General features: G+C 51.6%; 3 protein-coding genes and 2 long non-coding RNA genes across 8 annotated transcripts; 2 read left to right on the forward strand and 3 right to left on the reverse strand.

The window, feature by feature from the left end:
• Positions 1-27,403: 27,403 nt before the first annotated feature.
• On the reverse strand, positions 27,404-29,381 carry LOC132648325 (uncharacterized). Its single transcript, XR_009586697.1, has 2 exons — positions 29,251-29,381; positions 27,404-28,961 (listed from the first exon to the last, which is right to left on the reverse strand). It is a non-coding gene; the product is annotated as an uncharacterized LOC132648325 (long non-coding RNA).
• Positions 29,316-85,334, forward strand: Abcg1 (ATP binding cassette subfamily G member 1). 4 transcript variants are annotated; one of them, XM_060369208.1, is made up of 16 exons: positions 29,378-29,383; positions 29,417-29,478; positions 35,794-36,037; positions 61,381-61,498; positions 63,856-63,988; positions 66,936-66,986; positions 71,992-72,137; positions 73,419-73,542; positions 73,898-74,012; positions 75,683-75,831; positions 75,974-76,075; positions 76,777-76,945; positions 78,187-78,287; positions 78,490-78,648; positions 80,221-80,339; positions 81,367-85,334. In XM_060369208.1, exons 2-16 carry the CDS (start codon positions 29,437-29,439, stop codon positions 81,593-81,595), a joined length of 2,001 nt encoding a protein of 666 aa, XP_060225191.1. In that variant the 5' UTR covers positions 29,378-29,383; positions 29,417-29,436; the 3' UTR covers positions 81,596-85,334. The 4 variants fall into 4 exon arrangements, with proteins under 4 accessions (XP_021508063.1, XP_060225191.1, XP_060225193.1 ...); XM_021652388.2 differs by having other exon boundaries at positions 29,316-29,478; XM_060369210.1 differs by lacking the exons at positions 29,378-29,383; positions 29,417-29,478 and adding an exon at positions 30,039-30,057.
• An 8,024-nt stretch (positions 85,335-93,358) lies between these two features.
• Tff3 (trefoil factor 3) lies at positions 93,359-96,795 on the reverse strand. The gene is made up of 3 exons (XM_060368931.1): positions 96,661-96,795; positions 95,043-95,189; positions 93,359-93,534 (listed from the first exon to the last, which is right to left on the reverse strand). Exons 1-3 carry the CDS (start codon positions 96,740-96,742, stop codon positions 93,521-93,523), a joined length of 243 nt encoding a protein of 80 aa, XP_060224914.1. The 5' UTR covers positions 96,743-96,795; the 3' UTR covers positions 93,359-93,520.
• On the forward strand, positions 93,812-118,420 carry LOC132648214 (uncharacterized). The gene is made up of 3 exons (XR_009586585.1): positions 93,812-94,009; positions 101,192-101,282; positions 118,127-118,420. It is a non-coding gene; the product is annotated as an uncharacterized LOC132648214 (long non-coding RNA).
• LOC110557786 (trefoil factor 2-like) lies at positions 112,248-114,649 on the reverse strand. The gene is made up of 4 exons (XM_060368962.1): positions 114,571-114,649; positions 113,762-113,911; positions 112,958-113,123; positions 112,248-112,380 (listed from the first exon to the last, which is right to left on the reverse strand). Exons 1-4 carry the CDS (start codon positions 114,647-114,649, stop codon positions 112,248-112,250), a joined length of 528 nt encoding a protein of 175 aa, XP_060224945.1.
• Positions 118,421-121,896: the final 3,476 nt, after the last annotated feature.

A 121,896-nucleotide genomic window follows, 5' to 3' on the forward strand; every position in this document is an offset into this window, starting at 1 on the left:
CACTTGCCAGAGGTACCCCAATGTCTGTCTTCGGCTTCTCAGGACCCAGACCCCAAAGATTAAAAAATAGACAGCCTGGACCCAGAGCCTCAAGTCTGTAGAACCTGGTGAGCCCGTAATCCTAATGCCAGTGGCATCACCCCAGCCTCAGTGGACAAAGCAGTGCTTATCACGTGCCAATGTGATTAGGGTCAGCGCCCGGGCCCCGGCAGCCACCATAAATTAAGTTTGGTCATTTGTCCTCAATATGCCAATTAAAGAGACTGATAAGAGTCAAAAGCTGAGAGTTGGGGATTACTTGGTGTGGCCACATTGGGAAGAGCGCGTCTGTCTTTGGGGTGTTCACATGAGGTTGGGGTTTAAATGAAGGGCAGGAGGCTTGTGTAGCTATGTGGTCGAGTTCAAGGTGTGGTCCTGTCCACCACAGACCCATCATTGTCTGGGCTCGAGTCTCTCCTGCAGGTTGTAGGAACTGTGTGAAATCTCTTCCTGGGAGGCGAGACTCTTGCGGGCAAGCTTAGTTCTTTGAGAGCCAGTGCCTCAGTTTGGCAACCTGACTCTCCCTACGGTAGCTCCTCTTTGGCCGGAACGGCTACCATGGGAGATTCTACGGGCACACGCTTCATGCCCCAGCACCCCCGAGAGCTGGTCTGAAGCGTGTAGGATCTGAGAGCTCCCTGCTCCTCTGTCACCTTTACTACATCGAGAACATGTGGTCAGGATGGGTGGCGGGTGAAAACTCTCCATCCCAGAGCTCAGGATGTGGCTGTGAGTGCTGGCCTCCCAGAGAGACAAGACCCAGCTGTGGGGTCCAGACTTGGCCTGTCTCCAGCTCTGGTTTCCCGCCTGGGTGAGAGCATTGTCCCAACCCAGACTAGGCAGGGCTGAACAAAGGGTCAGGCAACCTTAGCTTGGGGTCTCTCGGTCGTGCAGACTATAAGCGGCTGTGAGGAGGGGCCAGGGCTGAGTGGCAGGAGACCTCTTTTGATCATGTTCAGCCTTGCACTTTGCGCTTCTCTGAAAGCATTTATAAATATTCTTTTTAGAGTAGCAGAAATTGCTATCACCCCAGCTAAAGCAAGCGTTTGGTAACCGTGGTAACTCGGCACTAGGCTGAGGCCTCGGGTGGACGGGAGGGAGGTCCGAGCGCTACCTGGATGATGAAGCTGAGGTGAATGGATCAGACTGAAAACCTTTCCAGTCTTTGGGACTGGAAGCCCTGGTCCTCCTCCAGGGAGGCATCTGCCCCCATTTCACGAGCTCTGAATCCCTAGCAATGAGAGTAAACTGTAGGCACTGGTGCCCAGGAGTCCTGAGAGGGGGCAGTCCAGGCTTCCTTCTTCAAGTCTGCCCATGCCCTGCTTGGGTGTCTGCATTTTCAGGTTTGCATCAAGGTTAATCCCAATGACCGAGGGCCCCAATGAAGCTGGGTCTTTTCCCTGGATCTTGCATAAACAGAAACAGGCATAAAAGATAAGCACAGTCGAGAGGGGAAGAGATGAATTCCTCTCCAGAACATTCAGTGGGAGGTCAGTCCCGCACGTACGCCCACAGGCCCCGAATCTGCATCCTCACAGTACAGTTTACCCAGCACCGGCAGAGTTACTAATCGCCTGTGCCCCTTTGTCTTCAGCAGAGCAGGCATGAGGGGCCACTCAGAGAAGCAGGCTGGGTGGCAGACAACAGCCTTATCCAGGTGGGAGGCCGGGTCGGGACCCTTCCCAGCCCCGTGATGGGAGATTCCGGCAAGAACCACAGCGGTGTGGAGAAGCTAAATTACACAGATATGCCCAGGGAGGGCGCTGTGAGAGATCCTGAGCCTCCTGGGAGAGAAAACTCCAGAACATGGTCAACAGCGGGGGGCTTCACATCATCTCTGTGGTCCTATGGGCTGGACCATCCCTAATCCAAACACCTGAAATCCATGATGCTCCCCCATCAAAAGTGTGTGTGTGTGTGTGTGTGTGACACTCCGTGTGGAAAGTTCCGCACCTGACCTCGTTCAGTAGATGCGCTTCAGTGAAGTATAGATTCTTTAAAAACAGTGCATAACTTCCTTTCGGGGTATGTGGGCAAGGGGTACATGGCACATCCGTAAACTTCATCTCTAAACTTGGGTGTTGGACCCTGATATACCAAATTGTAAATATGTAAACATTCCCAAGCCACATTTGGTCTCAAGCCTTAGCAGATAAGGGGCCTTCAGCCCTGAGCAGGGCCTAGTCCACTGGTGCTCCTGGCCATCACAGGCCGCTAGTGGGTCAAGGTTCAGGCTGGGCATGAGAGGAACCATTCAGGAAGGTCCCAGGGCATGGTTCCTCTCCACTCTCTGGGAGTAATCAGTAAAGGACCTAGAGGCCACTGGCAGGGGCACAGTTTTTCCTGGGTCAGCCGGTAGGAGGAGCCCCTTGAAGGCTTCAGGGGTGGGATGCTGCTTTGAACCCTGGCAGTGCTGGCAAATGGCTACCAGGCTTGCTTACTTTTGGAGAGGAGCTATGTCATAAGGCAGGGATGCTCTTAGCAAGACTCTGGGTACATGGCACATCCACTTGATCCCAACCCCTCAGAGCTTTAGCATATAGGGTATCTGTGCATGCATGTGTGCGTGCATTCGACAGAAAGGAGGGGCAAAAAGGGAAGGAAAGAGGGGGTGTGTGTTTATAGATGGAAAAGGGAGACATTTCTGGTTTGATAAACCAGAGTTAGCCTGAGTGTGGACCTGTGTCCTTAAAGTACCGGGGGAACTGTAAGACAGTGCTCTGAGCAAGACTCGAATCCTCTTTGCCGTTTTCAAAATCCAAAGTGGACCCTGGCGGCCACAGGAAATGGATGGATTGTAAAGGCTGCAAAGGACAAGAGCTGGACAAGTTCCTGGGGTCTGGCTCCCAGGAACTCACCTCTAGAGGGCACTGTGGGCAGAGCCTTGAGCTGAGAGGGAGGGTAGTTAAGCCAGGAAAGTCAAGGTGTGGAAATCAAGATCACTGGCGTCAACCCTGTAAAGAGTCATACAAAGTCATTCCTGCAGGACGGCCTGACAGTAACTGCTGCAGAAAAGGGCCAAGCCCCTAAGCCGGCGCAGAGGCCGCCCCAGCCTCACACAGGGACATTTGCTAGTAAAGGCCAGCTGAAGCTTGACCGTAACTGTAGCTCTCTGTAGAAAGTGAGTGCTGTGGAAAGATGCTGCCCTCCCAAATACGGTCTGTGTGCTTCCTGGACTCTCTCTGGTTGTTTTTCCAGAAAATCATCATTGCACACCGGAGGGGGGCTTGTTAAGGAACAAAACACACATTCCTGTCCCCAAAGAATTTGGTGTGGAATAGGAAGTACCAGGGACATAACTCCATCCCACGGGCCCAGATCTAACTCTGGAAGTGTCAGGATCTAACATGCAGGAAGGTATTTCTGGGGGCACTCTGAGAGGTCTACCTTCTGGTCTCAGAGCTTATCCAGGGTTGGCTAGCCGGGGTGGACATAGCTGGCAATCTGGCTAGCTCCCGCCAGTAGCTGCCCCGTTGGTCAGACCTTTCTTCGTCCACACTGACCCAGACACTGCGGATCCCTGAGCCTGCACACCTGTGCTATCGCCCACAGATGCCCCTGCATTTGGGGCAACAGTGGCTTAAGGTTCCTCTCACAAGCTGCTTGTGAGGGCCCCTAGAGCACTGTGACCACAGAAAACAGAAGGGATACCTTCCTCTTTGCAGCCGCCCTCTGTGCCCTCGGCGAGACTGCAGGAGAGCCGGTGATGGGGTTTACCGGAGTTCTGAGAGACAGCAAACTCCTGAGGTCCATGAGAGCACACAAACCCTGTCTTGAAACTTTGGACGACCTCTCCCCCCACCCCCCCAAAATAACCCGGGTGTCCACTCCCAGCAAACCCTCCCTCTTTCCCAGGGTCCTAGCCCCTTGCTGGGGAAGGTGCCCGACCAATTTTCACCCAGAGGCAGCCCCCAGCCCATCACTGTTAGAGTGATGGGCTACATTCATCCTACCCGCCGGATTTGCCTCGAGTGAGGCAGGATAAAAAGGAAACCTGAGACCACACATGGCAATATCTCCCCATAACCAACTTCTCCCCCAGTCTGTCCTGCCAGCCACAGCCTTAAACTATAGATTTTTCTGGACATCGAGGTTCATACCTTTAACCCAGAGAACCCTGTGGATCACTGCCTCGGCAGGAAACTAAAAGGGGAAGGAGGAAGTCTGCCCAGATGGGCTGTGGGGGGAGGAAAAGGGAGGGTGTGTGTGTGGGGGTGGGTGGGTGCTATGCACTGGGCCTCATTTTTATCTTCCCTGCTCTCCCAGCTGTTTTGTGAAGACAAATTGCCCCCACCTGGGTCCGGCCCCTGGGTCCCTGTGGCAGCTGTGGCTTCCGTGCCATCCACACCCACCCTCAGTACAGATGGCTGTGAGCTGAAGTCAGGCATGGAAGGCAGTGAGGGCAGTACACACTGGTTGCAGTCACTGGTGAGTTCTCAGGATCCACAGTCCCATCGCAGCTGAGGATGGAGGGGGTCCACTCGACTGCTCTGTGCGGCCGCCACACCCTAAGATGGCTTTCAGCTCATCGCTGGAGGACAAAGGCCAATGCGCAAACACCAGCTCCCCTGGCCCAGGGCCATGAGCTAGAGATGGCAGCAGCTCTCTGTGAACAATACCCAGTGGCAGATTCTGGGGACACTCAGCTGCCAATGCGACATTGGGAAGTGGCCCTCGACCTCCCAAACACTGGCTTTGAGGACTCAGCTCCTTGCGCCCTGTGCCCTGTGCCCTGTGCCCTGTGCCTTCTGTGGCTCATTGGTACCACGAGCCTTCTTCTTACAGTGCCATTTATTCTTCACGACCACCTGATGAGGTCACTTTGCTGTCCCCATTCCCAGGGCCTTGATAGGTGAGTGTGGCAGAGCCGGTCCAGGCCCTCAGGTTATCACAGAGCTCTGTCAGGTCATGGGTTGGGAGAGCCCTCACTCACATGGAATGTGGAGGGAGTCGGGATGCTGCAGCCAGGAACCACAAGTGCCGGGGAGGGGTTGGAAGTGACATACCATTGTCTTCAGCCTCCCAAGATCAGTAGTTTCTGGGCCTTGCTGGGCCACGGTCAGGGCATAGAGTGCTATACTCCCTGGAGGCCGAGGCTCTGTATCCTGGTGTCTCTTCACAATTTTCACTCTGCAACATTCCCTCTCCAGTTCCAGTGGCTGCCACTCGGAACTGGTGCGCATGTGGACAAGTTGAGGCAACTGAATGACTCAGAAGGCAAAGCTGGGCAGGGGCTGGCTGGGAAGGCAGTGGTGTGTGAAAGCTTCAAGAACTAGATCCCTACAGAAACAGTCTGTCTCTCTCTCTGTGTGTGTTTGTGTGTGTGTGTGTGTGTGTTTGTATACTGTTCTGGTCTACCTCTCATAAACATTTCTTTTTCATGTGTATCTGTCTGTCTGATACACGAGTGCAGCACCTGTAGAGGCCAGAAAGCGGTATCAGGTCCCCTGAGCAGGAGTTACAGGAAGTTGTTAGCTGCCCATCATGGATGCTGAGAACCAAACTCAGGTCCTCTGGAAGAGCAGCAAGTGTTCTTGACCTTTGGGCCATCTCTCCAGTCGCCCCTCCTCCCCACTCTTCTGCTAAACAGAATATGCGTAATTTATAAACAAAAAATAGATACTCTCGTAGTAAATTTGTGTTGCCAATTAAACTACCCAGAATCATTGCAAGGACTTTCTGTGTGTCAGACTCTTGCATTTCCAATTCTACTATGATTTGACAATTGTTCGCAACGCTGTAGAACTGCAAGGCCGAATTGGCACAGCGGGGAGGAATAACTATTGCAGGCTGGTTGGTCCGCAGAGGCTAATGCTTCTCTCTTGAGTACAGAGGAAATTCTTAGTCATTTCTCTCTGCTTAGTCTGCCAGTCACTGAGGCAGGAATATTTAAATTGCCAACTCTAATTGCTTTCAAACTTTCAAAATTGTACCTGTATCCTTTGAACATGAAGCGTTCCTCACAGTCTCAGGTGTCAAAGAATGTTTTGTCTTCGGGATGGTGGCGCTGTTTTAGGACAGTCTATAAACAATAGGAGGTAGGATCTAGCTGGGGAAATGAGCCCTCAGCCCTTTCTCCACTCTTTATGCTTCCCGCCCAAAGTGTGCTGAGAAGCCTCTTCCTCCCCACTCAACCCACTGTGACATTCTGCCTCACCGTCTGCTAAGAACAACAGAAACAAGAGCTGTGGGCTGAAGCCTGTGAGACCGTGAGCCAAAGTAAAACTTTTCTCCATTAAGTTTCTTCTGTCAGGTATTTGGTCATAACAGTGGTAAAGCTAGCACAGAAAGTTGGTACCAGGAGTGCGGTTTCCCCTTTAAAGTTCCCCCCTCCCACCCACGGCCCATGGAACGGTACTGGCCATCTCAGGGTGGATTTTCCCGTCTCAACCAACTTGTCTAGATAACACCTCATAGGCCCAATGAGAGACCTGTTTCCGTGGTGGCTCTTAGTCTCGTTAGGTTGGCAGATGAGATGAACCACCATCCCTTCTTCGTGTATACCTCAGGTGGGCACCTTTTGGACCAAACTGCTTGTTTTTCAAGCATTTCTTCTGCCTCTGCCAATTCTCACTGTAAACCCGGCTAAAAAGTGGTCATTAAAGCCCATGGCAAAAGGTTCCTACCACGTTTCTGACACCACTCATTAGTCCATTGCTTTAAAGCTCAGTCTTACTCCAAGTCCCAGCACATGGACAAAATGTAGACGAATTCTGTGTGTTGTACCAAAAAAAGGCTGTAGTTTTATCCCCAGCTGCCTTTGTCACAACCTGAAACTTTAAGAACGTGGCTATCCTGTCTGCCCTTCTGAGCTCCCGCTAGGTTCTGCTTTCTCCCTGCCCTGTGCTTTCTCCATCCTTTCACACCCAAGGTCATGTTTGCTGTGCTTTGCTGAGCTTGCCCAGATCAGAGCACCAGCATCATTTCCTGGGGCTCAATGTTCTATATCAGTTACTTCTGTGTTGCTGGGACCAAAAATGCATGAGAGAACAGCATCCAGGGAGGAGGAATTCATTTCAGCTTCCGGTTTTAGATGGTTCATTCCATATTTTCTTGGATCACTCACACTTGGGCAGGACATCACAATGACAAGGATGTGTGATAGAAATTGCACTTCCAGCCAGCAAGATGGCTTAGGAGATGAAGGCACTTGCCATCAAGCCTGGCAGCCAAGTTTAATCTTTTGGACCCACAAGTTGGAAGAAGATAACCAACTCCCACAAACTGTCCTCTGTCCACTATACATGTGTGCACACACACAAATAAATAGACATAATAATAATTATTATTATTATTTTAATCTTCCAAAAGTGTGGAGGGAGTTGCAGCAGGCAAGAAAGAGAAAAGGGAATGAGTAGGGACCAGATACCCCAAGTCCTCATCACCAGTGACCTTTTCCCAGCTGGGTCCCACCTCCTGAAGCTCCCCAAACAATATCACCTGCTAGGGACAGAGGTTTTAACATACAAGTCTGTCATGGACTGCAGACACTTTAATACCTGTCAAGACTGTTCCCGTTGCGTGCTTAAATCATATCACACGGTTATGTCCCCTTAACCACCTTCTCCACCCCTAGCTTCATGCCGGCACCTCCTCTTACATCTTCCAGCTTTTTCTTTGTGCATTTTTGTTGGGGATGGGGAGGGAAGCCAGGGTCTTACTATATAGATGTGGTCAGCCTTGAACCAGCTGTGTAGACCAGGTTGGCCTTGAACTTGCAGAGATCCACCGGCCTCTGCCTTCTGAGTGCTGAGACTACAGGTGTGAGCCAGTTCCTTTAGGCAGGGCTTGAAGCTATATTTTGGGGGTATTTGGGGTTGATGTGGCATTGACTTCACCTCTGTCGCTCCGCAGGGCCCTCTTCCCGTCAGGGCGGACTGGGTAAACACAGAGCCATCTTTTCAGTCCTTTTCAATGCTCTGCCTTTGAAATGTAGCACCCAACCCCAGAGATCCTTTTTGGGTGTGAATGATTTGTTGTCCTAATCTCACTGTTCGTCTCCCTCTTTGTGTTGGTCAGTTGAGTGGGGAGTAGTTCTTTCATTGAGGCAAAGCGTACGGAACATGATTTAAACCAAGTTTCGCTCTCTGCTCTCGGGTCGCAAGCTGTTCCTCTCTGCACCTCAGGGGTTGTTGATTCTCAGTGCCCTGTCCTATGGCCTAGGAAGCTCGTGCCCAGCCACCTGCGGGTGACACTCCACCTCCTCACCTGGGCAGGGTGAGAGCCTTACAGCCTCACCTGTTGCTCCGTGGTCCCCACCCTTCTTTTATATAGTTGTTTGTGTCCATTTCACTTATGCACAGCAATCGCACAGCGCTCTGGCATTGGTTTGAAGCAGGCCTTTCAAAATCACCACTGGAACTGACAGCTATTTGTAAGCGGCCCTGTCATGGCCGCCGAGCAGCGAGACGCCAAGGTGAATACACGGCTTCTTCTCTTGCCGCTGGGGCGCACGGTTTGTACTTTGATGGTGACATTGTTTTAATGTTGTTTTTATTTGTTTGTCATTCTTCTGCATCGGACAATGAGGTCCTTGAGAGACAATGCGGCGTCTGTTCATCATGGAACCCAGCACAATGCCTGGCATTGGGCAGGAGTTCAGCAAATGTTGGGCCATCGCTCATTTCCTGCCTGCCAACTGACTTTCAGGGTGACAGAGTGATGAGACCAAAGAAACACAAACACTAAACATGGGTTTGGACGTGTCCCAGCAGACACACTGGATAATGACACGTAGGTACATCTCTTCCCCTGTCGCCGCCGTCGCCGTCGCCATCAGCCTCCCATGCAAGACTCGGCCAGAGGGAGGCCAGCAGGGGCCAACATAGCAGCCTCCAGTAACCTGACTGTAAAATGTCCCCTAACTGCAGCAGGGCCTCTGGCAGTGCCGGCTTTGGCCTCCTTCCAGACACTTCAGCGCATAATGAGTCCAGAACCCTTGGGTGTGTTTGCATTAGCATGAATGTGACTGTGGGTGAGGCTCAGGGAAGGGGACTGACCGGATCCCATCTGGCCCACGTTTTAGCTGCCCTGGAAGCTGCCCTGGAAAGTGACTCAGAGCCTCAGTGCTCGCTCCTGATCTCATCGGGGAAACTGAGGCAGCTTAGTGTCTTCACCTACCCCATACAAAGGATTTTCTGGAACTCAGTGGAAATGCTGCCTGCTTAACGACCGACATGGTTAGGTTTCATGCCTTAGTACATGCCTTGGTCCTGGGCTGGTCCATGTAGGGGGCCTGAAGTAGCTGGGTGGCTCTGGGCTGGACACGGCCAAGGCTGCTTACAATAGGCAACAGTGTTCTCAGCATCTCCGAAACACAAGGATGTGGAAATATTTCTCTTCTAGCATTTGGAATCCAGAACAATTCCAGCATTATGGCTTTCACCATGCTTGGCTGACCTTTCTCTCGTTTTTCTAAGCCTTGAAATGTCGAGATGGCTAGAAAAAAATGTTCACAATGTGCTTTACTGGACGTTATTACATAAATAAATTAAAAACCAGAAATAATATTTCCCCCATCTGGATAGTTCTAGAAGAGAACTCATTTCAAAGTGGGGCCTTTAGGCGCGTACACAGTCTTGCTTAAAGGGGCTGCACTTTCGTATGTAACATTGTGAGTAAATTTGTTTTACTCAGTGTGTGGGTTGGGATGAGGTGGGGTCCACCTCTCGCTGCTGTGGTAGAAGTCCCATGTAGCTCCGTGCCCCGAACAAGAAGACAGTGTCAGCATGACCACCCATTTGCTCTAGATCTTTCTTCCTTCCCATGTGCTATAAGTTTCCCACATTCTGCATCACAGAGTCTTCATTTAAACACAGGATGCTGCCGCTACAGAGGTGCAGCCACCCATCCTGGCCCCCACAGGTCCATCACATAGATGCCATCTCTCTCAGTGACATCCCTCTGAGACACCCCCCCCCCGTGGCCAGTGATTTGAGTGGGGAGGAGAAAAGGCTGCCTTGGGAAGGGGCCACCCCCGGCCCCTGGAATCAGATGAGGGACTGGACAGCTATGGTGAAGGTCACTGGCTGGATTTGTGGCTGGAAATTCCCAGTGTCCATCATCTGAGAGAGGACCTGGCTGAGCCTGAATGAGCCTGGGAGCTGATAAAAGGGCCCGTCTAGGTCTGTCTGGGCCACACCTCTGTGGAGAGCTATGATGTAGTGGCTTGGAGAGGGACCTCTGGTTTGCAGGTTGTGGATAACTAGAAGTCCAAAAGACACTCAAAGGAAGATGGCTGGACCTTTTCCTTGTGAGGTACTTTATGGCTCCAGGACATTCTAGATTACCACCTAAGACTCCTCAAGGCCTCTGCCATGGGAAGCTGCATGAAGTCTTCTTTGCCTAAAGAAGCAATCACCCTCAGAACTGGGAGCCTTCTAGGAGTGTTCAGCTTGATTCTGAACAGTTCGGAAGTGACTCTGAGAAACTGAGGCAAGTGTTGTCTGAGACGTCTTATTAACTCTCCCAGAGTGATCGGGTACCATTTGAGCAAATGACTACCCTGGGGATGTCCTAGCACCCGGGGAAACTGATTTCATCTCATAAATAACACCCTGGAATGCGGCGGATAGGGGAGAAAGTGCCAGAGCACATGCATGCTTGAGAAAATTACAGGTAAACACAGCAGTCTCTCTGTATCTCCAAAATGTGGATCACTCCGTCTCTCTCGGTCTTTTGAGTGGCCTGAATTAACAGCTAGTTCTCTTTCTATCAGGAGAGCTAGTAGCTACAATGTGCCTAAAATGGTTCCTAAACCCTGCCATGGTAACACTCCTGAACAGTTTCCCCATACAGACCTTTCAAGGGCAGGCGGGGGCTTAGCTCATACAAAGGGAGCCCAGAGGCCCCTTGGTAACCGGCAAGGTGTTTAAACTTCATCTCTCCTCCCCTATTCCTGCTGTCCTGTCTCTCAAAGCTGTTCTCAAGACAGGCTGGAGAGGAGGTTGGCAGAGCCCCAATAACCTGTATCTGGATTAACCGAATCCCTAGTTGCAGTTTTTCCCATTGCTTCCTGGTCCGAAGCCTTGAAGGTCCCTGATTGGCTCAACCCAGATTACATGAGCAAAAGCAGCCCACTGATGTGGCTGGTAGCAGGAATGCTCTTATCTGTGAGGTCCAGACTGGCGGATCAGCGAGCCAGGCCTCCTACCTTGGTGAGGGGCCCTCCATGACAAAGGACTGGTTCTCCTCAGAAAGGCAAGAGAGTGGGCTAGGTGGGCAGGTGACTGCGACAGACACTCCCTGCCTTGTTAGTTTATCGTTTAAACTGTCAAGTATGGATGAGTCCACAAACAGCTCATGTTACACCACTGGATCCTTTCCAGGGCCAGGTGAGGCCTCAGGGTGGAAAATCTACAGCCTGGGATGTGTTCCGAAGCTTCACTGCCTGCCTGCCACAGGCAATGTTGAGTCCGACTCTTCACTTTAAGCCCCATATGTCCTGGCACTACGCTTCAAATCTGATTTCAAGGATCCCGAGAGACCCGGAGAGGTCATCTCCCATGGCCTCTCAGCCACAGCTTCTTCAGCTTCTTAGCTGTGGCTCACGTAACTGAATTGGGGAGTCGTGGGGAAAAAAAAAAGTTGGCAGTAGAAAAAATGTTCCTAGGTGCTCAATGAAAAAAAAAAAAATTCAGTCAAGTGAATGATGAATCCGAGGTGTTTCTGGCAGGGTTCACTGGTGTCGCCTGGCACACTTTAGCCCTGGTCCTGGACAGGGTGTATACTCATGTCTCCATCCATGCAAAGCGGACGAACACTGCCTGAGACACACCGGCTCAGATTTCATACAAGCTGGCTGGGAAGTGAGGTGTTTTTAGTGCACACACTAAGTTTTCTGCTCTTTCAGATACATGGTTTCATTAAGGACAACGGTCTTACTTTTCAGTCATGCCTCGATACGTAAGGATCAAGTCACCGCATCGGGGTTGTGTGCTTTAAAAACACACGGTGTGTTCTGTTTTTTTTTAAATGGATGTTTGGCTTTCTGACTTGACTGATTTTAAAGGTTATTGTGACAATCAGTCTTCAATAACAAAAGGATGGGATTAAGAACCCTGCCATGGAAACTCACTCTTGAGTGTGCCTGTGAGTGTGTTTCCAGAAAGGTCTAACTGAGCAGAGAACAGTTTTCCCTGGGTGTGGATGGCACCATCCCATGGCCCAGAGTCCTAGACAGAATGGAAGGAAGAAGTGAGCTGGGCACTAGCATCCATCACTCTCTGCCTTCTGACTGTGAATGCAACGTGGCCAGCATGCTGCCTTCTGCCCCTCCCTCCACACGGTCAGTTCTGAGAGGACCAGACAGATTCCTTTTGTCTCTAGACTCCATCTCAACCCTCAGATACCCCCTAGCTCCAGGAAATGCCTCTGAAAGGTTCTGGGTAAACCTGAGCCAGCTAGCTACAAGTGCAACCATATAAGGCTGAATGGCCCAGAGAATGTTGCTTGAGATGGCCCGCCGCCTGGCCCTGACCAATCAGCTTATGCCTCTCATGTAACTGCTCCTTAGCGCCCAGTCAGAATAGAGGTGACCTCATCACTCCTGGAAATCCCCAGTTCCAAAGGCCTGCACGCCTTTGTCTCACTGTCACCATTTTGTACGAATGATCGGTCAACCCCTGCATGCTGGCTTTTTCTGCAGAATAAACACTCTTTGTTTTTACGTACTATTTGAGTCCGGGGTCTACCTTCAGCGTTTCTCAGACCCTTACACATGCCAGTGTGGCCTGTGCCCTCAAGCTGTGCTCTCAAGTAAACCCCTTCCTTCCTTGAGTGGCTCTTGTCAGGTATTCTGTTATAGCAATAAGCAAAGGAACTAATGCAGAAAATTGAACCGGGGAGTGGGTCCTTTGTGTTGGTGAAACTAATCACGTGGTTCTGAGGCTTTTGGAAGAGTTTGGAGATGTAAGCCAGAGTCTCTCTAGAATAATCTGACCAGTGGGTGACCCGGACAGAGGACTGAGTTTCAATAGTCTGGACTCCCCGAAAGTGCCTGCAGGTGCAATTGTCCACACCGAAAGTTCAACATCCGAAAACGTGAAGAGCCCGTTCTTGTCTGCTTCCCGGTGCTACCTCACCAGGTCGTAAACTCCTACTCTCAGGTGTCCTTAGGGACCACAGCTCCTTGATCTTTAGGGTGATGCCGCACCAGAACACATTCAGGTTATGCCTTGTGTTTTCCTGGAACCTCTAAGTGGTTAACACTTGATTCAAGACGCAAGCGTGCAATATCCAGCACTACTGTATCTTCTCACCTCTTGGCGGGATTCAGAATTGCTGAGCCCTCCTCAGTAGGGATGATCATGTACCACTCTCTGGCTGACAAAGGTCACGCGTGTCTAGAGAAACTGTCATCCAGGTCTGTTGGGGGTTGGTCTGATGCTTGTATTTTGATGCTGATTACTGGCCCTCAAGATCTGGTCACTGCCTCTCTTTGTTGTATAAACCTGCCTAAGGTTCCCAAGCTTTGGGGATAGGAGAATCACGGACCAAGACAGGACAGACAGGAAGAGAGGAAAGAGGATGCCACGATGGGTTAGTGTGGAGGAAGAACCACTTGGGCCAGGAGAAAGGACTCAGAGAATGTAAAAAGAAACACCAGGAATAAGCAAGTATTTGGAAGATTGTGGATGGAAGGTAGCCCAGACAGGAATGGTTATGGCGTATGTTATGGGATTCAGGCTGGGAGGTTATTGAAGTAGCGTAGGTGGAAATATCTGCTCAGCCCAAGATGTTATGAGGCAATTATAAAATCTAACAGGTGTCTGTGTCTTATTGATTGTGATAGTAGGTTAGATAATAGCGCTGAAGGAGTAATTATAGGGCAACTAATAACCATTATTTATCCCAACACCTTTTTATTGCCAACAACACAGGTCTACCCAGGAACTCGCAGGGAAGTCAGATGGAGGCCAGGTACCTTTCTTCATCCAGCTGCTCAAAATGACCCCAGTTTCCATGCTTCTTCTCATCCACAGTCCTGCTTCTCAGGAGCACGGTGCATGTTTGCAGGATCGGTGAGGAACTCCCAGAGTGGTCCCTGGCAGATGGAAAGATCAGATTGTCTTCTTAGAAACGTGGGTTTTCTCCAGCAGAAGTCCTGAATTCTTTTTAGAAAATAGGCCGTTTGTAAGTGGTGAAAGTGTTCTCGGAAGCAGGCTCGCACGGCTGAGATAACTGTTTCGTGCTAACATCCAGCTGAAAATACACCCACTGGGTTTTTCTGTACTTGCATTGGCGACACCCCTCGTAATGAAACCCTCAAACGGCTGACATCCGATGGCTAGATCTCCTATTTTAATTAAGTAGAAGTTGCAGGTTTCTTTTTCCAAGTCATGAGAAAAAAATCATTAGACTGAACAAATCTAGAGTTGTTGAAAGGTCTGAATGCTCCCGGAGGTGCATCCTGCTGCACGATCAGCCCTTGATTTTGAGAGGTGGGGTGGCTTCACAGAGCCCAGCTGCGGCTGAACCCTGCCACGTCTGACCTTGTGCCCGTGACTTCTACACGTTGGCCATGGCAGTCTGCCTGATGGACCACCTGCCCTTGGCCTTCAATAGGACCACCTGTGTGGGAAGGTGGCCTGCGTGGTGGCTGCCCCACTTTAAGTACCACCGAGCCCGGCAGAACTGCTGTTCGTCTCTGTGCATTGAGTACGTGCTTGGTGTAGTGACATGTGAGCAAGGGTCCTGAGACCTTGTGTGTTATCCAAAAGCCAATGCATTACAGGCTCGGTCACAGCTTAGATATTTCAAGATGGTTGATCCCAGGGTGAGCAATCTTAGGTCACTGGGGTACATCCTTGAAGGGAGATGACATGACGCGTTCCTATCCTTCTCTGCGGGGTCCCCAGGAGGCAAAGGGTCCCTCGTTTGTGCCTGGCACACTTTGCTGCTTCTCCACTGACCGAGCAACAGTGGCTGTGTTAGGGTTTCTATTGCTGTGAAGAGACGCCACAACCACGACAACTCTTATACAGGACAGCATTTTCCTTTCTGCAGTCAGACATGGCGCTGGAGAAGGAGCTGAGAGTTCTACAGCTCCTCAGGCAGCAGGAAGAGACAGGGAGCCACTGGCCTGTCGAGCATCTGAGGCCTCAAAGCCCGCCCCAAGTGACACATTTTCTCCATCAAGGTCACACCTCCTACTAGTGCCACTCCCTAGTGACCATGTATTCAAACACAGGAGTGTATGGGGTGGTTCCTCTTCAAGCCTCCACAGACTGAAACCTCTGAGACCCTGAGACAAAATAAAGTGGTTTTTTCCTCATCCCTTTAAACTGGATTGTCTCAGATACTTTGTTACAAGAATGGGGCAATGTGAATGAGTGCAATGTGACAGTGCTGTTGTAATTCCCAGCTTTCTACTCACTGGAAACTCCCAGCATCCTCTTGAGCATTTGTTGGAGGTATGGGTTCCATATGTGAGTTTCCTCTTCCTGGCCTGTGTGCTATACATTCCGTACAAGGCTGAAGGATTTGCTCTTGAGTTGCAGCATTTCTTTGTGTGATCTAGACATTGAGCCTTGGTGGTTGAGCAGCCAACACAGCCTAACGTTGAGCCGACTCGGACTCCATCTTTGCTCCATGCCACCATCTTGCAGTATTGTAAGCCTTCGAAATAATTAGGCTGTGTGCAAGGTTGTCTGTAAAACCCGTCTGAAAACCTGCCTGAGACCCCTGGTAAGACTGTGGAGTTTTGACCACCAGAGCACACTCTTCAAGCTGAGCTACCTCTGCCGCTCAGCTCTGAAGTCACACCCATGTTTTGAGGTGTTTGGTGAAGCACGGCCCTGGCCTTCTGCGCTTGCATGGCTTTAGATTGGCTTCGGCTGCTGTGATGGAGCCCCACAGGCATTTGTATGCTCTGCTTCTGTAGTCTGGAAGGCCAAGGCCAGGGGGTAACAGCAGGCCCAGGTTCTGGTGACATCACTTCCTGACCCATCAGGTTAACTCTTTGCTGTGTCCTCATAACATGGAGAAGAGGGAATGAACAACATTTCTGATGTCTTTTCATCTGGAATATGCACTATCTCGTGAGCACACGGCAGGAAGAGATAAGATTATGGTGGATAAATAAGTAGGGTTCACAGTCTCTGCACACGCTCTGTGTAGCAGAGAGTCTCTGGAGACAGGAAATTGAATTTCCCGCACATGATCTCAGCTATCGGCTAGCACCTGACTACAGGCACAGGAAACAAGACTTTCTCCTCAGAGTGTAACTGATTTTTAAAGTGATGTTATTTTTACCTCGTGTGTGTGTGGGGGGGCTGCAGACGTAGCTTGCTTCCATGAGCACTGTGTCTTCAGGCTGAGAGTGACCTGGCAGTCTGGTTACAGGTCCTGGTTATAGACAAGCCTCTCAAGTTGCCTCAGCTTCCTGCTGCCTTGACTCCCCTTCCGAGACACAGACTGTGTAACCTGGAACTGTGAGCTACAGTGAGCCTCTCCTCCCTGAAATTGCTCTTGTTTAAGTCTCCCTACAGCAACAGGAAAGGAGGCTAAGAGTGTGTAGAGAGTGTGTGTCTCCCCAAATTTGTATGTTGGGATCCTAATTCCCAATGTGTTAGCTTTGGATGAGGGCCTCCGTGACAGGACTGGCACTCATATAGGAAGACAAAGAGACAAGCCAATCTCGGCACAGACCTGAAGGCTGAATTCATATTCTCCCAACCTCCTGAGGCCAGAGGAGGCAAAGGATGGCTGCTGCCAGGGCATACTCCTTCCCCTGCCGAGCCCGCTCCACACCATGGCTGCTTCGCCATGAAAGCAGCCAGGGCCTGCCCTGGATTTCGTGGGTCAGAAGAGCCCCAGAGGGTGGCCGTTTCTCCTCCTCAGGAAGAGAAGGGGGCTACCAGGAGCCTGAGTGACAAGGCCGGATGAGAAGCCAGTGCTCTCTGCTTGAGATCACATGACCTCCATTAAGCCAACCAGCAGCTGGCAGATAGAAGGGCGCTCTCCTAGGCTAAGTCTGAAACCTTCCCCTGGGCATCTGGGCCTGTGGCTGCCACTGAGGGCTCAGAGAGGAGCCCAGACAAGGCCAGTGGGAAGGGCTGGGGCCAGGCAGCCTCTTCCATCTCCCATTCATCTATCTGAGCACTGCCTGCCCACCTTCCTTCGGAAACACGCCCTGAGCGGCATTTCCTCACATGTGCTGAACTCACTGACTTGACTTAAAGGTTCCTTTTATGTAGAAAAGCACGAAATCCGGGTGTGCTGGCCTGAATCACGGAACACAGGATGTAGGAGCCAGACAGCCAGGAGTTCAAAGTTACTTTCGGCTACATAGCAGTTTGGGGACTGGCCTTCAACTCCTGTGGAATACACAAGACTCTAAAACAAACAAACAAACAAACAAACAAATGTAGAACTGAAACATTCTGGTGACAATGTTTCTAAAACGTATACTATCTCATGAGTACAAGGCAGGAAGAGATAAAATCATGGGGAATAAATAAGTGGGGTTTGCAGTCTCTGCACACACTCTAGCACACTCTGGAGACTGGAATCAGGAAATTGAATTTCCGGCACGTGATCTCAGCTATCGGCTAGCACCTGACTGCAGGCACAGGGAGCAAGACCCTTCTCCTCAGGGTATAACTTTTTTTTTTTTAAGTGATTTTATTTTACCTTCTCTGCCTATATGTACATGCCCGGTGTCTGCTGAAGCTAGAGAAGGGCATTAGCTTCCCTAGAATGCTCACTTGGTTGTGAGCCACCATGTGGGTGCTGGAAATCAAAGCTGGGTCCTCTGGAAGAGCAGCCTTAACCACTGAGCCACCTCTCCAGCCGTAACTACTTTTTGACCCCCTGATGCTGTGTAGATGTCGTTTGACAGAAGAACTCTGAGAAGGGCGCCAGTGTCTGCCTGTACATAAGAGCACACCTTTCGGGGGGTTGGGGGAGAGGGACGTTGTCCTAAATCCATAAGAGGTCCTGCCTTCTCCAGTGAGACTCAAAAAGGCCAGCAAATACCCAGCATCCTGCCCTGTCCTCTCCCGAGGCAGATGTCACTAACTGATCAGGGTGGTGAGTCCTGCTGAGTGAGGATTTGGGTCAAATGACAGCCCTACTAATTGATGAGATTAGGCATGTAAGACGAGCCCTCTTTGTCTCCTGGTCCCCTGTGTTGGTCCATTGTGCTGGCTGGCCAGTGGCTCCTTCTCCGTTCACTTCACTCTCTCTGGAGTGGAGGGGTCTTAAAACCTGCACAGCACCCATGCCTGCTCCTTGAGGAATCAGAGTACTCACAGAAGTTCAGCTGCTATGAGTGCTTGTTCTGAGACCAGGCTCTTCTCACTCATTCTTCCCCATATCACTTCCCTGGCCCTGGGACCATCTTCATTCCTGGGATGCCCTCTGGGTATTGCTATCCCACTGGCCATACACCAAACACTACCCGAAGCTTACAGATCCTAGAAGATTAGGCCTCAGCAGCTGGAGCCTTGTGCTAGAGTGGAGAAGGAGCCTGGACCTCTCCTCCAGGAGCATGGATTTGGTATCTTTTTCCCACAGATGCAGCTCTCCACCCTGACTCCACAGCTCAGGGCCACAGAGAGTCACAGTGACACACTCTGCAAATGGAACACAACAGGGCTTTTATGGGCTGGCCTGGGAACCTCACCCCCACCCGATGGGAAAGTGTGTGCTGCATTCTAAACAAAAACGCCCACGGAAGCACCAGCAGGCCTGCAGAGGGACGGCTGGCGCTCTCGTCCAGATGCGAAGCATCGCCCATGGGCCGAGGAGCTGACGGTGCCCGCCTGCATGGACCGCAGAACCCGGCAGGGTTCTGGAGTCTGAGTGGTGAGAGATCGAGGGGCACCACGTTCTCATGACAGCGACCCGGGGCTCTTCCTCCAGTGTTCCGGCACATCCTGTAAAGATTCCAAAGTTCAGCTTGAAGTCTAAGTTTCCATGATCCCCAAAGTGAAAAACCTTTGGAATCTGGTACCTTGGTGGCAGGGTGAATTTTAGTGGCGTTTGATGAGGACAGAGGAGCCAACAGCCCTGCAGATCTGCTCAGCCGAAACAGAACGGCCTGCCACACCTCGCTAGCGGAGTTCTCCTGTGCATGGTCATCCCTCAGCCTCTTTGGGGTGGGTTCCAGGTACCCCTGTGACACAGCTGTTCGAGTCTCCTATGTAAACTGCATATGGCATTTGCAGAGAGCCCACACACATCCTCGGTAGGCCGTTAGTCACCTCTAGGCTCCCTACCACACTGAACGTGCAAATGCCGGGTTAGGGTCTTTCTGTACATCTTGCTTTGGGAGTAAGAAAAAAATAAGTCCCTGTGTTCAGTACCCAGTCATCATTTTGTCGTCGGTGTCTTTGTGTGTCTATGTGACTGGGGCAGAATGCCTGGCCAGCTCCAGAGCAGGGTGGCTGGAGAGCAACAGCCTGACAGCGTGGTCTGTGAAGGGCAGACGGAAGGAGGCATGCGTGGCCACGCTGGAGCCGCACAGAGGCTACTCGGAGGCGATGGAGTGCTGGTGTGTAGCCAGGGGCCGCGGCTGTGGCAGTTAGCGTCCAGGCCTGCTTTGTGCCGCTGTAATAGAGTACCCGAGACTGGATAAGCTTCAAATGCGGAGCTGTGTTATTTCACCGTTCTAGAGGTGGGAATCTAAGACCAAGGTGCGGCATTCAGGAAGTTCTTGGGTTTCCAGTGGAGAGAGAAGGAGGGAAGGGGCCAGGCCCACCCTTTCACCAGAAGGCCACGCCTCATGTAGAAAGGCAGAGCTCACACCTCTGCCTCCTCCTCGTGGCCCCACCTGTCACCTGCTAACATGGGGGATGAATTCTAAATCACTGCATGGGGGACCCGTTTGCCCTATTGCATTAGCCTGGAAAGGCTTCAGGAATGGTAACCAGCAGCAGGCCCGCCTCATGGCCCCTCAACACAGTGCTCACTGATTCTGTTTCAGAGCGACATCCCTGACTGGCTGTCATTTTCCCACCTGCTCCCTCCCTGGGAACAGCTATCCCACAGCGCGGGTGTCATTTCGCACCTTCCTCGGCTTGAGATCGGGAACAGTGTGGTGAAACGGAAAGCGTTTGCACCGCATCAGGCTGAAAGCTGTACCGCACGGAGACCGAGGGACTCCGGGCCCTTTCCCGGGAGCAGGAGTTCTCACACAGTCTCAACCGCTCGCTGAGCATGCCTATGTGGGGTTGTCGGCAGTGACCACACAACCCCTAAAGGATTTCTTCCCTAGGGCACGTGCAATAGCTCCATTTGATTAAATCCTCACTGAATGAAGCTAGCCTGATCTACACAGAGAGTCCCGGGCCAACCAGGGCTACACAGTGAGACTCTGTCTCAAGAAAATGAAATAAAACAAACAAACAAACAAACAAACCACACAAAAGCTACCAAGGCCAATTCAGGTCAGCTTTTTTCCTTCTTTTTTTTTTTTTTTTAATAAAGAACATTTTACTCTCATTATGTAACTGGGTGAGTTGGTGAGCTTCTTTGTAGAAAGGGCAACTCGAGGGAAGTGGTGGAAATGAGCCATTGGCACACTCTCAGCATTGCCCTATATGGGCTCCCGATCTGGCTGCGGAGAGGACCAGCATCCCCTGACTCCGAGTCACAGGCCACTGACCTCGGTGCAGTGGGTAGTTGCATCTGCCCTCTGGCTTCCTGGTATTTGGTAACAGCTCTGAGAAATGACGCCCAGAGAGAGACAAAACCATTGCAAACAGCAACATGAAATGGGTGAGAGGCAACTCGGCCACGGGTGTTCCCAGAAGACAGTGCGGTGCAGAGACTGGAGCCGGCAGCCAGAGACTTAGAGACAACGCTGACGGGCTTAAGAGGAAAAGGCTGGGTGGGATGGTGCACAGAGTGTTTCAGTGAGAAGGGGGTTTGAAAGTAACACTGAAGGCACATTCTGAACCTTGGTTAGAAAGGGTTCTTCAGTCCCCACAGGGGTCGCAACCCACAGGTTGGGAACCACCTGTTTGTAGTGTGTCTTTAAAAACTGTCCGCCATGTTCACAATGCACAGCCCCAAGTCTAACTGACAGTGTGACCGCAAGGCACAGGTGGGTCTCACCCTGTGTGGCCCTGGAGATGTGAGTTGAGTTTTGCTTGCCTCAGAACTGACCCAGAGTAACCTCGGCCCTGCCTGCCTGTGCAGAGGCAGCTCCATGAGGCAATTCCCTCGCAACACATGACTGCATCAGGCTCATTTTAAAACTGTTCTCCACGAAGCAGAAAACAGAAGCTGAGCCCTCGTGGGCGGTTTGGGGTTTGTTTTGCATGTCTGCAACAGTGAAAAGTGAAGTCCTGACCCACCTAAAAGGGAGGGCCCCCTTCCTCTGGTGACTTGCAGAGTCCTAGAATGGGTAGCAGAGGTTATTTGCAACCATGCAGCCTAATGAGATGTGTCTACGCCTAAGATAACATGATTTTTTTATTTTTTTTTTTTGAGACAGGGTTACTCTGTGTAGCCTTGGCTGTACTGGGCTTGCTCTGTAGACCAGGCTGGCCTCGAACTCACAGAGAGCCACCTGCCTCTGCCTCCCTGAGAGCTAGGATTACAGGTGTATGCCACTGTAGCCAGACTTTATTTTTATTATTATTAAATTTCTTTTTAAATGTTTGGGGAGCCACTAACGAGATGCGGCCAAGGAAAGTGTAAGTCGTGGCTCCCAGTTTAGGCAGCAAAGAACCATGGAAATTTTAACTTTCGACGCAAAGATCTATGACTTCAGTGAGTCAGTCAACAAACACAGTGAGGGGTCCCCGGGAGGAAAGCATGGACAGACTTCAGCGTCCCAGTGAGAACAAACTGAAGAAAATAAAGACGAAAGGAGGCCCCTGGGGACTTGGTCTGTGGGGTGAGGATGTTGTACTTAGTGGTGGTGTGGATGGGTCTAATCCAGTTAGAGGTCTAAGGGTCCCTGCCCCAGGGGCGTTGGCATCTGCAGGGTGCTGGTGTGGCCTTTTGGATTGCTCCTTCCCTGGAAGGTCCCAGCAGCAGGTGGAGTACCTTTCCAGAGAAATCTTCAGGGACAGGCACTGCGTTTCGCATCTCCAGCGACCTCTAGACAGTTCAGGAGGAGACTAACGTGTCCTCTGCAGTTATGGTCTTCTTACCAGTTGGGTGGTGTAGCTTTCAGTACTGACCAGGAGCCTACCTATTCTGGTCCTGGCTCACCTGATACTTTCCTTTCCCTACCTTCCAACGGCTCCTCCACCCCATGTGATGGCTACTCTCCCCAGCCTGGGGGCGAGTCTCCCTCACTGTCCTGTGACTTTTCAGACGTGATTTTTTTTTTTTTTTGAGGCTACTTAGGTCCATACTGAAGGCTTAAGAGCAGTAAAAACCAGCCACCCAGCCTTTGCTCGAGTTTCTTCAACAGTGACTCCTCGCATGGTTGTGATGTAATGTCACAAACGGGATATTGTCCTTGACAACCGCCTAGAGACAGACAGACGGCATCACCCTAAAGGGATTCCTCCTTGTCACCCTTTTGTAGTCACATCCTCTCCCTCTCTACCTGAGCAGCTCCTTCTTAAGCACCCCCACTGACGTAAGCCCACCTGTACGGCACCTTCATTTCAAGACTGTTCAGCATGAAGCCTTGGGGTCCCTTTTTCTCTGGAGATGCGTTCAGTCTGCCTCTTGTTTCCAGACTGCTTGCTGCAGAGCATTCTTTGCCCCTAGCTGAACCAAAAGCCTAACTTTTCACTATGAGCAACAGTGAGGCTGTTTTCAGTTTCTGGTTATCACAGACGCACCTGCTTTAAGTACAGGGCTCTGTGCAGATAGGACTTTCCATGTCCCCGTAGTGCAGTTACTGAGTTGGATGGTAATTATGTGAGCTTTTAAAGAGACGGCCAGGTTTTTCCAGAGTGGCCGCGCTTGTTCACAGGTCCAGCAATGCCCGGGCGATGGGGTTTTCATGCCTTCACACCGTGGTAGTTGTCCTTGGAATGCCAATGTTTTCTGTTTCGGCATTGGGGTAGGTATGGACTGTTGTCTCATGTTTTTTGTTTGTTTGTGGTTTTTGTTTTGTTTTGATTTGTCATTGGTTTTTTTTGTAGTTGTTTTTTTGGTTTTTTGTTTGTTTGGTTTTGGTTTTTGGTTTTCTCTGTCTAGCTTTGGCTGTCCTGGAACTCACTCTGCAGTCCAGTCTGGCCTCCCTCTGTCTCCTGAGTTCTGGGATTAAACACCTGCCCCGCCAACACCACCTGGCCGTCTCATTATGTTTTCAAGAGCATCCCTGTAGTGGCTAATGAGCTCGGACATCTTCTAGCCTCATCGCTATCTGCTGCCTTCTGTAAAAAATGTCTGCTGGTGCATTTTGCTTATTTTGGAATATGAATGACTATTTACTGCCAAACTTTGAGGATTTTTTTTTTTTTTTTTTTTAATTCTCAACCCCAGCCCTTCATTGTCCGTGAAGTTTGCAGAATTTTCTGCTGCTGTTCCGGGCGTCCTGTTCTCACCTTTTTAACAGAGCCTTCCTCAGAGTAAACAGTTGTCAACTTGATAGGCCAGGCTATCAGCTCATTTCCTGGCTCATTCTCTTTGTGAATTTTAAGGTCTGGCCCTGGAACCCAAATTTTATTTTTCTCTTGTTTTTCTTAAACATTTTACTATTTGACTTTCAAGCAGAATTTAAGTCACTATTATGTGGGGCCTCAAACTATGCTTGTGAGGCTCACCCCTAAGCCTTATAGTTTTGTCTGAGCAACTGTAAATGCTGTGGCATTTTTTTCTGTCAGTGTCCGTCCGTGTGTTTGCTACTAGAATATAAAAATAGATTTTTCTTTTTTTTTTTTTCTTTTTTTTTTTTCTCTTATGTTTGGCTCACAATTTGACTTCACCTCCAGAAGCCATCACTCCAGGGGCGTTTTCTGAATTCCTATGCAGACATGCACTATATTTGAAAGTACAGGTGCAATCTATATGCCCTTTATTTCACTTTCTTGATTTGTCACACTGGCTGCTATTCCTAGTACTACTGAGCAGGCGTGGCAAAAGCTGGGAGGAGGGATTGAGGCAGATAGGATCAAGGTACACTGCATGAAGGTATGAAATTGTCAAAGAATAAACAAGAGATGGGTTTAAATAGTTCAGACGTCACTGTGAAACAGTGAGACAGACACTGAATTTCTATTGTGACATTTTAGTTACCCACCATTGCCTGTTCTCTGAAGACACATAATGATGGGGGTTGGGGGGAGGATGGTAGGAGTACTTTCATATTACATTCTTTATCCACACACACATGTTATCAGCAGCTTGGCGCACACATACACCGCTGAGGACTGGCTTGCTCTTAGTTAACTCTCCAGTCTGGAGAGACCGTGGTTGAAACCAGCAGACACTAACTAGACCCTAGCTTTCCACAGAGTGCCTGAGTTCAGATGTGCAAAGGAGCTAAGGAAGAGCACGGGGAATGATAACACAATGGGCACAGAACGTGCTTGGGTCAGAAATGGTTGCCAGCCGACCACGTGACCAGCACGGGGAGGGAGCTAGAGCTCCAAAGTGGCTGACCGCCCTGGTCCCCTCCCTTTAAAACCTGCAGGCCAGAGACTAGAACAGGACACATTTTTAGGGTGTCAACACGACCTTCCCAGGTCACTAGCTCTCTAAAGCACAACTTAAAGATTCAGTGTCTGTCTCTGCCCATTGGTATTTGTGCTGGTAAGGCCCTGGGAACTGTGGTGGTTTTCTTCTTGTTAAATTAACCCTTTGGAGGAAAAGTGGCCATGAGTATGTCTTTCATGGCAGTGTGTCACTGTAACTGTTCTACCTCATTATTAGCCACTGTTGTTTCTTTTTCACCAAGCCTAATTTATAAATCACGCTTCACCTGAAGTGGCGGGTGGGAAAAAAGCAGCTAGAGAGGGTCCACATTTTCGGGCATCCAGGAGTTCTTGCAAAGAGTCCCCTGGGGAGATATGCCCCCCTTCACTTGTTCTCAGCTCCGCCTTGCTCTTAGAGCAAGTAAGAGGGCCATTGTATCGGGCCACTGTATCCAGCTGAAGCCTCCTGCTGGGGACCAGCCTAGTCTCTGGAGCTCTGACGACCTCCTGGCCTTGCAGATCTATGGGACCCCAGCAATGCTGGAGTGGTGGGATGCTATCTGGGTGTTCATGGAGTTAGGTAGGGCTATTCCTCTCAATGCTTTTCAAGCAATGGCCTTTTACAGGGGACCGGAGGTTCTAATTATATATATGGGGAGGTGGCCTCCAGGAAGTTTCCAGGGTCTGTTTGTTCTAGTCTTCCCTAGACTTCCTCTCAGAAGGTCGTCTCATTGCCAGTTGGTGCTTCCTCTTCCTTCCTTTGAAGATTCCAGGTTTTGGGTCTTTTCCTGCCGCTCCAGGCTCTGGGCTAGCGAGACTGGAAACAAGTTCTCAGCATCATGCAGCTTGCTTCTTTCTTGGTCTGAAAAGTATGTACATGTGTTTTTTCATTTCCCAAGATGCCACTATTTAATCTCACCTTTCCATCTCTGCCTTCTAGGCTCTTGCCATGTGTCCAATGCCTGTTCTCTGTTCTCCACAGTTCACATCCTTTACCTTCTGGCTGTCTATCTGTGCCAGGGACATTAGGGTTCTTCTGGATATTTGTGAGGTACCGTAGAGAGTAGGAGTGAAGGGGGGCATGACCATGACCAGCCCTCTTTCTGCTCAGGCTTGAGGCATTGAGGAAGCCTTCTAATCCAGCATGGGTAATAAATACTGCCATAGGCAGTGATAACGTACTCAGGGGGGCAGGGACCAGTCCATGGTGGCCAGCATGTATCCAAAATCACACATGCCCAAAGGCGTGTGTCTCTGTGGATGGGCAGTGTCCACACTGGCAGAAATGCGTCTACACAGAGAAGTATGTCAGCACTGAGAGGCACGTGTCTACATCAATGGGTATGTGTCTACACTGGCAGCCACATAGCCACAGTGACCGACAGAACTTACACCGGCGGGAGAGTAGCCACCTGAGTGAAGGAAGCAGAGAGACTGGGGGTAAAATCCTGCCTGGCACACTGTAGCCCAGATGGAATCTTTCCCTCGCTGGCACTGTCCCATGTCGGGAACCCGGATATGGATAAACATGCCTGCACCTGCGGGTAGCTGGATATCCAGGAAAGATGACCAGTGTAGCTAACTCTAAGGGTGCTGTGCATTCATGGACTACGAGGATGCTACATGGGGGAGAGGCAGCCTCAGAGATCAAATCGCCAGGATGGATGTCTGGAGGGTAGACGTGAAAGGATGGGAAGGGCAAAGATGAGAGACCCACATCCGTAGCTTGCCTCCGGCTAAAGCACACACACGGGTCAGTGCCCACCTTAACTTGTGATGCCCCTTAGAGCGTTAGGTTCCTTGGGGGGAGTCAGAGCTATGCATTTGGCTTCCAAGACCTCCCTTCCCCTCGAGGGTGGGATTCTGTGTGGTCCACCTGTGTCCCCAGTGCTGAGAACAGCTCTGGCACCCCGAGCATCTGGATCTGCTGAGGCCAAGGCGGAATCTTGGTCTGGAAGAGCTGCTCGTATTGGCACAGCTCTACCATCAAAAAGAGGAAAGTGGGCCTGGGAGTTCTCCCCCATCCATTCGGAGCAGCATGGCTGGCCCCCAGCAAAGCCAACTCACACTGAAACCCATTGGCACCTAACTGCAAAGACGGCTATAGTCATGGAAGGTAACTCATCTGAACTCTCCTTAAAGAAAGACAAGAGAACTGGCTATAGCAGCTTCCCACACCATCTAGATTTGAGACTGGGCTATCCTGGCCATTTTTTTCTGTCTTGGTCAGACACACTGAATAGCACTCCATAGTGGATTCAGCATTTCACAAAGGAGTCTGAGAAACTGGCACACATCCAGAGAAGAGGGGGAAGGAAGCATGCACGTCCTGTGAAGCTTTGCTGGAGAACTGGGGGTGTGGAGACTGGATAAAGGCACAGGGGCCTGGACAGACGGTTCATAGCTTGGTTGCCTCACTGGGGTCTGCAATGACAGACAAGAGCCAACTTGTAGCCTTGGGACTGAGAACAATCAGGATGACAGGAGGCAGACACAGGGATGCTTTGCTACTGGTGGCATCTGTGGTCAGCCCTCTGTGGCTGAGTGTTCTGCATCTGTACAGTCAAGGAACCCTGGATGAAAAGTGTTGAAACATGCACCAACATTGGATACTACGTGCCTTCCCCTCCCCCCTGCCCCACTTGATGCTTGTTCTTCTTTAAAATAAGCTTGTTGAGTTTTTTCCATTCATAATCCTTTTTTTTTTTTCCCTGAGACATTTTTACACTACTCTGGTTGTATAATTTTATAAAATAGGTATACAAATCAAACAGTTACGGGCAATAAATCACAGCTTCATTACAAAACAATTCATTATATGCATCATCTTACCATTTATTAAAGAGGAAAGCAAATCTGTATACAAATGAGATAAGTGTGTTTTTAACTTAATCCAATCCCAAGGTATACAAATTTGATACCCACCTGTGGCCCTAGGGTCATTTCAGTGGCTGTGACAAAAATACCCTTGCTAAAAATCAACTCAAGGGAGGTTGGGGTGTATCTCAGTGGTCGAATGCATGAGGCCCAGAGTTCGGTTCCCACAATATAAAAACAAAACATAACTCAGAGGGGAAAGGGTCTGTTTCAGCTCACAAGTCCAGGTTACAGCCTTTCACAGCAGAAAAGCCAAGGCAGCAAGAACTTAAATTCCTTCGCCCCATCACATCCACAGTCAAGACCAGAGAGAAAATGAATGCATAATGCATGGGTATGTTTAGTGACCTGGCTGGCTTTCTCTATCCTTTTATCTCTTCCTGGGAGGTCTGTGTTGGTGATCTTTTTCTAGAATGCCCAGGCTGTGCCAGCATTTCTTGACACCAGACAGGGACATCAATCAGGCCCTCAGGCATGGAAGTCCACCCCTATCGCTTCCAAACTCAGCCAGGTCCACTTTCTACGATTCTAGGGAAAACCTTGGCCAAGGTCAAGGATCTGAGGGTGTGGCCCCATTTGCTTTCCCCCTTCTAGGAGAGCACGGGCCAAGTGTTGGAGCCGGTGGCTCTATTGTGCTGAGGGTGACAGAAAATAGCTTCAGCTTTAGCTGAAAAGCTTTAGCTTTTCATTGTTGGGAACAGGCAAAGGACACTTATTCTAAGTACGACCATTTCATTTCAGACTCCATTTAATCCTAGGGAGAAACTAAACTCAAGGTCCCAGGCCCCAAGGGAGCTGGGGACTTCCCAACAGCCGAACAGCTTCTGTTGTAAGGAGACAGTTGTCTGAGTCCAGACATCTCAGGGACTACTTGTAAGGAGACAATTGTCTGCGTCCAGCCTTTTCAAGGACAACTTCTCCATCTTGCTGGCACAACCCCAGGCCTAGGAACCTACTCCTATCCTGACTGATGGAAATTCCATTGCTCAACCCCTTATGTCAAAATACGATTGGACAGTGCTGCAGCCCACCCTGCACCCCCTTGCCTTATAGTTTCATCCTTTAAATATTCCTGCCGAACAACGTCCCTTCAGGGTTTTGGGGTCGTAGCTCAGTTCCCGTGTCTGTCCTGTGTGGATCAAGCATCGGCTTGATTACAATAAATTTTTGTCACCTGCATTGACCTGGTGTTTGAGTTATGTTGCGTTTAAGTGGATCCCACAACAACACCTGAGGGGATTAAATCCGGAAAAGGCCCACTTGTATCTGATAGAGGGCTTCAGTCGATGTGGGGTTCAAGAACATGGCTGCGTAAGACACTGGAAACACCCCTGAGGCTTATTTGGGGATGGAGTGGTGTTGATGGAGGCCTAGGTGCTCCCCGTATGAACGCCCCGGTGCTGCCTCAATATAAGGGTCACCTCACACTGGAGCTGTGGGGAGGGACCCGCAGCAGTCTTCTCTTCCCTTTTTGTCCCCTGGGGCTTCCTCCTGGAAGATATATGCATAACAAAGGCAGATGAAAGAGCCCTTTGGCTTCTTCCCCACCCCTTTGCTCTGCTCAAGCTACCTCTGGAGGTTTCCTGAACCAGGACCCTCTGGTTTGCAGGGCTCCCCCACTGGCTCGTCTAGGGTTGGGCTGGCGCAGCCCCTGTGGGGTCCTTGTACTGGGCTTCCCCGGGTGGTGGGGCCTCAGGAGCTAAGAGACCTAGCAGAAGGCTACCAATCCACAGCATCCCCCAGCCGCTCTTCAACAGGAGCAAAACAAGAGCACGCGCACCTGTCGGCGCCCCGCCCCCTCCGCGCGGGCCAATCGGGGGCCGGGGCGGAGCCGGGGCGCAGTCGGAACCGAGAGGAGCGCCGCGGTGAAGCCGGAGCTAGCGCAGCCTCGTTCCTGCAAACTCGTCCCCGCCGCCCGCAGCCTCGTCCCCGCCGCCGCCGCCGCTGCCGCCGCCGCCCCCGGGGCATGGCCTGTCTGATGGCCGCTTTCTCGGTCGGCACCGCCATGGTGAGTCGCACGTCCTTTGCACTCGGGGCCGGCTTTTATCTTCTGGGGAAACTGGAAACACAAAGCCCGGCACCCTGGTCCTCACCCCCCCCCCCCCCACCTAGGAGCGCGTCCTCCCGACGCTGACCCGGGGCATCCTGGAGAGGTGCCCAGCTCTGCTCGCCTCCGCCCCGGCCACCTGGAGCCTCGGGATGCTCCTGCGCTGGCTTAGGGCTCTGGGAAGATGAAGGGACGGACACGGGGCAGCGAGCAGCCCCACAAGTGGACAGATGGATGGCCTTGACTCGTCCGTCTCCTGAGTGAGGGGCTCGGGATGTGGGAGCGCACGGGGCGGGGGCCGCTGCAGGCCCAGCCGGAGGGAAGGGAGGGTCGGGTCTCCCTGGGGAGCTCTGCGGGGCAGGCGGGCGGCGGAGACTTCTTGCGCCACCCTCCGGAGCGCTGGGCACAGTGGTGGTGGTGGGGGGACGACAAAAAGAGAACCTGCGCCCCACGAAAAGGAGCCCCAGGGACAGCTGCTCTTGGAGGAGGCAGCGGAGTCCCAGGGGAGACAGAGGAGGACGAGCCCAGAACCTTCCCAGGGTGAGGACCGCGTGTGGGCATTCATCCCCCTGCCCCCCTCCCAGGTACCAATCTTTGGGTAAAACCTGGTTGCTGCCGAATTAATTGCTAGACAAGCGCTGTTCCCAGAGGTGGGCCACCGTCCCCTCTTGCACGGTCACTCAATGCTCCAGGAAAAAAAAAGGGGGGGGAATGCAACAAAACCACAGCCCCCCACCCGTCTGGTCTCACCCTTGGCCCTACCGGCCCCGCCTAACACGCGGATGTTGCAGTTCATATCCTCTCGGGCTGTGAAGTGCAAACAGCATGCCCTCCGTATTCCCACCCCGACCGTCCCTTTCTCTCCTAGCTGTGTTACTAGCCTGCCTGCTCCTTCCCATACGCTGGGAGCCCACATCGCACAGTCCCTCCCCTTTATCTCATTTTTAGCATCCTGTAGTTGAAGTCAGCAAGGCTCAGCAGGATTTGACCGACAGTTACCTCTTGCCTTGAGCTGTAGAGGAAAAAAAAAAAAGCACTCGGCTTTGTGCGCATGCTCTGCTCTGACAACTGCATCCTTGATTCCAAACAGGTTACTGTAGAACTCGCTTTGAGCCCAGCCCGGCCGACTCATTACGTAATGATTTCGTTGTAAACCGATAGAATGGAGCGAAGACGCTCTGGAGTGGTGGTTGGCAGGGGGAGGGGTGAGCTGGGCCGGAAGACCCCCAAGCTGCTTTCCATCCGTGGTGTGTGCTCAGTGTCTGACGGTTCAGTCAAAGAAAACAGGAATCGCTTCTCCTCAAGATACTAGCTTTTGTGGGAGTTGATTGCTTGGGTAACACTGAAAAATTGGCTCTTGGGCACTGATCTATCGACGTGAGGATTATGCTGGCAACGGAAAATTAAGATAATTGATGATCTTTGCAAATAGAGGAAGTTTGGTGGGTTCTCACAACACGTGCCGCCATTTAGAACTTGCTTGAACGTGTGGATAAATGAACCAAAATGCTGTAGGACACAGGTTTTTACACATTATAGTTTGATACAGCCAATGCTGTGAGGTTTCTGATATCATAAAGGCTGAGCTTTATTTTTATTATTTTTTAAATTCTCTAGGAACCCTATTGATATATTTGAAAAGAATTTTCTTCTAGAAACCTGGCACTTTTGTTTTAATTTTTAAATGTCTGTCTGTCTGTCTGTCTGTCTGTGGTTATCATACCACCCAGGGTCCACAGATCTTGCCTGATCTCGGAAGCCCAGCAAGATCAGCCTGGTTGGGACCTGCTTGGGAAGTGACCACAGCTAGGAATTCCAGGTGCTACAGGCACAAAACAAAGACGAGGTTAATTTTTTAAAAAAAATGTTCTTAGTTGTGACAAGACCTCAAGATTTGCTTTTTGGTCTCTCCTACCACGGGGTCGTGCTGGTGCCGGCTGAGCGAGTTACAAGTCTGGGGGAGAACCCCGGAGGGTGGCCAGAGCATCCAGGAGTCTTCCCAAGAGACGGTAGCTCTTAGCCGGAGCTTGGCAGCATTGTGAGTGGTCACTCAAGTGCAGCCTGCCTTTTACGCTTAGCTCGGGGTGTGACATCGGGACACTTTTCCTGTGGGGAATTGCTGGGGGTTGGCATGCCCAGGGTATCCAGAAAGGTTCTGGTGTCTGAAGGCATCCCAGTGAAGGGGTCTCCCGGCGGCCTGGGTGACGCTTGCCGGCTGCGTGTGCCCTTCCCACAGCCCCCCACTGCTCCGGTGTCTCCAGATGCCCACCTCTCACACAGAACTCACTCCACACTCTGCCACTGTGCCAGGGAAGCATTCTCTCAAACGGCCCCCAGCCAGGGTCCCCCACTGCACAAAGCCCCCAGGAATGATGAACTTCCTGCCTTTACCATCTGTCCTACCAGCAAAAAAAAAAAAAAAAAAAAAAACACATTCCGTGAAGAAAGGGCACAGTGTCCAGACAGGAAGGTAGGGAAGCAGACCGGCCCGGGGGGGGGGGGGGGGGGAGGGCAGGAGGGAATGGGTGTTTGTTTTATTTTTAATGAGCTCAGGAGGCTGAGGCAGAGCTCCCTGTAACCTACATTGCCAGCTAGAAGCTCTCATTGGAGGATGTGTTTCCAGAGAGCTGGTCTATTTTGGAGTGACAGGCCACTGCCTCATCACATAGGTCTCCATGATTTTATTAATTGGGTGAGGCCACTGGACACCAGTGGAGGAAGGGTGGGGCCTGCTCTCCGTGCCGAGGGTGGGATGGGGCAGGGCGGCTTCTTGGGTTCCTGTTTTCCTGTTTGCTTGGCACCTACGACTCTCAGCGCCTGTGGTGTATGCAGTGAACTAAGCAATGGTCAAATGGCCGAGTCGGAGGGGAGGCCAGCTCAGGCCTGAAAGCCTCAGGGAGCTGGGCCCCTCCTGGCCACCTCCTGACTGAGGGTGACCTCGCTGCTTTCCTGTGCTCTTTCAGGCTGGAGTTGGGAGCCTCCCTCCCAGTGCTGTGCAAATGCTGGGAGCACGGGCTTCGGGCTGGAGTCTAGGAAGGAGCCTGAATCTTAGTCACTGTTGTTTACAGACTTGCCTAGCATGGATGCACACGTGGCCTTGTTCTTGAACACTTCACGTCTTAAGTGGCTGACTCTGGCTTCTCCCTCCCTCCCTCCCTCCCTCCCTCCCTCCCTCCCTCCCTCCCTGCCTCCCTCCGCAGTTTTAATCACCCAGGGGCTGATTAAGCTCTCCCATCCCCAGTTCTGTAGGTGACTGATATAGTCTCTTCAGAGCCTGGAGCTCCAGGCTCGGGTTCTCTTTCTGGGTCCCCAGTAATCTCCAAAAATCTCATTCTAAAGTTTGCCTCTTTAGCCCCATCAATGCCAAGTACCCTGCTCCAAGTCCTCCTCTCCAACTCTGCACCCTAGCCCATATTCCATTCCGGTTGATTCTGCTGTGGGTCTAGGTCTCCATTTTCCACACCCATTGTTCACAGAGGCCCCCTCTGCAGGGCACATGGTCCACAGAGCTCTGCCCCTGCCTCAGTTTACTAATCTCAGACTAGACCGTTTCTGCAGGCAGACTTTGTTGGTAGGGTCTAGTCTGAATCAAATAATCTCTGCCTCCGGCCTTTGCCTAATCCTGTTGTGACAGCTGCTTTCTTCCCTGGGCTCAGTCTTGAACCTGAGCTCGCTGGGGTCGGAGTCTGTGTCTAGCAAGCTGGCTGGCTTTATCTAGTGTCCCATCTGTTAAGGGAATGAACCTGAAGGTGTGCCTAAATAGGTTTGGAAGAAGGTCAGGGTGCAGGCCTGATTCATGTCTACCAGTGGGTGGATGGGGTGATGGCTGTGAAGCCCCTTACTCTTGTGAGTTTCGAAAGGGAAGGAGGCTAAACCTTCTCGGCTTCCCTGGGGTTGGACTCTTACAGTGGCATCCTGCAGAGAGGAAGGGATTACCCTCAGCTGTTGGAACCTGAGGGGTAGAGTTCATGGGGCCGTGATGGAGAAGGGCTGCCCACCTCTCCCGGTTAGAGCCAAGCTTGGGGTACTTCCAAGCTTACATGGCAAGAAGGAGGGGTAGGAGGAACCTGTCCTCAGCATGCAAACACTCCATCCTGCCCCTAAAGCCAGCACCTGGCATTTCTCAGGCCCCTTCATGGCCCTTGTGGTTATAAACACGCCATGGTAGTTATAGCCAGAAAGGACATCCTTTGCCTGATGGGTCCATTATGAGTTGCGTGGGTGCATTCCTACAGAGCCACTGAGCTATGACAAGTGCTCACCTGTTCAAGAGGCCTATCGGAGAAGGCACCTGATGGGTGGACACCAAGGCTTCCTTTGAGTGCTCTCCTTTGGGTCCTCTGGGTCTCAAAATCTTGAGCACAGGCCTCATCCTGGGCACATATGACTCTGCTTTCCTTGGCACTGGAAAGAGCATCCATGCTTCATGCCCGCTGCCCCTAGGCGGGTTTCAAGGATTGCCTCTGCACCTTTATTTTTCATTTACTCAGTAGGAGTGTCAGAGAGAGTTAGGAGGTGCTCATGAGGGTGGTGGGTGTGAGTTTGTGGTTCGAACATCTTCTTCCTAAGTGCAAAGCTCCATTTCCCATCAGTAAGAGACTCTGAATTCCTGGGCCTACCTCTTCCGTGCCCTATTTGTGTAACGTATCCAGCCCCCCAAGCTTACCACTAGGCTCTGAACCCCCAAATACCATGATGGCACTAATACCAGCTCTTCCGTGATTCAGTTGCATGCTTTCAGTGGGTGGGTGGGTAGGAGATCTTGCTAGGCTTATAGAGATTTTTGTTGGTGGGCTGTTTATCCTGGAGATGGGGTTTTGTGTAGCCAAGGCTGACCTCAGCCTCACTTTGTAGCTGAAGATGACTTTGAACTTCCAACTATCCTCCGTCCACTTCCCAAGTGCTAGGGTTACTGCTGTGCGACGGCGCATAGTGCTTCCACAGTGCTCAGGAGCAAAGCCAGGATTTGGGCATGCTAGGCAAGCATCCTACGACCAGAGTCACCGCCCCAGCCCTTCGGGAGACTTCCTGTGGGCAATCCACTATAGTTCTCATTTCATCTTTTTAAGAAAAATAATAATAAATAATAAGCAACATTAGAGAAATAGTTAACACGCCAACAGAAGAACGAACACCACGCGTGTCCTCTCTAGAGCAGAAGACAACAGCAGTGCCTCGCCAGACCAGCGGCCTTGCTGACCAGAAGTGGTGAGGGGTGGGCCCTCTCCCATACCTTCTCAGCAGCCTGGCTGAGCCTGCAGAAGGCCCACGCTTTTGGACACTTTCCCTAGTCTGCAGGAGACAGCTAGAAACACTTTAGTACAACTTGTCCCCTTAGGGCCCTGCTGCGTTTGGAGGTTCCTGAAGCTTATCGATCAAGCTGGGGTTGCCAAGCCATTAGAAAAGCAAACCCCTTGCTTTGCATAAATACTCCTGGGTCTTGGCCCACCCTCTCCGTGAGCCCTCCGTTCCCTGCGAAAGGCTTAAAAGCCAGAGCTGTGTCTGACTTAGTGCTGGAGGCTTTTCTGTAGCCCCACCTATGTTAGCTCTAGGGTGCCTTTGTAATACAGGAAGCACTTCCCTGTATCTTAATGGCTCAAGGTTAGACCTCACTCTCACTCAGCCCCCTCCCCCCAATTATGATACCCTGCACAGATTCCTCAAGTCGTCCTTGGTACCTAGGTTTCCTTGCCTGTGTAACGGAGGAAATAATGCAGACTGCTGCAACCTTCCAATAGAGTGGAGTTACAAGGGATCTAGAAAATGTGACAGTAAAGTGTGGTCCGCCCCCACAGGCTATCCCAGACAGGTCAGGAGGAGGCACAGGAAACACATGACCAGAGCTCATTTTAAATAGGCCGGTTTGTTCATCATTCCTTGGAGCCTCGTGTTCCTTCCCTGAGGTTTTTCTGAGCAGACTGGAAAGAGGTGACTTTCCATGCTAGCCCACCTCTTCTTTATAGGGGGAAGCAAATCACATATTAAAATGTTATGGTTAGATTTTGTAATTCTAAAGGAAGACAGCAGATGCGTTTGGCATCTTATGTTAGGTGCCTTTTTCACAAGAAGCAAAAGGGATAGTTAGCTGGGACAGTTCTGGCAGGTTGCCTCTCTCTCCTCCCGGGGAGGGTGTGGGGGTGCAAAGGTATACTCAGAGTTTAAAAAGTATCTCTACGGATAATTGATGACCCTGAACCCAGCTGGCGAGCCTCTTGATGTTCTTTCCCTCCAGAGAGCACATAACACATCCTATTGTCTCTTCGCCCTGCTTTCTAGAATGCCAGCAGCTACTCCGTAACGATGACGGAGCCCAAGTCCGTGTGCGTGTCGGTGGACGAGGCTGTGTCCAGCAACGTGGACGACGTTGAGACAGACCTGCTGAACGGGCACCTGAAGAAGGTGGACAACAACTTCACAGACGCCCAGCGCTTCTCCTCCCTGCCTCGCAGGGCAGCCGTGAACATCGAATTCAAGGACCTTTCCTACTCCGTCCCCGAAGGACCCTGGTGGAGGAAGAAAGGTACGGGGTGGAGGCACCGCCTTGGTGGTTGGGTTTTGGGGAGTCATGAAGGAAGCCACAGGTTGTTCGGGGAAAGGCTTGGTCTGCTGTGTGGAAGGTCGAGATGTCTTGTCTTCCAACACAGCCTTGCCCTCTCGCTAATTTTATTTTGCCAATCCACAACTGACTTCTTTCCTGTGAAATACACAAGTCGGATTAGACAATCTCGGAGTTCACAGTGGCTCTCCATTTAGGGGGTGTTGGTACAGGTTGAGTGTCCCCCGTGGAAAATGCTTGGGACCAGAAATGCTTCTGACTGCATATATGTTTTGAATTTGGGAAGTATGTACATACCTTGGGGACAGGACTCATGATATTCGTGTGTCTCTTGGACAACTTATGACATACACGCCCAAAGAGAATTTTATGCGTTTTTCTTGTGCGTCTATATTCTGACTGTGGGTCGTCACATTCAGTCACATGGAAAGTTCCATTGGTAGTGCTCAGGAAAAAATGAGAATTTTAAGTGTCTTGGATTTCCAGTATCGAGGACTGGATAAAGAACTTCACCGAGCTCGCCCCCAGCATCAGAGTTTTCTTGGTATGAGCATGAGGGTCCTCCCTAGTGGTCAGTCATTTTACGCCCACCTTTTAAGGTGGAATAGTTCTCCAGCCACCCAGAGAAAGTGTGTGTTGGCTCCCAAGTGTCAGCTGCCCAAGAGCACTCCAGGGTCTGGCCTGGCCTTCCTGGGAACCAACTGTTTTTGAGGTCTTGGGAGAACTCTTCAGTGTGTGGCTCTGGTGTCCTATAGAGGAAAACCAGCCGGTCATAAAATGAGCTGTGTCCGTTAAGATGGCAGGATGGGGCAGAGGAGGCCCCTGGAGCACCAGATAATGAGGGGCCTTGCCACATGCCCAAGGAGCTTGGGACTGACCGCCCCAGCCGCTCGGCCGCCTTCCCTGGTTCTCAGTTTGCTGAGGTCAGAGTCCACGCGCCCTTCGGTGTGTAGCGGTTCTTGATTCTCAGTTTAGTCTGCTGTCTGTAGAAGTGGGGTAGCCGGGGAACAGACCAGGCAGTCCCTGGAGTCTCCTGAGTCACCGCATGCAAATTGAAAACCTGAAAGAAACTTGGGACATCCAAAATGAATCAGGCATCACTGAAAGAGTTTTTTTTTTGGTGTGGGGGGAGGGGTTCGCTACCCTTACCTTAAATATTGGCACAACCTTTCTTTCTTAAGAGGACTAAGTTACACTCTTTTTTTTTTTTTTTTAAGTTTTTCACCTTCTCTTTTCCTTGTTTTTCTGTCCCTTGAAGCTGAGCCCATGAGGTCGCTGGCAGGGGTAATCTGGTGTTGGTGGTAAACAAAATTTTGGAAACTTGAGAAGCCAGGACCTCTGAGCTCGGTGGTTGTTCGGCGATTGTGTCTGGGTTTGCACAGCCAGGAGTAGGCCCTGTCCCCTCTCAAAGGCTGATTGTAGGACACTGTTATCTGATACTCATTTCCAGATGCCAGCCTGCTTTGTTTAAGAAAGAAACTGCGCCAGGCTCAGCCATGGGCCCGTTCTGTGGAGCCCGCTAGAATTGCAGGATAGGAGATATACAGATTTTATGGGAAAATGCACCAAATGGGGCTCGTTGGTTAGTGTAGAGAAACCGTGGCAGGCCTGTGAGGCACACAGTGCTCTCTGCATGGGTGTTGTGTGTGGTCTTGGAGGTGTCGCAATGAGGTTTGAAAACCCATGCTGTAGGTGAAGACGGCTTGCCGTGTGGGGGTTCGGATGTTTGAAGCCGTCTGTGTTGGTTGCTAGCTCGTCTTGTCGCAACAAAAATTCCTGGTAGGAAGAACTTAAGGGGGGAAAGGGTTTGTTTTGGCGCAGAGGTCCAGGGTACAGCCCGTCATGGCAGAAAAGTCACGACGGCAGGCAGCTGGGTAGTTGCATCCATACCCAGGAAGCAGAGAGAGAGATAAATGCCGGCTCAGCTAGCTTTTCCCCCTCTTTATTCGGTCCAGGACCCCAGCCCGTGGAGATGCTGCCACCACATTTAAGGTTGGTCTTTCCACCTCAGGTAACCTAGTCTAGCCAATAGGTACTTCTCACAGAAGCGCCCAGATCCATGACCATTCCAGATCCCATCAAGACGGCACTCCAGACGAACCATCAAACCGTGGCAGCATCTTGAGTTGAAACCCAGCACATACATGTGGGCCCAGGAGGGGCAGCCTTCCAGGTACTGTAAACAGGGCCCGTTCACCATCCGGGTCAACCGGCAAGTGATGGTTCTTAACAAGCCTGAGACACAAGCATCCGTTCTCAGCACCCTCGCGGAGTTCAGCAAGGTGCCTGCCTGCCCTGTGGTAACCTCTGTGGGTTCAGGGATATGGACGGTCAGCTAGGTGCCTGCCTGCCCTGTGGTAACCTCTGTGGGTTCAGGCATACGGACGTTCAGCAAGGTGGCTGCTTGCCCTGTAGTAACCTCTGTGGGTTCAGGCATGGGAGGAGCCAAGCGTGAGCCCTGCGGGACTTGCCCATGAGTCAGAGGGATGACAGGCATGCTCAGTCTGGGGCGTCCCTGTTGCTGGTTTCTCAGCTGGCGAGGCACGGCTTGCGGTCCAAACTTCCAGCTCTGCTTTTCCTCCTTGGCGGCAGCCTCTGCGAGGAGCCCTCTACCCTGTGTGCCTTGCCCCTCCCTGCTTGCTAGACCTACAACTCAGAGTCTTAAATGCTCTAAGCACTCTGAGGCAGAGAGCGGTTGGGGGGGCGGGGCTTGTTCCTGCCTGACACGCTGGTGATGGTTGCCAACTCGATGAAGCCCAACGTGATGGCCGGGCCTTGCCCCGTTCTGAGCCACACGGGTCATCTTTATGCAGCCTGCAGGGAAACAGAGCTCTCTCCTCCTGGAGGCTCGGGTGCCCTGGGAAATAGTCCATTAGCCTACAGGTCATATGCAGGAAAGTCTAGTCACTTGTCCCACCAGCTTTGAGCTGCCGACACACCTATAACTTCCCGCTTTTCACCAGCATGCTCTTCGGTGCTACATCCTGGTGACTGTAAACCTAGGGGGCTCAATTTCCTCAACACACAGGAAGCAGGCAATCAATAAAGTGTACATTTCGCCCCGGGACCAGGCATCAGGCTGGCTGATATGCTATGCACGCCTCTCAGATTCCTTGCCTTTTCCCCACATGACCCCCTTCCTGCCTCTGCTCCTGAGTGTCCCTAAATTCTGCTTCCTTTGTCCCCACCCCCCACCCCATGTGGGATCTTTAGCCCTTTTGCCCCTCCGATGGCTAGTGACCCTCAAGAGCTCCAGCAGCGACTGGAGCAGTGAGGTCATATCCTGGCTCCTCTTTCCCTTTCTCCCTCTCCGCCATAGTGATTTTGTGAACTGCCATCCTCTCTGTGTGGCTCCAAGGTGACCTTCAGCGCAGAAGCCACTTCTCATATGCTGCCACCTGATTAGTTTTGCTGTCTGTACATCGAGTTGATTGGTTGTTGGCTTCTAAGACTCACCCCAATGTGCTGTACTCCAGAGATGGCTGCCACAGCACTGCCGGAGGGGAGCCTCTCGACTTGTAGGAGTGAGGGGCTCTGGGGGCATCTAGCCTGTGGGTGGGAAGGGCAGCAGGAGTCTGGGAGCACGGGCAATTTGCCCAAAGTCAAAGCTAGAGAGGGGACCCGGCTGTTCTCTTCTGTTATCCAGGTAGATGCGGGACCACCCTGTGGAACCCCATGGACAAGGCTGCATTCCATTATTTCTCCCAGAATGTGGTGCTGCCACACTGGGCCTTCTGAAGACAGTGACACTATCAATACAATATCATCTTAAAGGGAGCAGGCAGCGTGTGAGGATGTAAAATTCCTCCTGCAGGGAGGAAGGGGATTTGGGAAGGGACGCTGGTGTTCCTCTTAGCTTTAGGAGAGGCCATTCTGTCTCTCTAACATATAGGAACCAAGCATTGACAGTTGCGCTTAACCAAATGTGTATTTTCAATTGTACTTAAGTTTTCATCTCATGATTAATGGTGTCTTTGGAGGAAAAACTAGATCATGTAATAGATTCCTGGTAGGGAACATAATTGTGAAAGGAGCCAGTCTCAGGGGGGAAACAATGTACCCCAAGGACATCTCACCGGCTTCTGATCTGCTAATTACCCTCCCTCAAGGAACCCGCTCACGTAGTGTGAGCTGATGGGACAAATGACTCGGAACAACCTCGCCTTTGGTGCCTGCCGTCACACTGGCTGTTGCGGCAGGAGGGGACTGATGGAACAGTCCCCCCCCCAACACTCAGGCTGGCGAGAGTCTGGAAGGCAGCCTGTGCTTCTTTCCTGTATGGTGGCATTGCCAAGAGTGCCCCTAAAGAGAATATGCGTGGCAGGACTGAGAGGGTGAGGGTCGTGGGATCTCACGCCACCCGGCGTTTTCCTTTTCCATTAGAGTGCGGTTGGCTAATGTCACGGAATGGCTGGGGTACTCTGTATACGGCCCCTCTGCCACCCCCCCCAAACAAAACAAAACATCTGGGTGGTTCCCGGTATAGCTGGCTGCCTTAGCTTGGCTCATGAAGCTGCTTCAGGAGGGGTTCTGACCCCTTTACCCATGTCAAGGTCATGGCCGTAGCAAAGACCGATTTGAAACCACGTCTGTGGCATTTCAAACCAAGATTACTTACCTGCAAAGAACCTCATGAGTGGGGAGGGGGTTGGGGGAGGTTCAACCTGGACCACCACAGTACAGATAGAGTTATTTGTGGTTGTCCTGGTTCCTATCTCATGGTCCTGCTTGGAGGTAACCTTTGATACGGCTGTCTGAAGGGCTTTGCAATTCCCTCCTCCTCCGGAAAGATGTGTCTGTCCTGTGTCCTTGCCAGTGAAGGAAGCTGATGGCAGGGAGCGAGTCTCCCTGGCCAGTGACATGGCTGTTAGGAATTAAACACACCTGCAGACCTCACCTAGTGGTGACGTTCAGGTTGGGAACAAATGTGATCAAGCCCGAGGCTTCAGCACATTTCCTTTACTGTCCTTTAGCCAGACCAGTCCGGGCCTCCACGTGTCACACTCCACGGACAGAGCAGAGAATACACCACAGCCTATGCTGAAACCCAGCCCTCCCAAGTTTCAGCCCTGCCAAACCAACCAGGAAGGGGTTAAGCAGTCTGGGTGGCTCTAAGCCCGATTACATGTATTGGTTTGCTTCTCGGTTATAAAAGGCCTTTGAACGCCCTTCTCAAATGGAGGTTTGCTTTCTCTTAATTTCCATCACTGCTTCACAAGGCTTGTCATTGCAGGCTGGCTAAAATGCGTGGAATGTGCCATTAATAAACCCCTTTCAGGAATTCCATTAGGAGACTTGGACTTCAACCAGATGCCCCAGATAGGGAATGGGAAGGGGAACCCAGCCCTGAAAAGAGGAGCCCCAGGACGGTGATGGGTCGCTCAGGTTTTAAGGAAGAGTCACAGTCCTTTAGCATGGAAGAATTCCATTGGGCTCCTGGTCTGTGCTTGTGCTGGGCTTTCTTTTGGGCCCAAGCAGAACTTTTGCTTTTAACACACTGTTTATTTTATTTAGGGTCCCTTTCAGGCAGTGGCTAGCCCCAGGCCCTTGCAGGGACATCTTGTTGTGTGTGGCTTAAGCGTTTTTGAAGTGTGTACCCCAACGGCCATCTGTTGCCTCGGTGAACTCGTAGGTCAGTTCTTGCTCTTCAGTATTTAGTGACTCCCGGGGGCAGATGGTAGGCCATCTGCTCGGGGTCCTGAGAGCAGCAACCTTGCTGATAAGGAACTTCGTTGGCGGTCCAAAAATAGAATTTGAGGAACTGTTGACAGTGGACGACTCTCAAGATAGACTCCAAAGCGGTGAGGCCTTTTACTTGCTGGTTTTATAGTCTCGGCATCCAGGGTCTCGTGTCTCCCCTTTTCTGGAGGGCACACCTCTGCCCTTTAGCATCCCACCTCCCCCCCCCACACACACACGAGGAGCATCTGGCCATCTTCATCTAAGGTGTGGAGTCAGAGGTTGCGTTTCCAAAGCATTGTGTGGTCAGGGCTGATACCTCTGGACATGGGTGAGGTACCGATGACATTGGCTCTGGGTTCTTATGTTCCTGGGCACCGTGTCTGGCGGTGTCTTTATCAGGGCATGTGACCTCATTATCACTTTCCCAAGACTGTCCCTATTCTTGAGCCATCTGGCCTCCGCAGGATGGCTTTGCAGGCCTGTGCACTGCAGCCCGATGGTGTTGGTTGTCACTATTTAATTTCCCAAGGACATTCTTGCCATGCTTGCCCTGTGTCCCGGGTACCTGCCTGCTTGTGTTTAGCGCCTCAGCGCGGGCTGGCATCCAGAAACCTCCGCCTTTCTGAGAAGAAAGACCTTTTTAAACCGGAGCCCACTCTCCTGGTTCAAGAAATAACCACAGCTGACAGCTCGCTGAACGTAAAACCGATCCTTTTGTTTGTAAACGGGCAGGAAAATAGAGTCTAGTAACTGCACACCTGCTCCCTTTGAGCTCAGTTCTAGTATCAACAGATTCGCTTATTTAAGGAAAAGAGGTAACCACGTGGGTCAGATTAAATACAGTTAAGACTACACTACACCGTCAAGGTGATGGTCACAAGGCACGTTCTTCATGAGACAAATGCCGATAAAATCCCCACCGTGTAGAGGAGAGGGCAACTTCAAGTCATCTATATCTAACGCTGGAGTTCGGCTCCTGTGCAAAAGGCTGTGAAAGGGCTTTCCAGAGTCAAGGCTGGTTGACCTGTCTGCTGGTTCCATCCCGCAGGACCCCTAAGCCAATAGTTTCACCGTCTACTGATCCAGCTGTGCTGTGTGTCCTTAGCCACCTCTGTGTAGTGGGGTAAATGGCATTTGGTGTCAAAAGTAAGATACACCAAAAGGCCCTTCGAGGCCAAGCCAAGACCTGAATTTAGAATCTAGATTTTGGCTCTCACAGGAGCCGTGGACCTGCCCTGGTCTGAACCCCCATGTGTGGGGGCACCCTCCCTCCCTGCAAGTCAGCCTGTGTGATCACTTCAGTCACTAGGAACTGAGACTCCAGGGCAGCGTGGGTGTGCTTACCCAAGGCTCATCTTAGAAAATGCTCGCAAGCTAAACTCAATGTTTGGATAAGACTCCCGAGTTGTCCCGGTCCCGCTTCTGCAGCTCTGTGGAACAGGTCATCTCGGTCTTGAGATGGCCTCACAGATACGACGGTATAAGGGACTGGCCGGAGACTAAAGTGCATCAGGGTGGGCAGCCTTGATAGCATGGGGGCATGAGGCTGCTGAAGAAACGAGGTCTCCGTTTTGCTTTGCGCTCACACAGCACAGTGGCACTTGTGGGTAGCAGGGCAGAGCCAGAGCCAGAAGGTTGGATCTCTGATCCTGGTAAGGGGAGAGCTCAGGGGAGGAACAGCGTGAGTCACTTCTGTCATGTGGCAACTAACTGGTGGCTCTTCACCGCAGTTGCCTGGGCCAGGCATCCTGGCATGGATTGTGGGAGGTCTCAGTCTTACGCCTCCTCGCCCACTTTTGAGGGAGTTGCGCTTATTTTCAATTAAAAATAGCTGCTGTTTACTGTTTTCTTTCCCACATTGTCTCATTACCCCAGAGCTTAACTCCCTGCCTCAGAATGTTTCAGGAGGCCCAGACTCACAGAAGATGACCTGTGTCAGGTTGTGTTCTTGCTCAGGAGATAAACACTGCAGGTGTCCACTTGAAGACCTTTTGCCTCTTCTAAATGGAGGTCCTGGGGACAAAAATCTTTCAGGCTTGCTTGGGCAGGAGGCGCCTTTGGCCCCTGTCCAGAGTCCAGAACCCCACCATTGCCTGCTGGGCACATTGGACCTCTGCTCACTCTCTAAGATGGAGCTATACGTGTTTACCCTGAGAGAGAGAGAGAGAGAGAGAGAGAGAGAGAGAGAGAACACGTGAATATGAACATTATGAATATGAATGAGAGAATAGTTCATTCCAGCCAACTGTCATCTACATGGCCCAGAATTGGAGGCACTGGCCAAGCGACAGCCCCATCGCGGGTTTTTATTGCTGAGAACACCCCTCCTCTCCTGGGATTCTGCGCACATCCTACAGAAGGCCAGGATACACTGGTTCCATGACTCCCAGGTAACCCTGGCTGCAGGCTCGGTGGAGGCTGCCGGTAGGATTTTCAAGCTCTCAGGAAACTGAATTCTCAATGACTGGGAAGGAGGCACAGCAAGGAGCTGCCTCCTCTGGAGTGCAGGTGCGGGCGGGGCAGGTGAATGGCGCTGCGCAGGCGCAGTGTGTGCCTGCCTGCCTGCCTGCCGCCGCTGCCGCCGCCTGCGCTGGGGTTACTGTCGGTCAATGCTCGCTAGTAACCTCCAGCCGGCGGCAACGGGGAGCTGCGCGATTGGCTGCTCGTGCCGGGCGCTGTTGCTAAGAGAAGGATGTTGCTGCTCTAGGGGGCTCAAGTGGTCCTGTGCTCCGCCTTCCTGCAAAGTGCAAAGCCCCTGGTCACATACTCCACCCCAGGTCGAAAAGGCACCCAGAACTGAGAGCTCTTCCAACAGGAAGACGCGGAAGCAGGACGTGTTACTGGATGAATCTACCCAGGGTTGTTTCCTGTTTCAGCTTCACTGGGGGACATGTGGCGGGGTGGGGATAGCACAGCAGATACCGGAATGCTGCAGCCCTTTCTGTGTGCCTTTTGATCAGACCGTGGGGGGTGGGAGGAGACGGGAAGCTGCTTCCAAACTGTTGTTTAAGGCTTATAGCTCCAGGTCAACACTGTCTTCCGAGAGACACTGCTGGTCTCGGAAATGGTCTTATTTGCTTCAAGTTCAGAACAAGGGAAGGGAAGCTCTTCATGACCAGCCCTGGAAAAGGACCAGGGCAGGTTCCCAAACCTTGGAATTTCCCTTTGAGGCCCGTGTGTGTGTGTGTGGGGGGGGGGCGGGGGGGGGGGCTCTACTAAGCCAACTGGAATCCAGAGGGCTTCCCTGCCCTAGCTGAGTCACTTCCATCCTGGGCACGGCAGGGAATGAACAATAGCTGAACCCCAGGAGTAGCATCAGTGGCTGTGTCTGTGTGCTCACAGATGTCAGGAAAGCACGATTTCTCCCATTTGGGTAACTGGAAGGCCCAGGTCAGTGTGGAACAGGAGGTAGCATGGCATGCCGGCCCTGGAGACCAGGGCCTTCTTGAGACGCTGCCCTGATAGTTCCTTTGGGCTTAATTTAGCCACCTTTGTGAAGCGCTGAGCACAGTCGTACATACGATCCGATCAACCTCTAGGGCCCCTTCCCTAATGCAAGGAGCCCCCTCGGGACGGGTGACTTCCCCGGCTCGTGTTTTCACGGCTTGCTTCTCTACCTCGTTTTGTGTTCGTTGTGTTAACATTTTGCCAGAGCAAAGTGTAAATTCTCTGAGCTGACAGCAGACTGAAGCAAGCTAGAGATTGGTGGTGGAGATTACCAGTGACACAGTGAACCCCTTCTGTTTCCGGGGGCTAGGGGAAGGGTGGCTGTCAGGGAGGTGGGCGGAAACCTCTCCCCGAAAGAAGGAAGTGTGCGTTTGTGATAGCTGAACTTCAGGAGTTGCATCTTCGTAACATCTGTCTGCAGAAGACACGGACACATGTGTTGTTAACGTCTCCGGATGCCCAGCAACCCCATCTGGAAGTGTCCTTAGCTCTGTCTTGTGAGGGTAGAGGTGCTGGTGCTTAGGGCCTTGAACTACACAGGACTCTGAGCTCTGTTCCCGGAGTAGACCCAGGGAGCTTCCTGGAGAACTTGAGCCCTTCCCTACAGCCACCAGACTTTTAAAAGTGGTCCCCAAGACACTGGAATTTCCCCAGGAATCTCAGGCTGGGAGAAGGAAAAGCCAAAGAGGAACTTGTCTCTCTCCCCTCCACTCCCAGGGCTAGATTTCCCACAGACCACCTGACAGGAGAGCCCAGAGCCCAGGCAATGATGGGTCCATGGTGGGTAGGCAGACATTTTGACCCAGACTGCTCTTCCCTCTACTTTAACCTGAGCCTCAAATCAGTGCCCTGAAGGTGGACTTGGGGGAGGGGGTCGTTTACTGCACCTCTTTATTTGTTTTCCCAATGTGACTCCATTACATTTTCCCCCCAGTGTTTACTATTATTTTGTCTCCTTAATCAGCACATTGGGGGCAGGTGGCTGAGCATTTTTCAGGACCACCTCGGATGGGTGCCTGGCCTCAACAACTCCCGTCGTGTTCCTCTCAGAGATTCACTGCCACTTTCCTAAGACTTACTTACACTTGTGTCCTCCTGGTGACAAAACCAGAACTGAATCAGCCTTCATCTCAGAGCTGTTGATAAACGTGTCTTACCTAGGACCCGGCACTGCCCCGCACAGGACAGGTCATAGCTATGTCACACCTGAGAGGCCCTCTGAGAACTTTCAGGTCATTCGGATGATGAGTTTTTGCATCTTGGAGACTATTTATATTTGGCTGGGTGGAAATTTCCACCATTGAAACAGAGCTGGGTAGGCAACAGTACACTGCAGGACCTGCCTCCCGAGAGAGGTTAATGTAGGTCATCCTGGGAGGATGTGAGACTGTCAGGGCCCGTGTATTTTTGTCTTGTGGCTGGATCTTCATGAGTGAACATGAGAAAGCTGTACCCACTGCTCTGACCGGCAGCCACAATGGGGGCAGCGCCAGAGCTGGCAGAGAAGCAGCCTCAACGCCCGAGGCCAGGTCGTGCGCGTGCATGAGTGTTGCTCTTGGGTTTGTGTTTATTTACAGTAAGTGCCATAATCTTACATAGTTACAGAAAATGTATTTCTCTTTCTCCAAAAGTAAAAAAGGCTAAAATAAACTAAGCTACCCTCCGAGCTTAGTCTGAATTCCATTTCACTGTCTCTTTTCTTAATAAAATGATTCCAAGTCTTAACACCATTCTGGTCAAGGAAATGGCCAAAGTAAGGACTCAAGTTCTTGTGAGCGTAGGCGTAAAACTCACACCTCGCCTCAGCAACAGGACACTGTGTGAGTCTTTAACCTCTCTGTAAAGTTGGGAGTCATAACAGCAACATTACTAGGTCAAAGAGCTTGCCACCCAGGAAATGTTTGTGTCACACAGGCAGAACTGAATAAACAGCATTGTGGGTGACATCAGAGACTAATGATAATAATGAACCAATAAAGTGGATTAAAAGCCCTTTCATCATCCTGAAAGAAAGTGTGCTGTGATAACCAGGTTTTACAAGTCAGCAAGCATGGCTGTTGGCAGATCCCGGCTCAGCCTTTCCAGGGCTGTGTGTTCTCAAAGCCCTCCTGTGTCTGTTCTCTGAGACTCACTACTGCCTTGGGACAAAGAGATGTGTCCAAGGCCTGATCAGGGGCACAGGTCTGTGTGTGGTAGAGCCTTAAATAATCTGGGCTGCTACCTCACAAGGCCTGGAGAGATGCCTACCCTGATCCTACCTCCACACGTCTGCATGTAATATGGACTTCAAGAGTGGCCTCCCTTGTTGGCACAGAACAGCCTCCAGCCTGGCCAGCCCCCCATGTAGCTCCCACAGGCAGAGGTTCATGGCACTCAGATAAAGAACCTTGGCTAAATGGTATCTTCAGAGTCAAGGAACAGGACATGAGCTGTTCTAGAAGGCTCCTCTGGCGATTTGGCTGTGTCTGATGATGTTCAGGCTTCCATCGCCTCCTCCCTCAAATTAGACCCTGAGAAGGGGTGTGTGGCGATGGCACCTCATCAGCTCTGCACCAGGTCTTGGCAGTTGCTGGTGCCCTCTCCTGGTGCTGAGAGCCCTGTGTGTGCTCATCACGGGCTGTGAGGGGAGCTGGGTTATGTAGGAGAGGCAGCGGAGAATGGTGGTGCAGTGTTGGCTCAGGCTAGGATGCCAGCCAGGCTGTAAGGCACCATTTTCATCCTATCAAAGAAGAGACCACAGCGTGAAGTCCTGAGACCCTGTTAACGACAGGCAAAGCCCAGCATGACTTGACTCCCAAGTTTCTCCTGTTGGACCCTGGAGGTCATATCTAACAGTCAGTGGCCACCAAGGGTCACGGCTACCCAGTGACCTTGAACGCTCATGTGCTTGCTGCCTATGGACAGTGGCTCTCGGAGAGGAGGAAGCAGTGAACCCGGAGACAAGTTTGGCGAGCTTGGGATGTTTCAAGGGGTGGAGGGCCCCAGCAGGTCTTCCCAGGTGACACCTGCAAAGCCATGATTCGGGACAACAAACAACCAAGACCAGAACATTCCACACTTACTCACACTTGGCCAGAGTGACCTTCAGCTCCGCCCACAGCACTGAGGGTGCAGGGGCTCAGGTATAAGAGGGCATCAGGCTGTGGGCAGGCTCAGGAGGAATTTGGCTGGTGTGGGTGTCCACAGCCATTAGCCCAGCACTCTTTAGGCCTGCCAAGGAGTATATGGATTTCTGAAAACCTTAAATTCGTAGGTATGTGGTGAGAGCATTGCGCACGGATAGAACAACTGCCCCTCGGGGTGGGGATGGAGCACCAGGCTTACCTACCAGCTCCCATCACCCATGGATCAAGACATTGAGGTACAATAGATCCCTTCTGGCCCTCAGGACATCAGCGAAGCGGGGCGGTGGTGGACCAGGGCATGTTCCGTGGGGAGGACAGACCCAGACGCCCGTGTATTCCCTGGGAAATTGGTGCCATAGCACCATGCTTGCTCCATGCACCTGCCTAGGAGAAGAAGCCGAAGCACCTCTCAGGCACCTGTGTCCAACCTTTTGGCATCGTCACCTGTAGAGTTCCTGCATGAGTTTTCCACAATCAAGTCATAAAACTTCCCCAAAAGTTTAGAACGCTCTAGCTCTAACTAAGCTTACAGTTTTGTGTTGGGCTGTCTGCAAAGCTATCCTGGGCTGCACGAGGCCGTGGACTGAGGCTAGGCCCGTCTAGATAGAACTTGACCCTGGAATGACATGCTGAAGCTAACTAAGCAGCATGGATGGTAATAGATGGAGAGTGTGACTTCTCCCTTTGGGGAGGATTCGTGGCTCCCGGGGGCTCATTCACTTGGCTTCACAGTCCCACACCCATAGCCCTTCAGAGTGGACAGGACGGGGGCAGTGACCCACAAAGCTGTGCGTGTCTTTGGCTGGTGTGGTCTCGAGGGCTTGGAACGCAGTTGACTCTGTGCTATTCCAGTGCTTCTGAGTTATGGAACACTTGGTAGTGGGAATTCCCACCTCTCTGGAGTCAGTTGTGGATCCCTGTAGGTGGGAAGCTGCGTCTGGAGAACTGCTCGTGCAGATCAGTGAAGAGTGCATGGCCGCTTGGGAGCTACGCTCCTTCCTTAGAAAAGCAGGACCAGGAAGTGTTCCTGTTCATCATTTCCCGAGAATTGGGGTGTTGGGGGGAATGACGATGGTGACAACGACAGAGTCTTGCTCACAGTGGTCCAGGCAGCCCCTGAATGTTAGCTGAATGTTAGCGGCTCATCCTGCCCTGGAAAGCACTGGGAGATGAGAGGGAATTACAGAAGCTGCCCTCCCAGGGAGGGAGGGGAGGGAGGGCCCAATGTTCTCTCCACTGTGAACCCAAGTCGCTGCTCAGCTCCTTTCCTTCCCCGGGGGTCTGGGCTGAGGAGATTTCCCCCAGGGCATCTTCTAGGGACAGCAGACTTGGGTGCTGAGTGTGGGACCAAGATGCCTGGGTTCAGCAGTTCCTGGTAATATTATTTAAGCGAGTGCAGATTTTTTTTTTCTGTCTCTCTGACCCCAGGGACGCATTCTAACTAGCCCCCTTGTGGCCTTGAATAAGCTGCTACGCTGTCCTTTAGTGGGTGGGCGGGTGAGATGGAGTCCCATGTACTGGTTTGGGAGGCATGTTGCTGAAACCCCAGAGGAGGTGCCTCTGATCTCCTTGCCTGCCTGCCAGTCAGCACTGAGGACCGCCAGAGAGGATGTCCCGTGAGTAGTGAAGATTTATCTGTCCCAGAATCCCAAGGCCCTGTCCTGTCGGAGGGGGAAGGAGGGAAGTCTAAAGAAGGACCATTCTGGCTGGGAGTTTTTTTGTGTTCATCTGTAAACCCTCTTTATCTTTGGCTGGAAGAAAGCTCACCCTCTGTCACTGGAAGTGACAAGCCCGTTTGCAGGGCCTCAGGCGTCCCCAGGGTGGGAATGTGTCATGGGGTGCAGGCAGGGGCTGGCAGGCATTGATTACATGGCATCGGGATCTCGCTGGTTTCAGCCCAGTCCCACTGAGCCCCACTGAGCCAGCTGCTCAGAACTTGATTACATATAACATAGCAGGATAGACTACAGAAGACATGCCCATAGTCCTCTGTGGGCCAGATAAGCAATGGGCAGAGCTGGGGTGGCCAGTGGCAGAGCGCATCTCTAGGAGGCACAGGCCCTGAGTTCAGTGCCTAGCACAGAAGAAAAATAAAACCCAGACTAAAACCTGCAGATAGTGCAGCCAGCGCTGTGCCAGTAAAAATGCTGCAGCATAGCCCCGGAGGCTTGGTTTTCTAAGTCTCCTGCAGCCTGATTTCCATATTGTCTAACTTTGCAGTTCTCACTCCTGGGCAGCAAACTTCAGTTTTTCCTCATTTAAGTATCGGCAGATTCTAATGTATAAGGATCATAATCCCCGAAACTTTAAAGATTGCACCTGGAGCCTGAATATGGCCACACTGGTCCTAGTGTGCAGGGGGAAGGGACAGTGGAGGCTTCTTCCTACTCCTGCTGATGGAGGGCTAGGGTGGTTTCCAAACAACTCATGTCCCTACCAAGACAAGCATGGAAAACACCCACCTGAGGCTCTGGGGTGACCTTTGCATTGGGGAAGCTTTTCCACATGCAGAACCAGCAGAGGGGCCTGATGGAGGTGGCAGGGGGGTGACCTGCCAGAGTCAGATTCAGAGGGGTGGGGGAGAAACAGCGGTGTGAGCATCCCGTGTCTGGCAACGACAGTCCTCAGTCACTGGCCCAGAGCTGTCCTCAAGGCCCCAAACAGGTGCCAGGTATCTGGAGGGAAGGTGACAGTTTGATGGATCCTGTGTACCTTGGTGCAACCCCAGGCCCCCTGGGGAATCTGTGTTCTGTACCAGGGAGTGGGCGAAATGAAAGAAATGCCTGCATCACAGAACCTCTGAGCGATAACAGATTAACTAACCAACGGAGGGAAAAAACAAAGCAAAACAAAAACAAAAAACAGTTTGCTTAGCAAACTCTGTGAACAGACTCACCTATCGGTCCATAAGGTGACAGATGGATTGAGGGGTGCAGTTACGCAGATGCTTAAGGACCTGGAGAGCAGTCTCCTCAGTTAAATCTACAAGGAAACAACAGGGGGAAAGGAGAGTCCTAACCCCTTGTGCTCCAGAGGCTGCCTCAAGGAAGCCTCCTGGGCCAACCTGGCCTTCTGTGTGTGGGTGGCTGGCTCGTGGTACTTGCAATGAGACACAGGCCAGGTAGCTTCCCTGGCCAACTGTGAGGACAGGAGGAAGACAGGGCAGGGAACAGCAGAAACAAGACTGAAGCTGGCACGTCATTCGTGAGAAGGGAACTTGCAGGCTCAGAGCCTGGATATGCACGTGGGAGCCCCACCAGAGCCAGAGGACGGAGCAGAGATGAGGACAGGAAGGTCATTGTTCCATCCTAGCAACCTAGCATCTCACATGCATTTCTCTAGCTATTCCTGACACCTACCCTTTCTGGAGACTGTCTTCGCAGGGAAATGTGGCGGAGGTATGAGGATGGAAGGGCCAGGATGAAGCTGGTTCAACAATAATACACAACCCCATCTGCCTCTTCTTGAGATGGCTTCAAAGTTGGTGAAGATCTGTGTCCCCTGGGCAGCTGTGGATGGCTGATGCAAAGAGGAAGTGGAAGGGGACACTACTCCCGAGTTTATGTCAACGTGGTGGCGGCATGGCCGGGGAGGTAGTTCTTTCACATTCTAAAGGCAGGGACTCTGGCTTTGTGAATCAACCATGCAGACACTTCAGAGAACGGAATCGGAGGACTCCTACAGAGGGTGTTTGTGGGAAGCAGCATCAGTCTTCAGTGGGTCTAGAATAGCTCCAAAAGGAATTATTCTTGAGGCGTTTCAATTCTGAGAGACACTGACTGGCAGAGCGGCTAGGCTGCTCTGGTAATTTACTTGTTAATAAATATTTCATAAAACAATCTCAGTCCATGTGCACAAACAATAACCAGAACAGCTCTGCTCCGGGGCAGAGAGAGAAGGCGGAGGAGAGAGAGGGAGAGCGAGGTTGATTCACAGTAACAGTTTCAATTCACTGAAGCAAGGGACTGAAAAACAGCTCCCTGAGCATTTCGCCTGCTTTATAATTTTGCCCTGAAGATAGTGAGAAATGTCATCTTAAGGTACAGTGACACACGTGTGTCTATGCCTGCTCGGCCATGTTTATGTTGTGAACATTTCTTGACACTAGGAAAAGCCCTTGTCCATCATGCCTGTTTTGTAGGTTACAAATTGCTGTGACCTCAGCGTCAGGAGCATAGGTGGACACATTCGTGTCTTTCCACAATGTCGGAATCTATGACTGTCATAAGTTACAAGTAACATTACCCTTTGGCCTTTAAGTTCATCAAGTGCTGCAGAAGTCTGCTATGCGGTACTTATGACCTTTGGTGAAGACGTCCACATAGCAGGTGCAGAAATGTTGAGGCACAGCATATCACACGCTGGACCCGGATGGCAGGCGGCCTCCAGCATCAGCCGGAAGTGGGCCGTGCGTCCCAGGCAGGAGAAATGGTGCCACCACCAGGGGACAGGCAGATGGGGCTCTTTGTTGTGGTGACTCTCCTGGTTTGAGGTCCACGATGAGTGACCTGACAATGTCCAACAAACACTGCAGGTGATGAATTGCCACAGTCTGAGGTCAACACCGCCCGTGTTGACCACCACGCATCAACACTAGAAAGAAGGGTTAGTTAGCAAGCCGCAGATACGCTCACCATGGGATAGTATGGAATTTTGTGAAGAAGTAAAACCTAGTCTCTTGAACAACAACAACAAAAAGTACCAAGGGAGAAAACCACCCGTAGGACAGACTATACTGCAGCATTTATATACATTCCAGAAACGTGCAAACATGTCTCAAACTCTTTAAGGATGAATATAGTCGGCAGTTAAAAGAGGAAAAAAAAACAAACAGGAGAATAAAAAAATTCAGTAAAAGTGATGTGTGGGACAGGGTTGGAGCCTGCTGTCAGGAAAGGTTGAAGCCTACGAGGAGGCTACATATGTGTCTCAGACAGGCTGGTTGTTGCGTGAGTTTTCCTGGAGAGACATGATCAAACATTATTCACCTTGTGTTCTAGTTCTCTTCCTGTGGCTGTGGTAAAACACCTCCCCCCCCCCAAAAAAAAAAGCAGCTTAAGAGAGGAAAGTGTTGTTTGGCTTACACTTCCAGGTCATAGAACACTGCTTGGTTGATTGTTTTCAGGTTCATCCTCCTGCCTAGGGAATGGAACCACCCACAGTGGTCGGGACCTTCCAGCGTCAATCAGCCAGTCAGTTCCCGCAGATACACTCACGGACCAGTCTGATGCGGGCGGTCCCTCAACTGGGCCTCCCTTCTCAGATGGCTCTGGGTTGTGTCAGGTTGACAGACAGCTAAAGCTAAGATGCTTCAGATAGGGCACCAACAAACAGAACAAACCCATGACTGCACACGAGTCTGGCTTGGTGAAACTGTGGGTTTGTTGGGGTTAGTGATAGGAATATATGTGAAGGACAAGAGCATCGTTGAATGTTCACCCATCCTGTGTGGCCAGTCACAGAAGCTGCCTCTCTGAAGCTTCCTACACAACTTAGGGACAGCTCCACCTAAGAGTCCAGATCCCTCCCTCCCCCAGCAGGCGCTCACTGCTTTTATAACCTCAGGGAGAGGCCTCTGGAGTCCTGAAAGTTTCTCAGGAATTCTTTAACTTTCTGGCCATTTCCCCCGAGACCCTGCTGCAGCCTTCCCTCAGCAGCAAGTGCATTCAGCTGGCCCCTCCTCGTGTCTCACAGAGGTGACCAACTTGCCGTAGAAGGCAGATCATGGGCTTTGCTTCTCTGTGATGCTAAGTTCTGGCTTTCCTGTGTACTTGGTGAGTACCTGGGGAGACTCATTTCAGCATTTTTCCTCTCTGGGGTCAGTGTACTGACCGTGTCCCTGTAGCAAAAAAAAAGAATTAAATGCGGTGATGCATTTGTGCACAAGTGACCCTCTAGGCAGTGGAGGCTAAAGGAGACTTTGTAGGTCTGAGACAGGAGAGGAACTAAAGATGGAGAGCTGGTGGCTTCTGGTCAGACACGTTAATGGCACCTGAGATAAACTTCACTGCCCTGCCAACTTGGGGTAAAGTCTGTTGAAGTCACTTTTCTAGGACCAGCATAAACCTTGATACCTATTGACCTGCCGTGTGTGTGTGTGTGTGTGTGTGTGTGTGTGTGTGTGTGTGTGAACACAGAGGCCAGAGATTAACTTTGAGTGTCTTTCCTCATAGGCCACCCACTTTCTTTGTAAGACATCCTATGTCTTTCACTGGCCTGCTTGCCCACTGGCTGGCTGCCTGGCTCTCCAGGTATCTGTCTCGAGATTTCCCCAGAGCTCAATTTGTAATGACACACCACTGCACTTTTGTTTTTGGTGGGGGTTTTAGGGCTCGAACTCAGGTCTCCACACGTGCATGCAAACCTCTTAATGGCTTTGCTGGCTCCCTAGCCCCTGTGTGTTACAGTGCTTTCCTGAGATGCCCAAGTGTCTTGCTGGACTCACTTTTCTTTCTGCCTGAGAGGAGGCTCAGGCTCCCAGGTCTGGCAGCCACGGTGTTCACTCTAGCTCACTGGATCATGAAAAAATGGTCTAAAGATGGCTCAGGGGCATCCCAGGGAGAACTGGCCGAGAGCAGCCTGAGGAGAGCTCTTCAGCCCAGCTATGACTCTCCCTGCAGCCGCTCATTAGCTGTTACAGCTCAGTGCTTGGGTAACACTGTTAGTGCAAACCTTCATCAGTGTCACTTTCATGGTTCTGCAAACATGACCATCTTTAGGCACTGTCCCCAAGCTTTGGACACTACCAGCTATTTTTGTCTTCCTTGCGATTATGCCTTTTCCTACTGTGTAACTGAAGGCCAGCCCAGGAATGAGCATGAATGAGCCCAGGGTTGGATCAAGAATAGACATAGGGTGTGTGAAAAACTTGATGACAGAGGTAACTCAGATATGTTTTCAGCCATAAGAGGAGGGATGGGGACATAAGGCAATAGTGAGTCCCAACACAAGCTGTCCTTCCTTCCTTTCCTCTTTCCTCTCTCCCCTCCTCTCCTCTCCTCCCCTCCCCTCCTCTCCCCTCCCCTCCCCTCCTCCTTTCTTTTTTTTTCTTCCTTTCTTTCTTTCTTTCAGGCCACCTTGAGTGCTTTGACTTACCCAACCCCAAACACAGCTCCCCGACCTTACTCTTGCCTTTTTCTGGGGGTGGGATGTTAGGTTATGACCTGGCTGATCAATGTGGCTTACTATTACTAGGTTGACACTCTAGGGAGAGTGAGGTGGACACAAAGGGGGTAGATGGGTGTAGTGGCCCCTTGGCCGGGAGGAAATGGTCTGCTGTGGGTGAAGGTGCGGATGATGACAGGAATCTGTGGGGCCCAGACATACATAAGGTACTTTATAATCCTCCCACTTACTTGCCAGGCACTAAGTAGGTACCCTTGTCTCCAAGTTAAGAGGAGAAAGCGTGGCCCATAGCGACACATGGGGCTGTCCCAGGTCTCATGGTGTGTAAGCAAGGTTGGGAGCATGGCCAGTCACCCTGTCAAATCCATGTGCTTCTTGGGGGGCAGAAGACTGGTTCTAAGAATGGGGCAGGCTGGGTTGAGTTAGCCAAGACATGTTTGGGAGACTGTGACCAGATGGACAGCTGAGGGAATATGAGGCTATGAGAAGACAGACAGAAGGGCTCTGTCATGGAAGGTAGGCCCAGAGCCACAGGCTGAAGAGGTAAAGTTGGTCCTGTGGAAGAATAGGATTCCATTAAGAGGAAGTGGGAGATGCTGAGTCCACCGTGGAGCCTGAGCTCCTCCAGTGGCCACACAGAGCCCCCAGGGTGAGCAGGCCTTCGGAGGGGACGCTCCTGCTATCTCAGAAGGTTCTCACTGTGTAGGTAGGCCTCACTTGGAACAGCAGGGGAAGGGTGGCCCAGGCGGTAACCCCCATCCTGACGCAGGTTGTTGAAACCAGGAAGCTGCCCCTCAAGCTGTCCCCATCACAGGCACGGCTCACGCACAGCTCACCTGGGTGGCTCCAGCCGCCCGTGGCTGCTGAGAGGAGAGCAGTAGGCAGCGAGGCTGACAGTTTCTTCTGGGAAAACCTCACTGTGTAAATTCTCAGGGAGCACGATGAGGCCCAGTGTTGCTTCAGCTGTAATTGTGCTTCAGTGGAGCATGGTTCTGGTGTCCCTCAACTCTGACATGTGTCCCAACATAAACCTTTATCCATGGCCTAAGTACATGGATGCACAAGGACCTAACTGGTGTGGTGGCTGCAGGTCGGAGGTCATCCTAATCCTGCCTGGCCTTCCTTCCTAGCCCCTTCCTCTGCATTTTGAAGTTCGGAACTTGGGTTCAATTTCACTGGTTTATTTGTAGCATAGGTCTTGAACCTACTTCTTCACACATACAAGACAAGCACTCTTCCACCCAGCCACCTCCCCAGCCCCATTCCTTTCTTTTGACTATTTTCTGTTTTGAGTCAGGGCCTCCCTAAGATGGTCCATGCAAGGCCTCGAACTTACTGCCCTCCTTCCTCAACATCCTGAGCAGTTGGGACTTCAGATGTGCACTACTGAGCCCGGCTTCGCCATCCAGAGTTTAACCCTACCTTGGTGTCAGATCTGGGGAAAGCGCCCTCTCCAGATGTTATCGCAAGGCAAGTGTAGCAGGACAGGACAGGGAAGCCGGGGTGGAGGGGTGGGGTAGGGCAGGTGTTGCCATGGAGACTCGGGCCAGCAGCCAGCACCACTCTCCAGGGTACCCTCCATGCCCTGGCATGTCACGTCAGATCCTACAGGAGCCTCAACATGCAGAGGGTAAGGTATGTATGTGCATGTTCACGATGCTGGCCTTGCACCAACAGCTGGCGAGAGACCGTCTATTCTGAGGGCATACGTGTGGCCTGACTTCTTGACTCAAGGGAGGGCTTTCCCGGCAGGAGGCCTTGCAGTGTGGAAAGGGTTGTTTGGCAGAACATGTGGAGCTGGGGACAGAGCAGAAGCCCAGGCCCAGGCCAGCACATCCTCTGGCTACCTGGAGAGCTGGGAGTTAGAAAAATGGGTGTGGAGGCCAGCAACAGCTGGATAGCCCTCCAGTTAAAGTTGATGAGGCATTTCAAGGTCTTCTAGAGACCTCATCGGTGCTGTGGTATCATTTGGTCCATGAGAACTATTTTTTTTCGAATTGTTCTAACCAGGCCTAGAAGCTTGGACAGAGACCACCTTCGCTTTCAGAAGCTTACAACTTCCCTATAATAGAAAGCTGCAGGGAGATGCAAATGGCTGAGGCGTGGGCGGGGCTTTATCCGTGCTGGGGCAGGCAGGTCCTGATCCCAGGACCCAGCCTGTCTGTACACAGTCCGTGTGCTTTAGGTATTTGTAGGTCTATGATGGATGAGCGTGTATACACTGGTGGAGGAGAGGCTGCGCCCACCGTGTGTTTGGGACAGGCTGCAGTGTGAGCGAGTGCACACAGTATGTCCATGTACAGACAAAGAATGTCACCGTGCGTGCGCTGGCGGTGTGTGCGCTTGAAAGTAGGGCTGGCTTGCCGGGAGCTGACAGGAAGAGGGCCCCAGGCGGCTGGAAATGCTGCTAGCTTTCAGGTTTGCCTGCTTCTTTCTTCTCCACCTGAGGCTGGGGTATTTAGATTGGGAGAAATCCTGAGCCTCCCAAGGCTCCGCTGATGGCCCCTGTTTCATTTGCATTGGTTTTGTTTGTTTGCTTGTTTTAGTCGGGGCTCTGCCACTCTTCTTCCTAGGGAGGGCGTGGTCCTGCTTTCCCTGCCGTATTCAGGTTCTCCCGGCTCCAACCCCTAAGGCCCAGGGGTCCACACACTTGCCTCCTAGCAGATGACCTCAGACTGTCTGGCTCCACAGGGAGTCTGGCTGGGGCTTACTGTCCTGCCCTTGGGAGTGTTTGTCATCTGGCAAGCACCCACTTTACTTCCTAAACCTATCTCTCCTCTCCGCCAGTCCCAGGAAGGAGTGGGTGGAGCCGAGTGGCCTTTGCTGTGAGGTAGCCTCGCCTGGAGGCAGTATAGACATTTCTTACTCTCTGAGGCTCCTGCAAGTCCTCCTGGTCTCTACAGCCTCTCCCTTACCCCCCTTAAAACAGTAAAGTGCTCCTCCCTGCTTTCCCCCTCTGGGGGTGCTGAGGTCATAGAAACAGGTTTCTTTCCACGTGGGGTCAGCTTAATCCCAGTACACAATGGTTCCCCGCCTGCAAAGGTGCTAATAGCATATTAGGTGTTCGGCTCCCTTCCCTTCCTGGTGGGGGTGGTGGTGGTGGTGGGGAGGGAGGAGTTCTAGCTGCCCCTCATTCGGTGACCCCTGCCCGATAGACCCCAGCAGACTGTGGTTACCTGCTGTGGTGGTGATGACAGGTTCTCATGGCTACCGACCAACCTTAGGGCGGAAGCTGGGGATAGGATTTCCCCCAGACTGACAGCCCCCAAGGCTTCCCGGGACCGATTCTAGCGCCTTGAAAATGACCGGCGCAGGCTCAAGCAGCTGGATCAGAACTCTCTCATCTCGGGAGTGATGCTTGACTGGGGCTAGTGCACTACATGTACCCCGGAAACAGACAGGACCCTTAATCCATGTGGACATGAGTGCTCAGGCCTTTACTTGACATGAAGAGAAGCCTTTGACATTCAATGCCGCAGCGTGGCCTTTGACTGAAACAGTAAGGGAATAACACATCCAGCATGTTCTATGACTGGACTGGCCTCTCAGCTGGCCTCTGAGAACTGCATCTGCTCACAGGGGACCGAGTCAGGGGAAGAGCCGCTGCTGAGGCCTGCAGGCTTCTCTAGCCAGGCAGGGAAAGATGCAGGGGGGTCCTAGGTTTGTGGACCACCTCTGGCTAGTTAGGGAGTGATTTCCCGTCCAAAGAGGAAAGGGTTGGGCTAGGAGGAGTGGCTCAGCAGTCAGAAGGCTTCATACAAGTTTGAAGAACAAGGATTGAAGCCTCAGAAGCCATGTAAATGCTGGGCGGGCATGGTTGGCCCACCCGTAATTTAGCGTAGGGAGGCCAAGAGAGGGAATCCTGAGTGTAAGCTAGCTAGACCAAGACCAGCCATGCCTGTGATCTCTGGGTTTGACTGACAGACCCTGCCTCAATAAGGCGGAAGAGTGATGGGGAATGATTCCCAGCCCCTACGTCTGGTCTCTACGCACATGCACGCATGCTTATACACATGCACTTAAGAGTGGATAAAACAGGAAAAAAAAGAAAAAGAGGAAAGGATTGATTGATCCACAAGCAAACGAATGTATGTAGGTTTGACTTCTAGGAAAAGAAACTCTGGTCCTGCCCTAGCTGCGTACAAGCAGGACTCTAAAGCAGCGGCCTGCCGGGTCAGGGGAAGTGTGAGGGGCCTTCTAGCCATATGCTCGTACACACTCCGTCTGTTAATGAGGGGCTGAGAGCTAAGCTGTGCCCCTCCCCCCATGAGCTATGCATAGGGAACTTGCACCACATTTGGCTTCCATTCAGCGGGTGGTCATCTCAGGGACCCCTCTCCAGCTTTGAGGAGCTTCCTGTTCACAGAGGGGCTCAGCAGGGGGTGAGAATCCATCTCGGAGTGGAAGCAGCTGAAGGCACAATTTGCTCGACAGTAACTCCAACTCCAGCCTAGATAAGTATAGTAATGAGCAGGCACCCGGGCATTTAGCACTCCCTTGGTGATGTCACTCGGGGCCCCTGGAGGACCACATTTATCCCCGAGTGGCAGAACTCTTGTCTGACGAACCTGTAGGGTAGGGAGCTTGGGTTTGTTCAGAAAGAGTGTCTTCTGTCTGTCCATCCACTGAAGGCAGACATAGCCAGCAGCCCTCCCCGCAAGTCCCCAGCCTTCTCCTTCTCTCCAGTGCCATCATGCAGTGAACCATTTCCTCCGAAGCTTAGAGCTTCCCTCCTTGGTACCCTTCCCTTTGTTCCTGGGTCCCTCTTCCCACTGGGGTGATGCTCATCCCTCTGGGATGACAGCTGACAGCCCTCCTCCTCTGCTTAATGATTCAGCCTCAGAGCCACAGGCTTCCTGGCTCTAGTTTCCGCTTCTCTCTGCCTCGCTTAAACAAGGCCCGAGAGACTCCTTGTCCAAATAAGGCGGCTCCTGGTGACAGGTTGGAATGGCCCAATGCCCCACCTGTGAAGGACTGTGGGACAGTGGAGAATGTTCTCTTGGGCTCGAGCTTTCTCAGACCTGCGTGCAGGTTTGGGCGCTTGCTGGAGACTGGGGAAAGCCGCGGGGAGAACAGGCAAGGTCCCCACATGTCCCTGGCTTCTGAGGTCTCTTCAGACATTATACACAGGCCCTAAAATGTAATGCTTGCCTGTCCCGCTAGCGCGGGTTCTTATCTGACAGCGTAGTCTGAGTTGGCATCTTTATCTCTGAACCAGTTGCTCCCATTTATCATTTATAGCACATTTCCACAGTCTGCTTGAAAATTGTAGTGCGCTGCCTTGTTTCGGCTGTGTGAAGACTCCCCTCCACCCCGCCCCCCTTTTCTAAAGATCCAAGCAGAAGACACTCGGCAGACATTCCCTAGACATTCGATGTGACTGTGTGACAATAGGCCCTTTCAATTATTCATAGAGGAATTAACAATGCATTGATTATATTATTTAATCATAAAGCAACTGTTTATAAACCTTGTATCAATTACTTGTATTTATGTACATCTATAAGGAGTAAGTAAAAAAAAAAAAAAACACTTGCGAATGAAATGTTGAGCTAATTGCCTGTTAGTACAGACACGTGTGTACCATATTGAGAAGAGGAAATGACCCATGGTCCAGTGCTAAATAGGCTCTGTCCACCTGTCCTGCTTTTAAGATGGGAATGGTGGAGCATCCCGGATGCCTGGACAAGTGCTCTAAAAACCTTAAGCAATACGCATGTGCTGTGATCATGGCTGTAAGGTGTGAGGTCACTGTGGGAAACAGGCAGTACATAAAACAGACACAAGGTCTGCTTCTAGACTAGACTGTCGCTGTAAGTCTTTTCAGCTGCACCATGGGACACTGTGCCTTTGGCTCCAGCAGTTCAGCACTGGGGTCAAGCAAAGCATGCAACCGTTAGAAAATGAATCCCAATCTGCATCTTGCAGGATACAAGACCCTTTTGAAAGGGATCTCTGGGAAATTCAACAGTGGAGAGCTGGTGGCCATCATGGGTCCTTCTGGAGCTGGGAAGTCCACACTCATGAACATTCTGGCGGGATACAGGTGAGCAGATGCCAGCAGAGAGAGCTGTGGGGGGAGTGGAGCTGCTTTACTGCTGTCAACGAGAGCATTCTGTCATCTGCTTGTTACCAGAAGCTTGGCTCACATGGGCTCCTGGGATAATGTATGTGTGCATGCGTGCCTGTGTGTGTATGTGCGTGCATGCTTGCATGCCTTTGTGTGTGTGTGTGCGTGTTGCATGTTTGCGTCCAGAACTTGAGAATCCATGATGGAAACAGCACAGAGATGCAATTTGAAAGCCTTCACAAGGCATGGGGAAGAGACCACAGGCAGATGGACAAGGCAACTTCCTACTCAGCTCCTCCCTTAGTGCACTCCCTGGACAGGAAAATGTATTAAGGTCAAGATCTGGGGAAACAGTGGTCAATAGGACAGCATGCTGGGAAGTTAGACAGAAGAGAATGAGGAGCTGTCATGTCCAAGGCTTGTGGTTCAGGACCTCAGATATCACCGTTGCCAAGGTTGTGCCAAGGTCTCTCGTCTGTGTGTGATTCTAAAGTGCCTAAGAAAGGCTTTTTAAAACCCTGTTCTCACAGGGTTCATGGGATAACTTGATAACAAGGAGTGGCAGCAGCAGTAATCCACAGTTAACCGTGGTCAGAAAGAATTAAAATCCCATTCTAAACTATTCAAACCTGACTTGCACACATTTTTAAAAAAGAAACATGATGAAATCTGATACCACCATTTTTCCACCCAGGACATGGATCCGGTGTCTCCACTCTGTATGCCTGTTAGCTGTCCAAGCAATCAGATTGGCTAGAGGGATACAGTTTTTACAGTTTTGTTCAAGGGACCCTTCTTTTCCTTAATAACATCCCCAAAGTACAAGGATGGGAATGTTGACAATTTTATTACAACACCTTATAGTTGTTCTCTTCTATTAGTTGTTATAACTAATCTCTTGCCATGTTTAATTTATACATTCAACTTAAGAGAGGAAAGGTCTGTTTGGGTTCACAGTCTCAGAGAGCACAGTCATGGGAAAGATGGCATGGGAGCTGAAGCAGCCAGGTTTGTGGAAACTGGAGGGCCTCCACAGGTGAGGGCTTCTCGCTTCCTGGCGCTGCCCGGGAAGCAGATGGAATGGAGCCAGAGGCAGAGCCAGGCTTTAGCCTTTAGAGGCCCGTCCTCACATTGACACACCTCCACCACCCAGCCTCCACAGCTTCCCGTATCAGCACCACAGTTTGGGGACTAAAAGTTCAAGCACAGATGCAAGCCAGAACATGATATAGTTCCTCAGAAAAATAATGGGCGCCTATAAAACTAATGATTTTAATTACTGGAGTAGGGGCGGGAGGAAAGGTAAATCTCACCATTCTTAGAGCTCTGAATTGCCTCTTAATATCAAGAGGTTATGATTTTCAAAACTGTCACCATAAGTTCCTGTTCATTACGTTCACATTTAAAGACTAAAGCCAAATTCTCAACTCCCGGAGTCAAGACACGGAGGGGGAGCAGAGTGTGGTATTTTCTTGAGGCTGGCTGTTCTTCAGATTACTACAGCAGTTCCTAGAAGACCAAGGGTGCTTGTGTATCCCAGAGATGCAGAGGCATCCCTGCCAGGCTGGGTATCCAGAGGAAGCCAGCAGAGCTGCCCATCGCTTGGGAGGAAAGTGGGACCCACTACAAGGCCCTCGGCCTGGGAAGCTGGAACCCAGAATGATTCTATTAGTCCCCACAGGTTCCTTACTGCTACTGTTCTCTGTGGCCTGGGGAGGGAGAGCTACAAAGATGTGTCAAAGAGCTACAAAGAGGAAAGGAAGATGGAGAGCCTCTGGAAGCCAGCTCTCCTGGTGCTTACAAGCACCTAAGAGGCTCCCAATATCCTCACCTGCAGTCAAAAGGTCCTCACCTTGCACCTGGGCCAGTCACGGGGCAGAACTGTCATGGCCGTCTACTGTCTCTGAGCCACCTGAGCCTGAGGCACTTGCTTGCTACCCTTGTGGTCCTGGTGAAGTTGCTGTAGTCTGGGCAGCAGATAGAGCCACCAGTGATGTATGTCTTTGCCCCCCGGTTGTACTGAGGGCCATCCCCAGGTATCTCTGTGCAGCAGGCAGAGAAAAGAAGCCGTTTCCATCTGGCACGATAAACATACCGTCTGGAGAGGCCTGGTGTGTGGCTTGTCTCCCCGCTGATCACTGGCTCCCACAAGGGTACCAATGTGATGCTGTGGGTCATTGGTCCCTTTGCCTCACCCTGTTGTCGTGGTGAATGGTTCTGCTGGGAAGAGCTGGGAGGGAGGCCCCCCTCTCTTGTTTGCTTCTCCAGCACGCCTAAAAGGCGGGATGCTGAAGGAGCTGGGCTCATGGCCACCTTTCTCCTTGTCCTTGCAGGGAGACGGGCATGAAGGGGGCGGTCCTCATCAACGGCATGCCCCGGGACCTGCGCTGCTTCCGGAAGGTCTCATGCTACATCATGCAGGATGATATGCTGCTGCCTCACCTCACTGTTCAGGAGGCCATGATGGTGAGCCGCCCCTGCCCTTGGCAGCTACACAGATGTGCTGCACAGAGCCACAAACAGTCCCCTCGTCTCTTAGCAGAGTTGCAGCCCTAGTCTTGCTGCTTGCACAGCTGGTGAAACCAAATCCCTGAGACGAGGAGTTTCAATAGGTCTCGGAAAAGTCACAACCAAGTGTCTGAGATTACTGATCACTAACTTGAATGACTGTTCCCATGGTAACCACCTTCCTATCTTCCCCATGGGCTAAGCAATTTCCCCTCTGCTTACTTGGGATTTAAAGGGTGACAGAACACCATAACCAAAAGCAGTGGGGGAGGAAAGAGTTTATTTCATCTTTCAACTGTAGTCCATCATCCAGGGAATTTGGGGCAGGAACTCAAGGCAGGAACTAAGACAGGTCCATGAAGGACTGCTGCTTCCTGGCTTGCTTTTCATGGCTTTCTCAGCCTCTTTTCTGACAGCACCCAGGACCGCCACCGTCCCAGGGATGGCACTTGCCCACCAATCTGACGGGACTTTTCTCAATTGAGGTTCCCTCTTTCCAGATGACTCTAGTGTACTTCAAGCTGACATAGCCTAGTAGCTATGTCACTGTCCTTGAATCAACCTGTCTTTGGTAGAGTGTTAGTTCTCTTCTGTCTGCCAGGTAAAAAGACAGAGTCAGCCATTGCTGGGTACCCACAAAGTCTAGGCTATGCAGTCTCTAGAGAGCAGGGGTGAACAGTGCCTCCAGGAATTAAGAGCGTGAGGCAGGGCTACAGGTCTGCCCAAGCCACGCGGGGACCCTGAAGCGGAGCTCTGTCTCCAGGGTCTCTGTGTTTCCTTGCTTAACTCTTCCTCTTTCCATGACGTTTCCTTTAGCCCCTGCCTCACCTATGGGACTATTTCAGTGTTGCTGTCATAGTGGTGGATGGGTGTCACAGGAAGGTAGGAGGTATGGGGGAACCTGGGCCTTGGGGCTCATCAGCGCCGCCCTTACAGGTCTGCCCTGGTTCTTTCCACTCCCCCTGCATCTTCTCACCGTATCTTCCCATGAGACTCCAGTGCATAAGTCCAGGAGGAGTTTAAAAATACACCTTCCCCTCTGGGGCCATACAAGTGTCCAGATGGTGCCCGTGTCGTAGGTTTCCAGAACAGACAGGCTGTGCTCTTTGCACAGACCGTGTCCTCACCAATGCAGGAACTCTGGGCTTCTAGGACCATATGTATGTATGTCAAGGACAGCCCATGTGATCTCACTGTCAGTAGAAGAAGCCTCTAGAATATGTCTCATTAAAGGGTGATTTAAAAACCATCACCCAGTCCCGGTTGGTAGACTCGGCTTGACTTTGTGCCTAGCTGGCACTGTTTCTTGGCTCTCTCAGGGTCACTGTAGGATTGGCCTCCCCTGGCCCTAAAGAGGACATTGTCAGAAACTGAGCTTCGGTAGGCGATGGGATGATTATGTTGGCGGCCTTACGTGGAACAGTCTTGCCCTCGTGTTCGTGACTTGAATTGGGCAGAGTCCAGGCAGCGGCCACTACTCAGTACTCTGAGTGACTCCAGGGGACTCTTAGATCAATAAAGAAAAGTGGGTTAATGTTTTTTAGATCTGAGATCTCCTCCACTTGCTTTGTGGGAAAAGGGAAAGGGAGGGCCTGGTAGGGTGGCTTTCATTCTTTTGCCCTGGTACTGGGTAAGGGGTCACCCATCCATCACCCAGTCTCCATGAACAGTGGTTCCAGGGAGATCTGCATGCTTACCTGGCCTCCAGTGGGGCTTTGGTGGGCTCAGAGGATTCAAAAAGGATTTGCACACAGACCCGGCCAGGAAGCCTACTGAGAAGGTTTCCCTCACCTCAAGGCTCATTCTTCACGTGCTTGTATTTGTCTGCTCCTATGAGTCCCCGAGTGAGCTCTGTGTGTTGGGTGACCCGACTGTAGCACTTACTGAGTCACTAGTGGACCATTGTAGTTGCAGGTGTAGGAACCATGGCTTTGGCTCTCCAGCTCCATCACTGTTCTCTTCTGTGTCTGCTCCAGGGCTTGCTGTGAAATGCTTCTGTTCTCAGAATCACATAACGGTGAGGTCCTCAGTTGAGGGCTTTCACAGCACCTTTTGGAAATGTTTCTCTCTAACATTTTACCCTTTGAGGCCCTGTCTCCCCTGGGCCCACTTCCTGGCCACTGGCTCCTGACCTACAGCAGTTATACATTTTTAGGCCCTTCTTTTGCCTCAGGTCCATCCTGACACATCCTTGTGACACTGAGTGTCATGAGACAGGCAGCTGGCCTTGTAGAGGTGGTACAGGCCCACCTTTGTTCCACCCTGAGGCCCAAGGCCTCTTCACCTGCCTCCCAGTGTCTGATCGGCAAGTTCACTAATTAATGAAATAGATTTTAAACTTGTTTTTTGTGCTGATGAGGAAACTGAGGCCCAGGTGTGCCCAAGAACCCAGAGTCTGGTGTATACTATAAACAGGGCTGAACCTGGGCTAGCTGATTCTGTCTCACAGTTTCACCAGGCCAGGCTGGGGACCCCACACTGTACTAGTAATAAACAGGATCTGAGTAAGCGAACCAGGAAGTTCATCCTGCCGCCCCACACCTGCCACCCTCACAGGGTGACAGCTTCAAGTCAGCAATGCTTTATCACCTGATTTGTGTGCTACTGGTCCCCACCTAGTCTGTAGTCAAACCATGCTGCCTAGGCGATCCTTGTCTCTGTGCTGTATACATCCAAGTGATCTCATGGGGATACCAGAGATAGCCAGAAACATAGCAGACCCATAGAGCTCTCCCAGGACCCACACCTCTGTCAGGCTGTGGGCATGGGAAACTGGGGCCTCTCTGGTCTCATGAATCCATTAAGCAGCTAGAAGAGTTGATGGGACCCTGGACCACGGTGTGGCCCTGGACTTTGTTTGGGTCCTGTGGGGCTCAGCCTCCTCACTGTCGTCTCTTGCCCACAGGTGTCCGCGCATCTGAAGTTGCAGGAGAAGGATGAAGGCAGACGGGAGATGGTGAGTGTGCCGCTCCAAGCCACACGTGGCCCAGAGCGTGATGGAAGCACATGTGAGGGGTGGGGGAGGAGGGGGCCTGTTCCTCCCTGCTGGATTTTTTTTTTTCTGTTGATTTTCTTTGCCTCCCCTTGAGTGTGTCTGTGTGGGTGGGTGGGCTCATCAGCAAGTGTGGGGCAGGGTGCAGTGGCTGGAGTCCAGGAGAGGTGGCTCTGGGGCTAGACTGGCATTTAGATCTAGCAATCCGAAGCCTTAGCACCCCCATAGGGACAAGATGCAAACCTTAGGGCCTGGCCAAGGGCTCTGCCCCCTCGGCTGCTTAATACATTTTAGATTAAACTTTTTTTTCCTTTTTTATGAAACACTGACAATGGAGATGGTTAGTCATTGGTTTAAAAATAACTTCCCTCCACCCACATACCTTTGCAGGGAGAAATTGGGCTCTTACGTGTTATTAACCAGGCTTTTACAAAGAAAATAAAGATCATTCCCAGCCTATCTGAGGCTTTCCTCCTCCCTTTTTTTAATCAGTTTTCCCGGCTCCCTAAACCCTCAAGGAGCAGGGAAGGAAACAAGTAAGCAGGTGCCCCAGGAGGTCCTGGTGGGGTGGGATGGAGTAGGAGTGCTGGTTGGTAGTGACGGGCCACCTAAGGAAAGCTAAGCTTGCCTCTGCCTCACTGTCCCTAGTGCTACTGGGTTGCTCCACAGAAGATAATTGTAGCAGAAGGTCCCCTTACAGGATGTTATCTGTGCCTCTGACACCTTCTGGGGTCAGAGGACGGTGCAGTTGGCTGGCAGAGTGTGACACGCATCACATGGCAGGGCAGCGTTAAAACACTTACCCCCGGAAGTATTTGTTGCCATCCTGTGCGCACACCCTCCCCTCACTGCCTAGAATGGCTCAGATGATGTAGACTTAAGGTGGGCGGCTGTGGAAAGGCAGCGCCCGACAGCCTTGAGTGATAGCCTTCCCCTTTCTCACAGGACCCTCACACTCTTGGGGTTCTCTGTCGTGGTAGTGGGGTGTGCAGTGTGGAGAGGCAGAACTCATTTCTGAGATGAAAACAGTTCCCCGGAACTACTCAAAAATGTTTCCCATGGAAGTCTCTTATTCTGAGAACAAGAGAAAGAAAATGAACCATTTGCGCCCAGCCCAGGGAAGACGTGGACAGTTTAGGGGCCAAATATGGGCAGTTGAATGGGGCTTGTAACCTTGGTCATATAGGATGAGCCTCAAGGGCCTCCGTGGTCTCCAGTCCTCTCTGAATAATGTGACTTAGAAAGACACCACCAACCATCTCTCAACAGACTCCCATCCTCATCCCTCCCTCCACTGCCCCTGAGAGTGAAGACAAGAACAGACAAGGCCTAGGGGATGACCCTCACCTCCCCGGGAAGATAAGCTGCAATTCTAACTCCGGGGCTTCAGAATTAACAGGCTGCTGTTTGCAGAGGGCGTTGGGATGGTCCTGATCCAATCTCACTGTGTCCTTACAAGAAGAGGGGGTCAGGACATAAGCTCACTCAGAAGGATTACCCAAGAAGACACCACCTGCAAACCGTCCGAAGAGGCGCCATCTGAAGACGGGTCAGGAGGGACCGGGGGAAACAATACCACCCACACCTTGAGTTTGACCAGCCAGCTCTCAGACTCCGAGGTGGCCATGTCCAGTGTCTGTGTCTTTAGTTTGGGACGATTTGTCATGGCAGCCTGAGCTGACTTAAGGTAAACCACAATTGAGATGACAAAAAGAAAGCTCTAGAAAGGAAGAAGAGGAGAGAGGAACACGATGTGCCAAGGTGAGCCTGAGGTGACCAACACCAATGGAAAGGCTCCTTCACCCTTCATCTGAGGCCAGCACCAGCACCCGCTGACCCTTCCTTCCATCTTTCACTGGGTAGGAGGAAGGCCAGAAATGAGAAGCAAGTCCAGATGGAGCGCTGTCCTTCAGAGCACCCCTGTGGCTCTTGGTGACAGATCAGAAGACTGTAGTCACCCTGGGACCACTTCCTATCCCTGGTCCCTCCCATCCACCAGCCTCTTGGGCTCCACAAGGGCCCAAAGCCATCCAACCTCTGCGATGCCTCACTAGTGCCTGACAGTTGCCACCAAGCAAAGCAATGATGGCAATGCCGATTGTCCTTCCTGGTGTGGGAGACACTGCGCCTCTCCGGAGGGGAAGGAGCTTTGTCTCTTGGGCTCAAACCAAAGACCCAAGGTCAGGGCTGACCACAGACTCTCATGGTGTGGAGATGAGCAGGCCGGAGGGGGAAGGTCCTATAGAGAAGTAGAGCTGACCACACAGGCGGCCTCTTTAACCCTAGCTTCCCTGAGCCTTGCTGGATAACTTGGCCTATGTCACCCGTGCACGAGACCCCACAGCCTTTTCAGGCGGCGTCAGCCGAATAAGACAGTGTCTTTCAAGTCTTCAAGTTGATAAGGTCAATGTGAGTGTAGGGTGGGAGATGGTGGGTTTCTCCACAGCTGTGGCTCTGTGGTTAGCCTTTCCCCGTGCATCTGGGGAAGTAGACTTCACAGCACTGGGGCCTCTGAGCAAGTGACTGACCACCGTGAGGCAGGCGTTTGGCCTTGCACGCCATCTTTGCAGCCTCTGATGCTGTTTGGCACTGTCAGAGTCTGTCTTCTAGCTTCAGCCCTGCTTGTGGGTGCTGGTTAGGAGCCCACTCTGCTGCTAGAGTGAAAGATAAAATTTTTTGAAGAGGCCTGGAGTCTTCTGGAAAGTCATAGCTGGGCCTCAGTCTGACAGGACTGTCACATGTCATGTGTCCATCATTCTATCCTAAGAAATGTCCCTGCGAGAGCCACCCCTAAACCCCTTCTCCAATCATAGCTCGTGTTGAGCGTCACAGCAAGCCACCCACATAGGTCTGAGACACTGGTGTGTCCTGCGTGTGTTTGTTGTCAGGATTCCCACTTGCTATGGCTCTCTTCTCAGATATATACAGTTCCCGCCTCTTCCAAGAGCCCGTAACAGCCATCTCAAGGACAGATTTGTATCTGGACACCTCTCTGACTCATTTCCCATCAGCACCTGCAGTACTTCCGTGTGTAGGATGTGGAAGAACAATGGAATGGCATGTGCTAGCATATCATGGAGTATGCTGGTCATAGCCTGTCTCGTTTCCCAGAAAAGGCACTTTGGCCCTGAGGAGTCCTCTGGTAGAGCTGCTTCCTCCAGAGGGAGGTCACTATGGTCCTGTCTTGTACTGCTTAGACCATCTCTAGAGGATGAGGCTCCAGGAGACTTGAAGCATAAGTGACCATGCGGAGTTTTGTTTTGTTTGCTTATTTAGGAAGACATATAAAGGAGCCTGTTGGTTTTTTTCCTTCCAACTACTTTTAAACCAAAACCAATCTATATAGATAGTATCACTTCTGAGACAAGGCTGGAGAGGACCAGGCCTGATGGTTGTAGAAACACATCACATGGGCAGAAGGGCAGCCACCGATTGGTGGCCTCTGTTTCCATCCCTTGTCATGAAAGTGAAGCAAGGGGGGAGGTGCACTGTGTGTATGGAGCATCCCTCAGAGGATCAACCACAGCCACCCTGCAGAATCAGCCAGCTGTCTGGAAGAGCCTGAAGCCTTGCGCAGACACTGTGGCAAGAAGCAAAAAAAAAAAAAAAGAAAATGCCAAAAGGAAATGCCTGTCCACCATGGCCCTGCCTCTCTGGCCCTTCCCAGACAGCCACGCTGAAGCTGTTCCCAGACTGACATCCATCTCTCAGAGGCACAATGTTCCAGGAGACAGCGGTGCTGGGTTGACATCATCAGCAAGAAGAAGCAGACAGGACTTGATCCCGGGGCCCTGGCCCCACACTGCACCTGCTCCAGGCCCCACCAGCACTGGATTCCGAGTGGTTCGGCCACCAGAGTTTCACTTTGTACCGACCACGCGTAAATAAGTGAGAAGTCCGGAGTGGAAAGTTTGTTCTTTGTGAGTTCTCCTCCTGTTGGATGACCTCATCTCCCCAGAGAAGCCACTGGCCAAGGTCCTCCTGGTATGGCCACCAGGGGCTGGCTGACTCAGAGCTGTCCCACTTCTGGGTGAACTCTAGAGGGAATCACTGAGCCTCCAGAAGAGGACCCTGGCAGAGATGTGGCAGCTGGCTCCGCCCCTGCCTCCCAAGAGCCTGCTGACCTTTTTGTTCCCTCAGCCAACACCAGGTCACCATCCTGGGCCAACCAAAGGACTATTCATATGACCAGCACGGATAGGGGTGGCCACTTGGTCAGTTAGAGCACAGTTTGCTGCCTCGAGCCATCTATCTGTAGATGTGCCTTTCTCAAAGCACCCCACAGGTACCTCGGGAACGAGGGAGAGATGGACGATGGACATGATGAAGGGCTGTTTCCGAGCCCCTACATTCAGTACCCATGTCCCAAGCACACACAGTGGCCTCCTGACAGGGCTGGCTCAGGGTGTGTGTTAGGGAGCATGCAGAGGAATTACCCACATGCTTCACGTGAGACGAGAAACATGGAGGATAGCTGTTGGGGATACTTACTGTGTGACACGTGTTCCAACAAGGTGCTTTACTGCACTTGATGGTCAGTGATTCTCGGTGCTGGTCACAGGCCCGATCGTCTACCCACGAATGTATCCACTAAGTCCACCCATTGATCAAATCTATATAGGAGGACATGTCTTCATGCCAGCCATTAGGCTCAGCTTAGAAGCGAAAGGTGCTATGAGGTCACGGAGGCCGAGTGAAGACTCCAGCCCTTGGCTTGACCTCCCGGCACTGCTTCTTGCCTCTTGACAGTTCTGTCTGTCTCCCCAGGAAGGACCACAGGTTTAGAGACTGCACCTGCCTCTCACTTGGGATGGCCCGGGACGGCCCCGCACTGTGGGCATCTGTGTATGGACTAGCGAGGTTGCCCCAGGCAGGACAGGGCATCCCACGGAGCTCGGCATGTGTTCCTGATAGTCATGAGGCTGGAAGGTTGTCTCCTAATAGGGACTCTGCTTCTTGTTGCCCACAGGTCAAGGAGATCCTGACAGCACTGGGCTTGCTGCCCTGTGCCAACACGCGCACGGGGAGCCTATCGGGTGGCCAGCGGAAACGCCTGGCCATTGCTCTGGAACTGGTCAACAACCCTCCTGTCATGTTTTTTGATGAGCCCACCAGGTAAGCCTGTGACTGGTGTCTGGACCAGTGACCAGAAAGAGACAGGGAAGAGTCACTTACGGAGTCTGTTCTGAGGTTCCTAGAGGTGGCCCTACCATCCTGGTATGGCCTTGGAGGAGCTGCCATCTGTGGGATGGCAGGACAAAGCCACCGGCTCAGAGGCCTGTGTGTGCTTGGGACATGGGTACTGAATGTAGGGGCTCGGAAACAGCCCTTCATCGTGTTCATCTCTCCCTCGTTCCCGAGGTACCTGTGGGGTGCTTTGAGAAAGGGGCCTGATATCTTACGTCTTTAGCGCCCCCTCCCATCTGTCCTGGACACACCTGCGTACACTCGGGGAGATGCGGGTCTCCAGTCCTGGCCCCCAAACACACGGGTCACCAGTCAGTCAGCCTACCTTTCCCCCAGCATGTTGTATTCGGGCCTTTCCAGCGAAGTAGGCTGGCTGTACAGGGCTGGCCCCGGCTGACTTCACCCAGACCTTTTCATCTCCTTCCCACTGTGTGCTCATCTCGTGGATGCCCACTGAACTTGAGAGCCATCTGCGGCATCACAGGGAGGGTCACATCCGCCTCAGCCCAGCCAAGCGCCTAGCCCGCAGCGGGTGGTTCTTAGGAGGGCCTGAGAGACAAACTCAAGGAACCTTTAATATTGCCTCTCATAGGCTCACTGCTGTGGGGGAAAGCCAGTGCCTGGGGCTGCCCTCTGTGACTCATTCTCATTGTTGGGAGCTACGCAGTAGAAGCAAGGCAGGCCTGGGAGTATTCAAGCAGGAGAGGAGAGAACTTGCAGAGTGCCACAGCCTGGCAAACCCCTGCAAGCCTCAGGACATCGCCTCCTCACAGGAGGTGTCAGTATAGCCAATGAAACATCAGAAGGCGCAGAGCTGCAGCCCCACCCCCCTCTCTAACAGCCCCCCCGAGTGGGCGAAAGGGTGTGGCATTGTGACTACTGACTGCCAGGCCTCACCGCTTACTTTGGAGGCCAGCTATTTACCCAGACAGCTCTGCTGTCCCTTGCCCGGGCAGGCGGGCATTCCTCCCCACCCCTCACCCCCCACCCCCGTTCCACAGCCAGCGCACAGTTCCACAGCTGGGCTCCTGCATCTTTGTCAAGAGTGGCATACAGCACACACAGCCCCCATGGAAGTGTCCGGCTGGGAAGAGCCTGACCTTGGGGGTGTAGCTACAGGTCCTGTGACAGGCCCTCCCTCAGTGGTGACGTGGGACATTGGACTTGTCCTTCCTATTCTCAGCATCTCGTGGTGTCTTTGACTTGCAGTGGCCTGGACAGCGCCTCCTGCTTCCAGGTGGTGTCCCTGATGAAAGGGCTGGCCCAGGGCGGCCGCTCCATCGTCTGCACCATCCACCAACCCAGCGCCAAGCTCTTTGAGCTCTTTGACCAGGTACATGGGCCTCCACACCCCCCATCCCCTGTCCAGGTCCTTGACCTAAATCTCCACCCCAGATTCCTACCCCAGACCCAATCCCAAGATCCCTGACAGGACTGAGATAGCCTGAAAAAAACTAGACCCTGGATCCTTACTTTTCAGGGTGATTAGCTGTTTGACTGATTAATGACTGACTGGTTGAATAACTAGTTGACTAGCTGACTGACAGGCTGGCTATCGATGGGCAGGCAGGCTGAATGAATGAATGAATGAACGACCAACTGATTGAAGGATCGACTGAGCGGGACCCTCCCTTGCTTCACAGAGGTGAAGGCTGCGGTTGATCCCTTTCTCTCTTCCTTTCTCTCAGCTTTATGTGCTGAGTCAAGGGCAGTGCGTGTACCGGGGGAAGGTCTCGAATCTCGTGCCGTATCTGAGGGATCTGGGTCTGAACTGCCCTACCTACCACAACCCTGCCGACTTCGGTGAGTAGAGCCCGCCCGGCTGGAAGGAGAGGGAAATCTTCCCAGTCTTGTGCGTTCCGCTTTGGGCTGATGCCCAGGTCGGGAGTTGCTGACCAATGGGGCAGGGCTGGGGTGGTACCTGGGGGACCTCCAGGCAGGCAGGCAGGCAGGCAGGCAGGCGGTCATGTCTTCCAGGAGGGCTTGTCCAATGACCCCGTCATTGCATGGCCTCACCCTCTGTCTCAGCCCTGTAGCTAGACTCAGGACCACTAGACTGGTCACCAGACTCAGGGCCAACCCTACATCCATGACTGCTTCCTAGAAACACCTTGCTCTTCAGGGCCCCTCAACGGTCCCAGCTGGACAACCCCCCTTTGCGGCTCTTCTCCCACAGCTGTATTTCTTTCAGACATCTGGCCACACAGACCCCAGGGTTCCTTACGTTGCTTCCCAAATTGTGTTCCGGAGCCCTTGGCCCTGGGAATGTTCCTCACCCTCAAAAAGCAGACTGCCATGAGGTGGGGAGGGGAGGAGGTGGGTGAGGGAAAGCACCACTTCAGGGGAGGAAGCGGGCATATTAAACGCCAAGGGAAAGACCTTGTTTGTAGTCGACTTACTCCCTTGCAAGCGAGAGCAAGAGAGTGGTGCTAGGCACTGCTGAGCAGGGGAAAGGGAAGAGGAAGCCCAGAGAGGAGGACAAGCAGGAGGGAGGAGAAACATGCCTCGTGGAGAGAGGACAGGGTGGCCGCTGTATCTGGCGAGATGAGCTTCCCCGGGGGCCTCTCTCCTCGGATGGTCCTCTGGAGGGAAGGTGGGGACTGTGGCCCTTGGGAGTGATGCCAATTGGCCAAGGAGTTCAGAGATGGACCGGGCCGTGCTGGAGGGCTCTCTGGGTGCCGAGAGGGATGCTTTTTCTAGATGTATCCTGGCTTAAGCTTGATGTACTACTTGGAGAAGGAGTTTCCAGTTTGCCAGGGAGTACAGGGGAGGGAGGGTTCTTTGGGCAGCTACCGCATGGCTTTGAGATGAGGGCTGGGCTATCCAGGGAGGTGGTGGGGGAAGGAACAGGACTCAGAGGTGTGTAGACAGCGACACACCGTCGTCACCATGGAGTGAGTGGGGACCAGTCAGCAACCACAGAAGTAGTCTAAGCAGAGGGAATTTGGACGGGTCCAAGGAGGGACCAGAGGAAGCAATTGAGGAAAACCAGGAGAGGCGCTGTTTGCTGGGAGGGAGTGGCCCGTGGTCTCCGGCCTCCGAGCAGTGGACCCCGTGTGCTGTGGGTTACCAGCCCCTGTGGGCTGGTAACCCATTCATTCATTGTCCCGCCTACTCAGCCCTTGAGCAAGGAACGCTGCTTCCTCCTGCTGATGTCACCGGGGGTCCAGAACAGACATTCAGCGTGCGCTCTGCAGATGGTCATGGCGTAGATGCGCGCACATTGTCTGTCTGCCTTTCTGGTCTCCTGACACCACGACACACTGACACCCTGGGGGTTGTGTCAACCAGCATCCCGCTGCCGTGGCTCTCAGGGAGCACCTTAACTCATCTGAAAGCATTCTCATCACCGTATAGGCTTTGCTGTTACAACGTGACAGAGGCCCTCAGTTCCCATCAGCCCTGCGCTGCTGCTCCGCGGGACGGCCCCCCTCCCCCACCCCGTCTCACTTCACCTTCTGTGTCTTCCACAGTCATGGAAGTGGCGTCAGGAGAGTACGGTGACCAGAACAGCCGCCTGGTGAGGGCCGTGAGGGAGGGCATGTGCGACTCTGACTATAAGAGAGACCTCGGGGGCGACACAGACGTGAACCCGTTTCTTTGGCACCGGCCTGCTGAAGAGGTAAACCAGGTGGAGGGATTGGAGTGGTCCCGCAGGGTGGCTCCCGTGCCAGACAGGCCTGCCACATACGGGCCTTTCCTGAGCCGGTGGGGGGGGGGGCGGGCATGTGGCTCACTCGGCCTTTGCACCCGTGTGTCCTCAGGACTCCGCCTCCATGGAAGGCTGTCACAGCTTCTCGGCCAGCTGCCTCACCCAGTTCTGCATCCTCTTCAAGAGGACCTTCCTCAGCATCATGCGGGACTCGGTAAGGGTGTCCTTTCCTCATGCGGCCTCTCACCCCCCCCCCCCCCGACTCCGAGCGAGCACACTCAAAAGTTGATGTTTCTTGGTTTGCGTCAGTCAGCTGTCAGCGCTGTGTTGCGGTATCTGTCTTGTCATTCCAAACCCCAAGCCAGAAGGCTGCAGTATGGACCTGCAGAACAGTGCTAGAGGAAGGCATCACGCAGAGAGTGAGGCAGGGGATGGAGGAGATTTGAAAGCACCATAGGTCCACTGGGAACTAGGCCAGTGTAGCCTCAGGGCCCTAAGCTGGAAGACCTGTAACTTAACATATAGGCTCATGCTCACAGCAACCCAAGCCACACAGCTCAGCAGTGAGGGTCTCTGGGAGAGTCATCTCCCACCATTGCTTTGTCTCCTCTAGAGGGAGACCAACCTTGATGGCCAGATTCAAACAGAAGCAGCAAAGCCTAGTAATTCTGTTTCGCGGTACATGAGCCCAGTGTGTGTGTGTGTGTGTGTGTGTGTGTGTGTGTGTGTGTGTGTATGTGTGTATGTGTGTGTAAATGCATGCACTTGATAAGGGCTCTGATTATTTCCCGGGAGGAAAGGGAAGTTTGCTCTTATAATCTGCTGTCACAGGAGTCAGAATCCCAATGCCTCCAGCGGCCTCGGCCTATTCTTCCACTCCTATGCCCTGGGTGAGAGACCTGTGTCTTCCCTCAGGTCCTGACACACCTGCGAATCACCTCGCACATCGGCATCGGCCTCCTCATCGGCCTGCTGTACCTGGGGATCGGGAACGAAGCCAAGAAGGTCCTGAGCAACTCTGGCTTCCTGTTCTTCTCCATGCTGTTCCTCATGTTTGCTGCCCTCATGCCCACCGTTCTGACCTGTGAGTGCCCTCTCCCCCTGAGCTGGCACTCCCACCCAGGCTTAGGGCCGAGGCCTGCCCAGACCAGGTGTGGCTTCTACTGGCAAGCAATGTCTTGACGCTTCCAATTCAACCTTTATATGTTGACAAAACAGGTTGTGCTGTATTTACTATTGGATAAGAGACTATTACATAGTGGGTTGGGGAGATGCCTCAGTGGTTATCAGAGGACATACTGCCCTTCCCCAGGCCCCAGATGTGTTTTCTCATATCCATGTTGAATGGCTCACAGCCACGTGTAACTTCAGTTGTAGGGGATCCAATGCCTTAGGTCTCTGTGGACACTTACACATATGCAGCACACACATACACACACACACACACAGAGAACACACAAAGATGCTGTGTTTAGTACAGAGTGGTCACATCTCAATGAAAGGCAACTAGGCATGGTGGAAGGCCATGGAGGGAATTTCCCCCAAAGTTTGATATTCCAGAGACCCTCAATTTGGCTATGCTCACCTGACCAGTGGAGTTCCGGAGAGCCCGGGATGGCCAGCTCTGGCCACCCCCAGGCTGCTGGGTGCAAAGCAGAAATGTAGTGGTCAGAATGCTGATGAACCCACCGGGGACAGGGCTGGTCAGAATGGTCTCAGTAGCCACCATAGGACACTCAGCGTCCTAGGGGACATGGCCCACGCTGGCTCTTCATGGGACCGCTTAGGTTGGTTTTCTTTTTTTTGCTGCTGTAATAAAACATCACAGCTAAAAGCAACTTAGGGAAAAAAAAACATTTTTTTTTGGCGTATAGTTCTAGAGCCCGCATTCGTAATGATGGGGAAGGTGCAGGGTACCCGGAAGGAGCAGGAAGCCAGCCAGTCACATTTCATCTGCACACATGAAGCAGAGAGTGAAAACAGGAAATGGATCGAGGCTGTAGACCCTTAAAGCCCACCCTCCAAATGACACACTTCCTCCAGCGAGGCTCCACCTCCTAGAGGTTCCATAACTTCCCCAAACAGCACAACCAACTGCGAGCCAAGTGTTCACCGACCTGAGCCTGTGGGGGAGATTTTTCATTCAGACCACCACGTAACTCTGTAGATTAGAGAAACAGTCCAGTGACGGGGGTTGGGGGAGGGAGGGGCCCACACTGTGATACAGGTCAGAACCCCAAGGGCTCAGCCCAAGGCCATCCAATATGCATATCCGACTCCTTGGCTGTGCCCACCCAACCAGTCTCCTCTCTGTCCTTGTCCTAGTTCCCCTGGAGATGAGCGTCTTCCTCCGGGAGCACCTCAACTACTGGTACAGCCTGAAGGCCTACTACCTGGCCAAGACCATGGCTGACGTCCCCTTCCAGGTAGGTGAGCCGCCAGCGATTTGCAAGAGGGAGCAGACGCTCCTCACACCCTACGGAGCCGGGTGGGACCCGTTTCCCCAAGCGTCCCGCTGCGCTGAGAAGCGAGGCAGGATTTGGCGGGAACTGTGGGGCCTGCTAGGGGGATAACGGTCCACAGGTGGGACCAGCAGAGCGCCCAGGGACACGGGTTCTGTCCCCGCAGATCATGTTCCCCGTGGCCTACTGCAGCATTGTCTACTGGATGACGTCGCAGCCGTCGGACGCCGTGCGCTTCGTGCTGTTTGCTGCCCTGGGCACCATGACGTCTCTGGTGGCCCAGTCCCTAGGCCTGCTGATTGGAGCCGCCTCCACATCCCTGCAGGTACCGGTGGCGTCCTACGGGGCTCCGGGTGATTGCCCCCATCCCCTTAATTCTGTCATGGACTCCCGGGTGTCTTCACCAAGTTGTTCTCGAAGGACAGGACAGCGTTGCTGTGGGTGATCAGAGGTTATCCTCACGGGAGGCACCTGCAGAGTGGCTGTGCGCATGCACATACCCAGACATGAGTGTCCCCCCCCCACTAGGCTTTCTAAATGTCAGCTCACGTAGTGCCATGCACACCCCCAGGACCTCGTTTTACAGGTAGGAACAGAGATGCCTCGAATGGCTGGCATCACAGCTGGCATAGAGGCCGGGCGCCCCACACCTCTAGTTGTGCCTCAGTAGGTCCACTTGGCCACGTTTTGGTCACCCCCTCTTCCCCTCACTCAGAGCCTCACATCACCCCTCTCCATCTCTTTGAGCCTGGTTCCATCTCCAACTCCCCGTTGCCTCCCAGTCCTTGCAAACCAAAGCCACCTGAGTCTCCTGAGCTCCCATGTCATGTTGCAAGGGCTCCTGGGTGCCTCACACTTTCCAGTCCACCTCTAGTGTCCCCAACAATGGTTTCCTGGCCTCCAGGCTCCAAGTTCCTCACTCAGAGGTATAAGCACCCATGGGGTCTGCCTCATAGCATAGTCACGAGAGCCAAAGACAACACCCCAGAGAAGGGGCCGGGGCATACCAGCCCCAAATCAGGCCTGTGGAAGAGCATCTGTCACTCCCCTGTTGGCCTCCCACCTCAGTGTGGCCCATGCACCCTGCCTGTCGCACCCAGACATCAGAACCGTGTAGTTTTCATAAATGGCTTTATCCCCTAAGGTGACCCCCCCACCTCACCTTCTCATCCTCAACCCCTACCCCCAGAACTTTGGACCCCAGAGGGCTTATCTGGCTGGGTGCTGGGTGTCCATTAAGCTCATATACATACAATATGCGTACCACATTGTATGTGTGTGACATTGTATGTGTGTGCGCATCATAGCCACACCTGGGCTCTTCCCCTCGAGCCCAGTCAGTGGGAGCTGCTGCTTGCCAGCCTTGCCACGTGTTGCCCTCAGCTCTCAGGGACAGCAGGACCCCAGAGGAAGGACCGTCCCCCGTCTCGGCACAGGAGATACAAGGTCAACACAAGGTCCCACGGGGTCCTTGAAACCTGTCTCTGGCATTTGGTGTCACAGCAGGTGACAGCATCTTTGCCTCTAGGTGGGACCTCCAGAGAGATGGCCCTACCCAATGATCCATTCCAGGGACGGCGATAAATGATCACTGAGACTCCTCAGAGGCCATTCCCAGAAAGCGTTGTCCTCTGTCCTCAGGAAATAGTGTTTATTTTGTTCTGTCCCCTTCCTCAACTGGAGTTTCAGGGTCCCCCTTCAGTAGATTAACATCTGCCCCTGCCAGGGGACATTTCCTGGCCACCATCCTGGTCTTAGCCAGTGCAGGAAGACTCTGGCCCTTCAACACTCCTCACTTCCAGCCACTGGAGTGTCCTCGGGGGTCACCTGGGTGGGTAGGCTGTCCCCTGCCCCCTCCCGTGAGTGCTGTTCCCATTCCCCCTCTGTCTCCGTCCAGGTGGCAACGTTCGTGGGGCCTGTGACAGCCATCCCTGTCCTGCTCTTCTCGGGATTCTTCGTCAGCTTCGACACGATCCCAGCCTACCTTCAGTGGATGTCCTATATCTCCTACGTCAGGTACTTGCGGGCAGTGGCGGCGGGAGGGGCAGGCCCCGGAACTGAGTGGTCATGGAAGAAGGGACTCCCACAACCCTCTGCTTGGCCACCCACTGAATCTTCACCCCGACTCCGAGGATCTTTAGTTTTTCCTTAGTTTTGTGCCTCACCTCTCCAGCACACACACATGCACATAGACTCATACCCTGAAGATGCTATGGCGGTGCCCTCACGTGCTGGCTGTTTCCAAGCGTGTGTCCACATTTTATGTAGAAAGTCTACAACGTGATTTGGATTATAAAACTTAAACGAGACACCACGAGCCCTCTCTGAAATATCCCAGTGCCTTCCTTCTAATAGGAACTCCCTGGCGATTTGGGTTCCAGGGTCTACCAGGATTCTGAATTCTCTCTGGGTTTCCCTGGGGCAGTCAGTGTTCCTCCTTGGTACTTGGCCTGTGTCCTCACCCCCTCACCCCCAGCTGCAGCTGTTTCCCTGTGTCACAAAGGTCTGCGTTGGGAACAAGTGCTGCCTTCCTGGAGTGTCAGCTTTAGACCCCACTACATTGTTTAGGAGAAAAGGCAGACACAAAGCCCTTGTACAGGGTTTCAGCTACCTGTGTGCTTGCCAGTTCTGGGAAACCAGAGACCAGTGCCTTTCTTCTGAAGATGGGTGCTTTTGTTCTGCAAAACAAGGCTGGACCAAAACGGGGCTTTATTTAAACGCTCTGGTGCCAGGATATCCAACCCGTAACCTAACAGTGAAAAGGTGTGCAGGCTCCAAAGGAAGCCAGATAGGTTTTATTTTATTTACTAATTTATTTATTGCCCCAGTGGACTAGGCACAGTTCATGCCATTTTGCACATTCTCTGGTGGCCCTGGAAGAAACAGGATTGGAAACAGAGGCAGGAGGCCGCTAGAATATTGACTTAGGGGGATGCTGTGATGTCAGGAAGAAGTGCAGACTTGTGGGGGGTGGTCACCAAGCATGGAGAGCCAGTGACCTTCAACAAGGAGTGCCCTTCACACCTGGTGCTCCTCTCCCTAGGTACGGCTTTGAGGGCGTCATCCTCTCCATCTATGGCTTGGACCGGGAGGACCTCCACTGCGACATTGCCGAGACGTGCCACTTCCAGAAGTCAGAGGCCATCCTGCGGGAGCTGGACGTGGAGAACGCGAAGCTGTACCTGGACTTCATCGTCCTGGGCATCTTCTTCATCTCCCTGAGGCTCATTGCCTACTTTGTCCTGAGGTACAAAATCCGGGCTGAGAGGTAAAACCCCTCGCAAGGCCAGCAGCGAGGCAAAGCAGACATTGTGACCGAGGGCACTGCACCTGCTCCTGGTGACAAAGACTCTCCTGACCCAACCTGGAGGCCACGCGGGTCGATGGCGACCGGCGTTGAGCGCCTCCGCCCGGCGGGTTGGAACTGTTCCTTTTCTAACTAGGAAGATGTAGGGCGGTTGGGGTTCTTTTTTTACACGAGGGATTGAAAACGCAAGTGGCACAGAATGTCATCCTCCGGTCCAGCTGGGGACGAGAAGCTCCCTCAGTCGAAGCTCCTTCCTGGAGCCCGGGACACGTTGACCTGGATGAGGAGTGTCAGCCGCCTTGGTCCCCCGGAGAGGTGGATGTCGTCACGGGGCAAAGTCCACCCACGGTGGAACTCCGTCCTTTAACGGTTTCGTCTTTCTAAAGCTCTTCTCACTTATGAGGAAGTCACTTTCCGAGCCAAAGTCGATAAATTTCATTCATTTTGAGAGATTGTATCTTTTTAGTACCTTTTGAGGACTTATTCAGGGTAAAAGGTGTGCTTTGCTTAGGAATAGAGGAGACCCACGTGGCCACCCAGTGGGGCCTCACAGACACCACCACAGACGGCAAGGGAGACCACCACGCCGGCTGCACCGGGCCAGCAAGGACTAAGCGATGCCGACAGGGCTGAGGGGAAGTTGGCAGGCTCCTCCCAGACTTTTCTTTTTTTTCCCCCGCATGCTTCTCATTTTAAGCGAAATAGATGGTTTCTTCCTAGTTTTCCGGCCACTTTAATTTTGCCCAGGAGATACTAGAGTCCACCTTCTCAGTTTTTTTGTTTGTTTGTTTTTAAGAGCATTTTCCCGTTCTTCATGAGTCACATTAACTACCTCCACTAAACCTGGGAAGCCGGCCTGGGGACACAACGGGTGTACCCCTCAAACTGCGGGGGTGGGCAATGGGGCATCAGTGATGGACAGGCTGGCTAGGTGGAAGGGGAGGTGCCATGGATGCCCCCATTAAAACGCAGCTGCTTGCTTCTCCAGAGCACCTAGTATCAGTCTCCCACAAAAGCCTCTATTTTTGTGGGTTAGGTCAGTTTACCCCTGTGAGCCTCAGTTTCCACACCTGTAAGTAAATTGCACTAGCTCATGTTCTGACAGGTCCCGAGATTTCTCGGTCGTGGCCTTGAAGCTTTCCTATCTTACCTGTAGAGAATGATTAAGGGTCCGAATTTTACTTAACGCATGGATGTGCTTTGAGAAGATACCTAGAGATTCTTCTTATTTTTTTCACTCCTAGATCTTTTATAGAGAACACGATTGAAATGCATATTACGATGTAATTTTCAGTTTGCTCGTTCTATACAAACATGGCATTGCCTTCTAGGTTCAGCTTTTAACCAGGGACACGATTCGCCTTTATAAAAAGTCTTCATTAAAAAAAAAAAAAAAAGGAAAAGTCTTGATTTAATTCCAAGGTGTTAGGCGTGGCACCCAGAGAGGAACTGGCCGTTGATAGCTGGTGAAATGTGGTCTGGAAGGAATGGGACTTGGGTGGCCAGATCTCCGACTCACGCTTGGCAACATTGGTGCCAAGGAAACCATTCCTTCTTATGGGTTAGTGTGAGGGGTGACGCATAGCAGGATCTACCAGAGGCTATATTTCTCTGTGGAGACAGCTGTGCTGTCAGTCATAGGCATTGTGGTCCAGGTTTCAAATCTGGAAGAGTGCCTCAGCCTCCGGAGGAGTTCTTTCCTGGCGGAGTCTGAGCTCAGGATACAAGAGCTGGCGGGCAGGGTGACGTGGGCAGTTGGTAAAGTATATTGAGCAGAGCAGGTAAGGGGTCAGAAGTCACCTGCAGGACAGCATTGCTCATTTGTTTGCACACTCCAGGAAGGCTGACAGCCAAACTAGGCGACTCTCCATCCTTGTCCCTCATCCAGTGTCCACAGGTGTCCTGGTGTGTGGCTCCCCTCGTCACCATCCGTAGCTGGGGCTCCAGAGATAGTGTCTGGATTTCTGGATCATTTCCTGTTCTTTCCGTGATAAGGGAGCATCCACCGATTTCCTGTTTGTCTCCGTCATGGTAGGGAGTACCCGGAAGTGTCCACCTTTCCTGATACTGACGTTAAAGTCAGACTCTTTTGCAATTGGGTTCCATGTGACTCTAAGGACCCAGGCCTTCCTTTCATCTCTAGCTGAGCTCCTTCTATTGCAAGGAAGGAATCTATCAGGTTAAAGCCTACACCACTGCCTCATGTTATCAAGAGTAAAATGAAAGTCCTTATGTGTAAAAAAAAAAAAAAGAGGTCCAAAGACAGAAAAAGACAGAGTTTTCATCAGGAAGTGAGACCTGTGGGGCCTACTAGCCCTAAGCTTGGAAGAGGCTGGGTCTGATATCCTCTGTCCAGCCCCGTCCTTTGTTCTTCCATCCCAGCATCTCCTGCCTCCTCCTCTACCCTCTGTCTAGAGAGAGTTAATGTCTTAGGAGCAGGGGAGTGGCACTTCCAGGGAGGAGGATGAGCTGAGTGAGCATTGCACACAGTAGGTGATAGAATCTCCCTTCCTCACCTGGAGGTCGGGAGGAGCAAGCACCATTAGGACTAGAAAAATGGGACATAACAGCTTTCATCTTAGAAACCCAAAGAAAGGTTGTTTATCAGCCGAGGCCGGGGATAGACAGTATCCGCAGAACCTCTGCGTGTGTCTGTGAGAACAGAAGAGACTGGAGGTGAACGCCTCCCCTTGGGAATGTCTGGGACCCTGCGGCCCCTTCTGTTTCTCCTTCCTGTATTCATCCATCAAACCTTCACTGAGCTGGTTTCCCCCTGTTGCTCCAGGCCCCGGGGGCAACAGCTTTGCTCTCCTTATCTATGTAGCATGGAGGCAGGGAGGGGCTGGCTTGGTGCTGAGGGTCATCAGAGCCCGGAGTCCCTGCCCTCTGGTTTTTCAGGGCAGCTGCTTTGCTCTCCTTATCTATGTAGCATGGAGGCGGGGAGGGGCTGGCTTGGTGCTGAGGGTCATCAGAGCCCGGAGTCCCTGCCCTCTGGTTTTTCCAGTCGTCCTTGTCCAAGCAAACAGATCGAGAACGCTTAGACAGACGCAGAGCACAGCGCTGGCACAGAGGCTGTCTACTCAGTCAGTCATTCTGCCGCCAAAGAGAAGGCCAAGCAGAGAGGCCAACCTGTTCTTTGTCCCCTGAGGGATTTACATCCCAGTGCCTATGATGAGTGTCACTAGCCCACCCCAGGGCCGACTCCACCCGTGTCTTACTGGAGGTGGTCCCGTTCTTTTCTGTCTGAGCTTCCTGCGGTAATGCTAGCGGACCACACCTCAGGTCAGAGACCCCGGTGCCCAAGCATTCGTGTCTTGAGTGTCTATACATGAATTTGCACATACACTCATGTCCGCTCCCCTAGGTGCACATGTGTAGGCTGCTCCCGCTCGTGTCTCATAGCGTTGTTCTGTGTCTCTCCCTTTGTATCCGTGGCACACCAGCCTCCAGACTCCTTTCCTATCACCTTTGCCCCGAGGAGGAAAGACAAAAACTCCTCTATGCCTGTGGCACAGGAGATGAAAAAGTCCGGTAGAAAATCCACCGAGGCTGTTGAGCAACACCAGCTAAATAAGGATGTGACAGAAAAGAATGTGATGGAACCCAGCAGGGAGCTCAAGGAGCAGACTGTGTCAATATAGAGTTAGCTACTTGGAAGAAACAAAACTACTAATAAAATATTTTATATGAAATTTTTACGCGCATTGGGCGTCAAATGTGTTAAGTGATTTGTGTGCGTGTTTGCTGAGTCAAATCCATGCCTCCACTGCCTGAAGATGCTTGTATCTGCCTGGTAAAGAATTCTGATCGGGTGTAGGGTCTGACCCACTGTGGAATGAGCCTGCTCTCTCCAGCGTCTTCTGTGCAACTGTCTTTGGGTTGTGTTCCCCTAGAAACCTTACCCAGGTCCTCTGCTGTGATCAGGTGACCCTGAGCTCCAGCAGCATCAGCTGAGGCTTGAGCTACTGGAACATGAAGGCCGCTACCACCACAACCCAAGGCACAGCCGAGACAGCCCTGCCCATTGCTCCTCTCTGTGCCCTAGCAGCTGCAATAGGGGTTTCCCGCCCAGGACGAGCCGCAAGAACTTACTCCTGAAGAGTAGCAGGGGCCTAGGGCCAGGGTTGCAAACTACACCTTGTTCTGAGCTCTAGGACACAGCAGAGACCCTGACAGGTCAAAAGGGGATGTGCCAGTGGCTCCTGCAGAGCCCTGCAACATGGGAGGAAGGCTGGCAAGAGAGCACGGTGAGTGTGGTCCTGGCATGGGTGTGCTGTCCTGTTCACCATGAGTGTGGCCCTGGCGTGGGTGTGCTCTCCTGTTCACCATGAGTGTGGCCCTGGCATGGGTGTGCCTTTGTGTTGATGTGCTCTTGTCCTTATCTCCCTGTGTCCTCTTGCTAACAAGGCCACCTGCCCCCCGAGGTCACCTGACGACGCAGCGATGAGCCTTCTGTGGCAGTCCTCCTGAAATTAACCATCTGCAGAGGAAGGTCTTTTTTTTTTTTTTTTTTTTTCAGAGGAAGGTCTTAACGGTGGCCCGGTGAGGCTGCCTTCTTTACAAACCCGTTTGCGTCCAGAACGAGGGAAGAAATAGGAGCCGGGCACCCCCACTGCAGCGGTGGTGCCCTCATCTGAGGGAATACGCTCAGGACTCTCGGGCAGTGCCCCAATCTCAGCTCCGCTGCAGATGCCCTCAGGACAGTCGTTTCTAAGTTAGAGACGGCAAGAGATTAACAGCGTTTGCTGCCCATAATTAGAGTGTTCGTGACAATACGCCACGATGAAAGGAGGGCAAATGGAGTCTTTCAAAGGAGCTTCGGTATTTTCTGACCCTGGTTGACCACAGATAACTGAAACCGGCCAGGTTGGACAGAGGTACCTATGATTCCAGGAGGAGATGACACACGTGGTTGCTGACACTTCGGCACCCTGGTGGCCTTTCGGCGCCCTGCCCCTTCTTGCTTTCATCCTGGGGAAAGTGGAGGATTTGTCTTGGGCCCGTCTTCCCATTGTCGCCGTGCCAACATGGGCCTCCCTCCTGCAGGTATGAGCAGCGTGCTAAGAAGGAAGCCTGTTCTATGCATAGATTGCACAGTCAATTCCAAGGGACCCAGATGCCTTTCTATCCTCAAGACTCTGCCCTGGCACCACAGGGAGACAACAGCCCAACCATAGGCCTTCCCAGCCTTGGTCATCACTGGGTGCAGCCCTAGGCCCTTCCAGCCCTGACGATCACTGCAGAGCAGAGTGCTCAGGGAAGGAAGCAGAAAGGCCCCCTTGTTTGACACAAATGAAGAGCTACGTGAGCCTGTACCCTGCTCTGTAAGACTTCAGGTGCCAGGGAGGCACGGGCACAGGCTGGGGCTCTAGAACTCAGAGTTGTGACAGTCTAAGATGCTGTAAGGACATTCCCACCACTCTGCCTTTCAGCTCCCCAGGTATGGCTCCCGGATAATGTCCCCGGGACTCAGAACAGCCGTTCCACCCTGCGATCTTGCAAAGGCCGTGAGTGCAGCTAGGGTTTCTACGGCTGTGATGAAACACTATGACCAAGGCAACTTGGGAAGGAAAGCATGCTTTGGTTTACACACTTCCTAAGCAGGGCGGGAAGCTGGAGGCAGGAGCTGATGCAGAGGCCATGGAGGGGTGCTGCTTACTGGCTTGCTCCCCACGGCTTGCTCAGCCGGCTTTCCTATAGAACCCAGGATCACCAGCCCAGGGTTGGGAGCACCTGAAATGGGCTGGGCTGGGCCCTCCCCCCATCAGTCACTAATTAAGAAAATGCCTTATGGGCTTGCCTGCAGCCCGATCTCACGATTTTAGCTTGTGTCAGGCTGACATAAAACTATCCACCACGAGTCCATATACAGAATGGCAAACTTTGGTGTTACCCCCCAGTGCCTTCAGTCTTTCTCTCTCTCTCTCTCTCTCTCTCTCTCAAAGCAACAGTACTGTTCTCCCCTGCCTGCCAGCACTGGAGGGACAAAACAGAATCATCAATCAGTTGGGATGCTGTGGGCCTGCATCTAGGTGTGGAATGACCTGTGTTCAGTTAGGGGTCATGTCTATTTTATGTTCACTGAGTCTGGGCTCCAGAAACCCGTAAGCCTGGGAGGTCCTTCTTCACAGTGGGAGGCAGAGATGCTGAGAATAGCCAGGGAGCACCTAGCTATGGGGTGGGCCTCGCTGGTGACCGGCTGGGGCCAGTACTTGGTTCTCCGTGAGCAATCCTTGCTCCCAAGCAGCCAGCATGGCACCCCTATTGACTCTCCACCTCCCTGTCCCTTGCCCCGAGTATACACAGCAGCTCTGAAAGCTCCCAGCAAACTTCTTTGAATGGAAGTTTGGGGGCAGGGGGACTGGCACACAGGCTCACCCGTCTCTGGGCTATCACCAACACAGTGTTCCTCCCCTTGGGGACCTGAGTGCCATATCCTTTGCCTGATGGCTTTGAAAGGCAAATGCATGTGGGTGCCCAAGGGTGCCCTCTAGTGGTCACTGGGGCTGCACACTCAGAGTGTGTGGAACAGATCTGTCCTCTGGAAGAGAACAGGAGAGACAGATTAGGGGCTTAGGGGCAGGGTTAGGAGAAGGGTTCGGAAGGTGGAGCCACAGATTGGAAAGGCTGCAGGGGCAGGCCAACATGGCAGGAAAAAGCAGCTGGTAATCTCTGTGCCCAGAGAGAAGGCTGGACATAGAACGGGGTCAGCCTGGAAGGGGACCAGCTTTGTCAGAAGCAACGGGGCAGACCAAGGGCTTATATCCCTGGCAACACACTCAAATCTCAGCTGCCGAAGTGGGAACTTGACAGAGAGGTGAGGTGAGGGTGTGCGTGTGTGCATGCTTGTTCATTGATAAGCCACACCGTTCGTCCTTTGAGTCAGGGTCTCGCTCTGTAGCCCTGCCCAGCCTGTAACGCACTGCCTTGACCAGGCTGGATTTGAACTTGCAGTGCTCTTCCTGCCTCTGCTCCCAAGTGCCCCTATGGTATAAGATCATTTATTAAGTACTCAGAGAGAGAGAGAGAGAGAGAGAGAGAGAGGGAGAGAGGAGAGAACCCTCCTCCCCTCCACATTACACATAGTCAAGTCTGCATAGAAACTTTTGAAAAAATACATAAACTCCCATTAGGTGTGACAGGTTAAACTATCTAATGCAATATGTATTGGCATGTCCACACCCCAGAGGATGTAACGTGGGGTCAGGGGGCCAGAGCCCCTGCACAAAATCACCTGCACAAAAGCAGGCCACCTGTGAGGACAGGAGCCCTGGCAGGCTGAATGGGCAGTGAACATCACCACACTGGGATGGACACCATTCTACCCAGTTCCTTTCTAGGTAAACCCAGGACACTGTAAGCCAGGAAAGAAAAGCAACCTGTGCTGGCTTTGTTTTTCTTGTTGTTGTTCTTTGCTTTGTTTTGTTTTTCCCAACTTGACGCAGAGTTGAATGGTCTGGGAAGAGGGAGCCTCAACTGAGAAAATGCCTCCCCTATATTGGCCCGTGAGCAAATCAGGGGGGTATTTTGTTGATTACTGATGATGGGTGAGGGCCACCCCTGGGCAGGTGGTCCTGGGTTATATAAGAAAACAAGCTGAGACAGCCACAGAGACCGAGCCATTAAGCAGCGGTTTTCCATGGCCTCTGCCTCACTTTCTGTGTCTGGCTTCCTGCCTTGAGTTTCCTCAGTGATAGACTGTAATATATAAACCAAATCGATCAACACACACCTCCCTTGAGTGGGTTTTGGTCTTGGTGTTTATCACTGCAACAGAAAGCAAAACTAGGATAAAACCTAGGTCAGGATGCAGCACAGGACAGGGCCTGGGTTCAAATCATAACATATTTGAAGCCATCATGAGCAGACAGGACTCTGGATAGTCACAGACAGAGGCGGGAAGAATCTATGGTGACACTGGGCACATCTGCCATCTCTGACCTTGTATCTGTTCAAAGCCAGCCTTATCCCCACAGTCGTGTTGACACTTAGAAATAAATGCACCCCAAATTTCTGAACCCACGGGGCAATACAGTTAGACTGTCTATGAGCCCCAACCCACCCCAAGACCCAGACAGGGAATAGAAAATGGGCTTGGCTGGGAGATACTTTTCTTTGGCCCACGTGAATTCCATATGGAGATACCCAGCAGGTACCGCTGGGCTTACCAAACCCCAGCCAGGAAGATCTCAGCACTCAATACTGGCTCAAATGACAGTGTCAGGGAGAATTAACAATTGTAGGAAGCCACAGTTGCCCGGTGGCGGGGTGGGGGTGGAGAGGGGAGTGGCGCTCAAGGAAATGGCTGGCTCACGACTGGGTGCTGGGAACTTTAGGAAGCTGGAAAGCAGATGAAAGTTAGAGAACGCCAGGTTGAGGAGTGGCCGTCACTCCCAGCTGCCACGAGAGGGCGCCATGAGGCTGCGTGAGTTTTCCTCAAAGGTCTGATTACGTCCTGGTGGGCTCACAGCTGGCTTCTCTCAGGCATCGGGGAAAATGCCCCCAGAAATTCTCGTGTGAGCGCCATGGCTGCTGGCATGTTGCCAGATTGCTTTCAGCTGTGCCCGCCCCACCCTACCCGAGGCCCCTGAGGAAGAGGTTCCCATGGTCAGGCAGGGCCAGGCAGGGCCAGGCAGAAATAGGTGGGCAGGTGCTACAAGCAAAGGGCAATGTGGGGGCCAGGCCTGCTGCACCCCCAGGAAAACAAAGAATGCAACTGCCTCAAGGAGAGGGGATGGTCCCCACAGAGCGACAGTGATCTCAGGGCTTGACTAAGGACTAGAAAGTGACAGAGTCTGGTTTTCTTTATAAGGTTCAAACAGGGAGGTTGTCAGGAGAGACGACCGATGGAGGGTTCACACAGTCCAGGTTAGCATGGCTAAGCTCTGTATGAGAGACCGTTACAAACAGCCACTCTGGAATCGGGTTTTGCATTTTATTTTAATAATACAGACATGGACTTTACGCTTTGGAGGGGGTGGTACGTGCCCTCCAAAATAAACCAGATCTGACCTCCAGTGTGGGTGAGAAGTCAGAACCTGCCTGGTCCTCCCAGCCTGGAGGACTCTGTGGTGTTGGCCCTGGCCGGGACTTCTCCATCAGTCTCCATCCATTCCCCACAGCAGGAATGGCTGACTCCCTTGTGGGGGCCGCTGTGACCATGTTTTCTTATTCTCTAGGGGCCTCTTTAGTCTGGTTTCTTGACTCTGAGAAGACACCTCAGAAGCTTCCCACCATGCTTGGGTTTATAGACCAGTTCTCCAATCGGCAGGCTTAGCTTGTGTCCCTTCCTTCACTGGGCAGAGCAGGGACTAGGGCAAAGGAGGCCTGGCACTCTCCCACCACCCATGACAGCATGCAGGGGGCACCAGAGACCTCGCTGATCTAAAAATATCTTCAGAGCGCATTTATTATTGAAAGTTGGGCTGGGGATGCCGCTTGGTAGTTAAGAGTGAGGCTGAGGCGAACCTAAGTGTTCCTCCTAAGGTTGGCAGGCAGACAGGTTGAAGGAGCCCTTTGGATTCTAAACAAGGACATGGTGACAGCTTCCCTCTAAGTCGGGGCTTTGTGCCTACAGAAAGACTTCCTGTTGTATCCTGTTGTATGTGAGCTAGGGCAGTGACATCTTATTTCTGATGTGACAAAGCTTTAAGGGTTATAGCTGGCCTTTGCTACTTTGTGCGTTCTTTTCTTCCCCTCTCTTTATCCCCCCCGCCCCAGTTTCGCCCCCTAACACTAGATAGGAGAGGAACAAGGATAGAGAGGAAAGAAAGAGAGGGGGGAAAAGAGATCTCTGAATCTAATTTCTTTCCTTTTGTCTCTTCTTTGACCATGGTTATGAGCAAACTGCAGCCCATCTCCTAAACAGCCAATAACCACCCACGCTGCCTCTCGGGGCTCTCAAATTTTTGTACCCTCTAAAAAGTTCCCGGAATTCCAAACATCACACACAGTTGTAGAAACTATCTGCAGCTGGCAAAACCACGCTTTGCTGGAGCACGAGGCAAATCACAGCCAGCTGCTGCGAACAGCCCTAAGCAGCCCCACACCCTCACACCTGGGATTAAAATGAAAGCACTCTTAGTGGTTCCGTGCTTGTTTTTTAAGAAACGAAAACCCCAGATTCCTCAGAACTGTCACTACAAAGGTGAGAGCCCCATGCCTGGCGTCACTAAGCAGGGTGGGGGCCAGGGTGAATTGTGGGCTAAAGTTCTCGCCTTGCATGAAAATGTACAGAAAACTCAGGCGTCAAAACAGATTTAAAAATCAAAAGTAATGCAGGGCTATGCAGTGAATAAAATGTCAAAAATCCTGCACTTAGATTACAGCACCCCACTTCCACACTGTAATCTTGATCCTGGCTCTAATAAATCTTTATTTATAAAAGCAAGTAGGAGCGAAGGAGGCAGGGGCTTCGCCTACCATACAGGCTCCAACCTCTGTCTCTGGATTTTACTCTGATGGTCCTATAAGGCATGGGTTCCAACAGTTTCTCCCTGTGTGTCCTGGGTGTCATGGACACTGGGACAATCAGTCAGGCTGGCATGCTCTAAATGTGACTTGCCAAAAATCACACTGAATCATCATTTCTGGTGCAGTGGTGTTCAAGGGGAATGAGGTCTCTTCCAGGAAGAAGAAACCCGGAAACCATAGCACAGTGAGAAACCATGTTTTCTGGCCCCTGTGCTGTGTAAATGGGCCATACAGTAGCAGGTGATACGGCCTCGCCTGTGGGAGCAGAGCTAGGGACCAGCCATGCTGGGGCCTCCAGCCCAAACCTTCCCATAGCGGGTGCCGAGAAAAACCACACCAGGAAATGAGAAGAAGGGGACCAAACAGCCAGAGCCTGTGGACATGGGAAGGGATCTGAGATGCAGTTTACTCTCTGTGTCCATAAAAAAGAAAGAGAGAGAGAGGAAGAGAAAGAAAGGAAGAAAGGAAGAAAGAAAGAAAGAAAGAAAGAAAGAAAGAAAGAAAGAAAGAAAGAAAGAAAAGAAAAAGAAAAGGAAAGATTTAACAAGCTATCTCCGTGGCAGGTGTTAAATATGACTGCAGATTACTATAAACCAGGCCAGTATGTAAGATGCATTAAGAAAGACACAGATGTGTAAATCTTGCAGGAGAGGTGTTTTGTTCCTTGTGTCTCCTCTTACAGAGGAAGTATGCCAGGAAAGGATCTACCCGCCTGCTCACCTGGTTAGCTCTAACTCAATGTGACACAGCCTAGAGGCACCTGGGAAAGCATTCTCGGCTGAGGGCCTGCCCAGACCAGATTGGCCTATTGGAATGTCTGAGGGTGAGGGTGTGTGTGGGGGGTTGTCTTGGTTGGTAATGGATGTAGAAGGGCCCAGGCCACTGTGGGCGGCACCATCCCTAGGTTGACGGGTCCTGGCCTTTATAAGCGAGTCAACTGAGAGTGAGCCCAGGACTGTGCCGGCTTCAAGTTCCTGCTGAGACTTTCCTCAGTGCCAGGACTGTGACCTGGAAGTAGAAGCCAGATAAACCCTCTTCTCCTAAGTTGACTTTGGTCAGAGTGTTTCATCCCGGCAGTAGCAGGGAACTAGAATACTTGCTCTGAGGGCTCCTGGCTGGAGGCTTTTGCTCCCAGTGTGTTGCAGCAGCAACTCCGGATCACTTCTCCAGAGGCCTGGGACACCTTCCCCTCGGTGAAGCGTGACCCTTCACCCTCCCCACCCCGAAAGCGGAATGCAGAAATAAACGCAAGAACGGAGGTCTCAGCAATCAAGGTGGCCTTGTGCTGACTGTGGGGTCTTTATTCTTCAGAACTCCGGGGTCTCATATTGGCCAGCGGCCGAGAGAGCAGAGGTGCTGCCCTCGCTCACCACCGTCTGCAAGAGTCCAGGGTGCAGGGCCCAGAGCCTGGAGGGTCTCAAAATGTGCATTCTGGGAAGAAAAGAAAGGGTCAAGGTGAGTGGGGCTGCCTGGCTCCCCAAGGTCAGGATGGGTTCCAAGGTTCCTGTCTGCCTTCATCCCCTCCCCCCTCCCGGCCACAAGGGAAATGTGAGCCCCCTCCTCCCACCACACAAGCCTGGGAGAGACACTCTGCATTCTCGCTGGTGTCACAAAACCACATAACCAGACCTGCAGTAGTCCTGGCAGAAGGTTCATGAGATGGTAACTGGAAGGGAGCCAAGAGGCACGTGACCTGCCAATTGTGGGGCCGTCACCCAGCTCCGGCCACTGCTCCCGACCATACCTAGTCCTCTCTCCCGGCTTTGCTGAGGGAAGGGAGCCCGCAGCTGGCCTCCCTCCATTCAGCTGGGGCTCAGCTGTCTGTGACCCTGGCCAAAGGGCACATCTGGCTCCCTTGAGAGCCGGCCCAGGAAGACGTCATGTAGAGATGCAGCCTTCTTAGAAGGTGAGCCAGCATGTGGACATGACAGATGGCTCACGGTGGGCGGCTGCCCTAAGATGGCGCTGGGCTGGGACCTGGGTAAAATAGGATTGGCAAGCCACCCACGTGCCGGGCCATCTGTTGTTCGCACATGATCCCACCCAGGGATTCTCAGGGTATTTGCCCTGCAATTCCCTCCATGGGTGTGTGTGTGAAAGAGGCGGGGGGCGGGGGGGAGAAAGCAACAGGGCACCAACACAGTCACCTGGTCTGCTGTGAGCACGTCATGAGTGACAGGGAACTATGGATGACTAGTTTGCTAAAAAACAGGCTCAAAATCAGCCCAGATCCACAGCTACACAGTTTCTCTCTCTCTGTCTGCCTATCTCTGTCTCCTTTCTGTCGCTGTCTCTCTTCTCTCTGTGTGTGTATCTTTGTCTCTGTATGTGTCTGTTTGTCTCTTTTTTTTTCTCTCCCTCTGTCTCTCTCTCTCTCTCGGAGTCTCTCTCTGGGTCTATCTTTCTCCCCTTTTTCTCTTTGTCTCTCTCTTTTTTCTCTCTTTCTGTTTCACACCAGCTCCTACCATGTCATTGTGTGTCTATGTGTGCCTGTGCATGCAGGCATGCCTGCATGTATGTGTTAGAGGAAGCGTGGGTAGAGGTCAGCTCTGGTGTTGTTCTTCGGGAGCTGTTTGCTTTGATGTGAGTGTGTACATATTCATTTATTTACTTTGTGTGCATATGTGAAGGGGGCATGCCAGTGCACACGAGGGGGTCAGAGGACAACTTGGCATAGTCCATTCTCTTCTGCCACCTTGAATTCATGTCATCAGGCTAGGTAGCAAGCACCTTTATCTGCTGAGCCATCTCCCTGGCCCTCGGAACACATCTTTATATGTTCTGGAAAGGGCCAGCCACTGGCCGCCAGCTGCCCTGGGTGTAAAGGCCCTGATATGAGGTCTCCACCAAGGAATAGTGACAGCGCTGTTGTCCTGCTGAGGCCCATCCACATGGAAGGGCAGGGAAGGGCCACCCTGGGTACCACTGTCTGGTCTTACCTTTCTCCAGCAGAGGTTTGAAGCACCAGGGCACATTTGGGATGCTTGAGTCAAAGCAGCAGCCACGATTGTTGCACTGTTCCTTTGTGACAGAGGGGTAGCCACAGTCCACCCTGACTTTTGCTGGGACCTGACATTGGCTTGGAGCTGTCCAAATGAAACACAGTCAGACTACTAGTTTGGGGTTACTTTCTTGCTTCCTGTGGCACCCCTTCAATCCTTCCCCCAAGTTCAAAGATAATGATGCTTTTGCCCCACGTGGGATGTCTAAGGAAAAACGGTAAGGTCCAGGCTAGCCTTGAACTTGCTCTTCACTCATCAGTTTGGAGGGATAGCTGTGGTTTGCATCCACTGCTGAATGCTAACCCAGGGAAGTTGGCTCTTTCCCTGATGCCCCTCACTTGGCTCATTCATTCCACCCGGTCAGGAGGTTGAAAACCGGTTAAGACACCCAGCAGCTGGCAAGATCCCTGGGAAACCAGGGGCCCCTGAAGCTTGAAACAAGGTTCCCTTCCATGTGTGATCTGTAAGAACTGCCCCCTCCATGGTGAAGAGTGTCTCAAGAGATACCATGCCATGAGGAAAACCCCCACGTTACTATTCTAATGCCTCTGGGTTGGCTCCCACCACCTGGTGGTAAGCCCGTCCTGTCCCTGGGCCCTGTGCTCTCTCTCACTCCACCTCCAGCATCCCTGGGTTGAGAAGATGGTGTGCTTCTCCATATGTGCCCCTAAAAGCTTGCTTCCTTCCATCAGCTAACTGATTCCCCTTAGGAAAGTGGAAACGCAGTGAAGGATCTTCTACATCTTTCCTGCTGCAGCAGGTCCATCACGCCTTCCTTCCTGACCCAGGGGGCCTAAGGGACCTCTCGAAACTTCAACCCAGCTCCAGCTCCCAGACGCTCCTATGTAACTGACACACTCAGGGCAGCAGGGTTTCACAGCTCCCAGCAGACCTGTCTTCGCTCTGGTTAGGGATGACCTGGTGAACACCTCTGAGCCCGGCCACTTTCCACCTGGCACCCTGACTCAGTGGCCAAGTGAAACTGGGTTTCTATAAACTGTCTGGAGCTATTGCCTTCTCTCTTGACTGTTTCTTTCTCTCTTTCTTTCTTTCTTTCTTTCTTTCTTTCTTTCTTTCTTTCTTTCTTTCTTTCTTTTTTCCTTCCTTCCTTCCTTCCTTCCTTCCTTCCTTCCTTCCTTCCTTCCTTTCTTTCTTTCTTGTTTGTTTTGGTACCTTGCCAGGATAGTCAGTGTGCTCAGAAATCTCTGGCAAAGAAAGAAGTGAGATGGGGTAAGCCCCAGCCATCCCCTCCTACCCCAGTCTTGGTTCCAAGCCTACTATGGACTCTGAGGTGGAGAGCTGTCCCAAGCATGTTGACCTGCTCTGAGCCTCCATTAACTTGTCTGTGAAATGGGTCAGAAAGAGCCTCTCTGTAGGACTGCTGCCAGAATCCGTGTGCCCAATAAGCGGCCATTAATTATTAAATCAGGGTAAGAAGGTAGGCAGTTTCACCAGCTCTCAAGCTCACAGACGCTCTGTTAACCAGTTCATCTTGTGCCGCTCCTCATGCTGAGAGGTCCTAGCCTAGCACCAAGGGAACCAGATAGGTACTTACACAGGCCAATGTACTCCGCAGCTACCCCAGAAGACCCAGCTACCAGGACCAGCAGCATTAGCAAGAGGGCTCTGGTCTCCATGGCAGCAGGAAGGTTCAGTATCACCACCCAGGATGTGCAGGGGCACAAGGAGGGCCCTTTTATATCCATATGTCACCTGGGTTCTGTGGACTCTGGACTCTTCTCCTGTGAAATTCCGGAAGACTCCTCCCTCCTCCTAGTGGTGGTGGGGAGGGTGGGGAGGACGACAGGGAAGGAGTGAGGACAGCCATGGCAGATTCCAGGCTCAAAGCAGGATCTGTCAATCAGTGTACCAACCTAGACTGGAAGGCGGTGGGAGGCGGCAGGGCGAGGTCGCGGGCTGGGCGGTCACAGGCCAAGCAGGGACCGTTTAGTCTTGCGGTCTCAACCACCTCACCGAGAGCGATGAAGAAAATCTTGGGCCACTTAATCCACCACCAACATCTGAAACAGAAGTGAGAGCTAGGCTGGGTGCCTGTGTCTCCCTCTTAAAAGTGGGGACTCTAGCTCCGCACTTTCCCCCAGAAAAGCTCCTTTTTATCGTCAGCTCTGCTTTAATGAATACCTAAAATACATTTACTCAAGGTACTCTTAGTAAAAATAGTATACATTTAATTTTTAAAATCAAATAATATAAAGTCTCCCCGCTTCTCTCTAGAGACAACTGTTTTCAGCACCTTTGGTCTCTAGATCCAAGCAGATTAAAAAAAAATTACTTACTTCATTGTGTGTGTGTGTGTGTGTGTGTGTGTGTGTGTGTGTGTGTGTGTATGTACGTGTATGCATACCTGCATGTATATCTGTGTACCATATGTATGCAGGAACAGGAAGAAACACGCAGAGGTCAGAGGAGACATCAGATCTTCTAGAACTGGAGTTACAGACAGTTGTGAGACACTGTGTAGGTGCTGGGAACTCGAACTTGGGTCCTTTGGAAGAGCAGCCAGTGCCTTTAACCACTGAGCTACCTCTCCAGTCCCTCCTGAGCACATTTTAACCCAAGCAGATACAGTCTCTTGATCCTTGTCCAGTCTGCCTGGCCTTACTTTCACTAAATGGTCTACGTTGGAAAACCAGTCTTCCGTAGCCTGATTGGATGAGGCTGGGCTAAGCAGACCTGGCTTCTGAAGGGGGAAATTGTGACCTGATGGAGTCCATGATAGCATTGCTCCAGCAGCCGAGGCTAGCCATCACTTCAGCGTGCCCCGCCTCCCAGAAGATGGCTGGTGAGGAGCAGTGACTGGCCTTCCTTGCCTGGTCCTCACTGTCCAGCATTGTAGCATCCATAGGCTTTCACGGGGACCACCTGAAGACCCTCTGACACATTTGATACATCATCCCACACAATAGCTACATCAAACTTGGCTTCCAGGCTGGGCAAGTATGAGAATGGGTACCCAAAGGGGTGACAAGGTGTCAGTCTTCACTGACTGGCCAGTGCAAGCCAGGTTTGTGTGCAGGGTCTGACGGACGAGTCCAAGCCTGTAGGCTGACCCTGGCGTCAGAGATACAGCATGGGGAGAGCATCACCAGTGTAAACATAGCCTGGGTCATAAACCAGACAGTTAGCAGATACCCAGACCTCATGACCCCCAGCAGGACCCTTAACCTAGGAGGTCACAGCCTGGAACTGCAACCTATGTAAGAATTGTCAGGATGAGATGAAATCTGATTGCATCTTGAGGCATGGCTAGGAGTTCCCTAGATGGGTGAGGGTCAGGAGGGCATTGCGGTGGTACTGCCTGTTCCATGAGACTTCTCAGCATCCCATAGAAATAGAGTCCCTTGAGGCAGGTGAAGGCTGGGCGCGGCGCCACCTCTCCCTTTTCTCAAGTGTCCACTCTGGGTTATCTGAGCCAGTAGTTAGGTGGAGAAAGAAGGCAAAAGCCAGGCAATGTCGCCAGAATTCCTGCCGGCCACCTGTCACCCGTCCTGCAGCTGCGCTAGGCGTGGTCCCCCTCCCTGTGAACTCTCTTGCCTCACAGCCCCTCCTGAGTCATCGGAGCCTAGAGATGGATGTTGGAGGAAGCAAACACGATGGCTGGTTCAGGGATGACCCTGTCTTTCCTGGGACAAACGCAGATGTGATATACTAACTGGAGAAGGTGATTTCCACTTAGGGCTGAGTCATCTGCCTTCAGGCCTAAGACAGTGCCCACCCACCCCTGGCAGGAGGACACAGGACAGGCCCTGGCTCCGGCTGCCCCTGAGGACTCTTCTCATGATTCCTTGCTCCAGAATGTCTGTAGGTGGGCAGGGCTGTGGCATGGAATCTCCTCCCGGGAACACCTTAGGGAACAGAGATAAGTCTGAAACAGAGCAGCTGACAGCTGTGCAGCAGGGGCACCCACCACACACACACACACACACACACACACACACACACACACACACACACACACACACACAGCACAGCACAGCCCCACCCTTTCCCTACAGGTTCATGGCTCTTACCACACAGTGACAGCAGCCACCGCCTCAGAAGAGTCAGTCTGTGGCCTTGCAGTGACCTTGAATCTTCAAGGGAGCCAGAAGCCCTTTTGCACCCGACCAGGGGGCACAGAGATTCCTCAGATGTTCACCAAAGCGAAGCTGAAGGTGTGGGTTCAAAGCCCCAGACAGATGGAACTGGAAACCCCCAGCGGCCAGGGCTGCCCACTGGCAACCCAGGTGAACCGCAGAAGTCTCTCTAGGGTACCAGACTTCCTCTCTATGAACCAGATGGTGTCATGGGATTTTTCTAAGGTTCTATGTCCATCCGTGTCCACAGCATGTGACCTTGTTTAGAAATAGGGTTCTTGTGGATGTAATTCAGTAAACAGCAACACCACCAAACAGGAGTAAGGGAGTTCAGCTGATAGGCATCCCTTTTAAAAAGAGGAAAAGGAACTCAGAGATAGAGGGAGGACAACGTGAACAGAGACATGGGAGAAGATGGCCACGTACCAATTGGACAGAGGCAGGAGGGACAAGTTCACAAACCGAGGTGTGCCATCAGCAGGCACCACAAGTGAAGAGCTTGCCGGAAAGGTCCCTACTCTGGAGCCTGGTATGGTGGTGCATGCCTTTAATCTCAGCACTTGAGAGGCAGAGGCAGGTGGAGCTGTATGAGTTCGAGGCCAGCCTGGTCTACATAGTGAGTTCCAGAACAGCCAGAGCAATATAGCGAGACCCTGTCTTAACAAAATGAAACAAAACAAATTCTCCTGCCCAGGGTCCATGCAGGGAACAGCATTATGCCAGCACCTCAATCTTGGGCTTTTGGGCTTCTAGGATGGAGAGCCGAGTCTCTGTCAGGTGAATCATCTCTCATGGTCTTTTCTACAGTAGCTGGGAAGGAGTGGTTGTCATTATGAGCATCAGTTGTCAGTCTGACAGACCTGGGAAGAGTGAACCTCAGCTGAAGAATTACCTCCATAGGATTGTGACATGCCTGTGAGGCACTTTCTTGACTGAAAGTCAATGTAGGATGGCCCATTCCACTGTGGGTGATGCTATCCCCTAGGCAGGTGGGCCTGGGCCACCTAAGTAGAACAAACCAGTAGTAAGCCTCCATTCCTTTGTGGTCTCTCCTGCCTGTGAGTTCCTCCCTTGAGTTCTGCCTGCCTTGGCTTGACAAGCTGAAAAGGAACAAGCGACCCAGTCAATTAAACCCATAGACGAGAGGCCACCAGGGATGAGCCTTGGAGGGCAACAGATGCTCTTTCTTGTCCTTCCTGCCTGACTCAGAGGCTGAAGTGGACTCAGAGCCACTGGCTGTGGCAACTCCTTCCAAGCCAATGTAGAATGCACTGTGAGAGATGGTTCACTGGACAGAGACTTGGCTCTCCAACCTTGAGGCCCAGGAGTCCAAGATGAAGGTGTTGGCAGAGCGTAGGGGCCCGAGGTCCTCTCTCCCTGGTAAGCCCCAGGGAGAGCAGGAAAGTTAAACACGTAGGTTTGGTCCTTCAAAGGAAGGAGACGTTCACCTGTTCTCCCGCTCAAAAATCTGGGCAAGGGTATCATTTACAACCTGGTGATCTGTGCTATCTGTAAGGTGAGGTCTACCGGAACTCCCCAAACTATTGAGTTTGCCTATCCCAGACTCTTCCGTCCAGGTCTTGAGCATTGCTGCTCAGTCAAAACAACCCATCCTTCTGAGAGACGCCACTTGCACTGTCAACAGCCTAAGTGACTTCTGTGCTAGACTAGTCTGACCCCTCCAAGTTATCACAGTTATCTTGGTCCTTCCCCCTAGACCTACATCCTTAGCACTGACTCTCAGCCAACAGAAACCATCTTTCTGAAAGATGCCCATATGTACTTTGTAAAGCGTTTCGGTGTAAACACGCCTTAAGCTTTGTTGTACACACAGGGTCGAGTTCATTGTCATCAGGAAGCCTCCCCCCACCCCCCCACCCCCCCGCCAAGAGTGTGCTGTGCTCAAAAGAAACTGCCTGGTGTCATACTCTTGAAGTTTGAGCCAGCACCAGTGAAGTAATCAACACTGAACTGGATCTCTGTTTTCAGCTCCTGCGAATCGTTTCTCTGCTGGCCGTAAGCAATGGCAGCCCCCACCCCCACCCCCGGAGCTGACACCCAACATGAGGGGCTCAAGAAGGTAAGAAAAATGTTATTTACAAAGAAGGAGAGTGCAGAAATCAACTGCGCGAGAGTGTGGAATTAACATGGCTGCTTTTCAGTCCTTTGAGACAAAGCATTTTGTACAGTTATTGAGATGTTTGTTAAAATCCAGAGAGGCAAACTATTCAGAGCAGCAGCTCTGCAACTCTATATTCATAGGAAGTAATGCAAAGAGGGCCACGAAGGGGAAAGGAAATCTCTGTCAGTTACTTTGCAAGCTGAGAATACAGCAGTGTATTGCATGGAACCTTTTAGGAGGAGGAGGAGGAAGAGAGAAAGAGAGAGATTTTTTTTTTAAACGTTAGACACATCTTGGCAGGTCTTAGCAGGATGGACCATATGCACTCCAAGGCCACTCTGGCTTCCAAGCTGTCTGGTAATGTTTAACTTGGGGATCGGATTTGATTTTTATCTGCTCCACATGAGCAAATTGGTACAACTTTCCAAAAAAAGGAAAGAAAGAAAGAAAGAAAGAAAGAAAGAAAGAAAGAAAGAAAGAAAAGAAAGAGAGAGAGAAAAAAGAAAGAAAATAAAAAGGCCTACTTGGCTGTCAGTCATAGCAGAACACAGCATTATGGGTATGTACCATATACATTTTTTCATAAAAAATGTTATATTTAGTAACTTATTGTGTGGTCTGTGTGTGTATGGATACATGCACACATGTCACATGTGGTGGTCAGCAAATAACTTGAGGAGTTGGTTCTTTCCTTCTGTCAATGCCTCTCACAACGCTTTTTTGTTTGTTTGTTTGGTTGGTTGGTTGGTTGGTTGGTTTGGTTTGGTTTGGTTTTGGTTTTGGTTTTTCGTGACAGGGTTTCTGTGTGTAGCCCTGGCTGTCCTGGACTGGCTTTGAAGACCAGGCTGGCCTTGAACTCACAGGGATCCACGTGCCTCTGCCTCCCTGAGAGCTAGGATTAGAGGCGTGCGCCCCCACACCAGGCCCACAACATCTCTTGATGATAGTAAGTAAGGATGATAGCTGGTCGTGAGTTCACTGCACTATGAGCTTTACTGTTGCTTTGGATGCTGTCTTGGTTAGGATGTCTGTTGTGGTTGATGAAACATCATGGCCTAAAAGCAGCTTGGGGAGGAAAAGGTTTATTTCCCTCACAGTTCCGTGTGGCAGTTTATCATTAAAAGCACCGAGGGCAGGAGATCGTGCAGGGCAGGAACCCCGAGATGGGCAGGTACTGATGCAGAGGCCACGGAGGGGTGCTGCTTACTACCTGCTCCCTATGGCTTGCTCAGCCTGCTTTCTTAAAGGACCCAGGGGAGGGGTGACATAATCCACAATGGGCTGGGCCCTCCCCCACCAATCACTAATTAAGAAAATGCCTTACAGTGGCAAACACCTGTAATCCCAGCAGTTGGGAAGCAGAAGCAGGGAGATCTCTGGGTTAGAGGCCAGCCTGCTCTACAGAGTTCCAGGACAGCCAGGGTTACCCAGAGAAACCCTGTCTCAGAAACAAACAAACAAACAAAAAGAAAAAGCCTTAAAGCTGGATCTTTCTAAGTTCTTTTTTTCCCCACAATTTATTCATTGTATATCCTGATTGAAGCCCCCTCCCTCAACTCCTCCCGGTCCCACCCTCTGTCCCCCTTCCCTGCTATCCCCTTCCCCTGGTCCACTGAAAAGGGGAGTTCTCCTCCTCTGCCATCTTCTCATAGCTTATCAAGTCTCATCAGGACTGCCTGGATCCTCTTCCTCTGTGGCCTGGCATCACCAGGGTCAAGTGGTCAAAGAGCAGTCAACCGAGTTCATGACAGAGGCAGCCCCTGATCCGCTTGTTTTTTTCTCAGTTGAAGCTCCCTCCTCTCCGATGACTTTAGCTTGTGTCAAACTGACATAAAACTAGCCAGCACAGGTGTATTCCTCCCACGAGTTAGAGTGGGTTTGCTGTAATGTGCCTCGCTTATTCACTTCATGTGTGCTGTGTCCACGGAACCGGGAGAACACAGGGATTGAATGTACCATCTAGAGCATGTACAGGGGTGTCCTGATGTTTGCGTGATGTTTGTACAGCAAATGCCTTAGCAAGCAGTGCAGAAGTAGGAGATGGGGATTGCCTTCAATCCTGTGCCTCTACACAACAAGCGCACCCTGGAGTGTCGCCCATGCCAGGAGCCATCTCGGTGGGTCCCACCGAGCCAAGGAAGGTGGCTGTTCTGAGTTCCAGGAAACTGCCACTCACTGTCCCAAGAGCCAGCGGGGGGATTGCTGAGCGCTTGTCACCACAGGAAGACAGATGTCAACAATGCACCTTGTGAAATGCAGCAGGAGAGCAGGCAGTGGGGGAGAGTCCCTCACGCGTCACAAAATCCACCACCTCTGCCACCAGAATCTCGCCCATCAGTGGTGGGCAGCTCTGCGACTCGATAGACAGCATTTGACCAGCTTGGGGGAGGTCAAATGCGGTTTGCCAATGCTTCACAGCTACAGGACAGATGGTTCAGATGCACCAAGCCCTCGGGAGCCCCCAGAGCCTCATGTCTGGCAGCTCTGACGGAGCCATCAGGACAGGCTTGCTGGCTTCCTCCGATGGGGGCTACAAACACTTTGCTGTCTGATGCTTACTTGACGAGCAGACAACGACCTGAGGTCTCTTCCCACTCGCTGCCGTGTCCGTGTCTCCAAGGACGCTGTCTCTCCTGCCACTCAATCCCTGGTGTGCAGCCCTACCACAGAACTGAAGCGAACTGTGAGGCCTGTGCTCACTCTATCCCCATCACAAGTGCACCTGCACAGCCCCTATGCCCTAACAGCCTCATTTTCCACACCTGCACACCTAGGTCCATCACGGATTAGCCACACTCCCTGCGCCCTCGTTTTTAAAGGCCAATTTGTTTTTAAAGGTCTTGGGGAGTTTCTGCCAGAGAGTTAATAATTGCCGAGTTCCTTCAGGCAGAAACACTATTGAACGAAGAACAAACAGTCAATATTTATTAGCCATCACGGTATGCAGAGCCTCCAACCAGGTGCTTCAGAAGATACGAAGGGAACCATGTGGCCGCAGTTGATAAAATGCTAGCTGTGGAGGGGAATCGCGAATCCCGACCCCAGGCAGCGATGCCACCCATCAGGTCACTGCCCTCTGGCAACTCGGTGTATCAGGAAAGAGCGAGTGGACGATTTGTTCATTTCACTCGCGTGTGCAGTGGGTTGGAAGGAGAGACTAGTGCTACGTGACCTTGAGACCAGCATATGACTTCATCTGCTGGAGGCCAAGGTGGCTCTGAGCAGAAGTGGTGTGATGGAGGGACAAGGAAAGGAAGGTGACAGGAGGTGCTGCTAAGGCAGTGGACGTGGGGTGATCCAGGCTGCTAAGACTCAGGGCTATGTGCTGGAAGAGCCCCGGGCTGGAGGCTCCCAGCTCAAGGACCAAGACGCAGATGACAGTTAGAACCTGGGTCTCTCACCTTTGTCTACAGGGGAAGGCACTCTTCCTGTAAGCCCCCCTGTGCGGCCCCTGGGCTTGGTGAAGGTAACTGGCGAAGCTGGGCTTTCTCTGCAATTTCATTAACCATTAGAGTGTCGGGAATTAGACGTGACTAGTCACTGAGTACATTTGCCATACTGGTTCGCTTAGAAAAAGCAATTTAAAAAAAATTTTTTTTTCTAAGAATAGTTTTGTAATCTGGGAGTTTCCCCTTTTTCTTCTGTTTTAAAGCTATATCATATCATTCTATTAGAGTGTCATTTTATATGTAAATTATATTGCTATCTATAAAGTATGTTTTCAAAGAAGGAGGAAGAGGAAGAAGAAGAAAGGAAGAAGGTGATGGTCATGATGAGTGACAGGAGAAACGCAGGACAGAGCTCATTGGATGCTAGCATCTTAATTTCCTATTCCCGGAAGACATCCTAGAAAAGACTCAGAGAGTGAAATAGGCGGTTGGATCTACATGAACAGTTTCCTCCCGAGGGGAGGCTTATGTCTGGCTTTGAGAGAGGTGGTGGTCATTGCTGTGAAATGACCTGAAACAACCTAAAAGACGAGGGACTTACTGGGCTCCAAGTTTCAGAGAATCACTTGACTCCATGTACTCAGGCCAAACACAACGGTGTTTGATGGAGTCACATGGTGGACAAGAGACCAGGGCGCCACCGCCACTCATTATGTTATGGCCACCTTGTACGGCAAACTCCACAGACACTCCACATGAGAGCCGATTGGATTTGCCCTACCGTGCTGGCCAAGGCCCACTCTTCAGGCAGAACTTTGGCCTCAGTGTTCCCCGAGTTTCTCTCCCTAGCCTCCTCTAGTGCCCCACAAGCCTTTGCAGGGGTACAGTAAGCAGAATAAATAAGCTTGGGTAATGAACACTGGTGGCCTGGCCCAAAGCACACACATTGAAAGGTGTGTCCCAGTGCTATTAAGGGCGGACATCAGTTATCAGCGATTGCCTGCCTCTGAGCAGCCGTGCGGCTCCTAGGGGATTAGAAAATTGTCTCCCAGACTGTTCTGTTTTGTCAGAGCTGGGTACAGCAGCAGCAGCAGGCGTATCCTGGGCTGGCTCCCACTGCTGGTACGAGGGCTATTTAGATTACAATCGATGCTCTTGTGTGCCCAGGGACAGGGCCAACAGGGCAACCATAAGGCAGAAGAGCTGATAAGTAACTCATGGGCCATTAGGAGGCTTCTGAGTGATAAGGACTGGGGAGCACGAGGAACAGGGTGCCCACCCTTCCTGACCTGGCATGCCTCCCACGATAGCCAGCACAAACATTTTCAAATCCTTGTAGAAATCACCCGAAGTCACTCACGGCATCGCATAAAGTGAAACAAAGAGGGAACGGAGGCATCTCATCACGCCTTTAATCCCGGCACTCTGGAGGCAGAGGCAGGCGGATCTCTGTGAGTTCGAGGCCAGCCTGTTCTACAGAGTGAGTTCTAGGACAGCCAGGGCTGTTACACAAATACGTCCTGTCTTGAAAAAAGAAATCAATATTAAACAAATATATTATATATACAATATATATTTAAAAACCAATATATAATTTACATTGGGATACTTTTCTTTTTGGACATACTCTGTTATACTGTAGAAGAGTTTTAAGTGAATTTGTCAGAGAAGCGGCCCTGTTGGAAAATTCTAGACGCATCTGCCGCCTCATCATGCTTACCCTCACAGCTACTGTTATTCTCCTCGTTAGTCTTGTGTGTTTCCTGACCAGCAATCCATCCCCTCTCGTCCCTCACAGACTCATGCTGACTAAACGGCACTCAGCAGACCTATGAGCAAGGTTTCTAAAACATCCTGACGACTGGAGGTGATTAGTTCCCAGGCCTCGGAGCTGGGAGCATGGGCTAGTAAAGGCCTATTTGCTCTGAAAATGCATGAATGGTGACGCTGGAACAGAAATGGTCCAAAAGCACCATTGGTATGGGAAACACCACCAAGATAAGAGAGGCTGAATGGACAAAAATAGTAAGGTAGCATGTTTGCAGAGGTAATCAGGACGCTGAGTCTGTGGTTATGTCCAGGAGACTCTAATCCTGAAACAACACTTCCTACATCCCTAGCATTTCACCGTGTATTTGCTCACCAAGAAAACAGTCAGGCCTATAAAGCAGAAATGTTATAATTGCTTTATGATCAGGCTTAACAAAATCAGGAAATGTTGACATTTCAAAAGAGCAATGGGCCCTCTGGGCGGCTCAAGGGGGAAAGGCAGTTGCCAGGCAATCTGAGTTCCATCCCCGGGATCTATGCGTAAGGTAGGAGAGGCCAGGCTTTCTCACCTCCACATGCATGCCATGGCTCATGTGACCGCACACATATGCCACATGACTGCACACATAGGCAAAATGTAATAGTAGTCAGTAAATATGGGGGAAATTAGGTAAGACAGATTAATTCCTCGGAAGACAACAGCTTGACAGGACGGTTTCAGCAGAGACACGGGCTGAAGGATGCAGCAGTCAAAAGCCCTGAGGAACAGGCCTGTCCAGGTCTCCGTGCTCAGAGTCTTGGGGAATCCTGAAGAGCTTCACGCACCAAGCAACCCTCACGCTGCAATGGCCGCTCTGAAGGAACTGACAGGAAAACCCACAGGTCTCCCTAAGAGGCATCACGTAGGAGATGTGGGCAGTAAGCCCCGGGTCTCCTAGAAGAAGATGTGACAGAAAGTGTTTGTGCCTCAGTTTAAGGCATATGTGTTTTTACACACACACGCAATCAAAATTAGGAGGATTTACTCTTTGCCAGACACTGCCAAAGTGAACAAAGGGATGAGTCGTAGAGATCAGGAGAAAACACCTGCACTCCACATTTCCATACGGGATTTGTTTGTTGAGCATAAACCTGGCCTGGCCTTGAACTCACTATGCAGCCAAGGCTGGCGTCGACCTCACAGATATCTCTCTCCTCCAGCCTCTCAAGTACAGGGCTTACAGGGTGAACCTATAACAACAGGCCCCAGACCCTGGCAGAACTCTGTGACAGAAGTGCCAGTCAGGCTATACAACTCAGCATGTAGACAGCCTCACCTGACAAAAATCCATCCAGCAAACACTTAATCCATCCAAGTCCATAGTTCTGGAAAAGTCTCTAAATGTACTGACTGTTCTTTAACTGAAATATGTCAACCCAGGATGTGTGTGTGTGTGTGTGTGTGTGTGTGTGTGTGTGTGTGTGTGTGTGTATGTGTATGTATGTATGTGTGTGTGTGTGTGTGTGTGTGTATGTGTATGTATGTGTGTGTGTGTGTGTGTTTTATGCTTAAAAGCTCATCCTGAGACAGGCTGGGGGCTACACTGGGCTCCTGAACACTCAGTGTGGTCACGGGTTGGCTAGGAAAGACTTTCTATTGGCTTAGACCCATGTCCAGCATTCTCTGGTGAATGCTCTACAACACACCGCCACACTCATCTCGGATAGAGGAATTGCAGGTAGGATGTAAGAACACTGACAGAAACCAAAACCAAAAACCAAACCAAACAAAAACCCTCACCTGATTAGAAGAAGAAGAAGAAGAAGAAGAAGAAGAAGAAGAAGAGAGAGAGAGAGAAAGAAAGAAAGGAAAGAAAGAAAGAAAGAAAGAAAGAAAGAAAGAAAGAAAGAAAGAAAGAAAAAGAAAACAGAAGAAATGTATAAGCTGGCAGGATGGCTCAGCAGGGAAAAGTACTTGCAGTCAAGCCTAAGGACCTGAGTTCAATCCCTGGGACTCATGTGGTGGAAGGAGAGCACCAACCCCCATAATTTGTCGCCGGAACTCCACACATCTGCCATGGCATACGCATGACCAAATTAAAAAAAAAAAATTTAAATGTTAAACAAGTACAAATGAACTACCCAAGCAGGTGCTTTGCCAGCAAATGCTATAATATATATTAAAGTATTTGTATATCATATGTTATATATTATAGTAGCTATCATATATGTGATATATATGTATATATGATTACATATTATCGTATATATGATACATATATAAGGCCATGAGATAATAATATACATATAATATTTATAATGCTCAATGCCATTTGTTGATTGAGAAAAGTAAGTTAAGACGAAAGGGAGCTCTATGGATGTATAGACCATCCATTCACCTCGCCCATTGCTGGTGGGCGGGAGGAACAGTGCAGCCACAATTGTCCTGACTCTTTCAACCCCTCGAAATGATTGCTGTTTATCCAAGCGGTCAATCACTTCTCAAAGTACATCCGAAGACTCATGCCCAGGGGCTCCTGGCAGCTTCATTTATGACTAAAATCTGGAAACAACTCAGAGGTCCATCCAAACATGCCATGAGCAATGGTAAAGAATGAAGCTTCCTCACACACAACAGCCTGGTGAGGGTCAGGGAGGGGCTTCGAAAGAAAGAGCGGGCTCACTGCGCCGTGCGGTACACTTAGAGGAAGCTCTGAGAGAGATGGAGCCAGGAGGAAAGAAAGTTGGCCGTCCGGTTCCTGGAGGGGCAGGCATGGGCATGGGGCTCTAACTGCAAAGGGCATTAGGAGGTCTGAAGCGTGGGGCAAAATGATGCTCAGTGCTTGACGAAAATAGTATTCACACAGTTGTGTGCATTTGCCAAAGTCGCTGAATTTATTCCCATTTTATTGTTTCTGGTTTGTTTTACTTTTTTGAGACGGGGTTTCTCTCTGTAGCCCCGGCTGTCCCGGAACTTGCTCTGTAGACCATGCTGGCCTTAAAATCAGATATCCTCCTGCCGCGGCCTCCCGAGTGCTGGGGGATTGAAGATGTGGGCCGCCCCCTGCTTGACTACTTACTCAGATTTTATTGTGCACGACTCACACATCAATACATCTGATTCTAAATAAAAATCTGTGGCATAACTATTTCCCTCGTGAGTTCTCCTAATGGAAAGGCGCTGGGTTGGTTACCCGACAGGGTTACTGGCACCCAGCAGTCAGTGCCTGTTGAGAGGTGTGGAGGCAGGCTTCTCCCCGAGTCAGACAGTAGAGGGCACCAGAGAACAGTGGCTGCCAGGTGGGTGCAAACAGGCAGAGCTCTTGTTGTTTTGTATTGTTTTTGTCTTTCCTTGTGTAGCCTTGGCTGTCCTAGACTTGATTTGTAGACCAGACAGAACTTTTTTTTTTATTATTATTATTATGCTACATGAGTGTTAAATTACTGAGTGCTGAGCAAAAAAATAAATATGGAGGCTGCCGCTGTGAGTCTTTGGGGAAAACCTGGGAGCTGTGGTTGAGAACTGTTTCCTGTCCTCCAGACCTCCAGGAGACCCAGTAGGGTTGGGCAGTCTCTTCCAGCAGGGCTCTGGAACAAGGCGACTCTCTCTTCCCAATCCTTATGACCATCCTGAAAGCCAAAGTTGCCCCGTGGACAGCCTGGACTCCCTCCCTGGGCTGTTTTGGCAGGTATGGGGGCTGGGGAAGTAGGAGAGGCTGGAAATGGTGACCGCTCAGGGTACTACAGGGCAAGAGGGACTGTGACCATCGAGAAGGGTCACATGGGCAAGTCAGAGACCCACAGAGCCAGGGCAGGTGAGCTGGGGGTCTTCTCAGATTGACGACTGTAAGATCCTCCCTCCCACCAGGCCTGTGACGGTAGGTGGCATGGAAGGACAGGCAGAGAAGGGCAGAAGCCACTGAGGGAGGGGAGAGACAAGATGGAGAAGCGAACATTTGGTGGGGTTAAAGGAAAAAGAGGCTGTTTTTCCTGATTGGATCAAGAGGAGTCACTCCTGCTCCACAGCCAAGAGGGGACTGTTAGTGGCCTCTAGGGGAGGCGGAGGATGGCACACCCTGAACCCTGCAAGGTGCCCCAGGATCAGCTAAGCCCTAGCATGGGGCAAGCAAGAGTTAGAGTAGCCGAGAGCCTGAGCAGGCTCCAAGCCCGTGGCTGGTAAGTGCGGCCCAGAGTGATGGAGACAGCCGGGCTGCCTTTTGTCAGTGTGACACAGACCGGGGTCATCTTGGAAGAGGAATCTCAGCCAACAGGACGCGTCTATCGGATCGGCCTGAGCGCAAGCCTGTGAGGCATTTTCTTGATTGGTGGTTGGCGTGGAAGGGCCCAGCTCAGTGTGGTGGGTGCTGCCACTCCTGGGCAGACGATCCTGGGTGCTATAAGAGAGCAGGCTGAGCAAGCCGGGAGGGACAAGCCAGGAAGCAGCACCCCTGCACGGCCTCTGCGTCAGCTCCTGCCTCCGGGGGTCTGTTTTGAGTCCCTGCCCCCACGTTCCATCACGGTGGTCTGTGACAGGGATGTGTAAGCCAAACGAGCCCTCTCCTCCCGGGTTGTTTTCGGTCAGTGGTTCCTCCTAGCAGCAGAAAGGCAAACGGCAGCAGTGTTTTTGGACAACCTCGCAGCTGAGGACGACGGGCTCAGAAAATGGAGCAATCGCTTCCACCCAAGAGTCTCCCAAGAAGGAAGTGGAGCAAATGAGTGGTCCAGGCGTCGGTCCTGGAACTCGGGATTTCTCCAGGGGGCAGGAGTAGGCCGGCGGGTGATGCTCACCGGCCAGCTCAGGCTGGGGAAAGCAGAGGAGATGAAAAAGTTTATGAGAAGCCAGCCCTAACGCCATCACCGCACCCCACCCACCTGACGAGGGAAACCATCAACAGCCCTTAGACCAGGGGTGTCCCAACCTTCCGAACGCTGTGACCCTTTAATACAGTCCCTCACATTGTGGTGACAACCCCCCAACCATAAAATCATTTCCGCTGCTACTTCATAGCTGTAATCTCGCTACGGTTATGATTTATAATGTAAATATTTTTGGAGAGAGAGGGTTGGTGGTGGGGGCGCGACCCACAGGTTGAGAACCGCTGCCTCAGACAAGGCCTCAAGGAATGGAACCTTCCTACCCAAAGCTGCCTCACTGAAACAATGCAACCTCCACTCAAGAATGTTCTTAAGGATGTTTTCGGGCCAGGAAACACCCCTCAGGGTATACTCAGCGGCCAGGGGCCATGTCAGGAGTGAGTGGCCCGTGGAGCAGCTGGTAAAAATGGGGGACTTGAGGAACCGGGGTCAGAAGCCATGTGTTACTCCTATAGGGTCAGAGGTCGGGGTCCGTGGAGCTCTTTAAAGAGCACTGAGCGTGTAGACCGGTGGAGATGGCGGGAATTCTGAAGTTCACACGTGCAGAGCACTGTCGTTGTTGGAGTGGCCTAAAAGCAGCGTGCTGCTCTCAGAGGAGCTGAGAGGTGGGTAAAGAGACACCCCTCCCACACCCGCATCTGCCCACATCCACACACTGCTGCTCCCAGCTGCACACACCGATGTGCTCACACACGTGCATACTCACACACGAGTGCACACGAGTGCACACGTGTGCATAGACGCTTGTACACACCATGTACTCACACCCAAGCACACACCTACACACACAACTGCACGTGTGCACACATTTTCATACACGCCGCCGCCAAACATCTGCCCCAATGAAACCAAAATAAAATTTGCCAGGTTTGAAACGCTTTTCTTTACTTGGGGGAAAAAAATGCCGAGTCTAGCTACCGCGGTGGGGCATGACAGTCCAAGAAAACCCAGAAGTTGGTGGAGTCTGGTTGAGGTTTTCCTCTTCTGGCTTGCAGCTCCCGGGAGCCTGAGGCTCGGCTGTGGTACCTCTCAGTAATGACAGTCTGCAGATGGAAAAGCAGGGTGGGGGGTAAGCGTACTGAGGAGCCGAGGGCGCCTATGCTCAGAAGCCTGGCTGGCTCCCAAAGGGCAGGTTCTGAGCCAGGACAGAGCCAGACAAGGATGACATCCCAGCCTTAGCATTCTCTGAGGGCCTGCTCTCCTCAGACTCTTAGAAATTCCCCCGGGAAAACATGATGACCAGGGTGCCTGGTCACATGACCAGCACAGCAAAGCATCCTGTCAAGCCTGAGTTCTGATCCCCAGAACCCACATAAAAAGACAGGGATGTTGAGGCATGTCTGTAACCCTAGTACTGAGAGCGGGTTGGGGGTGGGAGAGGTACACAGACCCCTGGAACTCACGGTCCAGGCAGCGTAGCCAATCGGTGAGCTCCAAGTTCAATGAGAGACAAAAACTATGGGAAGATACCTGATGTCAAACCCTGGCCTCCACATACGGGTACATGCACGCACTCACGCACGCATGCACGCACGCACAGGAGCATTTGCCAGAAGGAGGGGCTCTGGGGAGGCAGAGGAGGGTGGGAGTGGCCTGTGCCAGGCCCCAGGCAAGCCCAACCTGCAGCCATTTTTACCTTCCACAGACTTTGGGAAGTAGCACCAGGGCAGGCTAGGGAATGCTTCGGAGAAGCAGCAGTTTCGTCGTGAGGTACATTCATCGGGCATGATGTGCGGGTATGCACAATTCTTTCGGGCAGTCACTTCCATGACACACTGCTCAGATGCTGGTTGTAGAGAAGAGCAGTATTACAAGGCTCGGCCAGGCTGGCCCCTCTCTGAGGGCCGCCAGTCCAGCCTTCCTATTGACATTGGAGGTCATTACAGGTGAGAAGAGCTGCAGAACTGGGACCTCGGGAAAACCATGTCACCTTCTCTGGACTCAGTGTTCTGCTCTGTGAAATATGGGTAAACCACGTACCAAGCCCAGGAGAGGCCTGAAGACACTGGTCACTAAAGAGACCTCACACGCAGCCACCCACCCACCTGCTTTTCCTTCAGAGCACCCTCAACACTGGGAGGGTATTCCCCCACTGGGAGTGTGCCCCAATGGTAAGGTCCATGCTTGCAGAGGACTCACACACAGCTAGCCTCATGCATGCTGTATTCACAGATTGCCCTGGCTTGGAATCCATTCCAAAAACAAAATAAAAAACTTGCCGGAAGCCTCAACATGCTTCTTAATGTCTGCAGACTGTGTGTAGGGGAAGTAATATGATCTTATCTAAAGACTCCATTTCCCTTCGGGACCCGAATTTTGTTCCCCTGAGCTAGACAAATAGACAGGCTTCCAAGAACCTGATCCAGACCTTGCCCATGGCCAGGTCCTGACAGGTGACAGGAGGCCCGGGCTCTTCAAAGTTACCTTGGTTTGGAAGTGGGTGGAAACACCAGGGGACCCCAGCGACGCTGGAGTTAAAGCAGCATCCCATGTCGTAGCACTGGTCGCTGGTGATGCCAGGGAAGCCACAGTCCTCCCTGTTGTAGATTGCCAGCCTAGAGCACCGGCATGGGGCTGTGGGAAGGTCCACTATGGTCAGCCCTGCCCAGGCTGTCAGATGCCTGCCCCAACCTGCTCTGGAGTCCTAGGGACCTTCACAGTCCCACTGCCCAGAGAGTGATGTGAGGTCTTATTTTTCCCATGTTAGAGATGTCTGGCTTCCTTCTGAGGAAAGCACAGGCTTTTGTTGAAGCCATTTAATTGGTTAAGAAAGGAGAGAAGAGAGACAGGGAGAGAGAGAGAGAGAAAAAAGAAAGAACAAAGGAAAGAAAGAAAGAGAGAAAAAGAAAGAAAGAGAAAGAAAGAAAGAAAAAGAAAAAGAAAGAAAGAAAAAGCAGAGGAAGGCAACACAAATCTTCTGAAGAACTTGACTTTGTGGACCTGAGCAGAGGTCAAGGTAGAAGGTGAGCAGGATGGGCCCAAAGCACAAAGCAGCAGGCTTCCTGCCCTCCTAGCCAGGCCCACACCTCTACACACAGCCCTTCTGAATAAGATTCTGGGTGAGCATCCCACAGTGGCAGCCAGGCTGCAGGGTGCTGCCCAGCCCCTCGCAAGCTGTCACGCTGTCTCTGTCATCTGAGGGGACAGAGAGAAAAGCCCCACCTGCTACAGGTGATGGATGGCCTGGAGCCCACCACTCCCACCTGCAGAGTCTCCAGGGGACTTCTACTTACAAGGTTTCTGGGCTTCCACCAGAGCATACAGCCCTAAGATGAGGACCACTGCCAGGAGATGCGCACCTCGAGGCCCCATGTCTGCTCCACTGTACCTGGGCAGCCTGCAGAAGCCCCAGGTCCAAGGAACTGCTGTTTTATTGGCTTCTGTTTGTTTGTTCAATGGCTCTGATAACTGCCCCCTACCAGTGGCCTCACCCCTCTGGATTTTATGTACAGAAAAGCTGACATAGCTCCAAGTGGAGGCTGGGAGGAGGGAGGAAGAAACCCCTAAGAGGATAGTCCTGGGCTGGGTCACTGAGCAGGAAGCAGGATCGTGCCAGGCTACTGATGGGGAATGGGCCATGTGCGCAGCTGGAGTCAGGCACTTGCGGGGTCACACCAAGAAAGGGATTAGCTATGTGCTATTACTCTGGATGAAGTTTGCGGTTACCATGGTGGCTTCTGTTTTTTCTGTCTTTTGTTTTTGTTTTAATATTTGGAGGGAGGCTACAGGGGGAAATGAAGAACACAGAAAAGAGCCTTCCATCCATTGCCTTCTTGGGAATGGGGAGCATCTCACAGGATTGTAGAAGGCTCCTCTGGGTGCCAACTTTGCATCCCTGATGCAGAGCATAATGCTAGAAGTGAAGAATTAGCTTTCATCATTGGAAAGGCAGTCTTTAACAGTGCAATTCAGCAATTGTGCTCTCCTCAAATTACGTCCTTCTAATATGCAGTGCCACAGACTCAATGCCTGCAGTCCAAAATGGGAAGCTGATACAGTGAAGAAAAAAAAATGGTCCAAAGAAAACACTGAAACTAGCATGGCCACCATTAGATTGAACAACTCTGTGCCTGGCACCAAGGCCACATGATGTCATCACTGAGCTTCTGACAGGACTGCGCAGACCCACTCAATAGCCCTACAAGTGAAAGCACAGGCTCTGTCTTGGCCAGCTCCACTCACCTCCTGCAGCGCGCCTCAGCAGACATCCCGTATCACGAACATCCCCAGCATTGAGGGTGTCCACTGCACCTAACAATTCCATTTTCCCGATTCACTTCTCAGCCCCTTGGGGCCTCGTCTCAGAGACTCTTGCCTAGTCTCACAGGCTTTTCTCCAGAAACCTGGAACAAGCCTCCACTGTCCCGTGACTCTCACATGCCACACTTCATGAAAGCAGTGACATGAGCTTGATCTGCTGCCAGATCAAGTCTCTTAGACCATTGCTCTGGTGTGCTCCAGCCCCCAGTGAAGCCTGCACAGCTGAACCTGGGCACTGTTTCCCATATGGCTCTGTGCAGCAGGCCCTGGTGACTGTCTTGTCAACTACTCTCTTTGCAGTGACTCTTCTTTCTAATGAAAGCCTTTCAAATGAGTTTGCAAGTTTACACCCCATTGCATTTGAAGGGAGGGATCTCCTCTGGTCACCTTTTTTGTTGTTCCAGTGAGGAGTGTGAGGGCTTTTTTGAGTGACACTAAACTCCTTGACAATTAGATGCTTCCTCTAGCCTTGCTTTTCTTGCCAAACGTCACAGTGTTCTCTTTTTTTTTTTTTTTTTTGTTCTGATTCTCATTATACATTTGGGTAAAAGCAGCAAGTAGCAGCTATGCTGTAGCCTGAATGTTATCCTGTCTTAAATTTCCTCCACCAAAGAAAATTAGTCCATAATTTTGAATTCAGATTCCCGAGACTTTTAAGGTATGGGCAGAATGTGTCCAAACTTTTTGGCAGAATAGAACACAGATGGCTACTAGCTCAATTCCAAATAATATTCCTCTCATCACAGCTTTCATGAGCATGTCTTTGCTGCCATTGTTTCTACCTATAGGTTTTGGTTTCTGAGCTCCTTTCAGAACATCCCATTAATTTCTGCTTGCAGCATTCTGGGGTTTGTCTAACCTCATCTGCAAATTCCTCTACTTTTGTTATTTTCAGGAAAAGTGACAAAGGCTGATCCACGAGGTCAGATTTAATCACAACACATCCCTCCACACTAAGTGTTTTGTATTAGTTAGTTTTCCTCTCGTAGTGATAAAGTATTGACAGAAGCAGCTCCAGGGAGCAAATGTTCATTTTGGCTCACATTTTGAGAAAGATATCAGTCCATGATAATATAAAAAAAGGCAAGCGTGGCAGAGTGGCTCCGTGGAGGTTAGTGTGTGACAGAAATCATGAGGTAGCTTCCAGATCAGGAACCAGAGGGCTCACACCAGAATAAAAGATGACATTGCGTCACGGCCTCTCCTAATAGCCTACCTCTATAAAGCAGGCTTTATTCCTTATGTGTTCTACAACCTCCAAAACCGGATGTCAATTATGTGTCCAAACATTTCAGCCTGTGTGTTGGGGGGAGCATTTCATACTCAAACCACAACAGTGTGTAACACGAAAGTCAAAATCTACTATACCCATAACAAAGCAAGGAAACACATCCAACAACCATTATTAGAAAGGCTGGTGGGAAGAAACAAATCCAGAGACTCAAATAACTTTAATGAAGATAATTTTCTTTAAAAGAAAAATCACCTTGCTGGAAAAAAAAAGATTAAGAAAAATCTTAAACAGGCTGAGAAAACCATTGCATTAATGGCTGACATCTTTCCCTGAAACAATGGAAACCAGAAGTGATGGAACCACCTGTTTAAAGGGCTGGGCCACATCAAAGCGCTATAGCCTTGGAAAACATCCCCCAAAACTGTTTTTAGATGTGCAGAAGGTGCTGTTTGAAAATCTGTCCTCCAAGAAACTTCACAGGGAATCCAGGCTGACGTTTCTCTGTATTGCCAACCCAGCCCTTCTCCCAACCCTCAGGCTGGGCCGGCTCAGTTTTGGCACCAACTTGACCCTCTGTTAGCTTTCCTCATACAGCTTAATCGAGTCTGCACAATTTCTTATTTGGTTTGCTTATTTGGTTTGCATGTTGTGGAGAGCCAGACTGATCCAAGATTTTTCTCAGATGAAAGGACAAAGGGGAATTTAGGTCTGTGTCCAGGCTCGGCAAGGCCAGTCTACAGCTACAGCCAGTGCCTCAGGGGAGTCGAGGTTGCAGCTTCCCTGGAACCAAATCTTTCCCCCCTGGAGTGTGGTTATCAGTCCTAAGGCAGCTGTGTCTGGGGTATCATTTGTTCTGACATGACCCCCTTTCAAATAAAAATATATATATATATATATAGTATATAAGATGCTCTACTTAAATTACTTGGTTGGCATAAATTATCAGCTTAGGCAATATTTCCTGCTCCCAGCTATTGCTTTTGTTTTCTTTATTTCTCACCACGGGTCCTTCCACTCAACACCTTGCTGGTCAGGATCCTTTTTACTATGGGTTCAGGCCAGTATATTAATGACTTGCTATGTTTCTGCAACAAAACAAACAAGCAAACAAAAACCCGATATAAGCAGTGTACTTATTTGGGACTTATATGGCTCACAGTTCCAGATCTTGCATGGGAATTGTTGCCCCCACAGTGTAAGTCCTGAAATTAATGCTGAGTGTTGAAGGACTCCAGGAATCCTGGTTGGGTTTGGAAGTTTCAAATGACACAAGAGCCACTTGCTTCTTCTCACAGGTAAGATACTGTTCATCAAGGGATCAATCTTCCGTCTCTGCTTATCCAGGAGTAGCCAGCTGTGTCTCCAGCCCACCCACAGAACTGCTGAAAGACATGAACCCAGCCCTTCTACAGAAACGCTGGCCATCACACCTTGATACAGCAGAGCCAGGATCCCATTCACACTAGCCTGAGCACCTCCCCTGTGTGTGTGCATCTCCCTGAGTCATGAGTGTGTGAGTCACAGATCATTGTTTTCAGCCCCAGTTTTGTGGGCAAAAGGTGTTTGACCATTCTCATAACTCTAGGAAGGGGTCCCTCCCTCTCCAGAGATCTGTACATTCATATCTTTGGACAGTCTCCAAGGATGTTTGTGGGGTAGATAACCTTAGCAAGCAGATAAGATGTCTTTCCTAGAGCAAAGTGTCCCTGAAATTAGGGTCTGTCCCTACTTTTTGCACTGTACATGAGGTACCCTCTGAGCCTGTCCTGTCATATTAAGGTGATGGTTTCAGGACCAAGAGAACATTCCAAGCATCAAGCTGCTTGCTCCACCATAAGTAACAGACCCTTTGTCTGTAGCCCAGGTATGGCCAGGCTCCCAACAGTGTTTGTGAGACCCCGGCATAGCAGACTGTGCACTTGCAAGTAACAGAAGATGATTGGATCTTCTCAGACTGAACGGATTCACCTCCTGAGAGGGGTCAGGTGTGAATTCTTCTGAGGTGTGAATCCCTCCAAGCCCTCTGCTAACTGGGATGAGGGTCACACCCCTGCCAGCACACATGTCTGAATGTGATAGTTTTGTGTAATCGAATCTGCTGCTCAGAAAAGTTCATCCTGGTGTTAATCGCCGAGAAAAGAGGTTAAGATACCATGTATGGATATAACCTAGAACCTCTGCTCGGTTGAAGCCTGTGGTAGCTCAGTAACCAATTGGTTTCCCATAGTAAGGGGAACAGGCACTATTTCTGACAGGAACTCAATGGCAGGCTCTTTGATCTCCCCACCCCCCAAGGGAGGAGCAGTCCTGCTAGGCCACAGAGGAGGACTTTGCAGCCAGTCCTGAAGATACCTGATAACACAGGGTCAGATGAAAGGGGAGAGGTCCTCCCCAATCAGGGACTTGGAAAGGGGCAGGAAGGAGATGAAGGAGTGAGGGAGGGATTTGGAGGGTATGAGGGAGCATGATACAACTAGGATACAGAGTTAATTAAATGTGACTAATAAAAAATAAATAAAAAAAAATGTGCCTTTGAAGTCCTGTTCCTTGTCCTAGAGGCCCTGACCACAGGCTTCCTGTTGGCTGTCAAAGCTCTCTGGGAAATTCCACACTTGAAGCTTGGCAGTTTGGTGTCTTCCTCCTTGGCTTATGCTCCCCACCAGGCTTCCAAGCCGTCATTCGTGCCCACACGTGGCTTCTCTCCACTGTCCCAGAGTCAAGGATGTTTTCCTAAGTTACCATTATCGTTCTTCAATGCTATAAATGACCCTGCAAACACGATCAAAAGCCACAGCTTGAACTTGAGCACTGGTTCCTGGTCTGGCCCTCCATTCAACAGTGGATAGAAGCCTGGCCTTGTGTGGGGTGTTCTCTGGAGTCAACGGTCTGGAACAGAAAGGCTCACAGGCCAGGCAAAGGCACGGCCCACACAGCCTGGTGTATCACCCTCAGAGCTCAGTGGAAGCACGGGGAAGAAGAAGTTAACAGCTATGAGATATTCAGGGTCCTTCCCTGCCCCACGATTGTGGGTCCCAGGCACCACAGTGGAGACTCAAGTCAGTGGTCCAAGCTGGAACATGAGCCATGCTCTCACCTTACCTCTGCCTCAGGGTAAGGGTGCCTGGGCATCCCCGTGACTCGCAGGGTCTCTACCCTGCCTGTTAGGCTGAGCACACGTGGTCCACCTGCACCAGTGGAATCCAGGTGTGAGGTTGCCAAAGGCAAGGCAGAGCTGTGGCCCTTTCCATTCCTCTGCTTCTCTCTCTCTCTCTCTTCCTCCCTCTTCCTCCCTCCTTCTGTGCCTCCCCTTTCTCGGCTGGGGGTTGAATCTAGGGCCATCCATGTCCTAGGCAAGCACTCTACCATTGAGCATACCCCCTAGCCTATATTTTATGTTTTATTTTGAGACAAGATTTCAACAAATCACTCAGTCTGGCCTTGAACTCACTCTGTAGCCCAGGCAGGACTTGAACTCATGATCTTCCTGCCTCAAGCTTCCAGAATAGCAGTAACTCCTGGTCCGCTAGGACCACCCCTTTCCATCATTTCTGACTCCTTCCCTGTCCTCATCATATGGCACACCTTCAAGAGTCCCAACTCACTTGCCAGCTACAAGAAATAAGTCTTAGGGTGTCACTCCTGTCTCCCAAGCATCTCTGGGTGCCCGTGGTCTACAGTGGATGCACCTTCCGTTCTGGAGGCTTTCCACTTGCAGGAGTTAACCAGTCTCGAACAATATCAAACAACCATGATGCCAAACCTTCCATGGATCAGGGCTCAGTTGCTGCAAGTCACTAAGTCTCCTAGGATGGCCTGAACTGGTGATCCTCCTACCTCACCCTCCTGAATAGCTGTGATTGCAGGTTTGAACCACCAGACTGTGTTGCTGTGGGCGGAGTTGGTCCTCCACGCCCCAGATCCACCAGCTGGAATTAGCCCCAGTGGCTTCCAGCTGCCTGCATTTGGAGACATCGTCTCCTTCTCCTTCATTTTGTTGTTTCCAAAGCAATTTATTCACGAAACTGTTTATTCACTGTGCCTGCAACCGAATCCCATGTGTTATTGTGCTGACAAAGATGTCAAGAAGACTTAGGGAATTCCTGGCATTTGCTTAGGATGGAGGGTCTGTGCATGAGCACATTATACCGAGGAGCTCATTTGACCAGTGCCTGTTGAAGGTATTTTATTTCAAACAGATCTTGGTTCTTAAAGTCCTAGGTCCTGAGAATTAGGCATGTGCTGATAAGCCAAGCTGACTTGCTGGTTCTGATTCAAAAGCCTCTGGTTTCTTACAGTGTAGAGAACAGACACCAAAAGAGCAGAGGGGCCATGAGCACAGAGCAGAGCTCTGTCCACAGAGCCTGGGTGGGCCCTGGGATCGATCCACCTGCAGAGATTAATGGCTGGGTAACGTGGCGATTGCGAAACATGCTATTAGCTTTCGTCGCTAATAGCGTAAACAGCACCGTGGCACTAATCGCTGTTCAAATCAGAGCCCTGAGCCTGCAGCCTCCAGGAGGTGGCCTGTGTACACAGCCAAGTCACCCTGCCTTCAGGGGCGTGTCACCGAATGTGCCAACGGGAACTCCGCTTTTACAAATGAGTCACAGCGGTTGAAAGAATGATTTTTTATTAAGCACGCGGGAGGTGGGACAGTGTGCTTTAATTAAGTAGGTATCACAGCAGTGAGCCCAGCAGGGGTGGGGGAACAGTTACTCCTGCCAAGAGACGCCCTAAGGCATATTATGAGGAGGCAATGAGCCCAGAGAGGGATTTTGTTGAAATGGAATTTTAAAATAAAGACCGTTCCCTGAGCTTTGCATTCGCCGGTAGTGTGCAGGGGCACAGGGCAGCCTAGGGTTCTGTTCGTGTTAAAGAAAATCAGCTGGGGCTGGAAGGCTGGGTGAGCAATAGAAACACTTGCTGCTCTTGCAGAAGCTCCAAATCCAGTTCCCAGGACCCCCAGGAGACAGCTCCTAACTGCTTGTTACTCTAGCTCCTGTAGGGCCACTTCAGGCCCCTACACACACACACACACACACACACACACGCACAAATGCACACA

This window comes from Meriones unguiculatus, chromosome 16 (assembly GCF_030254825.1).
Source record: "Meriones unguiculatus strain TT.TT164.6M chromosome 16, Bangor_MerUng_6.1, whole genome shotgun sequence".
Lineage (NCBI taxonomy): Eukaryota > Metazoa > Chordata > Mammalia > Rodentia > Muridae > Meriones > Meriones unguiculatus.

Bases quoted from the DNA above. Each gene is read 5' to 3' on its own strand.
- Abcg1 (XM_021652388.2), top strand. From the start codon at position 29,437: ATGGCCTGTCTGATGGCCGCTTTCTCGGTCGGCACCGCCATG. The intron at 78,288-78,489 runs GTAGGTGAGCCG...CTGTCCCCGCAG, and splicing joins TGGCTGACGTCCCCTTCCAG to ATCATGTTCCCCGTGGCCTA. The intron at 78,649-80,220 runs GTACCGGTGGCG...GTCTCCGTCCAG, and splicing joins CCGCCTCCACATCCCTGCAG to GTGGCAACGTTCGTGGGGCC.
- Tff3 (XM_060368931.1), bottom strand. From the start codon at position 96,742: ATGGAGACCAGAGCCCTCTTGCTAATGCTGCTGGTCCTGGTAGCTGGG. The intron at 95,190-96,660 runs GTAAGTACCTAT...TCATTTGGACAG, and splicing joins TGCGGAGTACATTGGCCTGT to CTCCAAGCCAATGTCAGGTC.
- LOC110557786 (XM_060368962.1), bottom strand. From the start codon at position 114,649: ATGGGGCCTCGAGGTGCGCATCTCCTGGCAGTGGTCCTCATCTTAGGG. The intron at 113,912-114,570 runs GTAAGTAGAAGT...ACCTTCCCACAG, and splicing joins GGTGGAAGCCCAGAAACCTT to CCCCATGCCGGTGCTCTAGG. The intron at 112,381-112,957 runs GTTGGGCTTGCC...TTCCATCTGCAG, and splicing joins GAAGGTAAAAATGGCTGCAG to ACTGTCATTACTGAGAGGTA.